The 144,179-nt window shown below is 40.4% G+C and overlaps 13 protein-coding genes and 2 long non-coding RNA genes across 16 annotated transcripts in view; 4 read left to right on the forward strand and 11 right to left on the reverse strand.

Moving 5' to 3' along the window:
* sst1.2 (somatostatin 1, tandem duplicate 2) overlaps window positions 1–745 on the forward strand; it is a 4,893-nt gene extending 4,148 nt beyond the window's left edge. For both annotated transcript variants that reach the window (XM_036001070.1, XM_031307562.2), the window contains exon 4: window positions 614–745. The gene's annotated coding sequence lies outside the window, so the exon portion shown is untranslated. The remainder of the gene's footprint in view (window positions 1–613) is intronic.
* An 11,957-nt stretch (window positions 746–12,702) lies between these two features.
* Window positions 12,703–19,664, forward strand: sst1.1 (somatostatin 1, tandem duplicate 1). The gene is made up of 2 exons (XM_031307560.2): window positions 12,703–12,965; window positions 19,258–19,664. The coding sequence occupies exons 1-2, from the start codon at window positions 12,825–12,827 to the stop codon at window positions 19,474–19,476; spliced, it is 360 nt and encodes a 119-aa protein (XP_031163420.1). The 5' UTR covers window positions 12,703–12,824; the 3' UTR covers window positions 19,477–19,664.
* Window positions 19,665–34,666: 15,002 nt separating this feature from the next.
* On the reverse strand, window positions 34,667–44,595 carry LOC116055558 (NACHT, LRR and PYD domains-containing protein 12-like). The gene is made up of 9 exons (XM_031307568.2): window positions 44,520–44,595; window positions 42,601–42,880; window positions 40,275–42,069; window positions 40,010–40,183; window positions 39,751–39,924; window positions 39,491–39,664; window positions 37,790–37,963; window positions 37,623–37,669; window positions 34,667–35,729 (listed from the first exon to the last, which is right to left on the reverse strand). Exons 1-9 carry the CDS (start codon window positions 44,550–44,552, stop codon window positions 35,191–35,193), a joined length of 3,390 nt encoding a protein of 1,129 aa, XP_031163428.1. The 5' UTR covers window positions 44,553–44,595; the 3' UTR covers window positions 34,667–35,190.
* Window positions 44,596–47,133: 2,538 nt separating this feature from the next.
* Window positions 47,134–48,155, reverse strand: LOC118495114 (olfactory receptor 4E2-like; the record flags this gene model as incomplete). Its single annotated transcript, XM_036001542.1, has 1 exon — window positions 47,134–48,155. A coding segment is annotated over one exon (948 nt), but the record flags the coding sequence as incomplete, so codon positions are not given.
* A 6,797-nt stretch (window positions 48,156–54,952) lies between these two features.
* LOC116055585 (olfactory receptor 11A1-like) lies at window positions 54,953–55,918 on the reverse strand. The gene has a single exon (XM_031307595.2). It carries the CDS (start codon window positions 55,877–55,879, stop codon window positions 54,953–54,955), a length of 927 nt encoding a protein of 308 aa, XP_031163455.1. The 5' UTR covers window positions 55,880–55,918.
* Window positions 55,919–58,952: 3,034 nt separating this feature from the next.
* Window positions 58,953–59,946, reverse strand: LOC116055565 (olfactory receptor 4E2-like). Its single transcript, XM_031307575.1, has one exon. The coding sequence runs from the start codon at window positions 59,871–59,873 to the stop codon at window positions 58,953–58,955; it is 921 nt and encodes a 306-aa protein (XP_031163435.1). The 5' UTR covers window positions 59,874–59,946.
* Window positions 59,947–69,892: 9,946 nt separating this feature from the next.
* On the reverse strand, window positions 69,893–70,822 carry LOC116055566 (olfactory receptor 4E2-like). The gene has a single exon (XM_036001543.1). The coding sequence runs from the start codon at window positions 70,820–70,822 to the stop codon at window positions 69,893–69,895; it is 930 nt and encodes a 309-aa protein (XP_035857436.1).
* A 2,152-nt stretch (window positions 70,823–72,974) lies between these two features.
* LOC116055554 lies at window positions 72,975–87,162 on the forward strand. Its single transcript, XR_004897308.1, has 3 exons — window positions 72,975–73,011; window positions 77,032–77,034; window positions 87,040–87,162. It is a non-coding gene; the product is annotated as an uncharacterized LOC116055554 (long non-coding RNA).
* Window positions 87,163–88,386: 1,224 nt separating this feature from the next.
* On the reverse strand, window positions 88,387–89,374 carry LOC116055546 (olfactory receptor 11A1-like). Its single transcript, XM_031307557.2, has one exon. The coding sequence runs from the start codon at window positions 89,311–89,313 to the stop codon at window positions 88,387–88,389; it is 927 nt and encodes a 308-aa protein (XP_031163417.1). The 5' UTR covers window positions 89,314–89,374.
* Window positions 89,375–95,354: 5,980 nt separating this feature from the next.
* LOC116055535 (olfactory receptor 11A1-like) lies at window positions 95,355–96,281 on the reverse strand. The gene has a single exon (XM_031307540.1). It carries the CDS (start codon window positions 96,279–96,281, stop codon window positions 95,355–95,357), a length of 927 nt encoding a protein of 308 aa, XP_031163400.1.
* Window positions 96,282–99,035: 2,754 nt separating this feature from the next.
* Window positions 99,036–106,453, forward strand: LOC116055551. The gene is made up of 3 exons (XR_004106345.1): window positions 99,036–99,046; window positions 105,375–105,642; window positions 106,442–106,453. It is a non-coding gene; the product is annotated as an uncharacterized LOC116055551 (long non-coding RNA).
* On the reverse strand, window positions 102,751–103,683 carry LOC116055550 (olfactory receptor 2A14-like). The gene has a single exon (XM_031307561.1). The coding sequence runs from the start codon at window positions 103,681–103,683 to the stop codon at window positions 102,751–102,753; it is 933 nt and encodes a 310-aa protein (XP_031163421.1).
* A 1,620-nt stretch (window positions 106,454–108,073) lies between the features above and the next one.
* Window positions 108,074–109,143, reverse strand: LOC116055537 (olfactory receptor 11A1-like). The gene has a single exon (XM_031307541.2). The coding sequence runs from the start codon at window positions 109,116–109,118 to the stop codon at window positions 108,186–108,188; it is 933 nt and encodes a 310-aa protein (XP_031163401.1). The 5' UTR covers window positions 109,119–109,143; the 3' UTR covers window positions 108,074–108,185.
* A 6,991-nt stretch (window positions 109,144–116,134) lies between these two features.
* On the reverse strand, window positions 116,135–117,109 carry LOC116055547 (olfactory receptor 11A1-like). Its single transcript, XM_031307558.2, has one exon. It carries the CDS (start codon window positions 117,100–117,102, stop codon window positions 116,170–116,172), a length of 933 nt encoding a protein of 310 aa, XP_031163418.2. The 5' UTR covers window positions 117,103–117,109; the 3' UTR covers window positions 116,135–116,169.
* Window positions 117,110–123,187: 6,078 nt separating this feature from the next.
* On the reverse strand, window positions 123,188–124,188 carry LOC116055533 (olfactory receptor 11A1-like). Its single transcript, XM_031307538.1, has one exon. It carries the CDS (start codon window positions 124,186–124,188, stop codon window positions 123,241–123,243), a length of 948 nt encoding a protein of 315 aa, XP_031163398.1. The 3' UTR covers window positions 123,188–123,240.
* Between the last annotated feature and the right edge of the window lie 19,991 nt (window positions 124,189–144,179).

The raw sequence follows: 144,179 nt of genomic DNA on the forward strand, positions 1-144,179 counted from the left end.
TAACTACAGCCTTGTAACTGAAAAACATTTTGCAAAAAATGTCACGTACCTCCTGCAGTCCTCCAGAGTACCCCTAGGGGGACACGTACCCCCTGCAGTCCTCCAGAGTACCCCTAGGGGTACACGTACCTCCTGCAGTCCTCCAGAGTACCCCTAGGGGTACACGTACCTCCTGCAGTCCTCCAGAGTACCCCTAGGGGTACACGTACCCCCTGCAGTCCTCCAGAGTACCCCTAGGGGGACACGTACCCCCATTTGAGAAACACTGGTCTAGGTCACTCTTTATGGACAACAACTAAAGGTATTACCAGATTCAAAATTACATTTGAGCAAAAACTTGGTACGAAATACGTGAACTAATAAAATGTTTTGCCGCCATGTTGATGACACATATGAAGTCAGCAAGTCGGGCACCAAAATGTTTCAGAGTTGTTGTTTTGACTTCGGCATGCATTCACGTGCATTTTCCAACTCGAAAACTGGTTTTTCGATTTGTCTTGACACAACATAATCACAGCATTAGCCCCGCACAAGTGCCTGAATACCCTGAATTCCCATTTAAGCCCCTGTAACTTGCATCGTGTCTCACCTGTCCTTGTTGTTTTGTTCCCAGCTGACCAACCGACTAATCCCAGATCACCTGGCCTTCTCCTGAGCGACTGCACGGACCAATCAGCAGCTGTCCAGCTGCAGTGTACCTGAATAATTAATGTAATTATCAATAAAAAAAAGATAAATCAGTCAAGTTTGTGGCTCTGTCTCCTGTCTGTCCAGAGTTTGAAAACAATCCTATTGAATGAAGAGTGTTTTAAAATTATAAAAATACTGTTAATTTACATGGAGTCAAACCCACCAGACTCCATGTAAATAATCAGTACTTTTATCATCGTAAAAAACACTTCATTCAAAGTTGACAGAAACAAAATAAAACTACCAAAAGCCATCTTGGTTCATCTTTCGACTGTTCCAACAATCACCACTCTGGTTTGGTTGAAATAAACTCTTAATTCACCCATTTACATGTGGAAATATGCTGGCTCTATACACGCTAAAAGTCCTGATTATTTACATGGATGCTGGTGGAGTTTGGTGATGGTGATTTCAGGGCTATTTCATGTTAAACTAAAAGGATCTTCTCTGTAGGGATCCTTTCCATAATTATATTTGCATAACACTTATTATAATACATTGCAGAACGGTTCACAGCTGCCGCTTACAGCGTTCTCGCTAAATACTGGACCAACTTCAAAGACTTTTGTTCACAATATAAGAAATCTTATTTATCGATACTTTACTTTATCGAGAATTTCAGTCTAAGAAAACAGAATTATATGGGCTCAAGGCCGCACTGATATTAGCTGTTTTAGGTATCATCTAAGACTGTGGAGACATTGGCACTCCTGTTTGTATATTACAGAATGAAGTCATTATATATTATAAATTATACATCACTTAACTGTAGATACAAAAAAACATGAGAAAATAAAAATAAAATACACACAGATTTCACTTAATCAATTATCTAAAAACAGCCTCAACATCTGTGAAGGAGAGTGCACGATGTTCGGCGGTGAGAGTGCACGTGTTCACGTGTCGAACAGCCTCCTCTCGCTCACTTAAAATAGACTCCAGCGTGCAGGACAGGGAGCGCTGGGAGTGCTGGGAGTGCTGGGAGCGATCATTAGAGTGAAAACAGCAGCAGCAGCTTCCAGTGTTTGAACAGAGAGACGTCTGAGTCTAATTAAGCTTTAATGGAACTCAGAGAGAGAGCAAATATTGACTCCCATTAAACACTGCTGAGAGAGTGTGTGTGTGTGTGTGTGTGTGTGAGAGTGTGAGTGTGAATGTGTGTGTGTGTGTGTGTGTGTGTGTGTGTGTGTGTGGGCTTGTTTAACTATATTCGTTGGGTCCAAAAACCGGGAGTCCAGTATACTTGTGGGGTCCCGACAGCTTTTTGGGGCCAAAATACTGGACCCCCCTACTTTAAAGGTCTGTTTGAGGGTTAAGACTTGGTTTTAGGATTAGGGTTAGAATTAGGTTATGGTTAGGGTAAGGGTAAGGGTTAAGGTCTGGGAACCTGATTTATGTATCTGTCATTTCTCGCCTCTAACAGGGCTGTGTACACTCGCTGCCCATCCATTGTATTTTGTTTATGAACAATCTGCTGTCTGTTGTGTGTATGCGTTTATGTGTAAATGCTTTGTTCTCGGGGTCTGAAGACTGCTGGAAACGGAATTGTCCTTTTGGGATTAATAAAGTAGTTTGAATTGAATTGAATAAAGACCCTGGGATGCAGCCAGTGTACACAGCTTTGAGGGCGCTGGAGGAAAACACGCTCTCGCAGGTTAACTCAAAGCAGATTTGTCATATTGTATCAGACAGACAGGCAGACAGACAGACACAGACAGACGGGCAGACAGGCAGACAGGCAGACAGACAGACAGACAGACAGACAGACAGACAGACAGGCAGGCAGACAGGTGATGTTTCTGGTTCTTTGTCCTCGGTCAGCGAGTCCTCTTCCGGCTGAGATAATGAACATGTACTTATGCGTGAAACGCTCCTTTAATGGGTTCAAAGGTCAAGTCTACCCTGCAGAGGAGGAGACCAATAAAACGCCTCGCTGTGGGCCGTCCAATGAAACGCACGGGTGGAGGTAAATGTGACCGTCGGTCTGGACTAATGAATGAGCACAATCAATGAGACACAGGGGGCTCACACACACACACACACACACACACACACACACACACACACACACGTATGCCGGCACCCAGCGGGATTCTGGCAGAGCTGTTCAGACTAACAGGCAGAGAGAAAAGGTTTCCTTCTGACAGGAAGGTAAGACTATATCTGGGATGTGAAGAAGGAGAGGAGACAAGGAGAGGAGCCTTGTAAAAAGCGTCACAAAAGACACACACACACACACACACACACACACACACACAGACAGGCAGACACACACACACACACACACACACACACACACACACACACACACAGACAGATACACACAGCAGGTAGAAAAACAAACGCCAGACTTACAGTTGGTGTCAGCAGGTGAAGAATGAGCGGAGAACACAGCAGCGCAGACAGGAAGTGTTGAGGGAACGAGCTACATGTGAGTGAAGGGGAGGAACCCTCTGGGGACACCTGGTGGACAGGTAGACAGGTGGACAGGTAGACAGGTTGACAGGTGGACAGGTAGACAGGTAGACAGGTGGACAGGTAGACAGGTAGACAGGTGGACAGGTAGAGAGGTTGACAGGTACACAGGTGGACAGGAAGACAGGTAGACAGGTGGACAGGTGGAGGGTTGGCAGGTGGACAGGTGGACAGATGGACAGGTAGACAGGTGGACAGGTGGACAGGTAGACAGGTGAACAGGTAGACAGGTGGACAGGTAGACAGGTACAGAGGTGGACAGGTGGACAGGTAGACAGGTAGACAGGTGGACAGGTAGAGGGTTGGCAGGTGGACAGGTGGACAGGTGGACAGGTAGACCGGTGGACAGGTAGACAGACAGGTGGACAGGTAGAGAGGTGGACAGGTGGACAGGTAGACAGGTGGACAGGTGGACAGCGACATCTGAGACTTTCTGATCCTTCAGGGAAGTAAAGAAAGTACCAAAACTGCCCAACAAAGTCCCTGGTAAACTGCAGTTATCTCCGCTGTCATGGAAACCGTTACATCGTTGAAGCTGAAAATGGAGAAAAAAACCTCTCAGCTGGATGTGAACCTGTGGCATTGAGATTACACCGTTAGAGTCAAAGTCCACCTCACCAACAGATTACACCATTAGAGTCATAGTCCACCTCACCAACAGATTACACCGTTAGAGTCAAAATCCACCTCACCAACAGATTACACCGTTAGAGTCATAGTCCACCTCACCAACAGATTACACCATTAGAGTCATAGTCCACCTCACCAACAGATTACACCATTAGAGTCATAGTCCACCTCACCAACAGATTACACCATTAGAGTCATAGTCCACCTCACCAACAGATTACACCGTTAGAGTCAAAATCCACCTCACCAACAGATTACACCATTAGAGTCATAGTCCACCTCACCAACAGATTACACCGTTAGAGTCATAGTCCACCTCACCAACAGATTACACCGTTAGAGTCATAGTCCACCTCACCAACAGATTACACCGTTAGAGTTATAGTCCACCTCACCAACAGATTACACCGTTAGAGTCATAGTCCACCTCACCACCAGATTACACCGTTAGAGTCAAAATCCACCTCACCAACAGATTACACCATTAGAGTCATAGTCCACCTCACCAACAGATTACACCGTTAGAGTTATAGTCCACCTCACCGTTAGAGTTATAGTCCACCTCACCAACAGATTACACTGTTAGAGTCATAGTTCACCTCACCAACAGATTACACCGTTAGAGTCATAGTCCACCTCACCAACAGATTACACCGTTAGAGTCATAGTCCACCTCACCAACAGATTACACCGTTAGAGTCATAGTCCACCTCACCACCACATTACAGCGTTAGAGTCATAGTCCACCTCACCAACAGATTACACCGTTAGAGTCATAGTCCACCTCACCACCAGATTACACCGTTAGAGTCATAGTCCACCTCACCAACAGATTACACCGTTAGAGTCATAGTCCACCACACCACCAGATTACACCGTTAGAGTCATAGTCCACCACACCAACAGATTACACCGTTAGAGTCATAGTCCACCACACCAACAGATTACACCGTTAGAGTCATAGTCCACCTCACCAACAGATTACACCGTTAGAGTCATAGTCCACCACACCAACAGATTACACCGTTAGAGTCATAGTCCACCTCACCAACAGATTACACCGTTAGAGTCATAGTCCACCACACCAACAGATTACACCGTTAGAGTCATAGTCCACCACACCACCAGATTACACCGTTAGAGTCATAGTCCACCTCACCAACAGATTACACCGTTAGAGTCATAGTCCACCTCACCAACAGATTACACCGTTAGAGCCATAGTCCACCACACCACCAGATTACACCGTTAGAGTCATAGTCCACCACACCAACAGATTACACCGTTAGAGTCATAGTCCACCACACCAACAGATTACACCGTTAGAGTCATAGTCCACCTCACCAACAGATTACACCGTTAGAGTCATAGTCCACCACACCAACAGATTACACCGTTAGAGTCATAGTCCACCACACCACCAGATTACACCGTTAGAGTCATAGTCCACCACACCACCACATTACAGCGTTAGAGTCATAGTCCACCTCACCAACAGATTACACTATTATAGTCATAGTCCACCTCACCAACAGTGTTACTTTTGAAAAACACAAAAAACTAATCTGAAATGTGGAGATGCTTTTGTGGCCTTTAATTGGAAGCTGGCAGTGAAATATAAACAGAAGAAAGGTGGTGATGTTAAATAAAAGCTCTCTGACAGATTTGAATCCACAACTTCATGATAACATGGTGACCATCTGAGCCCAGCACACCACAGGATCAGTCTCTCAGAGAAAGTTTATTGACAATTTAAAAAACTGAAGAATTCCTTTTTGAGAGATTTCATGTTAGAAGCTTTAGTGCGTAACTTTTTGATATTAATGATCGTCCGTTACATTCAAGCCATTGTCAAATGAGTTGCTACAAAGCTAATTAAGACTATCAGCTCCACACAACTCTCTCTGGATTTCTCAGTAAGACTATGTTCAGAAGATTGTGGGGTCCGGCGACTTTCCCTCGCAGAAAATGGAGTGAAGATGATGACCTCTTCTGAAGAGTCCATTGTGTTTTTGTAATCCTCCGTGTCCTTCTTGGCTACTAGCAACTGTGTGGAGGATAAAGCTTAGATCGGGCCCAAAAAAGTCGAGCCCGACCCGACACATTAGCTGTAATTATGAGCCCGATTTAAACCCGACATTTTTTTAAATACGTGGGCCATTATAACTGACGTTCTCAACTACATTTCCTTTTACCTGTGGGTAACAGATCAAGGCAGCAACATAATCAAAGCCCTGGAACCATATAGGACACTTTCTTGTCTCAGTCACCTAATTAATACTGTCCTTCGCTCGATATTAAAATAATTTTGTTGCCTCAGGTTGTGAGTGATTATCTGTCTGACCTCCGTTCAATAAACTGACAAAGACAATCAGTTGTGTCTCTGGTTCTTGGAGTTGGTTGTCCCCAACCCCGAGACGGACGCCAACTTGTGTGTGTGTGTGTGATGTGAATGAATGGATCAAAACTCAAAAAACTCAGATCCTGACCGCGTCGCTGCGTTTGCATAACTTGCAATTTCTCTGCATTCTCTGACTGTGACAGAGCCGAGCTTCGGGGGAACGAGGAGACAAGGTAAGGTAACAAGGTAAGGAAGCTAGCCAACAAGCTAGCTTTTACTGGTTTTATTTTCTATTAGCATTAGCTTGTAGCTAACTCCACACGCAACACTCAAACTTCTTATTTCCTGAAGACGTGGGGAGGAATTTCAATTCAATTTTATTCATAGTATCAAATCATAACAAGAGTTATCTCAGGACACTTTACAGATAGAGTAGGTCTAGACCACACGCATATAATTGCTATATAAAATACAATTTACAAAGACCCTACGAGCATTTGGCAGAACAGTGGCGAGAAAAAAACTTGGACAGACCCAGGCTCTTTGTGGGTGGCATCTATCGCTGCGGTTTGGACACAGAGACACTGATACAGATATACATATATAGAGAAATAGAGAAATATGATTCATAATTATAACAGTTGGAATGATGAACAGTGGCAGTTATACTAACAATAAAGATAGTGGAACTATGACTAGAAATAATAGTTGTGTCAGGGGAGGAGAGGCGTGGCATTGCCGCACGTAGCAAGGCGTAATAGGGCGTAGCGGGACATTGCGGGAGTAGAAGGGCACAGCAGGGCATAGTTGGGCACAGTAGGACATAGCAGGGCGTAGTAGGACATAGCAGGGTGTAGTAAGACATAGCAGGGCATAGTAGGACATAGCAGGGTGTAGCAGGACATAGCAGGGCGTAGTAGGACATAGCAGGGCGTAGGACATAACAGGGCGTAGCTGGGCGCTGTGGAGCATAGTAGGGCACAGCAGGGCATCAAGCAGGACCACGGCGGCAGCTGCAACCATGATTTAGGTACCACCCCAATCCAAGGAAAATTAAGAGGCAAGAAAACATAATGAGCATTTCTGGGACATGAATCACACAGATCGAAAGAGAGGGGAGAGAGGAGCTCAGTGTGTCAAAGGAAGTCCCCCCGGCAGTCTAAAACTATAGCTGGTCCAAGGCAAACCTGAGCCAGTTCTATAAGGGTTGGTAGATGAATCTAAGGACTATGAAGAGAAGCAGAGAAGAGAAGGGGTGCTGTGTCTTTAGATATACACCCTCCCCCGCCGGTCTAGGCGAATGCTGCAACTCCTCACTCCCTAACTATAAGCTATATCAAAGAGGAGAGTTTTAAGTTTACTCTTAAATGTGGTGACGGTGTCTGCCTCCCGGACCCAGACTGGGAGCTGGTTCCACAGGAGAAGAGCCTGATAGCTGAAAGCTCTGGCTCCGATTCTACTTTTAGAGACTCTAGGAGCCACAAGTAACTCTGCATTTTGGGAGCGCAGTGCTCTAGTGGGACATTGAGGTACTATGAGCTCTTTAAAGCTCCATTGACATACCTCCGCCTTTCGCGCTTTCACACTGAGTGGCACCGTGACGAATGCCAGGGGTAGATTACACGCGACTGCCGGCAGATTTGAAAGCCCGTTGAAGATAGAGGATCACGCTGATACTTTACTAACATTAGCTTGCATCCGTTTGGGAACCTTCCTGGGAACCGGAAGCTGATGTTAGCAATAAAATGGTACCAAAATAATGAAAACGTAAAACTATCATTACACTGGAAGGAACACTCACGGACAAAGTCGTACTAATGTGGCCATCGTAGGAGTTAAAACACGCTAGGAATGGGAGGGCTAGAAAGTTATATTCAGTTGGTTATCATATACAATTGCACCGCTAGATGGGAGAAATTCTTACACAATGTAGCTTCAAGATATGATGGTGCCTAACAATTTAGAGCTTTGTAGGTCAGAAGAAGGATTTTAAATTCAAGCCTGGATTTTACAGGAAGCCAATGCAGAGAAGCGAGTACAGGAGAAATATGATCTCTTTTCTTAGTTCTTGTCAGAACACAGGAGGGGGGTGCCTTCACTGTGACACAAAACAAAACCGAAGAACACTTAAGTCGGTCAGTTTATTTTAAGTATAAAATCTCTCAAAAATGTGGTCCAGTGGAAACTGACGCCACCATTTCTTTTAAAGTTTTTGTTGCTTTTTTGACATTTTTGTCACTATTTATAAATTGTCACTTTTTCAACATTTTTGTTGAAGATGAGATATTTTTGTCGCATTTTCGTCCCTTTCTTTTAAACGTTTTTAGCTTTTGTCCAATGAAACCATACAAAGGTGTCTGAGGTGGAACTGTGTCCGTCTATAGCGCTTCGTAAAAACACCAAATCCAAATTTTATACCAATGCAGAATAAGTGACAGAAGAAAGTTCTCTGCAGCATTCAAACTAACTATTGACACTTTTCTCCCACAAGGCAAAGTACAGATACACTTTCCGGGGGGCCGATGATGAATCAAATTTCTAACGGGCCGGGAGGAAGCGGGACCTCAGCCGTCAGGTTTACTAACAGCAGACGACGGGACATTTCACACCTGTCTAACAAGGTTACCGTGACGACAGCTGCTGTCTGTTTTCTGACAGCCGATTGGTTCGGCCTGTTGCTCCGAGTTACAACAGCAGACGCTGCTGCACACAGACTTCAGGATCACACTGAAACTAAACTTTATTTAAGCTTTAACTTGCTGTTTTTTAGCTGCGTTTTCTTCACCTGACGTGAAACGCATTGAGTTGCTTTTGTGTGTTTATTTTAGAGCCGCCGCCAGACGTTATCGTCCTGTCGCTCTGACAGACAGAAAGTCGGCCAATCAGAGAGAGCCTTCTGCATCGTCAGCAGAGGAGCTGTGTGATTGGTTCAGCTGCTGCCGGTTCTGATGGATCGAACAACACGACGTCCTTCTGTAAATGCTGCAAGCAGCGACGCATCCGTGTGTGACGGAGATTGTTTCTGCATAAACATTAAATATTAAAAAGCAAACATTGAGGATGTATGTGTGTGGCCGCTTGCTGCGCCGAGCTGTGATTAGTGTTTGCTCTGAAACAACAGGAAACTGTTTGAGAGATTCATTACGGAGACTCCGACAGACTCAACATATCACTGACCATTAAAACCTCAACGGGAGAGAAATCTAAAGGACTATCAAATGTTCTCAGAGGACACAAACATCCAGTTTTAACAACTAAAATCATCGTAATCACGTTTGTTTTGCGCTTTTTTTGACATTTTTGTTGCTTTTTTCAATGTTTTTGTATCATTTTCATTCATTGTCGTTTTTCTTGCCGTTTATGTCTACTTTCAGAATAAAGGTCCTTGCACACTGAGTCCCACAGTTTGGTATCTGTGATCCTAAAAATCAGTGTGAGGGTGATTTAGTTCTCCTCTCTCTCTTCCTCTCTCGCACCAAATGGGAACGGAGGAGGAATTCATTAAAGGAGGAACAATAAGTAGACTGCTGAGACATCTGTGAGCAGAGATAAGTGTGTGCGAGCATGTGTGTATGTGTGTGTGTGTGTATGTGTGTGTGAGCGTGTGTGTGTGTTGTGAGCGTGTGTGTGTGAGCGTGCAACGTGTGTGTGTATGCGCGTGTGTGTGTGTGTGTGTGTGTGTGCGAGCTTGTGTGCATGTGTATGTGTTAGTGTGTGTGTGTTTGTGTGTATGTGTGTGTGTGTGAGTGTGTGTGTGTGTGTGCGAGCGTGTGTGTATGTGTGTGTGTGTGTGTGTGTTTCGAGCATGTGTGTATGAGCGTGCAATGTGTGTGTGTGTGCGTGTTGCGAGCGTGTGTATGTGTGTGTGTGTGTGTGTGTGTGAGTGTGCAACGTGTGCGTGTGTGTGTGTGCGAGCGTGTGTGAGAGCGTGTGTGTGTGTGTGTGTGTGTGTGTGTATGTGAGCGTGTGTGTGTGTGTGTGTGTAGATCGCTAGCTACAAGGTTGTTGTTGTTTCCAAGGCGACAAATATCCGTAAAATCAATAAATGAACTGTCGACGATCGAGACTACTCGGAACATAATTTGAATAGTTGTGCAATCAATCAAATGTGTCATTTATGAATAAAGTTGACTTGACTGTTAAAGGACCAATGTGTGGGAATTTCACCCATCTAGCTTTGAGATCATATATCGCTATCAACTCTCTCAAGAAGACGCTCTCTTGCTCTTTTCAAGAAGACTCCTGTTCCTGAAATTTGGATTTTGAATACGTGTGGTCCTCCATGTTTCCTTCTTCAGGAAGCTACGATACCCGTTAGCAGCATTAGCAGCAGCTGTGAGTTTATCATGTGACAGAGAAAACGTGAAAGGAGGAGCAGTATGTCCTGTATGTCCCTTACAGGCTAACATATTTCCAGATGGAGCATGAATATGGAGCGTCTACCCCAGTTCATGCAAACGCAAATGTAAAATTTCAAGCCAATAGGAACACTGTGAATTGATGGTGGTGGTAAATATTCATGAAAAAGGACAAGTTTTTGGACGGGCAACACAGATTCTGATAATGAACAACTAAACACGTTACACACTGGGACTTTAAGTGACGGCTTCAGTTTTTATCCGGAGATCAGTAGCCTAACATTTGTAATATATACAGTTGTGTTCAGAATAATAGCAGTGTGTTTAAAAAAGTGAATAATGCTCAAAATCCTCTGAATATCTTTTAATTCCATAATATCAATGCATTGGGAACACTGCACATTCAATTCCAAATCAAAACATGACCAAAATTGATCAAGTTTGTGTTCTACCTTTACAGAAAGTGAAGAAAAAGGAATGTTAGGCTGTTCAAAAATAGCAGTATTTTTCTTTTTTATATTAATTTTTCTTTACAAACTCAAACATTTACTGTATAAACTGAAAAATGTCTCAAGGGTTGGCTATACTTTGAATCATACACTAATATTTAGTTGCATAACCATTATTTCTGAGAACTGCTTTACATCTGTGTTGCATGGAGTCAACCAACTTCTGGCACCTGTGAACAGGTATTCCAGCCCAGGACGATTGAACTACATTACCCACAATTCCTCTGCATTACTGGGTTTTGCCTCAGAAACAGCATTTTTGATGTTACCCCACAAGTTTTCTATGGGATTGATGTCTGGGGATTGGGCTGGCCACTCCATAACATCAATCTTTGCTGGCTTACTGGTGTGTTTTGGGTCATTGTCTTGTTGAAAGACCCATTTCAAAGACATTTCCTCTTCAGCATAAGGCAACATGACCTCTTCAAGTATTTTGATGTATTGAAACTGATCCATGATCCCTGGTATGCGATAAATAGGCCCAACACCACAGTATGAGAAACATCCCCATAACATGATTGTTGCACCACCATGCTTTACTGTCTTCACAGTGTACTGTACTTTTGTTCTCATCAGTCCACAAAATGTTGCCCCATTTCTCCTTTGGCCAGTCCTTTGTGTCCTTTGGCAAATTTCAACCTATTCAGTACATGTCTTTTTTTCAGCAATGGGACTTTACGGGGGCTTCTAGCTGATAGCTTAGCTTCACATAGCCTTCTTCTGATCCTAACAGTACTCACAGGTAACTTTAAGTCTTCTTTGATTTTCCTGGAGCTGATCATTGGTTGAGCCTTTGCCATTTTGGCTATTCTTCGATCCATTCGAATGGTAGTTGACCGTTTTTTCCCACGTCGTTCAGGCTTTGGATGCCATTTCAAGGCATTTGAAATCATTTTGGCTGAGCAGTCTATCATTTTCTGCACTTCTTTATATGTTTTCCCCTCTCCAATCAACTTTTTAATCAAAGTCCACTGTTCCTCAGAGCAATGTCTGGAACGACCCATTTTGCTGAGTATTTCAGTGTGAAATGCACTATAACCAGCATGCACAACATTTGCTTCCTTCCTTCCTTAAATATGGGCCATAACTGACACCTATTTCTTCACAGAATCAATCACCTCACTAACTGAACACAACACTGCTATTATTTTGAACATGACCCTTTCAATTACAGATTAAATTACACAGAATGAGCAGCATGATGTCATGACTGTTTGGTCTGTTGGTTTTCTATGACTCTACAACACTTACTAGTACATTATTTGCCATGTAGAAATATCACTTCTACCAAAAAATGATTTATGAGGTTAGTGATGTTGGATTGCTATTATTTTGAACACAACTGTACATATGGAACAGATGTAATAATAATCATAATAATCATTTTCAAGCATCCAGCAGAAAGTGCTTTCCAGATTAAAAGATTTGCAGGATATGAATTAGGAATCAGAAACCCATGTAAGCCCCCCCTAGCCCCCCATAACATTTAGAACAAGCACTCAGCGTCCCTCTGGGGGTCCGCAAGCCTCCAGCTGAGAAACTCTGACAACTGACTGACTGAGCAGCAGGAGGGGGAAAGAAAAAGTGATAAACGGATCATTTCACTAAAGCGGGAGGGGAGGGAGGGAGGGAAGGAGGGAGGCGGAAACATCATCACCATCATCATCACTCACAAAGCCTCTCCTGCAGAGGCACGCTCTGATCTAATCTGTGACGTCAGCGGGCTGTATAAGAGCCGCTCGGCTGACGGGACCCAGACGCAGAAGATCCTCCGACCCTCACACACACAGACAGACAGACAGGCAGACAGACACACAGGTGATGAAGATGCTGTGTTCCTCGCACCTCCTCCTGCTCCTCCTCTCCCTCACCGCCTCCATCAGCTGCTCCTCCGCCGCGCAGAGAGACGCCAAACTCCGCCTGCTGCTGCACCGGACCCCGCTGCTGCAGGGCTCCAAACAGGTCCGAGACACACACACACACACACACACACACACACACACACACACACACACACACACACACACAGATAGGGCCAAACATTGAAACTTTGTGTCTTGTGTGTTTCTGTAGAAATGTGTCCATCCCAATCTGTCTTTCTGTCAGTTTTTAAACAAATGAAGGAAAGAGAGACAGAAAGAGAGACGGCACATTCCTCTAGTCAAACTTTAACTAACTTTAACACTTAGATGTGTGTGTGTGTCTGTGTGTGTGTGTCTGTCTTTTTGTGTGTGTGTGTGTGTGTGTGTGTGTGTGTGTGTGGGTATGTGTCTGTGTGTCTGTCTTTGTGTGTGTGTGTGTGTGTGTATTTGTGTGTCTGTGTGTGTGTGTCTGTGTGTGTGTCCGTGTGTGTGTGTGTCCGTGTGTGTGTGTGTGTGTGTGTCTTTATGTGTGTTTGTGTGTCTTTGTGTGTGTCTGTCCATGTATGTATGTATGCTTTATGTGTGTGTGCGCGTGTTTGTATGTGTCTGTCCATGTATGTATGTATGTGTGTGTGTCCGTGTGTGTGTCTTTATGTGTGTGTGTGTGTGTGTGTGTGTGTGTGTGTGTGTGTGTCTTTATGTGTGTGTGCGCGTGTTTGTATGTGTCTGTCCAAGTATGTATGTGTGTGTGTGTGTGTGTGTGTAATGAACAGACAGGTTAAAACTACGGAAGTTGAGAACGGCCGTGATTGAAATTATTTTTTACATGCCGTTATCTCGAGATCAGTTAATTATTTCGTTATCTTGGAAAACAAGCTTTGTTATATAATAATATAAAACAAAAGATTGTTTCCTTTCATTTGAAAGGTTGTGTTAAAAGGTTTATCAGAGATCCAGAGTGGCATTACAGTACAGAATTATAAAATGAAGTCAGCCAGCGTGAAGTGAAAATATTTAAAATCTAATGCCGACTTTCAAGTGATTCCACTGGCGCAGAAAGAGGTCCAATCTGGGAATGAAATCCTGAGAGTCTTGCCACAGTCGGGTCTTATTCCCGTCTGGAGGTTCCAACAAAATCAAACGTGTTTGATAGGGAAGCGTGCCTATGTTCCCACATTTCTAAGATTTATTTCCAAAATTAAGACCTATGTTCCCACATTTCCTTTTTCATAAATTTGTATCAGATTTGATCCCCCTTTCTCCCAATTTGGTAGCCAATTACACCCAACCTATTATCCAGTAGCAATGGACTACAGATGGAATGTAACCCTAACCCAAACATAGGGCCTAATTTAAAGAAAAATCTTAGAAATGTGGGACCATAGGGCTGTGGGACCATAGGACTGTAGGAACATAGGACTGTAGGAACATAGGGCTGTAGGAACATAGGACTGTAGGAACATAGGACTGTAGGAACATAGGGCTGTAGGAACATAGGGCTGTAGGAACATTGGACTGTGGGAACATAGGGCTGTGGGACCATAGGGCTGTGGGACCATAGGACTGTAGGAACATAGGACTGTAGGAACATAGGACTGTAGGAACATAGGGCTGTAGGAACATAGGGCTGTGGGAACATAGGACTGTAGGAACATAGGACTGTAGGAACATAGGGCTGTAGGACCATAGGGCTGTGGGACCATAGGACTGTAGGAACATAGGACTGTAGGAACATAGGACTGTAGGAACATAGGGCTGTAGGAACATAGGGCTGTGGGAACATAGGACTGTAGGAACATAGGGCTGTAGGAACATAGGGCTGTAGGAACATAGGGCTGTAGGAACATAGGGCTGTAGGAACATAGGACTGTAGGAACATAGGGCTGTGGGAACATAAGGCTGTGGGACCATTGGACTGTGGGAACATAGGGCTGTAGGAACATAGGGCTGTAGGAACATAGGGCTGTGGGAACATTGGGCTGTGGGAACATAGGGCTGTGGGACCATTGGGCTGTGGGAACATAGGGCTGTGGGAACATAGGGCTGTGGGACCATTGGGCTGTAGGAACATTGGGCTGTGGGACCATAGGGCAACATTAGTATCCTAAGTTTGAAGTCTTGGTAGTAAAATATAATATATAAAATAATAGTAATAGTCTGAGACTAAAAACTCAGCTACATTATTATTTCGCCGCTTTTTTGACATTTTCAACACTTATTTTTAAGCTTTCAATGCTTTTTAAGGCACTTTTGATGTTGAATTGATGTTTTTGTGACATTTCTTTTAACACTTACGCAGCTTTATTCGCTGTCATAATAAAATCTTTTAGTCTGAGACGAAAAACTCAGTGACTTCATGACTGATTGTCTTTGAATGTGAGCTTTTTGCGCTTTCAACACCTTCAATGCTTTTTTTTCCCGGCACTTTGGACTTTAGTTTTGATTTAACCTTTGCGATGCTTTCTAAGTTTTTTCACACATTCTAGTGAGATGCTGTCAGACTTTAGTCTTTTCAAAGTCTTTTCACAGTCTGTAGTGTAGTGGATGGTAGGAATATAGGAATAGATAGGAATAAGAAGTTTTGCTGCTGAAAATGGTCTGCGTTTAAAATAATCAAACACACAGACACACAGGTTAAACCGTGGCATTTGAGTTTCTGCAGCTCCGTACGGAAGCCGAGAACGGCCGTGTTTGCAATTATTTCTTTTAATGCCGTTGTCTTGAGACCACAAGTTCATTATTTTGGTGTCTCGGTAAAAAAACAAACAAGCTTTTTTTCTTCTTAGGGCTGGGTATCGATGAGATTTCCCGAATCAATCCGATTCCGATTCACGAAATGTTTAATTAATGACACGAGGAATAACCAATAGATGAACTGATCAGGTGATAGTTTGATTGGTGCATCAGGGGAAAGACGGGCTGCTGTCCGAGACGCTGAAATTAACAAACTCGAGGTCACTTTTTATCTTTTCATCTGTTGGACTTCAGCAGTTTTCCGTCTCTTCAAAAACACAACAGAATAAATCATTAACGGGGGGCTCAGAGGATGACGGGGCACACTGGAAGCAATATTTGGGAAACGGGGGTGTTCAGGTGCCCTTGGGGGGTTTGTTTACAGGCAAGTTAACACCCAAGATTCCCAACAATACGAGTTTACACTTTTGAACTTCTTGCAAAAAACAGTGGTCTGCAACGTTAAAACCTGCCAGTTTACGAAATGGGACGAGACGGTGCATGGTTACGATCATGGGACGTCAGAGCATCTCATATGAACTCAGTAGAGCAGAGTTATAAAAGTCTTTATTAAACATTAACGTAATTTATGTTTAAGTGTATGAACACAGTCGTCCAACAACATTTTTCATTTAATGATATTCTTTGATGATTTTTGGTAACAGTAATAACAATAATGGGGCCTAATCATTAATATTTTGGGGAATTAGCCTACATCTTATTTGATGTTGGGGTGGTAAGGGATCTGGATTATGGATGGGGTGCTCGCCCAAAAAAGGTTGAGAACCACTGATTTACAACAAGCTTCTTTTCTTTAATTCAACTCTCATTAAATGTATTAATATGTCGTCAACACACAGATGTGCGAAGATGAAATTAAAATGAAAAAGGTCTTTTCAACATCTCTACTTCCTCCACTTGATCTTCTTCAGCTTTAGTTCAAAATAAAGGGATGTGAGTCGTTTACAAATGACTTATTTTAAGCGACATACACCCTGAAATATACTCAAAATGATTAAATATTATGTAAGTGTTGCAGCTAAAGGCACACAAACAGATGAAATATATATTTCTTGTACAGTATGAAGTCTAATTACATACACTATAAAGTCAACATGACTTACACGCATACGTAAACATACATTAATACATTGTGTTATCTGTACGCATTTTGAGCTATCTGCATGTATGTCTACGCTGTATACAGCGGACGGCAGTCTGCAACGTCACAGCGTAAACATACACGCCACTTTCTAAAGCCACATGGCGTGTTATCGCGAGTCTACAGTTGGGTTTAGGAAACGTCACACATGGGACACGATCCCCGCTCTCCTGGGTGAAAGTCCTGATTTTCGCCCTTTCATACTACTCGCTACAGCGTAAATTCACACGCAATCGCAAGGTAATGTAAGTCAATGGAGGCCAAACGGCATTGATAAGCACGCTAAAAAGCAAGTATGCATCTTGATAACACGCCAATAATGGCATACGAATTGACGTGTCAGACATACGCCACTTCATGAGATCAGTCTGAAAAAGTAGAAAACGGGATTTGAGTTTATTTCTAGATTATTATGTAAAATGCTGAAAATAGCATTCACACATTTGTAATTTTATTTATTTGTGTGTGGACTTTTTTTTTTCTTTTTTAACGTGGTATAAATCTAAAAAGTGGGAAATTTGATTTAGGTATTGGTAAATCAATAATACAGCCAATTGCACAGCGCAGAATTATGTAATTTTCTTGATTGGTGTAAATATGTAAAATGCTGAAAATAGCATTCACACGTATTTCATTTTACGTGAGGATTTTTTGGCTTTTTGCTAACACGATGCAAATCTTATTTTCTAAAAAAAACTACTGACAAAATGAAGGCAACCAATGATTATTTTCACTGATGATTAATCTCCTGAATATTAATTCTATTAATTAATGAATCGTTTGGTGAATAAAAACACCTGTAAAGTAGTTCAAATGTCTCTTTTTGTCCGAAACAAAGATTCAGCTTACTGTGACAAAGAGACTACCGGGGATGTATAGTTTGTGTGATACGTTAAAAACAAATGTAAACAAATGTGTTGGGGCGCCCGGATAGCTCAGCTGGTAGAGCGGGCGCCCATGTATAGAGGTTTACTCCTCGACGGGTTCGACTCTGACCTGCGGCCCTTTGCTGCATGTAATTCCCCCTCTCTCTCTCTCCTCTTTCATGTCTTCTGCTGTCCTGTCAAAATAAAGACTGAAAATGCCCAAAAAATTATCTTTAAAAAATAAAAAAAAAATGAATAAAAAATGTAATTTGGAAGAAAATACGTTTTCGTCAAAACGTAATTGAGAGTGCGGTTTACTCATTTTTAGGAGACTGGGAACGTAACTTTAGTTCAGCACGTTTTCGTTGGTTAAAAATCTCCAGAGAAAAGCTAGGAAGGGAACATTATTCCCAACTGGTATATACATTTGTACATTCACATGACAGTTAAGTTAAGCAGTCTTTACATTTAAATTTAGACCAGAAATGTGACTGCGAGCCGGGTACAGAGGGGATGGTCCTATCAGTAACTATACAGTTGAATTTGGCCGACAAAAAGGTGAGCGTCACGCAGCGTCGACATTTAAAGGCCCTGAACACCCACACGGGTGTTTGCAGTTAATCTGACTGATTGGACCTCTTCCCAGGACTGGGTGGGTGTGTAGACAGATTGGTTGACATCTTTCTGAGTCTCCTCTTAGCTTTGTTGCACCTGTGAGGGCGGGATAGACGACAGCTTTATCATTCTCATTGGTAGAACAGATTTGTGACTTGTGTCTAGTCAGTTAGCATATCTGAAAACACCTGTGTGGCTATTCAGAGGCTTTAAGTTTAGACACCAAAACTACTAGTTAAGGGGCCCCCTTAAGTAGTACTCCCGGGACATGAACACCTGTTTCCTGGGTGAAAGTCTTGTGTTTTCCCCTTAACTTCTTCAGGACGTGAACACCTGTTTCCTGGGTGAAAGTCTTGTGATTTCTCCTTAACTTCTTCAGGACATGAACACCTGTTTCCTGGTGAAAGTCTTGTGTTTTCCCCTTAACTTCTTCAGGACGTGAACACCTGTTTCCTGGGTGAAAGTCTTGTGATTTCTCCTTAACTTCTTCAGGACGCGAACACCTGTTTCCTGGGTGAAAGTCTTGTGTTTTCTCCTTAACTTCTTCAGGACACGAACACCTGTTTCCTGGGTGAAAGCCTTGTGTTTTCTCCTTAACTTCTCCAGGACATGAACACCTGTTTCCTGGGTGAAAGTCTTATGTTTTCTCCTTAACTTCTTCAGGACATGAACACCTGTTTCCTGGTGAAAGTCTTGTGTTTTCTCCTTAACTTCTTCAGGACATGAACTCTGCTCCCCCTCTTAAAAGCCCTGTGTTTTAGGAACCAAACATCCCCCCGACCTCCTCCCTACGAGGATTTTCATGCTCTTATACAGCAGCAGTCAATGTGCTGCTGACAGTAATAAATGCGTAGAATACATACCAATTACAGAGCTATACTTGTCACAGCTATATGTAGGAATGCTTCATGAGAACAGCCTGAATGCAGTCAGTCAGTTTCCCAGCATCCTGTAAAGATGAAGGATCTTAAATGCCTCGCTGGTGTTTCTTTAATATGTCTGTTTCTGTATTTCAGGACATGTCTCGAGCATCGCTGGCGGAGCTGCTCCTGTCGGACCTCCTGCAGGTGGAGAACGAGGCTCTGGAGGAGGAGAACTTCCCTCTGGCTGAAGGGGAACCCGAAGACGTCCGTATGGATCTGGAACGAGCCGCCGCCAGCGGGCCGCTGCTCGCCCCCCGAGAGAGAAAAGCCGGCTGCAAGAACTTCTTCTGGAAGACGTTCACTTCCTGCTGAGAGCCTCCTCGTCATCGTCATCCTCCCCACCATCTTCATCACTTCCCTCCCAACGCTGTACAGAAACTGTGTGGATCCGACTATCAATGATTAGTTTGGATGCATTGTTTAGATTTTTCTGAGCTGAATGTAAACTTGATGAAACTATTTTTAATTGTCGGTTTGAATAAAATCTGTTTGAGACAAAACGCTAGCTCGTGTCTGCTGACGGAAGAGGAAAAAGAGGAGGAGGAGGAGAAGAAATAAAACTCTTCATCCGGTTTTTATTGAAGCTGATAAAGCTGTTGATTAACAGCTGCCGGGTAAAATAGCAGTTATTGAGGCTAATAAACCCAGGGGACGCCATAGCAACTAGAAGAGAAATGATTTGGGTTTTTAATTGTTGTTTCTTCCTGAACATCACAGATCACATAATAAAATAATAAAATCAGACCGGAGGCAAAAACAGTACAGCTGCTCAGACTGAAGAGAAACACATAAATAACTTTTTACATCAGTCAGCATCAGAATCAGTTTGATTGGCCAAGTATACTTACATACACAAGGAATTTGACTTCGGTAGGTGTTAACTCTCTGTACATTCAACAAATAGACACGTAGTAGACAAATAGTAATATAGACACATACTATACAATAGAGACAACAATATACATATAGGCACATCTCAACATAATATACAAAAATACAAATATAAGACATAATATCAAGTAGACATGGAGCGGGATGTAAAGTGCAAAACGTAATAGTGCAAAGTAGTGTGCAAGATGCATATTGGAATAATAAGATATGTAATGTGTAAAGAAGTGGGTGATGACCCCACTTATCCGCAGGTCAGTAGAGTGATGGCAGTTGGAAAGAAGCTGTGCTTGAAAAACTTAAAGAAATTAAAGACATGACATGTTAAACGATGAATACATTTTCTATTTAATTTCATAATTGTTTTATCAAGAGAACGAGCAGAACACATGACACACACACAACACGCTTATTAAGAGCGATGAAAGAGAAAGAGGAACAAAAGTAACAGGAGTAAGTTAAATAATAGGCAGAAACAGACAAATTGTAAAATGTATAGAGAGATATTTAAAGGGTTGAGACCGAAGATTATTGGCTGGAACATTATCATAGTGTTTGCAGAAGAAGGACATATCTGTCCTTATGTTCCCACAGCCCTATGTTCCCACATTTCTAAGATTTTTTCTTAAAAGTAGGCCCTAGGTTAGGGTTACATTCCATCTGTAGTCCATTGCTACTGGATAATATGTTGGGTGTAATTGGCTACCAAATTGGGAGAAAGGGGCATCAAATCTGATACAAATTTATCAAAAAGTCGAATGTGGGAACATAGGGCATAATTTTGGAAATAAATCTCAGAAATGTGGGAATATAGGGCTGTGGGAACATAGGGCCTAATTTTCAGTGAAAAAAAAGAATTCTTAGAAATGTGGGAACATAGGCACGCTCCCATATGTGGAACATTATTATAGTGTTTGCAGAAGAACGACATATCTGTGGAAGTGTTTATAAAGCAGTATTTCTAATGTGAAATGGGATTTTATTACAAATATGAGATGACACAGAGAAAAGGAAAGCAGATATGGGGTTCCGTTTATATGCGATGTCTCTGGAGAGAAGAAGAGGTTATTATGTATGTAGTTGATTGTACAGGCAAGGGCCTGAAGTTAACTTCTTTTTCAGCCCAGTCTCATGGCAGTTTGTGTGTGTTAGAGAGTGTCTATGATAAAGCGCTATATAAATGTAATGAATTATTATTATTATCCCGTTGTTGTCCCGCGTGTCATGGAAACGTAAGCTAAAACAGCGGTTATAGGGCTAAAAATACCAAAAATAGCAAAGCTGTAAACAGCTTCTCTGCTGCAGCCCGACTGGCAGAAATAATCGTGCTGTAACCACGAAAGACGCTTCCCAATGAAATACATTATTTAAAAAAAAAATGTGCTGATTATCACGCAAAAAAAAAAAAACTGTGTCCGTGTACACGAATCAATAGATTAAATTACGTGACCATTTCATGAACTGCCACACAGGCTTTTTACCAGTCAATGTATTATACTTTTTGCATCAATACAGGAAATACATAAGCATCTTTGTGCTGTCAGGTTATTAACAATCCTAACCCTAACACTTATCAGCGCAGAGAAATTGGCAAACAACCTAAAAAGCAATATTGAAAGACATTTCCAGAGCAAGCACACTGCATTTTCTGAAAAGAACCCGACTGGGGATGAAAGAAATAGAGCGATTTCTGAACTGATGCAAAAAGTAGAGCAGAGCAAAATCTACACTAAAGAACTGGACAAAATCCCAAAAAACTTGGAAGGCTAAAAATGAGTTTTGCGACTCGAGACAGATTTGTTTTTGTTTCTTTTGATAGTAAAGGTTGCTGACAACCTTGTCTAGACCTACTCTATCTGTAAGGTGTCCTGATTTGAGAGTATATGTCAGTACGCCATCTGTGCTGCCTGCAAGATCCGATATGCGTATGCGCATAAATACGTAGTAGAAAATGTGACGGTTTCCCTACACTATTTGTATCACGCATGCGTTGAAACACTTGACGGTTTATGTTATTCATTATGCAGTTCACGGCGGGTCTGTTTTATAAATATATTTAAATTAAGTACTTATTGTCACTGATCCAAAACTACATATCGACGTCCGAGTACTACGCCTTGGCAACATTGTTATTTTTGTGACGTGTAGTGTAGGGATGTTGTGATGTTTTTAAATGTAGCTTACTCTATGCATTACGAGGTGTTTACGTGGTTGCCAATCCAAAATAATAAAGGAGTTGTTACATGTTACATGAACATACACCATTTTGGTTACATGTTGTGGCATCACAATGGGACGTGTGGTAGAGGGACGCTATGTTCCTCTACAGGAGTGGCTACCCTATGACAAAATGGCCACCAGTCCCAGTCCCAGAATGCACCACACGGGGAGGCGCAAATGCCTCAGTCCCTTGATTACAGCAGGTGCTTATGCACTGGGAGAAGACAAAGAGAGCAGAGAGCAAAGACAACAGTTTTGGGGGAAAGAACCTAAGTTACCAGGACTTTGTGAAGATGTGGTTTTGCTCCCAGTAAGTTTTTGAGTTGGATTTACTATTTTTTGTTGGACTGTTTTCTTAAAAAGACTGCTCTAAAATAAAAACCTCTGTTTGCTTGCAGCCACGTTTTGGCTGGTCTCTGCCCTACACCCCGCCTGTCACTGCAAACCTTCAGTTTCTTCCACACTCCCCTTTACAATTCATTGCTATATGGTATAGCACAGATCGTGCAGTGTCATAAATCGTCGTAAAACTGCGCATGCGCGAACATCTTGCGCATGTCGGATTGTGCAGGCAGCACAGATCGCGTATCCACAGTATACATGAAACTCAAAATGTAGGGGTTTTCTGTGGCTTTCACTCGGAGACGAGTTTACCTGTTCATCCACGTCTATGCTGCATCATCACAACCACAAATCTTACTTCATTATTATACATTTTTATTGAACAACTTTCCTAAAATTCAACCCCAGAATGTCCAGAAAATCAATCAGTTTTAGAGCATTTTCAGATCACGGTCAGGTGTGTGTGTGTGTGTGTGTGTGTGTGTGTGTGTGTGTGTGTGTGTGTGTGTGTGTGGCAGCTGCTGCACTCAGATTAGCAGCTCCTTTCATTCATTAACTCTTTGTTAAGACAAGCTTTCAGGAATTAAACCTTAATGAGAGCTGTGAATGACAGCTGAGATGCACACGCACGTACACACACACCCACACACACCCACACACACAGAAGAGGACGTTTATCACTAATGAGTCACAATTTCATGAATGTTTTTCCTGTTTCAGTTCAATCTTCAACCAACGAACTTTGACCTGCAGATCTGTAAAATGCAACATACACATGAATGCAGCGGGAACATTATTCATCAGATGGAAGAGGAAAACACTGACAGGAAACATTTTACTGCAACATACACACTTTTACTTAAGTCAGGTTTTGAATGCAGGACTTTCACTGGCAGTGGAGTATTTTCACAGTGCGTATTAGAACTTTTACTGCAGTAAAGGGTCTGAATACTTCCTCCACCTCTACATATAAAAGCACGAGTACATTAAGCACATTAAAAAAAGTGAAGCAATAAAGCCAGCAAATAATAGCAGGTGAAATGTGAAATATTACAACCCAGTCTCACGGCAGTTTGTCAAATGTTCACGTAATTTAATCTATTGATTCGTGTACACGGACACGTTTATCTTGTTTTTTTTTTTCCCGTGGTGGTCAGCACGTTTTTGTGACAGTCGTTTACATTGTCTGGTGCGTTTGACAGCGGTGGAAGAAGTATTCAGGTCCTTTACTTAAGTAAAAGTACAAACACCCCACTGTAAAAATACTCTGTTACAAGTAAAAGTCCTGCATTGAAAAAGCTACTTAACTAAAAGTATGTAAGTATCGTCAGGAAAATTAGAAAAAAGTTAAAGTATTAAAAGTAAAAGTACTCAATGCAGAAAAATCCTTACATTTTAGAAATTGGAAACGATCCAAACAGTTCTGTCAATAAACTAAGTGCTCATAATTTCAGCTGGACTTGTAGGGTGTTCTATTGTTGGGTAGTTTATAATAAAACATCATATTTTATAAACTACATGTGTTTTGTGTGCAAAAGTCTTAATGTGTAAAGTAACTAGTAACTAAAGCTGTAACAGATGAATGTAGTGGAGTAAAAAGTACAATATTTCTCTCTGAAATGTAGCGGAGTAGAAGTAGAAAGTGGCATGAAAAGAAAAGACTCAAGTAAAGTACAAGTACCTCAACATTTGGACTGAAGTACAGCACTGGAGTAAATGTACTTAGTTACATCCCACCACTGGCATTTGACAAAGTGCAGTGTGAACGCAAATCCAACCAAAATGAAAAATGCAACAATGTTACAACTTCACCACCGAATGGCACCGAGTCCACCGAAATATAGGTGTGAACGCGCCCTTAAGATCCAAGTTAAATATCGTCTCTGTCGGGTGAAAACCTTGCATGTCAAACCGTTGCTTTTTTGTTTTGAACTATTTACTGTACCTTTGTTGAAGTCAGATGAAATTGCCCTGCCACAGTTTAAACATTTGTAAAACCACCACAGACAGAGGTAAAGGGTGACAAAAGCATTGATTTATGAATACAAATTAAAATGTTTAAAAGTTTTTTTTGCCCGACAGTGATGAGGTAGTGTTTCCTTCCTATATTTGACAAAATCAAGACAATTGCGCGATGCTTTGGGGGATATTAACAGGAAGTATATATAATGTCATGGATTCAGTGGTTTAGCTGTGTCTTTCCACGTAGTCTCGGTGTCTCCATTACAGTGTGCTGAATGATCTCCATTGATGTACACACACAATTTTGGTAAGCATTTACTTAAAAAAAAGTTAGGTAACAATTTGTACGCAGAAATTCTTTGTAATTTTTACTCAATATAGACAGTTGGGTTTAGGAAACGTGACACGTGGGACATGAACTCCGGTCTCCGGGGTGAAAGGGTTAGAGAGGTGTGTTGTACATGTGTTCTGTGTGCAAAAATCTTAATGTGTTAAAGTAACTAGTAACTAAAGCTGTAACAGATGAATGTAGTGGAGTAAAAAGTTCAATATTTCTCTCTGAAATGTAGCGGAGTAGAAGTAGAAAGTGGCATCAAAAGAAAAGACTCAAGTAAAGTACAAGTATCTCAACATTTGGACTGAAAGTACAGGACTGGAGTAAATGTACTTAGTTACATTCCACCACTGTTCACATTTCACCGAGTTATGACTCATGTTTCTATTATTTGACCCGAGCGTCGGCTCTTTCAGTGTGTGTAATTGTGTGTAATGAAGGTAAGTCTGCAGGTGTCGCCGATCTGTGACAGAAAGCTGCGATGACGTCACACACCTCTCTGTCTCGTTAAGAAAGCGAGCGCCTTCTTTAATAAACAGGAAGCAGCTGCTGCAGGCGCCTAAGCCGCCAATTAATCCGTCAGCCAATCAGACGCCAGCATTTTTAAACGGCTTCAATAAACTTGAATGAGCTTTAATTACAGCTGAAAGCTTCGCTGGAACGCAACACACACTCTGCCTTTTGACTGTGTGTGGGTGTGTGTGGGAGTGTGTGTGTGTGTGTGTGTGTGTGTGTGTGTGTAAATGGCAGCTGATGTTGTGTGTCACCTTTAAAAGACGATTCATTAAGAACAAAAAGACTAATCAGCTGCAGTATACAGCATCTTACACACACACACACGCACGCACGCACGCACGCACGCACACACACACACACACAGGATGATGTCAGCAGCAGAACAGAGGTCAGAGGTCAAACTGCCATCAGGTGGTCTGGACCAATCACAGAAGAATGTCTGATAAACCAAACAAGAAACAAAGCCTGTTGCTGCTGCCAAAACGTTATCTACAGCCTCCAGGTTTTTGGTGGCATTTCTAACGTTGCATGATGGGTAGAAACACTTTGGCCTGGGGTCAGTCTGCAGGTAGGTGATACAGAGAGGAGGAGGAGGAGGAGGAGGAGGAGGAGGAGGAGGGGTTGGACAGTAAAACAAAGCAGAAGGTTGCGTCTGAAATCTCCTCCTCTGCACTACAGACTCAACATGTAAACTATCGCCCAACATACTTTTATGTAAATAAACAAGTTGTGTATATTTCCGGACGCACTGAGCTGTCATTTTCAACGTCACTTCCTGAGAACCTCCTTGCCCGTTTGGAAATGCGCAACCATGCCCCTGCCGACCTTCGCTCTAGCGGCAAGACCAGATAATGGTGTAAATAAATATAAAGCTATAGATAAAAAGATAAAGCAATAGTGCGTAGTTTCTGTCTCCCCGATGAGGAATTTAAAGTAATGACAACAACACCGTCGGCGCGTCCACGTGATACAAGCCTTCCGTAATCGCACAGTTGCTAGTAGCCAAGGAGGACACGGAGGATTGAAAAAACATGATGGACTCTTCAGAACTGAGAAATCCAGAGAGAGTTGTGTGGAGTCTTAAATAGCTTTGTAGCAACTCATTGGGCAATGCCTTGAATGTAACGGACGTTCATTAGTATCAAAAAGCTACACACTAAAGTTTTAAATTACTGAAAAAGGTAAGCAACTAGACCAACTGTCCCAGGTGACAAAATCACAGATTTTTAATATGCAGCAATGTAAATTGAAGCAGTTTGTTTTGTACATTTTTTAATGCAAACTTTGCAGTATAAATTGAAATCTCTTTTTGACGTTACAGAGCTCCTTGGTTGCTGTTCGTTTGTTTGTTTCCAACATTGTCATTACTATACATTGCATTGTGGGATACTTATTTTATTTGTATTTTTTTATTTTTTTTATATATATATATATATATATATATATATATATATATATATATATATATATATATATATATATATATCACATTCACACAGCTACACATTCATACCTGTAAGCTGCCCAGTACAACCACAGTCTGATCTGCTGGCCCAACACATTCTCACTCAACTCATCTCGTAAAATATGGACGCTTGGTCAGGTGCCTTTGTCGTTCTTATTGACGCTAAAAGTCTCCTTTAGTGCTTTAAGTAAACGTGCTTGGTCGGGACTATTGCCGTTCCTTTTGACGCAGTTATGTTAAGGAAAAGGTCGTGGGTGGGATTACGGTTCCGTGACTTGCGGGAAGAACGGAAGGTTGGGTTTAGGAAAGGGTCGTGGGTAGGTGTACGGTTCTGTGACACGCAGAGGAAAGAAAAAAACGACTATAGCAAGCGTGACAAGCGGGACGCGAACCCGGTCTCCTGGGTGAAAGTCCTGTGTTTGACCCATCCACCATCCCAACCAACCTCCTTACGAGCAAATTCGCCGTTATATACTACTCTTTAAATCCTATCTAACTGCTGCTCTCCCTGGTGCGTTACACAAACACGCTGAAAGACGCCTTTTTCGTCGCATCAGACGCTGACAACCACTGTCCAAACGTCCTTATTTTACAAGTTCGGAATGAGAACTCTTCTCTAACCTTATACCAGCGTAGTGTCCAGTGGTTGCATACCGTAATATTTCACCGAAAATAGTATGCAATTCACTTACTATTGGTTTCATACTAAGCTTTTCGGACGTACTAAAAAAAATCTCACAAACTGTTTTAGCTACTAAATAGCATGTTAATGTGGAATTTCGGACGCAACCAAACTCTTTTTCTTGGCTCACTACACTGACTTCCTGTCACAATTCTGGATTTCTGTAAGATACGTGTAACGTTTTAAAACTACTAATTATACTGTACATTCAGGGTTCAAATTAGCACAATTTACCAGCCAAATGGTGGTAAAATTTGCAAGTGGCTGGTAGTTTTGCTTCACTTACCGGCCAGCTAAACAATGACAATCTATTGAGTGGCTGGTAAAATTTTAACAATCACTAGCCATTTGGTTCATTTTCAACCCTGTGTACAAATTATCATTCTTAATACAACTGTACTGTAATTCTGCCATTCACTCTTATTCATTTCACAGTTTACATATTCACAGCGCCCCCTGCTGGAGGAACGAAGAGCTAAGTCCAGTTCAGACCAAAAATTTGCGACGTGACAACTTGTAACTTGCAGCTACTTGTATTATCCATAGTTTCAACGGTTAATTAATAAAATAAATAAATAAAACTGACCTAGAACAAAGTTTGGGGTTCTCACAGAACAACAACAAGGTTCACTCAAGTCCGGTTCGAGTCATTCGAGTCATCCAGTGTCTACTGACTACATCAAGCGTCAAAGACTTGTTTGGATAAGAAGTTTTTCCTTCTCATCAGTAGAATTTTCTTATCTGTTAACCCTTGTGTTGTCTTCCAGGTCAAAACGTAGAAAAGTGTAAAAATCAACACTTTTTTATACACTTTTGGTGCCTTTTTCAATGTTTTTGTTGCCTTTTTTGACGTTTAACACTTCTTTTCACTACCATGTACCTTCTTCCTACTCCTTTTTGAACATGGAAATTTCTTATTTGAATAAATTACACTAATTTAGATTTTATAACATGTCCTTATTTATCTGTTATTTTAATTTTATTATATATACAGTATATATATATATATATATATATATATATATATATATATATATATATATTATTTTTTTTACATGTTTAAAATAAACTATAACTAACTAAAAATGTATAAACACCACTAACACCACCACCATTATTACCACTATAGTTTTACACTTATTTTTGGAATCCATGGTCAATTAAAAACCTCATTTATAGGAAACTATACCTAATTCTTGAGTTAAAGAAGCAGAAATTGTGAATTATTTAGACTAATATTAAAGGAAGGATAATTACAGAATGGTCAACGTTCAGTGAGGATATTGTTCCGAAACATGTAAATTTTTTTTTTTTCAAATGCTAAAATTTTTTATAAAACACCCAAAATTCAATGAAAGTAGAGATCCGATCTTTTGTTGTACTTGCGAAGCGCATTGTATAGGATTATCCATCCATGTTATTTTTGGGTTATTAAAATTAGGTAGTTAAAAAGAAACCCATTATTCTGAGGATAGACATTTTCAGAACGATTCAAATTGGACCCGAATACAACACAAGGGTTAAGTGTAATTCTAGTCAGTCAAGTCTAGTTTAAATCTCAGTTCAGACCAAATATCTGTACGAGTTGAAACTTGCAGCTACTTGTAGCTTTCTGAAACCTGCCTGTTTACACCAAAGAGACAAAACGGTGTATCATCTGCATAGAAGCAACTCTTTGACCTTTGCACGTCTTAAAATAGGAATGAGGATAGAGATCATGAGATATTTGCTATTACCTGGGGCAACCTCTTCTCTTAGTTCCTTGGAGTCCATTTCAGGGCTTGTCGAGTGACCTTAGTGGGTAATTTCCTCAGGATGGGTCTAACTAAACTCTATTTTGTCTTTCAAATATAATAATAATAATAATAATAATAATAATAATAATAATAATATATACTTTATTAATCCCACAAGGGGAAATTACAATGTTTTCACTCTGTTGCTATTACACACATTACACACAGGCCTGAATTACACACACATGCTCAGTACCTCTACATGCACTAATGGAGAGATGTCAGAGTGAGGGGGCTGCCCATGGAAAGGCGCCCCGAGCAGTTGGGGGTTCGGTGTCTTCCTCAAGAGCACCTTGGCAGTGCCCAGGAGGTGAACTGGCACCTCTCCAGCTACCAGTCCACCACCATACTTTGGACCGTATGGGGAATATGTACATCAATGTACCTTTAACTTAACTCAAATAATAACTGATGTCTTTAAGAACAAAGCACTTGTACTGTTCTACTAAACGTGCTTTTACTTTATTTTTTTTTAAAAAGGAAACCCTCCCAGTTCTGGATGATATCAAGCTCTCACTCTTACATCGTTCGGACACACTCATTGTGAGTCATTTTGGACAAAAGCATAATGTAATGTTATGAATAACTGCAGGTTGAGTCACAAACAAGTTAATGTTACTACAGTTACTAAAGAAAAAACATCATTACGCAGCAGATTCGAACACATTGTGGTCTGAAACCAGGACGTCTGGGAAGTATAAAAAGGGATACACAGTACATTTTATAAGCCAAGTGAATGAAGTGTTAGATTTATTGCCCCAGAGGGAAATTTGTTTTCCCCACCAATACACAGAAACACAGATATACACACACCAAAATACAGATATAGACAGTACACACAATATCCATGAATGCATCCATCTTTAGCTACCATTTTATTCTTCTCACTGTTGTCTAGATTATTCTGTTTTTCCACCCTAATGCTGAGATCAATTCTAAAATAAAAAGTAGGAAGTCTAATATGATATGGATTCAGTACAGAGAGACAGTCTAGGCTGGTGGACTTTTGTCGCTCTGTCATAGAGAGCATATTGACGTACTGCATCACAGTGTGGTAGAAAAAAACCACTGCAAAGGGTCATCCGGTCTGCAGAAAAGATCATTGGCTGCTTGCTGCCCACACTTGACAGCATCGCCTCTTCCCGCTACCTCAGCAGAGCAAAAAAGCATAATCAAGGTCTCCTCTCACCCAGGCCACGAACACTTTGAGTTCCTCCCCTCAGGAAGGCGTTACAGGTCTGTCAGAACCCGCACATCCAGGTTCAGAGACAGCTTTTTCTCCACAGCCATCACAACTCTAAACATTCAATTACAGAAATAGGACTTCATCACGCTAAATGACTATCTTGCCTGTTTTGCACTGCATTTGCACTTTTCCAGTACTGTGATCTTTTGAAAAAAGATTTTTTTGGAGTGTATGTTAGGGTATGGTTTATGGAAGGGTATGGCGTGTGCGTATGAATCTATACTTCTAGGCACCAGAAGGAGTAGCACTTAGATTTCGTTGTGACAATATTTTACAATGTTTTACAATGATACATAAAATGATTCTGATTCTGAGATATGTTAAAGAGTGAATATTAAGGAGGGTAAAGAGATTAAAACAAAAGAAAAAGAGGAGACAGCAGTTTTTGATCTCATAGAAATCATGATGTGTGTCACACGAAGCCGCCATCTAGTGGTCATACTGTAGAACCTGAAGTCCAATAACATGAAACTCTGATATGTTACACAGGGAATGTGTCACGTCTTTAAGAGCAAACCAGATCTACCGCAGAAACGGACTGGATCACCTCTTACACTACAGTTTTCTTTCTACAGTTCTGTTTTTGAAAAGTGCTTTATATATAAAGGTCTTATTGCACATAGCAGCAGATCTGGAGCCAAAGTCCTGGATGAGAGCTTTACTTTGTCCTTCTCCAGAGTCCATAACAAACACCATGTTCATTCATTCAATCATTCATTCATTCATTACCTGATACAGAACACCTGCTAAAAGCTGATGGTATCAAATGTCTTGAAACTCAGTAAATTCATATCAATTTTATTTATAGTGTCAAATAACAACAGGACTTATGCGGCGTCCAGACACAATTTTTAGCCCGTAAGTTACGACTTCAAGTCACGACTCACGACTTGGTAGCGTTCCAGGCAAAGTCACAACAAACCCTACTAGCTAGCGTTAGCTAGTGGCTACCTAACGTTGACGTTAGCTAGTGCTAGCTGATACTAGCGATTTCTAGTCTGCGACATATTTTGCGCTTCATTTAATAAACATAACCTGTAGTAGTACACAATTGTATGTGTATTGTTTTATTTCAATGTGCAGAATTACTTTAAGTTGCCTATTTATGTCTATTTATTTGTATTTCTCACAGTTAATCACCGGCGTCTGTACAGCATCAACGGGGGGCGCCATTGTTGTTTATGTGTGTGTGACGTCAAAAAATTTAACTGGGAGTACAACGATATGGTACGAGTTCACAGGTAGTAAGTTACGGGTTGACTGCCGTTCCAGGGCACTTTCACGGGAGAAGGTTGTGAAAACACAAGCCATGGGTTGCCTGGAACGCAGCATTATCTCAGGACTCTTTACAGATAGAGTAGGTCTAGAGCACACTTTATAAGTATATAAAAGTAAAGAGTAAGTATAGTAAAAAAATCTACTGATGGCAGAAATCATGAAAATGATTGCCCTGAAGATGAAATGTGTAGATTTGTTTAAACATCAGAAAATTGTTTTAAAATTTTTATCAGAAAAGATTTATGTTTTTGTTTGAGTCTCAGATCTGCTTTAGGCCGGTTACACACTGGATGCGTCGCGCGAGCGTGTCAGCTGCGTGGCGTGTCCGTTTTTATTTCGGCTCCCATGTTAACAGGTTAAAACTTACACACTGCCTGCGTGACCCGCACGTCTCAGGTGCAGCTCGAGCCGCTCCGAAAACGCGTGCCTGCTAGAAATAGAACCAACGCCTATTTTTCACGCGACATGCAAGCGTGGTGGAAGCGTTTCCAGGCAAAATAGAATAGGAAAAGATGTTTATATGTCATTTAGACACAAATACATATTAGTAAATGACATGTTGATGTTTGAGGTTTTGATATAAATGTAAAAAAAAAAAAAAACGATTATCAAATATTGCACCTGTCAATACAAAACAAAATATTCTATAGCCTATTTTGCTGTCAATACTGCCGACGTTGTCTTTGCTGTAATCAAATCAGTATATATTTATGTTTAACACGGTATTTAATTTTATCAATGGGGAAACATACATGTGTCCAGACAAGGCTAGCAGCAGCAGCACCGCGTCAGACACATTTCTGGTGTGTAAAGACATAGAAAAATCTACGCAGCTGCCATGCAGCTGACACGCAACAGAAACACCACACTCACGCCACGCAGGCAGTGTGTAACCGGCCTTACAGTGCAGTGTTTGATGATGATGTTGATGTGACGACCCCTGCTGTGTCTGGGATATACCTATGTATGATATTTCTCTGACTCTGCAGGTGAATGGTTAGGGTAACCTGGAACACCTGAGTGTTCTCAGGTCACAGCTCAACAGAGAAGATACTGAGATTGGGGATTTGAATATTAAGGTTTCTGTCTGCTAAATGTGAACTGAACAAAATACATTTTCTCAGCACAATTTTGTACAATTATTGTACTATATTTATACTTTTAAATTGGACTGTTAAAATGTGGAAAAATACACAATCTCATACGTCGCACGGAATCCACTTGAAAAGCAGAGAGAATGTGAGTGGGGCATTGAAATGAAACTCTACCCTCGTTCACTTTCAGCACAAACTATACGGATCGAGCGACAGTTGTAGCACTACTGCTTCAAGTTTGATTTTTCATCTTATTTCCATTAATTATGACATTTTATCACCGTTTTTATGTTCATTCTGTCTGCTTATGTCATGTAATTTCCTTATTGTACAGTGTGAAGGTAAAAAATACCTGCAGACTCATTTCAATGAGGCTTGGTAATCAGCTGCATGAGTTTCTGATTTAGAACCTTTGTGATCTGTGTCATGATTAATCTTATATCTTTCAAAAACAGAATTTCCTTCACACATTTACAGATGTGGGAAATAAAGAAATCACACATACAACTATCTAATAAATAAAACATATATAGGTTATATTACATGTTTCAGTAAAATATCAAGCTAACATGAGATAACTAAAAAGTTGAAATGTATTTATTCATCTTCTGTTTCTCTGGTGGTCAGTGACATGAGTGTTAGTGCAGTACTACTTAAATATGTAAGTTTTATCTATGAAGAAACACAATAATTTTGGTATTTTTCAACATCAACATTTATTTTTGGTCCTTGGCCTTCCATCCAGATACATTTTGGCCCTTCATATGAAAGAATTTGGGCACCTCTGCTGTAGAACATTCTACCTTTAATTTCCCTGTTAAAATTCTCCTGCCACTTCTTTATTATTTCTGATTTGGTTATGCTTTTAACTTCAGCCTTACTCTAATTTACTGCCATATGTACTTCTGTTTGTTTGTTGCAGAGGGCACAACTGAACCAAAGAGGCGTTTAACAGTACACTAGCCCACAGAGCCCAAGAGCTGCCAGTGTTAACTAACGAGCCCAGGAGCTGCCAGCGTTAACTAACGAGCCCAGGAGCTGCTAACGTTAACTAATGAGCCCAGGAGCTGCCACCACTCTCTGCCACGCCCACCTGCAGTATCTGCAAGGAAAGCAGACACACAAACATGATACCAGGCAGACATGACAGAGAGGGTTAACAAAGAAGGCACTCATCAGATGATGGAGTTCTACTATCTGTCCACTAGATGGAGCTAACTGGTCATCTAATGAGCTAAAGATCAGCAACATCAACTCTCTCCTGTAACCAGCGTATACAGCAGCAGTTATCTCTCCGTATGCTGTTACATAATATCAAGGGCTGAGGGGAAGTGGAACAACTAATGAAACACAGCCAAGGTTCACCGATTTAGCTTTACTTGTCTACTTTTACTTTCTAAAGTACATTTTGCTGATAATACCTGTGTACTGTTAATTTGATACTTTAAGCTGTGTGGACTAGATAGACCTTCCTCCGCAGCGCTGTGGAGGAAGGTCTGGCAATGCGAGACTATGACCCACTAGAAGTGTGTTGTTGTGTGACCTCTGAGTGGCGATGAAACTTCCTGTCAAAATGTTGACATGCAGACAGCAGCAGCTTCACTCAAACGATCATATTCAAACACGAGTCAGACTGAAGTATGGAAGAACCAAACACAAGTAAACCCTCAACAACAAAGTGAATGTACAGTTAGATGTATTGCCCCAGAGGGATATTTGTTTTCACCACCAGTACACAGAAACATGGATATACACATAGCAAAATACAGATATAATACACAAAATCTCCATGAATGCATTCCTCATCAGCGAGAGTTAAGAGTATTTATGGAAAGTCATAATTAGGACTTTGTGTTGTAAAATTACTACCCAACTGTTAAACTATCCAATTGCACCTTTGTGCTTAAAAAATAATTGAGGATCACTTATAGTTTTCTTGACTAGAAAACTAATTCAAAATCCAAGTTCTAACAGTATTCTCCCGTCATGCAACACTGTGGAAAAATCCCTTAAATTAAGTTTGAATCTAGGTAGATAGATTTTACTAAACATTAGAAAATGTGGTTTTAAAATGTTGATCAGACAAATGTTTTGTATTTGAGACTCAGATCTGCTTCACAGTGCAGAGTGTGATGGTGAAACGACTGAACTTTGATTTCAGCAGCTGATCTTCAGTCAGTGTTTCTGTCCACAGGAGAGACTCTCAGTCCTGCAGAGGACTCAGAGACACTGAGGCACCAGACCAGACCCCAAACCCAGGATAGAGAGGCTGAGTGAATGTGGTGTTGAAGGTGTGGAGGTGGATCAGTCTGTCAGAGGAGACTCTGTGGAAGGACAGAATGCCAGCAGGACAGTCCACATACACTGCTACTCTGTCAGAGATAGAAGAGGAGGAGGAGGAGGAGGTTGTTCTGCTTTTGTGCTTGACTGAGTAATGACCATCAACAGAGCAGCTGAGACTCCAGGACTGATCATTCCCTCCAAACCCACAGTCATCACTAGTTCCTTTACTTCTGATTCCTCTGTAACTCACTGCTATAGAAACCTGTCCTCTCCTCTCAACCTCCCAGTAACAGCGACCAGTCAGACCATCTTTACACAGCAGCTGAGGCCAGCGGTCAAATCTGTCTGGATGATCAGGATATGACTGATACTCCTCCACACGTGTCACCTTCCTGTTGTCGTCAGACAGTTTGAGTTTTCGGTGTACTGTGTTTGTGTCCAGTTCCAGTTCACAGACATCTGATGGAGAGAACAAAACACAATGGGGGGCAGGTTAATATCCGTTGATTTTTTAGCAACTTTATGTTTATTTTATCAGCTGTATTGCTGGTATCTCTATGTCTCTTGTGAAGTTACATACGTTTTTTATTTAATTTGTGTCATTTTAGCCTTTTTTTAAATAACAACCATAGAGTTTGCATTTCTGCTCCCACCAAGCGCTTTGTTTCATCCATAAGCCACCTTTTGATGTGAATCCTACTCACAGTTTTATAAATAAGGCCCCCCGTTCATCATAATATGAGGCACACTCCCTCCTACACATAAAATATGATAAGAACAGCTGATCTGAGGTGCAGAAAAACACTGAGGCGCCAATGACTGAATAGTCAGCACAGCTTTTTGTCCTCGTGTGGACCCACTAATGACAGCCGATGATCGAAATCAATAAACATGAACTAATACAACACCAATACAACAATAAAGTCTCACTAATAAAACTGTCACATCATCTTCCACTGCAACACAAAGTAGCTCTGAACCATCTGCTTTCTTAAACTTTTATTAGCTCCACCAAAGTGCTCACAAATAGCACAAAGTTCACACCTTTGAACATCAAATCTCATCTCGTCATCAATCTCGTCGTCTGCTGCAGAAAAGCTTCACCACAGTGTACTGAACTCAGAGTAAATGAATATCAGAGGAATATTGGTCCAGTAACTGGCTTTAAGGCAGGGGTCTCATTTATAAACGTGGCGTACATACAAAAGGGGGCTGAGAATGTGTGCAATCGTTACACTCAATGTCCTCGTTATCGGTTCGAACTTTAATACTGTTTGTGATCTCGGGATGGGTGATACCACTAATTGATGCTGTGACTTTGACAAGGTGTTAACAATCACAAATTGTTGTAAACATATAAATACTGCGGTGACCCCCGTGCATAATGCTAAATGATGGCACTGCTGGCACTCCAGGAGGACTACGCCAATGGAAGAATCAGGAGAGAAAGAAGCTTCAGGGCTCATGACGGTGACTGGCTAATTTGACGATTTAAATTCCCTAAAGCTCTTGGATCTATGTACTGAATTGGGTCCAGTAGAGAGGGCAACGCGCCGGAACCACGCCATCCCGGTCCAAATACAGGTCCTCGCCACTCTGGGGGCAACCGGCTGTTTCCAGAGGGAAATGGCAGACAGCTAACTGTTTTATATAAATATTATATATAATATTGAACTTTATCACCAAGGCTTGTTTGGATATAATATATATTTCTGTTAAATCTTATCATATAGGTCTGGTATATTAAAGCTGTCCCTGAGTGCCGTAATGCCTGCCGTTTTGGATGGTATTTTTAACATAGGTAGTCTATAGATCAGGTTTTCCTACACTGTGCGAGAACAGGCCAAAATTATAATTCAATTAGCAGCAATTCCTGAGTGTCTGAGAAGTTTTTTTGCTTTTTCCCTGCCAGTCGTCATGATTTGGCGTAACGAAAGAACAACTGCCAGGGTCATTATCATACTGATCAGCATTCATGAAGTGCTTTGCATTGACTATTTATGGTTAAAAATGGGCGTGTACAGGGCAGGATGAGAGGCTGATTCACACACGCACACTTGTGGGTAATCTGTGATTTATAAAGAGAATATGCTTACAGATGCACTTCTGAATGGTTGTAGTTGGCTTACTGTTGGCTTCACTGTTGATGAAATGTATTTATTAGTTCTGCTTGATCACTGTGTTCAGTTAGTGTTGTTTGTGGATTTTATTTGATCAATTAAGTTCTAACATCTTTCCAGCCACAAAGACAAAAACAAACTCTGGAGAAATTCACAATTGTGTTTTTAGTCAAGAAAATGTAAAAATCTAGTGCAGCTAAGTTCTCAGGAATCAAACTTCAAACACACTCACACTTCCTTGAACCAGGTCTCAGTCTCTGTGGTCCACCATGGTCCACCCTGCAGGAAGAAACAAAGTCACAATCAACGTCATACACCTTCAACTCAGAACCTCCATTAAACATTAACCATATTCCCTCAGTCAGTGACAGAGCAACTGGGTTATCTGTCTGACCATACATGAGTGTGTCCAGTCTCCAGTGTGGATCCTCCAGTCCAGCCAACAGCAGCTTCACTCCTGTGTCTCCTGGATGATTGTAGCTCAGGTCCAGCACTCTCAGATGGGAGGGGTTGGAGCTCAGAGATGAGGCCAGAAAAGTACAGCCTTCCTCTGAGATCAGACAGCCTGAGAGACTAAACACAAACACACACACACACACACACACACACACACATACACATTCGTCCACGTCATCGACATCAGGACATCACAACCTGGTATGGCAGTCACACCATGCCCTCAACTTCAAGGCTCTACAAAGCATGGTGAAAACTCCTTAGAACATAACCAGGACGGACCCCCAGCGATGCAAGAAGTAGGCTGACAAGATAATTAGAAACCCAGATCACACACAAAGTTTTCTACAAATGCTATCCAACTACAAAAATGCCTGAATAGTCGGAAGTTAGAACAAAAGTACAGAGTCATTTCTATGAGTCGTATTCTACACAGTCAACTGGTGTTGTAAACCCATTGAATACCAAACATATCATATGGGACCATTGTTAAATAATACAGGATCTTTTGAACACAACTTCTTATATATTACTTTATTGTAAAAATACTTCGGAATAAGCCATAGTTTGAAATCATATAATTGGTTTACGAATTCTGAAGATCTAATGTTGTCAAATAGTATAACAGTCATATATTCTGTAAATTACGGTAATGAAAAGCTATTTTTCCACCAGGGACTCTTGGACAATAAAGGACTGTAATAAACCTGCGCTTTGTATATCCAAGTCATGTTTCTGTTTTGTAAACCAAAACCCTATCCTGGTGACAACTAGCCTGGCTCCGCCCTCCTATGTACTTCCACTCAATTTTTCATTTTCCTTCAGTACTACGTCTGGGTTTGCGGTATATTCTTGGGTTTTCTCCGGCCAAATTTTTGGCGGTGCAATCAGCAAACAGTTTGAGTGGCTGAGAACGATGACTCTGAGGTTCGATAACCTTCGGTGAGTTTTGTAATGGCGGCGGAGAAAGATGCGAGCGAAGCATTCGGTCCGTTGTGGCAATGCTGTCGAATATCCAGAAGTTAAAGCCAGAGCAAGAACAATCTTTGCTGAGTTTTGTTGGTGGCCATGATGTTGTGGCCCTCCTCCCCAGAGGGGGTTCAGGAAAAGTTTGATTTTCCAGCTTGCTCCGTTAGTGGTGAAGGAGTTAGCTAAGACTAATGCTAGTGATGCTAATGCTAACGCTAGGGATGCTAAGCCGACGTCACGACCAAATTTTAGCGATTGGTTATGGCAGAGTGTTAACTTCCTTGAAGGCGGGTACTGTGTTGAAGTTTAAAACTATTGGATCTGGCCAGAGCCACTTGTCAATGGAGAGTGGCCAGACTCTCTGTACAAATGAAATGTACAAGAGTCTGGTAGGACCAGGCTAGGTGACAACCTCCTGAGTCAAAAAAACCTTCAGTACGATATTGTTGCCACATTTAATGCAGGATCGTAAAAGGACTAAAGAGACTGAATATTAACTTGTGTTGCTAGTCAGGTCCAGAGCTTTCAGACTAGAGGACTAGCAACTTAGGACAGAGCTTTGCAGCTTCTTTCTGAAAGGTTACAGCTATTTAGCCTAAAAGGATTCGATAAAATGTCCATCCAATAATTAATATATGAAGAGAATAACAGCTCATGGAACAGCTGACCACCAACCTGAGAGTTTCCAGTCGGCAGTGTGGACACTTTAGTCCAGCAGACACCAGCTCCACTCCTGAATCCTGCAGGTCGTTGTTACTCAGGTCTAGCTCTCTCAGACTAGAGGACTGGGAGCTGAGAACTGAGGACAGAGCTTCACAGCTTCTCTCTGACAGGTTACAGCCACTCAATCTGAAATAAAAAGTCCATCCAATAATTAACATATGAAGAAAATATCAGCTCAGAGGGTCATAATTTTCAAATAACTGATAATATACCTGAGAGTTTCCAGTCTGCAGTGTGGACTCTCTAGTCCAGGAGACAGATGCTTCACTCCTGAATTCTTCATGTCGTTGTTACTCAGGTCCAGCTCTCTCAGACTAGAGGACTGGGATCTGAGAACAGAGGACAGAGCTTCACAGCTTCTCTTTGACAGTTTACAGCCACTCAATCTGAAATAAAAAGTCCATCCAATAATTAACATAAATAGAAAATAACAGCTCAGAGGGTCATCATTTCAAATAGCTTATAACCAACCTGAGAGTTTCCAGTCTGCAGTGTGAGCTCTCTAGTCCAGAGGACAGATGCTTCACTCCTGAATCCTGCAGGTCGTTGTTACTCAGATCCAGCTCTCTCAGACTAGAGGGCTGGGAGCTGAGAACTGAAGACAGAGCTTCACAGCTTCTCTCTGAAAGGTCACAGCCACTTAGTCTGAAGAGGAATCAGCAATATAAGAAAGTTAAAGTAGTTTTCTGAATAAAGAAAAACTGGATTTAATCTGGATAGTTCTGTGTGCATTTACAGAGCTTTATTGGAGGCTTTGACCACTGGCAGCAGCCTCAGAAGAGCCTCCTCTGAAACAGAATATTTCTTCAGGTCAAACACGTCCAGGTCGTTTTGTGATGACAGTAAGATGAAAACCAGAGCTGACCACTGAGCAGGAGATAGTTTATCTGTGGAGAGACTTCCTGATCTCAGGGACTGTTGGATCTCCTCCACTAGAGAACGATCATTCAGTTCATTCAGACAGTGGAACAGATTGATGCTTCTCTCTGCAGACAGATTCTCACAAATCTTCTTTTTGATGTACTCAACTGTTTTCTCGTTTGTCTGTGAGCTACTTTCTGTCTGTGTGAACAGGCCTCGTAAAAGATTTTGATTGGACTCTAGAGAAAGACCCAGGAGGAAGCGGAGGAACAAGTCCATGTGTCCATTTGGACTCTGTAAGGCCTTGTCCACGGCACTCTGGTAGAAATGTGCTGATTTGTCCCTGAAAAATTTAGACCACCAGGAGGTTGATTGTACTTCTGACATCAGGTTGACTCCAGAGTTGATGAATGTCAGGTGAACATGAAGAGCAGCCAGAAACTCTTGAACACTCAGATGGACGAAGCAGAACACCTTGTCCTGGTACAGTCCACTCTCCTCTTTAAAGATCTGTGTGAACACTCCTGAGTACACTGAGGCTGCTGTGATATCGATGCCACACTCTGTCAGGTCTGATTCATAGAAGATCAGGTTGCCTTTCTGCAGCTGCTCAAAAGCCAGTTTTCCTAGAGACTCAATCATCTTCCTGGTGTCTGGACTCCAGGGTGGATCTGTTTCACGTTTGTCATGAAACTTGACGTTCGTCCATTTGGACTGAACCACCAGGAAGTGGATGTACATCTCAGTCAGAGTTTTGGGCAGCTCTCCTCCCTCTCTGGTCTTCAACACCTTCTTTAGAACTGCAGCAGTGATCCAGCAGAAGACTGGGATGTGGCACATGATGTGGAGGCTTCGCGATGTCTTGATGTGGGAGATGATTCTGCTGGCCTGCTTCTTGTCTCTTGATCTCTTACTGAAGTACTCCTCCTTCTGTGGGTCAGTGAACCCTCTGACCTCTGTCACCATGTCAACACACTCAACGGGGATCTGATTGGCTGCTGCAGGTCGTGTGGTTATCCAGAGGCGAGCAGAGGGAAGCAATTTCCCCCTGATGAGGTTTGTCAGCAGCACATCCACTGAGGTGGACTCTGTAACATCAGTCAGGATCTCAGTGTTGTGGAAGTCCAGAGGAAGTCGACACTCATCCAGACCGTCAAAGATGAACACAACCGGGAACTCTTCAAACCTGCAAATTCCTGCTTCTTTGATTTCACTAAAGAAGTGATGAACAAGTTCCACCAAGCTGTACTTTTTCTCTTTCAGCACATTCAGCTCCCTGAAAGTGAATGGAAATGTGAACTGGATGTCCTGGTTGGCCTTGCCTTCAGCCCAGTCCAGAGTGAACTTCTGTGTTAAGACTGTTTTCCCAATGCCAGCCACTCCTGTAGTCACCACTGTTCTGATTGGTTCTTCTCTTTCAGGTGGGGTTTTAAATATGTCTTCATATGTGATTGTTGTTTCTGGTCTGTCTGATTTCCAAGATGCTGTTTCAATCTGTCTGACCTCATGTTCATCATTGCCCTCTGCAGTCCCTCCCCCTGCAATGTGGATCTCTGTGAACATCTGATTCAGAAGGGTCTTGTTTCCTGCTTTAGCAATTCCCTCAAACACACACTGGAACGTCTTATGTAATTTGGATTTGACTTTTCGCTGGCACACAGCAAGAATCTCTGAATGAATAAAACAATGAAATCAATGAGGGTTTGTTCTGGTGAATGTGTGCAAATTTCTGTATTCATGAAATCTATTCAGCCCATTTGATGACAAGGTCCTGAATATGTTACTATTGTAAAATGACTTAGTATTCCTCAAAAACAACTGATATGTTGGGTCTCTCAGTCATACATTTATGAAGTTTTCATTGTCCAAATAAACCAGAAGGTACATGACTTATTTACAGAGGGAATTAATATTGCCCAAGCAGTATCTTACAGTGACATCAGTGTGTGCAAATTCTAACCAGCAGAGTAAATAAAAACATTCTGACTTTGTTTCATAATTTTTTGTTCTCTGAGACACTTTAAATGTTGTTTCTCTTGTGGATGTTTGGTAGCTTGTTCTGTTGTTATCAACATAACATATGTAGCTTTGTAGATAAGAGGGATACATTGTAACAAAGCTAATATTTGTTGAAGACTGTGATATAAAAGTTTAATCTTTGTTACATAATTTTTTTTAAATTCATAATGATTATGACTTACCTGCAGGTTCTGAGATGATGTTTGATAAATTCTCCACTAGATCATTTTGATTGATCTTCACTAAAACTATTCTGGTCACTTTAATAGTGTTTATACTGTAGGTCTGGAACATCATATCCACTGTGTTCACCCTGTTTACATTCTCCAGTTTACTCTTTGGGATTGCTGTGAAGTCTTTTAGGACTCCCTGCAGGTACCACTTAAATTTTTCAAAGTCGTCGGCTCCCAAATTTTCTAAAATTCCCAAGACGACTTCTTTAGGCGTCTCCATTTTTTGTCCCTGCAAAAATCCAAAAGATACCAAAAAGAACACTGTCACTTAACAGAACTTTTAGGAGTTTAAAAATACTCTGATTATCAAAACAGACCAGTTTTTTTAGATCATGTTATGATGATATTTGTGTAAACAAATAATAATTCGAGATTCATTCATGGATCATTATATAATGGTAATTATTAAACCAAAAGTAAAGAGTCTGCATTAATTCTATTAGACTTCAGTGTTTTATCAGATTATTTCATGAGTTGTGTGTTTGGGATATGAATAATAAGTGTCAGTAATAAGACATTTATTGTCCTTACACTAACAGATCACCTGAACACAGTGGCTAACTCTTCAACACAAACCCATTTTCACAGTGTGATGAAACTCATCAGCAATCAGCTGAAAAGTGTCACTTACCAAAAGTGTAACCTGGAGGAAACATATCTGTATCACAAGAGGAAGGGAAAGTAAAAAGCTGCTGACACACACACACACACACGCACACACACACACACACACACACACACACACACACACACACACACACACACACACACACACACACAGGAAGTAGTGGGAAAGGGGAAGGGTGTTATCTGAAGGCTGTTTTATGGTTCTGCGGAGGCCCCACGCAGAGCTTTCGCCGTAGCCTACGTAAGTGGCCTGATGTTTATATTTGTGCGCTGGTGTGTGCGTCGAGCCGGCATATGTGTGTGTGGGGAATGTGTGGTAGAGCGAGGGAGAAGTGAGAGAGTGACGGCGATTAGCTTCGGAGCAAGTACTGACTCTAGAGTCATAGTGAGAGAAACAAAGCGTCTCCCCTGTTCTTTCTGACCATGGTGGGAAATCTGTAGCAGGAAAAGTTAACCCTGTCCTTGATTTCATGTTGTTTATGGAGAACCAGGAAATGAGTCGGGGGAGAAATGCAACGCTACCAAGCCACGGCCGAGCGACGTGCATTGCAGCGACGTGTAGTTAATATTTTCGAGAGGAGCACTTCAGGCTATGGCTACGGTGTAGGGTCCGGCGTAGGTTTGTGTTTTCACGTACCTATGTGCGTAGCAACGGCGTAGATTTTGCGCAGAAGTATAAATCAGCCTTAACTGTAAATTTGTGACATGTCTGTCTTCATATGGGAGCTCTTTTTTTAAAATGTGATAAAAACTAGTTACATGTGTCTGCTGTTGTGAATCTGTTAGTTCTGTAACAAACTGAACAAAGACTTGCATCTGTTTTGATTGGTATTATAAATTGAAGGGGGTAATAGCACTAACACACTAACTTGTACTAACACAGTACGTTGACAGTGTGTTTTGGTACTTTTACTGCAGTTCAGAATAATCAGTGGAGACCCCAGATTCATTCATGAGTTGTTTGTTTGGAATATAAATAATGAGCGAGTGTCAGTAACTAACAGATAACCTTCAGTCCTGTCTCACTTTGTCAGCAAAGCTACATTTGAGTTAAATATTGATTTTGAATAAGCTCCATAATGGTTAGCATGGTTAGCTCCCATTGGTAAAAGCAGCTGGTGATCCTAAACACAGTGGCTAACAGCTGACTGTTAGAACAGAGCTAATCTCTTCAACACAAACACATTGTCACAGTTTAATGAAACTAACAGATCAGAAATTAGCTGAAGAGTGTCACTTACCAAAAGTTTAACCTGGAGGAAACATGTCTGCATCACAACATGGGAGGAAGTTAAAGTAAACGGCTGCTGACACACACACACACCCACACCAGGAAGTGGGGGAAAAAGGGGAAGGGTGTAATCTAACTGTAAGTTTGTGACATGCCTGTCTGTATCTGGGAGCTCTTTTCAAAATGTGATTAAAAACTAGTTACATGTGTCTGCTGTTAAACGGTGCACCTGTTAGAATAATAATAAACTCTATTCTATAGCATTTTTCTTAACAAGGTTGCTGTTGTGAATCTGTTCCATTCTGTAACAAACTGAACAAAGACTTGCATCTGTTTTGACTGATAAATTGAAAGGGGGTAATAGCAGTAGATTCAGAACATTTAAAGGGTGCCTGGGTAGCTCACCTGGTGCCCATATATAGAGGTTTACTCCTCAAGGCCACCGGCCACAGGTTTGACTCTGACTTTGTTGCATTTCATTCCCCATCTATCTCCCCTTTTATGACTTCAGCTGTCCTGTCAAATAAAGGCCTAAAATGGCCTTGTTTCTAGACAGAAACTGTTATCTTCATACACACACATGCCAAGGTAGGGGCCTCTCTTCCTCTTCTGTTCTCATAACTTTAACTGTCTTTGCTTTTTTTCTGCTTATCTGTCTGGTACACAGTGCACTTTTATGCCATATATACGGTGGCCGACAGGGGCAAACGCCCTGCAACTTAAGAAAACACATGCAAATTAAGAAAAAAACAGGAAACGCGCTGCAAATACACACAACACAACCAAATACGTAAAAGCGCTGCAAATATAGAAACGATGCAAAAAGAAAAGCACACAAACCCCGAAAAAAGAAGCGATGCATAAAGAAAGAGAGAGCCGGTACACGTTCATTCTCAGAACGGTGTGCAACTGCTTTGAGATCATAGATTGTAAATACTAAGTATACAGTTGATACTCAATCAGCAGGGACGTGTCTGTAAACTCGTGGTAATAAAACATTTAAAACTGCAACAGCGTTCAACGTTGATGTTTGTTTAAGCCATATTACATGAGAGGGTTTAACTCGGTCGAATATCAAGCTGTGGAGAACTTCCGTTGTGTAATCTGGATGCAGCGTTTGTTTTTTTTGTTGCATTTGTTTTTGGGGTTCTGTGCTTTTCTTTTTTCATTGTTTCTATATTTGCAGCGCGTTTATGTTATTTGGTTGTGTTGTGTGTATTTGCAGCGTGTTTGCTGAATGCTGCGCATGTGTTGTCAAATTAATGAAGTTGTTTTCTTAATTTGCTTGTGTTTTGTCTATTTGCGTGTGGTTTCTTAAGTTGCAGGGTGTTTGCCCTTGTCGGCCACCGTACAAATAAGGCTTAACCTTCTGTGCATCAGAGTTCACGCTGGAGTACAGCCACTTCCTCAATGATTGCACACAGCCCTTTTGCAACGAGCACAATGCAACTTTAACTGTCATCAACTTTTTAACTGCCAATATTTCTACACATTTAACCTGTGCTAGGGTTACGATTTTTTCTTTTTTTCTTCTGATATGATCTGACTCACATTCAACTTGACACGAAAACTATTTCCATTTGCCTATTTGTCGTACATCAAGATGTACATTTTTTTATCCGATATACTGCACAAGAGCCTTTCGGAAGCCATTGTACTTGATGTAACACACACCTGTTGTTATTGTCCTGTATCTTTAGATGAAAACAAGTGCAGAGTTCATGGCCAATGGTCTTCTGTGTCACTGCAGTAAGAAAAAAACTCCATGGAAATATGTGAATCCTACCAGAACTTAATGATGCTCAAACGCTAACATATTACGTCAACCAGGTAAAGGTCAGTGACAACTTTATTTCCTCTACAGGCCAAAGATCTTAAACATGTATTACATTGTTTGTGCTACAGTGATATGTATGGTGAACAGAGAGCTGGCAGTGGGGACTCGTCATGTGTGATTTTGTCATGTTTACTGTATCGTTTGACAGTAATGAGTCCCGGCAGATCTTCTTTCTGTGTCAGTGCCATCAACAACAGCAGCAGTTATTTCCATCTGTACCACAACACAAGGCCAGACCCCAGAGGTGTCTGTGGACACTTGGACACTCTGGAGGCTCCAACCAGTTTCACTAACAGGCCAATTAGCACACTCTGCATCATGGGAGGACACTCTGCCGTCGCGATGGTTACTGCTGGAAATAGAGCAGTGTTCCTGTGGAGTCTGGTTTAGTTTCGGCCCTTTGACCTCCGACTGGACCTCAGATCCAAAGAAGGGTTGCACATTTGGGAAAAATGTGTTTGGACTCGTATTGAAATAATAAATCAATAATAAACTTTACATCATGAAAAGTTAAACTGCTGTTTCAGTATAACAAATGAGTGCCAATTAAAGAATGTATTATATTCTAATATCAATTAATATAGTACATCTAGTTTGGTACATCTGGTACTGAGCATATTAATGTTGAACATTTATTTGGAAATATTCAATAAATAACCAAAAACATGTTCATCTGTGTGTTTTAACATCACAAAGTTAAGATATGCACTCTTTCATTAGAAATAAAATAATTCCTCCAATAGATGAGCATGTTTACAGTGAAAAAAACTAAAATAAAAAATCTTTCATTAATCATCATCAGGGTCAAATGTTCAATTAAACGTGATTTTAGGTAACATTGTCCAGCCCTATAGCTCTGTTCTACATTCTTTTACCATAGATAAGACTTTTACATAAGCTACGTATTTTAGTCATTTGCAGTCCATACATTAAAGGGTTAAAGATCGGTTGGCAGGTCAGAAAGTATAATGACAAAAAAATGCGCAACATCATGGGTACACTGCTCATATCAAACCTGCTCTGTACTATTTCAAAGAAACACCCAAAAGAAAAGTTGATCAGAGAAGCGAGGTGAGGTGTGCAGGTACTGACAGCTTTCTGTCTGGTCTGTTTAGAACCAGAATAACACACTTTAAGGATCCTCATGTAGGAGTAAAGAATGAGAATTATAAGACCAAATAATACTGTAAACATATACCCAAGTCCATATATGTTATTGACGGTTGTGTCGAAGCATGCCAGTTTAACGATTGAGTAGTTGTCACAGTACACTTTTTGAATTGTGTTCCCACACAGCTGTAAGATGACACTCAGAGACATCATGACCACAATGTGAAGTACACAGAATAACCATACGGAGGCAATAAGCACAGCAACCTTATTAGATGTCATACGAGTGTTATATTGCAGAGGATAACAGATAGCAAGATATCTGTCATAAGACATGACTCCTAAGGTAAACAATTCTACATTTGCATAGACATTCACAGAAAAAATCTGCAGGAAACAAAGAGAAGGAGAAACAGTGTGAATGTCAGAGAGGATCTGAACCAGAAGGAATGGAAACAACCCTGTACTACCAAACAGTTCATTTACAAACAGGCTGCACAGAAAAAGGTACATAGGTTCATGTAAGCTCCTGTTCATACAGATAACCACAATCAGCAAAAGATTGGCACAAACTATTAACATATATAAAGACATAACAATCATGAAATATAAATACTTGAAAACCCCGGTGTCAAAGTAGGCAACAAGTTTGAAATATGAAACCTGTGTAGAGTTGATCATGATTATTCTTTTGGTTGTTAAAGCGATTGTTTACAGTGTTTAACGGATAAACATATAACAGAAATGATGCAACATTTTCTGGCAGCTTTTTGTGAAAGAAAAAACATAAATAATATAAAAACACACCTCAGTGTAACACAGGTTGAGACACTGGATAAATCTAACGTTGATCTGCTCACCTTCTTTATTCCGACTGTGACCCCCTCCCAACTGAGTGGAGACTCTGATTCTCCTTCTTTTATTCTTTTCAAGTCAGGGGGACACACCCAGCAGAGAGCAGTCTGATGTCATCATCAAATCACACCTTGATTGTCTTTGTTGATTGAAACTATTAAAAAACTATTCAAATTATTATCCTAGAGGCGCCTGGGTAGCTCGCCTGGTTGAGCGTGCACTCCATGTACAGAGGCTCAGTCCTTGCCGCAGCAGCTGCGGGTTCAATTCCGGCCTGTGGCCTTTTGCTGCAGGCCATTTCCCCCCTTTACTGTCTTCAGCTGTCCTATGCAATAAAGGCGTAAAATGGCTTAAATTCTTTCTTATGGTGGCGATCTCTAGCTCACCAAGTGGAGTGTGGGTCCTTTGCAGGGTCCCGGGGTCGAGTCCGACCAGTGTTGGGGAAGTTACTTTTAAAAAGTAGTGTTTGCTCATTACTCGTTACTTCTTAAAAAAGTAATCCGTTACTTTACTTAGTTACCCCCTATGGAAAGTAACTTTTTACTTTACTCATTACTTTCACGTTACTTTTAAAAGCAGGCGTCTCTGGCAGAGACTGAAGTTTATTATACAAAATCTATCTTTGACCATAAAGCCAATCTCTGGTTTATCAGTGAAGTGTCTGAACTCCACTGCAGACTGGATTCTCTCCTCACAGAGTGACGGCTGATTCATTATGAACGAGTCCAGCGCGGGTTGAATGCACATCAGCAGGTCATCGGTGTTACACGGTGTTAGTGTATGTAATGTCTGTATCGACTTGCACCGGTTGCGCAGCCACGATGGTCCGTGCATTGTTGTAGACACATGCAGCCTCTTTTCTGGAAATCCTTGCGTGTCCGTGTGACTGACAAGTCCACAGCGGTCCGCTACATGTAGCCTATGTATGAGCCCATCTCCACCGCATCCATCTGTGAGGATTTCAGCTTTGTGTCTGCCTGGCATGCTCTGTTTGTAGGACGGCCAATTTAACACCAGTGCTCAACGATGTAGTGGCATGTGTCACGTAGCTCTCTGCTCAGAGCGCCATCCAGCAAAAAGCCACTAAGATTAAAATGCTCTCTAAAGTTAGCGTCGGCTGCTTCTTGCTTGCCATGATTGCTGTGCTACCTGCCTCTGTCACGTACCGTGTGGAGCTTGTGAGCGTGCAGCTGAGAAGGCAGTGTCGCTGTCACATCTGTCCCTGGGAAAAGTAACATTGCGCTGAATTGAAAAAGGAACTACTACTTTTTACCTAAGAAAGTAGTTACGTTACTTTGTAACGCGTTACACACAACACTGAGTCCGACCTTCTGCCCTTTGCTGCATGTCATCCCTTCTCTCTCTCTCCCCCCCTTTCTGGTCCATCTACTATTATGACTATGTAATGAATAAAAAATAAAAATTTCTTTTTCCATTTAAATGAATTCTTCCGTAACAATCATAAATACATGTTTTGTGTGTTTACTGTTACAGTTTACTCCTTTTGGTGTGACTTGGATGTTACATGATAATACAGGAACTTTTGAGGTCAGAGTTTTGCTTTATGCTCTTGTCCGTGAAGTGTCCCCAAGCTCTGGCACAAATCAGTCCGTTGTCGGGAAAGAAAACAAATGTCTTGTGCGGTGCTAACTAGCTAAAGTTAGCTGAGTCGATGAGCTAACGTTAGCTTGTTAATGTCTCTCAGGTCTGCTGACTTATTTATTATGCAGATTTTTTGTCTCCATTACGACTTGCATGACATTACGGAAGAAATCAAGGTTTCCCCCAGGGTGGAGGGGGGCCATTACAACTGGGCCGACTGCACTGGGCTGAGCCCGGCAGCCACCCCTGCCACTGGGCTGGTGATTTTTTTTCTTAGTTTTTTATCATTATCCCCAATTATCAGCATTTCCGTCCTTAGCCACCCATCCCATCTCTCCGTGGGACAAAAGGAATATTGTAGAACCACTCAAGGTTTCTGCCTAATAGGAAGTTTTTCCTCGCCACTGTCGCACTAAATGCTTGCTCTTGGGGGAATTACTGGAATTGTTGGGTTTTTGTAAATTATAGAGTGTGGTCTTCCTACTCTATCTGTAAAGTGTCCTGAGATAACTCTTGTTATGATTTGATACTATAAATAAAATTGAATTGAATTGAATTGAAGCAGACCCTGTTTTAGACTGCTTTGAATGAGGGGCGGGGGAAAAATATGTTGGTTGGGTACAAGTCTATTACAGTGTAAACATTTTAATTAGTTTTAATGTTAGTTTAGATTTGACTTTTGGATTTTAGTTTTTAGAGTGTGTTTGTCAGTTTTAACCAACCTTAATATGATTTTATGATTGTATGAAATAACTAACAATATCCATTTTATTTCAGTTGCTGGACAGGTACTGCACTACTTTTATCTGATCCTGGCCCACGTCCCTGATGTGAAAGCCCCCTTTCTGCATTAAATTCCAAAATATTTGAAATTTGTTTTGCTTCACAAAGATAAAAATGTTTTCAACATTTTTTGGTGCATAGAAATGAATCGGAATGAAGGAAATTATGTGATCTTAATTTGAATGAGACGATATTGATTCATAAAATTCCAAGATCGATCTTTTAAGAGGCTCTGTTTTAAAGCTAGAGTGAAGATGTTGGTATAATATCAAGCTAGACAATCTAAGGAATCCATTTCATGCTAAATAACGCTCCAAAAACTGCCATGGTCATTTTTACAGCTATGTTACTCTTTATTGTTTTGACTGCTGTAGTGTGTTCATGGTAAATAAAAAGTACATTAATGTAACTGCTTTGGGGTCAATTCTTAACGTCAACATGATTGTTTTTAATAATGCACCAGGTTAGAGGGTTCCTTGTAGAACTTACAGCATTATTTTTCTGAGAATCTTTTTTTTTTACAGTTCACATTTTATTTTTGAAGGCAGTTTGAGGCAGTTCTGTAAATAACATCACTGAAATCGAGAATTGGTAAAATTGTCATTTTCACCATAGCGAATTTGGCAGCGTGAGCGAAGGAGGCCCTGTTGCAGAATAGAAGTCCGATCCTGGTCCAGATTGTCTAGCCCAGCTGATTTGTAAGGGTCCAGATTTTGCAACTCCCTCAGCACATCCGCAGTCAGGACTGGGGTGAAAGAGAAGTGTGGTCGGGGGTGTGGACGTGTAGTTGCGTGGATTGTGAGACAGTTTACTGGGGGTCCGGCCACCAGATGGAAAGCATGACCGGCTTCAGGGAAGTGCTTATTAAAGTTTTCTAATATTGTAAGCTTGTCGGTAGCGATAGTATTACCTGATTTCAAAGCCGTGGGCAGCTGGGAGGAGGTGTTCTTGTTCTCCATAGTTTTTACAGTGTCCCAGAACATTTTTGAGTTGGTACTGCAAGAGCCAAATTTCAATTTGAAGTAGCGAGTCTTAGCTACCTGAACTGCCTGAGTGTACCAGTTCCTGGATTCTTTAAAGAGTTGCATATTTTGGGGGTTGCTTGAGGATAATGCGGTTTGCCACATGATATTTTTATGTTTGTATGTTTGGCAGTCAACTCTGGGGTGAACCAGGGGCTATATCTACTTTTAGTTCTGAACTTTTTAAATGGGGCATGCTTATTTAGGACAGAGAGGAAATCAGGTTTTGAATGACATCCAGACATCTTCCATTGTCGGAATGAGGTTAATGCTCTCCCAGGCTACAAGGTTCAGGTCAGTCAGAAATGCTTGTTCACAGAAGTGTTTTAGACAGCGTCTGACAGAGATAAGTTGTGGACGTTTGACCTAATCATTTGTCAATATTAATAGGCCTAATATAGTTATGCTTTTTTATATATAGAAATGTTCATAAAAAAAGCTGCAATATAATGTGATTCACAAAAGATGACAAATACACATTAAAAGACAGATGAAAAATAGGACTGTTAAAACCGAGACTGTCCTCTGAAAAACGACCCCATTGGTCATTTTTACGACCCATATTTACATTTAGTGGTAGGTAGCGCCGCCCTCTAGTGCTGTAGTAGTTATGGCGGGAGCAAAGCAGGAAGTCATCGAGTCAGCCCCCCCTGGCTTCAGTTTTGTGAATGAGAATAGAGTTAATAAGAGAGGAGGTGGGGTCGCTATTTTGTTCAAAAACTCATTCCTATGTATGCAAATATCCGTTGGAAATTTTGCTTCCTTTGAGTATGTGGCTCTGCAGCTAAGGTCCACTGCTAGAGCTATACTTCTAAATATCTACAGACCACCTAAGTACTGTGCAGCCTTTTTTGATGACTTTGCTGAACTGCTGTCTATGATCTGTGTTGACTTTAACTGTGTAATTGTGGCTGGTGATTTCAACATTCATGTCGACAACCCTGAGGATAGCGATAACTGTACAGTATCTTTGATAATTATGGGTTAACTCAACATGTGACTACGGCCACACACAACAAGGGTCACATCTTGGACTTATCTCTAAAGGTCTGAACATTACCAAAGTTGCGGTGAAAGATGTTGCTCTCTCTGATCATTCCTGTGTGTTTTTTAACAGCTCTGTTGAATCTGTGAAAAAAATTGTTCAAACAGAGGTAATTAGAAAACGATACATCACTGAAAGCAAGAGTGAAAAATTCTTTCAGCTTTTCTCCTCCACACCGCCCCCTCTGGAGCCTCAGTAACTGAGCTTGTAGATAATTTCAATTGTAGAATATCAACTATTATTGACACCATTGCTCCCGTTAAAGTCAAAACTATCTCTAGCAAGAGAAAATCTCCATGGAGAAATGTCGCACCTGTAAGATCCGAAAAAAGAGTGTCGAAAAGCTGAATGCAGGTGGCGTAAAACCAATCTCCAGGTCCATTATGATAACTATAAAGAGAGACTTCACATTTATAATTTGGAACTGAGGAATGCAAGGCGATCATTTTTCTCTGAGATTATTGCTAAAAACACTAATAATTCACATGTTCTGTTTGCTACTGTTGATCGGTTAATTAACAAACTTTCTGGTACCAGTAGCATCTGAACTTTTATCTACCAAAGCCTGCAATGACTTTGCCATCTTCAGTAAAAAAAATCCTGAAAATTAGACTAGCAGTCAGTGCCTCCATATCAGGTGCAGGATATGTGTTGTCTCAGTGTCCAAGCAAAACAAGTTCCCATGACACAATTTCAAAGATTAACCAAGATAACCTGGAGGATATTATACAAAATTTGAAAACCTCTTCCTGTTGTCTTGATATTTTACCAACTGGCTTTTTCAAAAATGTTTCGAATTGTTTGGCCTCAGATCTATTACAGATTGTAAACATGTCTCTTCAAGCAGATATCTTCCCACAGGTCTTAAAAACTGCAGTAATCAAGCGACTCTTAAAAAAGAATAACCTTGATACGTCACTAATGGACAACTACAGACTGATATCAAACCTCCCATTTTTAAGTAAAATTATTGAAAAAGCATTTTTTTTTTTTTTTTTAAATAAACCTTTTATTGTCCCGAAACAATATTTTTGATGCCTTACAGTTGGGTTTCCGACCACATCACAGCACTGAGACAGCTCTTCTGAAAATCCTTAATGACATCCACTTAAACACAGATAGTGGCAGAACTACAGTCTTAGTATTACTAGATCTCAGTGCTGCATTTGATATGGTTGACCACGACATATTACTAAACAGACTGGAAAACTGGGTAGGCCTTTCTGGTAGATTTCAAAATACTCCTGCTAGTTTATAAATCATTAAACGGTTTAGGACCTATTTACCTATCGAATATGCTACTAAACTATGAGCCGCAGAGACCTTTAAGGTCATCAGGGACAGGTCTGCTTGCCATCCCCAGATTCGGAACAAAAAAGGGAGGGGCTGCATTCAGTTTCTATGGTCCACATATCTGGAACAAACCTCCAGTAAACTGTAGGTCGGCACCTAATCTCAGCTCTTTTAAATCAAGGCTGAAGACCTTTCTTTTTAACACTGTGTTAACTGTATTAATTTTTTAAGTTTTATGTAAAGCACTTTGAATTGCATTGCTGTTGAATTGTGCTATACAAATAAAATTGCCTTGCCTTTACCTTGCCTAATATAATCAAAAAGTGTGATATAGGTAGTGATGATGTAATTACGGGCAATTTGTAATCGATTAACACAAAATTTTTTAAATTATTTTGTCTACATAAAAACTTCTTAGATGCAACAATTTATTACCTTTTTCTAACTTCAAATTATGTCCCCAAAGAAAAAAAACCTTTGTCAACATCTGTTTTATCTAAAAAGATAACATTCTCTGTGTTTTCATCTCATTTCACTTTTATTGGTGCAAAATGGGATTGATAAGCAGACAAACTCACGAAAAATGAATGTCAAATATTGTAAAAAGATAACATGGGAAATTGACAGAATAATAGATCAATACTTGCCGTCCGTGTATTGCTACAGTATTGCCGCAGAAAATATCGTGATACTATGGTGTATAAATATTTTTCCCCACCCCTAGCATTAACAATAATACATTTCATTTATATAGCGCTTTTCAAGTTACTCAAAGACAATTTACAACAAAGAACATTAAATATTTCTCCACCGGTTCTTACAACATAACTCAGTTTCTCACTGATGGTCGTTATTTCTAGTTTCTACATCATTTTCCTATAAAAATGTATTCACATTTAACCAAAGATAAGACTTTTACATAAGCTACGTATTTTAGACATTTGCAGTCCATACATTAAAGGGTTGAAGATCGGTTGACAGGTCAGAAAGTATAATGACAAAAAAATGCGCAACATCATGGGTACACTGCTCATATCAAACCTGCTCTGTACTATTTCAAAGAAACACCCAAAGGAAAAGTTGAGGAGAGAAGCGAGGTGAGGTGTGCAGGTACTGACAGCTTTCTGTCTGGTCTGTTTAGAACCAGAATAACACACTTTAAGAATCATCATGTACGTGTAAAGGATTAAAATGAGAACACCAAAGATTACAAGACAAGTGTTAATGAGTCCATAAATGTTATTGACTCTGGTGTCAGAGCAGGCCAGTTTGACAATAGAGTAGTTATCACAGTAAACTTTGTTAATGATGTTCCCACACAGCTGTAAAGGAGCACTTAAAGATAACAAGACAGCATCTCCAACAAATGGGTATAACCATGTTAGAGCAATAAGCACGGTAACCTTGTAAGATGTCATACGTGTGTTATACTGCAGAGGATAACAGATAGCAAGATATCTGTCATAAGACATGATGGATAAATTAATAAATTGTATATTTGCATAATTATACACACAATAAATCTGCAGGAAACAGAAGGGAGCAGAAACAGTGTGAATGTCAGAGAGGATCTGAACCAGAAGGAATGGAAACAACCCTGTACTACCAAACAGTTCATTTACAAACAGGCTGCACAGAAAAAGGTACATAGGTTCATGTAAGCTTCTGTTCTTACAGATAACCACAATCAGCAAAACATTGGCACACACTATTACAGCATAAAAACACATAATGATCAGAAAAAATAAGTATTTAAAGAGCCCAATATCAAAGTATGCACCAAAAGTGAAATATGAAACCTGTGTAGAGTTTATCATGATCATTTGTTTGGTTCACAACACAATATTTCAAGTTTGCACATGATGAACAATTGACAATGTTACATTTTGTAGGAGATGCTCAGAAATCAAACTATTTTAAATGTCACATTTATGCTTATCCTGGACTCCCTGCAGTAACACACAAGCAGTATTCAGCCTGCAGACAGTAAAGACATCAATTCTTACAAAAATACAGACTCTTCAAACTTACCATTTACCTTATTCAAAGTCAATATAATGTTTAGGTTAGAAATGACAGATCCGACAGTTTATGACATTGCGTGAATCATCTTACCTTCAGCTGCAGTCACACTGTCACTGCTTTAAAACTGAGATGAAACTCTGTGTCTGCTTCTTTTAAACTCTTCAAGTCAGAGGGTGTGCACATCAGCAGTCTGGCCTCATTACCATGTGACACATCTAACTGATGTCTGAACATCTACTCTGACCATGTTAAAAAACATTGGTCAGTAAAATAAAAAATAAGCAAACACTGATTGTTAAAACCAAGACTGTTTCCTCTGAAAAACGACCCCATTGGTCGTTTTTACAATCAGTTTTTACAACCCGTATTTACATTTATTGGCAGGTAGCGCCGCCCTCTAGTGCTGTAGTAGCTATGGCGGGAGCAAAGCAGGAAGTCATGTAACCTGGTATTAAGACCAAGCAGCAATTTCCGTGCCAAGAAGTAATGCCAATGCATAACTACCTTAAAGCTGCATTCTATCTAATTTCCTTCAGGGTTGAATCCACTGGCTCCAAAAAGAAATCAGTTTCTATAGAAGTCTATGAGAAAAAGAGCCTCGTTCTCACTTGATATATCACCTCAGTACTGGTTTTCATAATGACTTCATAGTCTCCATTGCTAGCGTTGTTTGCATTTCTTTTAACCAATCTGAATCGTTATGGTCCGGACACAGTGACAATGCCTCTTCGAAATAGTCTCGGGAAGTAAAAAGTGGGCAGTCAGTGTAGAGGTTCAGATTCAGGCTTAGCGCAATAAACCAAGTGAGGTCATTTTCCAGTGGGAAAGAATGAGCATAAAGGTTTTGATTCATGGCTCCCCAAATGGCAGGCAAGGTCAGAGGCCTTATCATGTTGAGCTAGAGCTAAAGAAGAGTGTTGACAATACCAACGAAATATACAATAGTTGGGCTCATCTGTATGCACAGGGCCGTTTCTGGAACCAAGCCGCTAGATCAGGCCTTGAGTTACACAGAGTCAGAGATGCCTGGAAAGTGCAGGTATTCTCTCAAGGCCCTGGAAGACCACCGCTATGTTAGATTAGAGAACAAGTTGGTCACCTCTATGCCCCTGCACATCACTGAAAGGAAACTGAGGTGCTTTGCTAATAGACCTCTGCAGGGCCGTGCAGAGACCTTTTGAGTGGCAGGGGCTCAAATTCAAAAAAGGGCATATGGAAGAAGATTTGCTAACAATATACAGTATGTCATCTTTATTTTAAAAACTGTATATTTTAACAACTGTATATTTTAACATAATACTAAATCCACAATACTGTACACCTCAAAATGAAATATGGAGCCTTCGACTACATTCACACAAATATATCCAAAAAATGCAACCGTTGTCCAAGCAAAATGTCAAGCAGAAAAGTTTGAGCACAAGCAGAGCAAATTCAAGCGCGAGCAGTGACTATTTGGGTGTGAGAGCAAGGTTTTGAGGGAAATAATTACAAAATCTGAACGTAATATCAGTGAGAAATGCTCTCAAATTGAAAGAATGTGCTCATGAATAAAGATAGTAATATAACTCCATACCTCGCTAGCTTCCCCAGTCACTCACAGCTAAGCTAACTGGCTAATCTTGAGCGTGGCCTAGCCTAGCTCACCCCCCTCCTCTTTCACACACACACACACACACACACACACACACACACACACACACACACACACACACACACACACACACACACAGAGACACAGAGTGTCTCACCACAGGCTGGTTTGTTTCTGCTTTTGGTTGTAGTTTTGTAGAAGGGTATATAGGTTTGATGATTGAAGAATTATTGATTGGCCATTGATAATTTTGAAGTTAATGAATTCTACTATACTTTAAATAGCAGTTGTCTGTGATTATTTTGTGTATTTGTTGTAATAACATGCTGGTTGAACAGGCAGTGCTCGAATTCACTCTTTCTTTTGTTCCTTTAGAATGAACCAGATAAATGAACCAAGTTAATTAAGATCTGTATTTTAAATGAGACTGTTTCACAGTTCAGTTCTTGGCCCCTGAGTTCAGGGTGATGCCACGTTTTAATTGTTTGTCAATTTGGTGAAGTTATTAATACGCATATTCATAACTATTAATATTGATAAAAACATCTTTGATAATTTGCCAATAATTGAATCTGTACACCTACGAATTCCAAACAATATTAATATAATCAAAAAGTGTGATATAGTGATGATGTAATTACGGGCAATTTGTAATTGATTAACACAAAATTACTCAGATTCTGTTTTAATATTTGCAATTTATTTTATCTACATAAAAACTTCTAAGATGCAAAAATTTGGTAAAGTCAGTGTTGTGATGTGATGGGGCTTTAGGTAGGGGTGGGAATAACAAGAGGTCTATTGCAATTTATTACCTTTTTCCAACTTCAAATTATGTCCCCAAAGAAAAAAACTTTGTCAACATCTGTTTTATCTAAAAAGATAACATTCTCTGTTTGTTCATCTCGTTTCACTTTTATTGGTGCAAAATGGGATTATTAAGAAGACAAACTGACGAAAAATAAATGTCAAATGTAAATAAGATACATGTGCAATTGATAGAATAATAGATCTGTCCGTGTAGGGCTACAGTAATACCACAGAAAATATCGTGATACTATGGTGTATAAATATTTTTGCCCTACCCCTAGCATTAACAATAATAATACATTTTATTTATATAGCGCTTTTCAAGTTACTCAAAGACAATTTACAACAAAGCACATTAAACATTTCTCCACCGGTTCTTACAACATAACTCAGTTTCTCACAGTTATTTCTAGTTTCTACTTCATTTTCCTATAAAAATTGATTCACTCTTTAATATCAGTTTACATTTAACCATAGATAAGACTTTTACATAAACTACGTAATTTAGACATTTGCAGTCCATACATTAAAGGGTTGAAGATTGGTTGGCAGGTCAGAAAGTATAATGACAAAAAAATGCGCAACATCATGGGTACACTGCTCATATCAAACCTGCTCTGTACTATTTCAAAGAAACACCCAAAAGAAAAGTTAATCAGAGAAGCGAGGTGAGGTGTACAGGTACTGACAGCTTTCTGTCTGGTCTGTTTAGAACCAGAATAACACACTTTAAGAATCCTCACGTAGGAGTAAAGAATGAGAACTATAAGACCAAAAAATAGAGTAAACATATACACAAGTCCATATATGTTATTGACGGTTGTGTCGAAGCATGCCAGTTTAACGATTGGGTAGTTGTCACAGTACACTTTTTGAATTGTGTTCCCACACAGCTGTAAGGTGACACTCAGAGATATCACAACAACAATGTGAAGTACACAGAATAACCATACGGATGCAACAAGCACGGCAACCTTATTAGATGTCATACGAGTGTTATATTGCAGAGGATAACAGATAGCAAGATATCTGTCATAAGACATGATGGCTAAGGTAAACAATTCTACATTTGCATAGACATGCACAGAAAAAATCTGCAGGAAACAAAAGGAAGGAGAAACAGTGTGAATGTCAGAGAGGATCTGAACCAGAAGGAATGGAAACAACCCTGTACTACCAAACAGTTCATTTACAAACAGGCTGCACAGAAAAAGGTACATAGGTTCATGTAAGCTCCTGTTCATACAGATAACCACAATCAGCAAAAGATTGGCACAAACTATTAACATATATAAAGACATAACAATCATGAAATATAAATACTTGAAAACCCCGGTGTCAAAGTAGGCAACAAGTTTGAAATATGAAACCTGTGTAGAGTTGATCATGATTATTCTTTTGGTTGTTAAAGCGATTGTTTACAGTGTTTAACGGATAAACATATAACAGAAATGATGCAACATTTTCTGGCAGCTTTTTGTGAAAGAAAAAACAATAATATAAAAACACACCTCAGTGTAAGACAGGTTGAGACACTGGATAAATCTAACATTGATCAACTCACCTTCTATAGTCACACTGTGACCCCTCCCAACTGAGCGGAGACACTGATTCTCCTTCTTTTATTCTTTTCGAGTCAGGGGGACACACCCAGCAGAGAGCAGTCTGACGTCATCACCAAATCACACCTTGATTGTCTGTATTGTTTGAAACCATGGGCGATTTTAGACCCTTTTTAGGGGGCTTAAACGCCCCTAAATTTCATCTCAGCCCCCCCAAAAATAACAATAATAAAAAACTATTTCTTTTTAAATCAAATTTGATGTTTCAAGTTAGAGTTTTCGAAATTGTCTGTTAGTGACAGAGGGCAAACAATTACAGGTTCAAAGGGCTTAAAGCACTTGTAACCCCGTCAAGGAAATGGTTAACAGAAACGTAGTGTTGGCCAATCGGAGGTGGTTGTGCCAGACTCCTGCCTTTGGCTGAGTGTCTATCTAATCCGTCACAGGGAGAGCAGTAGTGCAGTTGTGAAGTTTATCGTTGGTAGTCCCCAGAGAAGAAGTTGGTAATTTCATGGCACAGATTAGAACCCAAATTGAAACGTAAGCTACTAAATTAGCTGAATGTTAGAACATTGGGTCAAATTGGTCGTTATTACTGTGACTTATAAAGTGTCAGGTTTAGGTAAAAATGTTAGCTGACGTTGTTGTTCCGTAGCTAGCTCAGAGATTATCGGCTAATGAAATTACTGATTTAGCATGGGGGGGGGGTTTAACACTTTCGCAAGGCACTGTATCCGTGTCACATTCTCATTAGGGGCTGAGCCCCCCTAAAGGTCTGATCCTAGAACCGACCCTGTTTGAAACTATTACAATTATTATCCTAGGGTCGTCTGGGTAGCTCGCCTGGTTGAGCGTGCGCCCCATGCACAGAGACTCAGTCCTTGCCGCAGCAGTTGCGGGTTCAATTCCAACCTGCGGCCTTTTGCTGCATGCCATTTTCCTCCCCCCTTTTTCTTCAGCTGTCCTATGCAATAAAGGCATAAATGGCTCCAAATTTTGTACACAAAGTTCTTAAATTTTTTCTTATGGGGGCGATCTCTAGCTCACCAAGTGGAGTGTGGGTCCTTTGCAGGGTCCCGGGGTCGAGTCTGACCTACTGCCCTTTGCTGCATGTCATCGCTTCTCTCTCTCTCTCTCTCTCTCTCTCTCTCTCTCTCTCTCTCTCTCTCTCTCTCTCCCCCCTTTCTGGTCCATCTACTATTATGACTATGTAACAGAGATGGGGACTTGAGTCTGAGACTCGGACTCAAGTCACACAAACAGCTGACTTCAGACTTGACTTGCGACTCGACTCAAAAGACTACACACTTGACTCGGACTCGAGCTTCCAGACTCGTCAACAACCTGTTTTCATACAATTATTGGTTTTTAATTCTAAATTTATTCATGTATTTCGTTTTTCTTTTATTGCCGCATATACGGGGAAACATATGACGATCTGTATGTCCCCTGCCCTTTGCCATAATGTGCAACGTAACGCATGTGCCTATGTGCGCACACTCACATATCAAAAAATGCATTGCCGATGGCGACACCATGTCCTCCGGGAGTTGTGCCTTTTGTCATTAGTTTTGCTTTCAATAACTTTGTAAACAGTGGCAATAAGCGGACAGCTACATGCAAAGTGTGTGGCACCAAGATAAATGATACCGGATCAACAACGTCGGACTTCATCAGGCGTCTAAAAACGCACCCAGATAGGTCAGTCACTCACACACTAATGTGAAAAGAGACATTACATTTAGCATATATCGTCACAGGTAACAAGCTAACCATCACAAAGTGTTGTGCTAATGCTTTGAACATGCAAATTGTATCTTTATAGTTGTATCCATATGATGTGACATCCATCCATCCATCTTCTTCCGCTTATCCGGTAACGGGTCGCGGGGGAAGCAGCTCCAGCAGGGGACCCCAAACTTCCCTTTCCCGAGCCACATTAACCAGCTCTGACTGGGGGATCCCGAGGCGTTCCCAGGCCAGGTTGGAGATATAATCCCTCCACCTAGTCCTGGGTCTTCCCCGAGGCCTCCTCCCAACTGGACGTGCCTGGAACACCTCCCTAGGTAGGCGCCCAGGGGGCATCCTTACCAGATGCCTGAACCACCTCAACTGGCTCCTTTCGACGCGAAGGAGCAGCGGCTCTACTCCGAGCTCCTCACGGATGACTGAGCTTCTCACCCTATCTCTAAGGGAGACGCCAGCCACCCTCCTGAGGAAACCCATTTTGGCCGCTTGTACCCTGGATCTTGTTCTTTCGGTCATGATGTGACAGACTTAGGTTAATATTTCACCAGGTCCGAGGGCTAGAGGGATGTGTTAAGTAGACCCCATAAAGTTATCCTTCAACTGATTTTGATACTGTACTGTATGGATGGTAGCTACAGGACATGCTATGATACTGGACTGTATGGATGGTAGCTACAGGACATGCTTTGAAATTGTAAGATTTAACAATACAGTGTTAGGGACAGATCAGATGGCCAGAGACGAGACTTGAATTGGACTTGTGGCAAAAGACTTGAGACTTGACTTGAACTTGCCCCTCAAAGACTTGAGACTTGACTTGGACTTGGAAAAAATGACTTGTGAACATCTCTGCTATGTAATGAATAAAAAATTGAACCTGGCAGCCGCCCCTGCCACGTGGCTGTTGATTGTTTTTCTTGTTTTTTACCATTATCCCCAATTATCAGCATTTCCTTTCCTTAGCCACCCATCCCATCTATCCGTGGGACAAAAGGAATATTGTAGAACACTTCGGAAGGACTTTTGGGAGGACAGCTACAGTTCAGATCAGGACACTTTTTTAAATTAAATACCCCATTAAAAACAGTGAATTTGCGTCTATTCACGTCTTTGCATTGACTTAGCACTACTCAAAAAATTCGCTCTGCGTTTGGTGTGAACACAGCATTCAACACAACCAGTTTACCCCGCAGCATTTGTGTGCATGTTGTGGGAATTATGTCCAAAATAAGGCCCTAAGGCCAGTCTAATCTGGCTCCAGTTAATTAATTTCCGCGCGTTCTTTATATCGTACTTAAGTTTACCAAAACACAAGGATCTATCTGAGACGAAGAGTTCAGTTAAGCTAAGTTTACTCAGTCCAGCATAAAAGTTACAACACAGCTGTGGGTTCATAAAAACAGAGTCTAAGTTTCCCTTGCAACAGACATGAAGTCACCAGGATCTCGGTTCGAATAATCTCCGATCTATTTTCTCCCTTAAGCTTTTATCCTCCCATCTCGTAACTTTAACTGCCTTTCCTGTTTTTCTGCTTATCTGTCTGGTACACAATGCATTTTTATGCCATAAGTCTTAACCTATAGTTAAAGGCTTAAGCTTAACCTTCTTGTGCATCAGAGTTCACCCGGAGTACTTTTAACCACTTCCTCAATGACTGCACACAGCTCTTTTGTAACAAACGCAAATACAACTTTAACTGCTAATATTCTACAGGTCCATTGTGGTACACCTAGTTTGGTACATCTGGTACTGAGAATATTAGTGTTGAACATTTCCGTTCACCCAGGGATAATGCTTTTATCTTTTAAAAAGGCCTGTGGAGGCTGAGAGATTGTGTGATATCACTCTGAGCAGTACCCTATGATCATCAACAGTTGGTACCCTCCAGCTTCCTGCTGGTCAGCGTTATTGGTGGGGTTTCTTGGCCATGCAGATTGCTTATTAAACTTGATTTATGATTCTACGTTGAACCAACACCGTAGGTACGTACGTAGTTATGCATGGATATGGACCCTACGCTGTTGCCTGACGTGAACCTCCTGAGAAATGTAACTTCACATCACGGCGATGCAGGCGATGTTTAGTGACTGAAAACCAGTCAGTGAAAGATTCAAATCAACTTTATTTATATGTTTTATTTTACAACATTAGGGAAGCATTTAAAGCACATTAACATCACTGTTAACACTACAGTGAATATCATTGACTTTTTGTAGTTATTTCAACTTTGTTAGAGGACACAGTAAATATTCTAAATTAGGGCCGGACAATTAATCGAAAAGCAATTGAAACCAAAATTCAACATAATATTAGGTAAATCTGTATTGTCATTGCACAGAGACCCATACAATAAAATTGTGAGTTCCACAACTGAAGGTGCATTAGACAGTCCCTCCAGGATTTCGCAATGTCGCGATCGCACCAATTCACGTGAATTCAACCAATCACAGCGAATTTGGTGCGACTCGCAATTTTGACCAATCACCACAACTTTTCCGCAAATTTGACCAATAACCTTAAGTTTCCCACGACTTCAACCAATCACAGCAGTCCCACGTGCACTCTGAGAGCAAATGACCAAGCGGGAGTGAGAACGGGTTGATAATTTCCTTGTTTGTGATATGAAGACGAGACATATGTGTGACTCGAACATCTCACATTTACGAACAAAACGTACAGCGAAAGACATTTTAGACCGTCCTGCCAACCTGTATACATTTTAACATCAATGTAGACTGTAATGATTTAAAAGTCGCTGAAGTTGCTGCCATTTCAATCCTGCCTGTTGGCTCTCTGCTGCTCTGCTCGACTGACGCTTGCAAACACACACAAACGCACACACAGACACACACACAAACAACACACGGTGGATGCAGGAAAAAAAGGACATGAGACAACAAGATGACCTAAATTGAGGATAGCTGCGCTCGTTATTGTAAGTTAGTGATAAGTTAAAGTCAGTACTTTATCAAACCATATGAATGTGTATCCCAGGCCAGGTTAGGAAATTAACTAACAATGTAAAGATCAACAAGCCACTGACACATATGTTCAAATTTGATTCCTTCAATGAATTATTATTTTTTGTCTTAAAGGAACACGCCGACTTATTGGGAATTTAGCTTATTCACCGTAACCCCCAGAGTTAGACAAGTGACAGACCCAGATGATGCAGTTGAAGTATTCATGAAACTGCTGCTTCCAGTTATTGATAAGCACGCACCGGTGAATAAAATGACCGTTAGAACTGTTAGTGCCCTTTGGATTGATGAGGAATTGAAAAAATGCATGGTTGATAGAGATGAGGCCAAACGAGTGGCATAAAGGTCTGGATGTACATCTGATTGGCAAACATATTGTAAAATACGGAACTATGTGACTAAAATGACCAAAAAGAAGAAGAAATTGTATTATGAAAGTAAAATAAATAATGTAAAGTATGATGGAAAAAAACTCTGGAGTACCTTAAATGATATCATGGGCAGAAAGAGTAACTCAACTCCATCTTTCATTGAGTCAGACGGGTCTTTCATTACTAAACCCTTTGAAATTGCTAATCATTTTAATGATCATTTTATTGGCAAAGTGTGTAAACTAAGGCAGGAAATGCCAACAAGTTGTAATCCATCATGTTCATGTATAACAGACCAAAAAATGAAAGACAAGAACTGTATTTTTGAATTGTGCAAAGTGAGTATAGAACAGGTGGAAAAAATATTGTTGTCTATCAATAAAGAAAAACCACCTGGTATTGACAACTTGGATGGAAAATTACTGCGGATGGTTGCTGACCAAATTGCCGCTCCTATATGTCACATTTTCAATTTAAGCCTTGTCAGTAATGTTTTTCCTCAAATTTGGAAAGAAGCTAAAGTTATTCCTTTGCCCAAGCTAGCTAGGGCTGCCTTCACCGGCACTAACAGCCGACCTATTAGTTTCTTGCCTGTTCTTAGCAAACTATTGGAAAAAAATGTATTTGACCAGATACAGAGCTATTTTTCTGTTAACAATTTGACAAGCAAGTATCAGCACGCTTATAGGGTAGGTCATTCAACATGCACTGCACTTACACAAATGACGGATGATTGGTTAAAGGAAATTGATCAGAGGAATATTGTGGGAACAGTACTGTTAGACTTCAGTGCTGCCTTTGACGTTATTGATCACAAATTATTATTGGAAAAACTTGTATGTTATGGTTTTGCACCATCGGCTTTATCATGGATAGAAAATTATGTATCCTACAGAACACAAAGAGTTTTCTTTAATGGAAGCTTTTCTGACACAAAACATTTAGAGTGTGGAATTCCACAAGGAAGTTCGCTAGGCCCTTTATTATTTTCAATTTTCTTTAACGATCTTCCACTTGCCTTTAAAAAAGCTAATGTGTCCATGTATGCAGATGATACAACAATATACATGTGTGCACCTACTATTAATGAAATAACTGCAACACTCAACAAAGAGTTGCAGATAGCACTAGAATGGGTTATTAACAATAGACTATTCCTAAATATGTCAAAGACTAAAAGCATTGTATTTGGTACAAATTATTCCTTGAGCTCTAGGCCTCAGTTGAATTTGATGTTGAATAATGTAGCTGTTGAACAATTAGAGGAAACAAAGCTTCTTGGTGTTTTCTTAGATTGTAAACTGTTGTGGACAAGACATATAGATTATCTTGTTGCAAAGATGGGGAGGAATATTTCTGTTATAAAAAGATGCTTTTTTAACACCACACCCAACCGTACAGTATTGTATCGAGGGATGGTCGCTTGGAACTCACTTCCAGCAGAGATTGCCAAAGCGCCTAATATATCAAGTTTTAAAAAACAAGTAAAGGATCATCTAAGTGCCCTAAGACTGTAACTATATTTTTGTACTTAGTTTATGTATAGGAATACTGATATGTAAACAAAGATGTTGTAAGATTTAATTTTTACTATGCTCTGTGTTTATGTATTTAATGTGATATCATATATTATTATCAGCATACATGGAAAGGAAAATGTATATCTGCAAGGAAAAGAATACTAACTATACTGCTCTTATTTTTTTTATATTCCATGACTGTTTTGTCTGAAAATGTTTTATTTTTTTGTAGTTTTGTTTGTTTTGTCTGGAAATGTAGTTTTATGTTCTGTGTGGACCCCTGGAAGAGTAGCTGATGTTCTGCATCAGCTAATGGGGATCCTAATAAAATCAATAAAGTCCATACATACCCTTCTCATCTCCGTGCGTGCTGTAACGCTGTCTGACGGTTCCAGCGGCATCAGGCCAGCACAGAGCATGCAGGTGAATGGTTCCAGTAATCCTACTGCTCCGAATTGTGACAAAAGTGACAAAATAATGCCAACATGTTCGTATTTACATGTTATTTGTATAGTTACAGCGTGTACAAAAAACAACGTAACATGAGACACAACCATCTTCTAACTGTAAACAAACCGGGAACTATATTCTCAGACAAAGCAAATAATTCTGCCTAAGTACTATATTCTTCCGCCTGAGAATATAGTTACCGGTTTGTTTACGGTTAGAAGATGGCTGTGTGTCATGTTACGTTGTTTTTTTGTACACGCTGTGACTCTACAAATCACAACATGTAAATAGGAACATGTTGGCGTTATATTTTGTCACTTATTCGGAGCAGTAGGATTACTGGAACCATTCACCTGCATGCTCTGTGCTGGCCTGATGCCGCTGGAACCGTCAGACAGCCTTACAACACGCACGGAGATGAGAAGGGTATGTATCGACTTGTCTAACTCTGGGGGTTACGGTGAATAAGCTAAATTCCCAATAAGTCGACGTGTTCCTTTAAATCCACCAGCCATTTTCATATTATACCAACATTTGCAGCATTCTTAGCTTTTTTGGTAACGTTACTAGGAAATCTCAGCCCAGAGTAGTTTTATTCTCCCCAAAACAAGTTTCCTTTTTATTTTTAAAGAACTATACAAAAAAAAAATTGCAACTTTTTTGCAACTTTCACTGTCTCCCGCAACTTCATTGCAACAAACATACAAAAGACATACAGACCAAATTTTATTGCAATTTTTTACAAAAGTGAAATCAGGCATTTTGGGCCGCAACAATCAAAAAAAGGCCGCAAAATCCTGGAGGGACTGATTAGATATAAAAACAAGATAAATTAAAGCTGCAAGGAGCTTTGGATGGGCCCTCACTCCTCCGTGCGTGTCGGGTTTACTGGCAGACGGCGCTCCACCTGACCCTGCAACGGTCGGAGTTGGAAATGGTGTATTGCAAATGATTTACAAATTAGAGAGGGCGGGGCAACCGGTCACCAATGAAAAGGGAACTCTCTACTGAGTTCAATGATACCTCACACAAGACTCTACCTTAAACGGGTCACCAGTTATGAAATGGGGCGTGGCTTAAGCATAGAGGGAAGGCAATACCATTACCAATTAAAAAGGAAGTCTTTGCTGTGTTCAATGATACCGCACACAACACTCTACCTTAAACTGTTCAAAGGTTATGAAAGGGGGCATGGTCTGAGTACATGGGCGTGGTTAAAGTATAGGGGGTGGATCAGTATCACATGTAGCCCACATATTATAAGTTTCATGTAAATCGGATGCAGTTTGTCATATAAGGCTGATTTCCTGTTGCCAGCAGGGGGCACTATGACCAAAAGTCAATTATGAATCCTGAAAAGTTTCGAGCTGATTGGACAGTGTACATTCAAGTTACACCCACTTCCTGTTTCGATGGCGAAACGCACAAAATGGCTGCCCCGACACAGTCAGGCCCCATGACCATCATTAAGATCTTAAGATGGTACAGACCAACTTTGAAGTTGATCGGATGAAATCTCTAGGAGGAGTTCATTAAAGTACGGCATGTAGAAATGGCCAAAAACGCACTAATTTCGAACATTTAATTCAAAATGGCAGACTTCCTGTTGTGTTAAGGGTATGGGTCCAATGAGCTTTTTTGTACGTCTTGACATGCTACATATGTGTACCCAGTTTTGTTAGTCTACGTTAAACGTACTGCAGGGGCTCAATTCTTAAAACTTTGAAGGGGGCGCTAGCGAGCCATTTTTGCGCGCCTATTCCTGAAATCCTTAAAATACGTAAATGTTCACTAGGCTTGATGCGATCGCCAATTTTGGCGAGTTTTTGAGTATATTAAGCACCTCAAAAAGGCGATTAATTTGCTGTAATAATAATAATTCCTTCAGTTTCAATAGGGCCTTCGCCGCTGTCGGCGCTTGGGCTCTAATGATTGATAGCTAAAAACAAGAACAATTTAAGACATAAAACACTTAAGTCGGGACGGGTAAAATGTTGCACATGATCTATGATTATTGTAATATTATTGCACTTGTGATAATAAAGGTAAGTTAATGGTTTGTATGTTTATTGAGTGTTCTGATGGCCCATGGAAAGAAACTGCTGTTTGTTCTGTTTTTGTTGCTCCTGTAGCTCCTCCCAGAGGGAAGCAGACTGAGCCGGTGATGTCCAGAGTGGAGGTGGTCCTGAATAATCTGGAGCAGCTTGTATCAAAAGCAGCCGTTATAGATGAGTTAAGCCGACGAAACATAACCGTCATACGGCGACAATGGTTAAGTTTAGACGCCAAAACAACGAGGAACTATCCGAACATCCGTTTCCTGGGTGAAAGACTTTTCATCGATACAAACTCCGCTGCCCCACTCGAAAGCCCTGTGTTTTACTTTTAACGTGCCAATACATCAAATCATTTGTTTTGTTTGCAAAGAAATTGCAAGTTATTTGTTTTCTACTTTTTAAGGAAAATTGCTTTTTACATTAAAACTAAAATGTGACTTTTTCTTAAGACTTTCTTTTCAAACAGCGTGTGCTGTGATTTCAATTGTTGGAAATATTCAATAAATAACCAAAAACAAGTTTATCTGTGTGTTTCCTCTAAGTATTGTAACATCACAAAGTTAAGACATGCACTCTTTCATTAGAAATAAAATCATTCCTCTAATAGCTGAGCATGTTTACAGTACAAACCTTGTCAGTGAAAAATATAAAATAAAAATTCTTTCATTAATCATCATCAGGATCAAATGTTCAATTAATCGTGATTTTATCTCTGTTCTACATTCTTTTACCAAAAGCAAGACTTCTACATATGTTACGGATTTTGGACATTTTTAGTCCGTACATTACAGGATTGAAGAGCGGCTGGCACGTAAGCCAGTACAATGACAGAAAAATGCGTAACATGATGGGTAAACTGTTCATATTAAATCTGCCTTGCACTACTTCAAAGGACCCCCCAAAAGAAAAGTTGAGCAGGGAAAAAAGGTGAGGTGTGCAGGTACTGACAGCTTTCTGTCTGGTCTGTTTAGAACCAGAATAACACACTTTAAGAATCCTCATGTAGGAGTAAAGAATGAGAATTATTAGACCAAATAATACTGTTACCATAAACACAAGTCCATATATGTTATTGACGGTTGTGTCGAAGCATGCCAGTTTAACGATGGAGTAGTTGTCACAGTACACTTTTTGAATCGTGTTCCCACACAGCTGTAAAGGGACACTCAGAGACATCATGACAACAATTCCAAGTACACTGTATAACCATATGGATGCAACAAGCACGGCAACCTTGTTAGATGTCATACGTGCGTGATATTGCAGAGGATAACAGATAGCAAGGTATCTGTCATAAGACATGACGGCCAAGTTAAAAAACTCTACGCACACATAAGTATACACACAGAAGATCTGCAGGTAACAGAGAGAAGCAGAAATAGTGTGAATGTCAGAGAGGATCTGAACCAGAAGGAATGGAAACAACCCTGTACTACCATACAGTTCATTTACAAACAGGCTGCACAGAAAAAGGTACATAGGTTCATGTAAGCTCCTGTTCATACAGATAACCACAATCAGCAAAAGATTAGCACAAACTATTAACATATATAAAGACATAACAATCATGAAATATAAATACTTGAAAACCCCGGTGTCAAAGTAGGCAACAAGTTTGAAATATGAAACCTGTGTGGAGTTGATCATGATTATTCTTTTTGTTGGTAAAGCGATTGTTAACAGTGTTAATGGGATAAACATATAACAGAAATGATGCAACATTTTCTGGCAGCTATTTAAAAGCTTTTTTGTGAAAGAAAAAACTTCAATAATATAAAAACACACCTCAGTGCAACACAGGTTGAGACATTGGATAAATCTAACATTGATCCACTCACCTTCTATAGTCACACTGTGACCCCTCCCAACTGAGTGGAGACACTGATTCTCCTTTTATTCTTTTCCTGCATCTCTGCACAGCAGAGAGCAGTCCGACGTCATCATCAAATCACACCCTGATTGTCTGTATTGTTTGAAACTATTAAAAAACTATTACAATTATTATCCTAGGGTCGTCTGGGTAGCTCGCCTGGTTGAGCGTGTGCCCCATGTACAGAGGCTCAGTCCTTGCCGCAGCAGTTGCGGGTTCAATTCCAACCTGCGGCCTTTTTCTGCATGCCATTTTCCTCCCCCCTTTTTCCCCCTTTACTGTCTTCAGCTGTCCTATGCAATAAAGGCATAAAATGGCTCCAAATTTTGTTCACAAAGTTCTTAAATTCTTTCTTATGGGGGCGATCTCTAGCTCACCAAGTGGAGTGTGGGTCCTTTGCAGGGTCCCGGGGTCGAGTCTGACCTACTGCCCTTTGCTGCATGTCATCGCTTCTCTCTCTCTCTCTCTCTCTCTCTCTCTCTCTCTCTCTCTCTCTCTCCCCCCTTTCTGGTCCATCTACTATTATGACTATGTAACAGAGATGGGGACTTGAGTCTGAGACTCGGACTCGAGTCGCACTTAAGTCACACAAACACCTGACTTCAGACTTGACTCGGACTCGACCCAAAAGACTTCTGACTTGACTCGGACTCAAGCTTCGAGACTCAACTCAACAACCTGTTTTCATACAATTATTGGTTTTTAAATCTATATTTATTCATGTATTTCTATTTTCTTTTATTGGCGCATATACGGTGAAACGTATGACGAGCTGTATGTCCCCTGCCCTTTGCCATAATGTGCAACGTAACGCATGCGCCTATGTGCGCGCACTCACATATCAAAAAATGCATTGCAGGTGGCGATACCAAGTCCTCCCGGAGTTGTGCAATTATAAGTGTAATTGGTGAATCTAGACTTGGGTCCCATAGGCCATGCCCACTTTGACCAATCAGTACCTTACTGTAGGGGTGGCCTCATGAGTGGCCCTAGATGGTACCCATCAAATCTTGTAAAAATCGGATGAGCCGTTCATGAGATATAAACGTTTTGTACTTGTAGCGCCCTCTAGTGACAAATTTTCATAAAAACGCATGGGCGACCTCCAGAGGGTCATGGCAAACAAGAATCTAAAGTTCGGCGTTGATAGCCTTTATTTTGGCCGAGATATGGCAAAGGTGGAGTTTTAATAATTAGCTACACACATTTGTTCGTGCGTAATATGCGCAATTTCTACCCTATAAAAATTATTTTTATTAACTTTTTGTCAGGTCTGTCTGGAGATGCTACGGTCCAAGTTTTGTGCAGATCGGTCACACAGTCTAGGAGGAGATCAAAAAAATAGGTTTTTGATAAATTGCGATTTTTTTTCACACATAAAAGTCTAGGCGGAAATGGGCGTGGCCTATATCATGTCATTCAGTTGGATCCAGGGAACGTGTGGATATATGGTTTTTCTTGCCTCACAGCAAGAAGCTACTGGGTGGGAACCCTGGTGGCCCGGGGCCTTTCTGCATGGAGTTTGCATGTTCTTCCCGTGTCTGCATGGGGTTTTCTCCAGGTGCTCCGGTTTCCCTCTCCACTAAAAAAAAAACATGTTCCCCCTCCCTTTCACTTAATCGTAAGTTGCTTTGGATTAAAGCGCCAGCTAAATGACATGTCATTTAATGTAAAATAATGGAATGAACAAGTGAACTAAATCACATAAGGCTTAGAACATAACACCAAAACAACATAAAAGTTGAAGAACTAAATAACAAAACTATGTGCTGCTGTGTGCTTGTGTGCATGTATGTGTTGTAAATTAAATAATTGGTACCAGTCCTGACTTTGCAATGCATTATTTTTCTGATCAAGATAACTGACATCTGGTAAGCAATATAAATATTTACGGCCATTGTATTGTTGTCTGTTGTCTGTGTGTATGTTTGTGTGTGTGTGTGTGTGTGTGTGTGTGTGTGTGTGTGTGTGTGCGTGCACATACTTGTAAATATGCACGTGTGTCCTGTGTGTTTATCTTCTGTAAAGCTCAATAGTGCCATATTGCACTACCAGGTCAAAATTTGCCCGGGAAGATCATAACTGCTATTAAATTGAATAAAACACCCAACATTTTATGAAAGTTGTGAATATTAATTTACTTGCGAAGAGCATGGAAGGGAACAATGAATGTTATTTTGGTTAATTTGGTTAAAGAAACCCATATTTTGGGCGCCTGGTTAGCTCACTTGGTAGAGCGGGCACCCATGTATAGAGGTTTACTCCTCGACACCGCGGGTTTGACTCCGACCTGCGGCCCTTTGCTGCATGTCATTCCCCCTCTCTCCCCCCTTTCAAATCTATACAAAGTCCTATACAAATAAAGGCCTAAAATGCCCCAAAGAAAATCTTAAAAAAAAAGAAAGAAACACATATTTCTTATAAGAAACTTTGAAAACACGACACATTTAACCCGAAGACAACACAAGTGTTAGATGCCTTTTTACTGGCTGGTGTAAGATTAGAGTAACTAGTCAATAACTGGTCCGTGTACTTTTTCGTTCATTCGATTTTCATTTCATAAACGCTATTAAAAAACAAAAAACGAATGCTTATTTGATATTCGTTTTAAAATACAAAATTTGAAATTGAAATACAAGGCATTTTTTCCTTTTCATGGTCAAAAGGGGATGGGAGAAATTTAAAATATACTTTGATTTTCATTTTCTATTTCATATAAGAAAAGTAAAATCACTCGAAAATAGAAACGAAAAAAGGCTTGTTTTTTCATATTCAGAGACCGGATGTTGTCATTTCCAAGGCAACAGCGCCAGTGTAGCCTACCATTGTTGCTTTCAGCCCAGGCTAAAATTACTCTGGAAACATACTCTTCATAATGCTTGGGGGGACTTTTATTTCATAATGTCACATTTATTTATTACCCTCTCTCCCTGCCTTCCTCTGACTCTCTGTCTCTACCCGCCGAAGACAACTTCGCCCCAAGAGAGTCGAACCAGCTGAGGAAATACAATTTCAGTTCACGGCTGTAACGTTACCGTTACGCCACCATTACCAATCCCAGCAAACTTTCTGTTGCTTGCTGATCTGGCAGAGAGTCAGATAGAGTAAATAAAAGTAAAACATATGTATTTAGGCTATTGAACTATAATGACTAATGCATATGTTCATATGTATTGCCTCATTTATGTATTTCATGATCTATTTCATAGCCATATTTATGTATATTTATGTAAAGGGGGGCAAAAAATGGATGATCGGTCGCTCAGGAAGTTGTAGGCTACAATTTCCCTCAACTGCAGCCGGGACATTCTAAAACGCTTAACGTGAAAAAGCTTAACATGGTTTAATCTACCTAAACAATGATCAATCAGATATCAGTCAGATAACGTCCATAATAATTGGACTTTGGGTTAGATTTTTTGACAGTTTTCAGTGGTTATGAGGAGCAATATGAGATAGAAATTTGGTCATTGTTTAGGTACATTAAACCACGTTAAGCTTCTTTCTCGCCATAGGCGCCAATGAAGAAGAAAACGTTAACGTGAGAGAACTTCTATAATCGTTGAATTTCGGTTTAGTTTTTTTGACAGGCTAAGTGTTCATGACAATATATGGCCATGAGAAATATGGTGATGGTTAAGTGTTTTTTTTTCATGTTAAGCGTTTTATAATGTCCCCTGCAGCCTGAGTTAAAGCAAATATGGTAGTGTATGTTTTGGTCATTCGATTTTCATTTCATGAAGTACATAAATGAGGCAATACATATAAACATATGCATTAGGGTTTCCAAAGTAATTTTAGCCTGGGCTGAAATCACCACTGGTAGGCTACACTGGCGCTGTTGCCTTGGAAATGACAACATCCGGTCTCTGAATATGAAAAAACAAGCCTTTTTTAGTTTCTATTTTCGAGTGATTTTATTTTTTGTTATTTGAAATAGAAAATGAAAATCAAAGTATATTTTAAATTTCTCCCATCCCCTTTTGACCATTAAAAGGAAAAATGCCTTGTATTTCAATTTTAAATTTTGTATTTTAAAACGAAAATCAAATAACCATTCGTTTTTTGTTTTTTAATACCGATTATGAAATGAAAATCGAATGAACGAAAAAGTACACGCACCGTACCCTGACCCAACTGCAGTGTTTAATTGTAAATGAATGTAGCCTACTTGCCTGTATTTTCATTGGCGCCTATGAATGGTGTTGATTTTGGATTGAAAAAGTGAGAGAAAAGAGTTGCATTTGTCCACTGTGAAGGTTGGGGAAACTTTGTCAGGTGGCTTAAGAAGTTTGCTTATTGTAAAAAACCAGAGGAGCACGCAAAAGCGAAAACCAAAACATAATGGAGGCAAACATAAGTAAATATTGAGAAGTGTGAGCTGCAAGGTCTGTGGTACATTTCCATTGCAAATAAGCCATTAACATAGCCTGGGTAAACCCTGATGGACTTCCTGCAAATTTGAGATTTGCTCTGCAAGTCAGTCTGGCGAAGAGCCCATTCAAGCCCATTTCCAATGTCCCCAAAATCGAGGCACCAATCACAACCGTTGAGGCTTTACACAATGACGATAGCACAGCGACGGCAAACAGCTTTTTGTTTACATTCAACATGACGGCCACCGAAGCGCAGCAACCCGTTGATGCCGCTGTTGCTGCTACGTCACCCGGATCGTTGGTCTGATTGAAGAACTATCCAATTACGCCCAGAGGCATATGAGCGGCGTCGGTTGGTGACGCCCCACTCTCAGTTACAACTGAGAAGGGTCTGGTGTCAACCAGGCTACCATTAACATTGAGTTAAAGGGCCAAAACTTGTCTATGTCGATTATAGCACACCCTAATGGCCGATCTTTGCCAAATTTGGTAGAGAGCCTCCGAGCAGCATGCCGAACTAGTTATTGCATTGAGTTATTGGCCAAAACAAATAAACGTTGCTTATAGCGCCCCCTAAAGGCTGATCTTTGCCAAATTTGGTACAGAGCATCGTAGTGGGACGCTGAACAACCACCTCAAGTTATTTGCTGATAACATTTTAGTTGGCCGAGATACGATATGATATGTGTGTGGTAGCTAGCTATGAAGATTTGTTTGGTCATCAAATGCGCATACTTTAACGTAGCAAAATTCTTAATTCTTAGAGTAACTTTTGGTCAGGTCCATCTGGAGATGCTAAGTACCACGTTTCGTGCTGATCCGTCGTACGGCCTAGGATGAGTTCGAAAAAGTTGGTTTTGCGCATTGTGCGATATTGTGAAAATGGTTTTAAGCAAAAATGGGCGTGGCCTATATCATGTGATTCAGCTTGATTCAAGGAACAGGTGGATATATGGTTTTCTAATGTGCGATGTGTAATGTTAAGGGCAAAAAACATTATAGCACCACCTAGTGGTCCACATGTGTAATTTTTGGTAGGTGTGGTCCATGACCCATTGTCTATCTACCCTGTTAATTTAAAGTTGTTCACGTTAGTGTAAGTAGTAAATTTAGACGTGGGTCCCATAGGCCACGCCCACTTTGACCCCTCAGTACCCCACTCAAGGGGTGGCCTCAGGAGTGGCCCTAGATGGTACCCAACAAATTCTGTAAAAATCGGATGAGCCATTCATGAGATATAAACTTTTTGTACTTGTAGCGCCCCCTAGTGACCAGTTTTTGTAAAACGTGCGTTATATGCGCAATTTTTATCCTATCAAAATAATTTCTATTAACTTTTTGTCAGGCCCATCTGGAAATGCTACCTTCAAATTTCCGTGCCAATTTGCACGGTTGCACGGTCTAGGAGGACTTTGAAAAAGTAGGCTTTTGATAAATCGCGATTTTTCACGCATAAAAGTATTGGCGGAAATGGGAGTGGCCTATATCACATGATTCAGTTGGATCCAGGGAACGCGTGGATGCATGGTTTTTTAATGTCTGGTATACGGTGTGGGAGTTATAGGGCCAAACACGTTTTTTTCTGCTATAGCACCACCTAGTAGTGGAAGTGGGTCAATTGTTGCGCCTGAGGTCCTTGCGGAGTTTTGGACCAGTCTTGAAAACAGCAACCCCCCCACCATGTACGGTTTAGGCTGCAGTCGGAGTTTTAGGCAGAGAAGAATAATGCAAAAGAAGAAGAAGACTAGAACTGCAAGCAGTTATGACGGGAGCAGGGGAGGTGGTCAGGTTGTTGTAAATGGTGTCATAGGCGCTGATTTATGTTTTCCTCCGTGGGTGCTCACAGGCGCACGCCCTTTAAAAAAAAGTAGTCAAAAATGGTTTGCATTTCAGAACCTTAGGAAATGGACAGCGGCTGACACGAACACACACGCCTATTAACTCGATAATTAAACCGTAAAGTAGGTTTAATTTCAGGACAGCGCCACTTCTCACAAATACAGATAGGATTGGAGATGAAAAGTTCAACTGACACATAACTGCGATCAGTTTCATGGGAAATTAAGAATCAATGTCACCGACATAACTAATCACACTATGACAGACGCTCCACTTAGCACCAACTGCAATGTTTAATTTTAAATGAATGTAGCCTACTGGCAGTCTGGCACACGTGGGTGCTCAGTATTTTCCGGAGCACCCACGGTATGTACAAGTGTACAAGTGGTGTTGATTTTGGATTGAAAAAGTGAGAGAAAAGAGTTGCATTTGTCCACTGTGAACCCCCTAAAGGCAGATCTTCGCCACATTTGGTACAGAGCATCATAGTGGGATGTTGAACAAAGATCTCAAATTCTTTGTTGATAACATTTAATTTGGCCAAGATATGATATGATACATGTGTGGTAGCTAGCTATGAAAATTTGTTTGGTCATCAAATGCGCAAATTTGAATGTATCAAAATTCCTTCAGTAAATTCGAGACTGCTGCGATTCGACGACCGCGAGATGAGAGCTGCCAGACGATCCTCGGACAAACTGGCGGCCATACGAGAGGTGTGGGATGCGTGGCCGCGGAGGCTGCCTCTCCTCTACAACCCTTGCCCCGACGTGACCGTGGACGAGCAGCTGGTTCCCTTTCGAGGTAGGACCAAAGACTAAAAGACAAGTGTTAATGAGTCCATAAATGTTGTTCACTGTGGCAACAGAGCAGGCCAGTTTCACAACAGAGTAGTTATCACAGTAAACTGTGTTAAGGATGTTCCCACACAGCTGTAAAGAGGAACTTAAAAATACTGGGACAGCAATTGCAACAAATGGAAATAACCATGTTAGAGCAATAAGCAAGGCAACCTTGTTAGATGTCATACGTGTGTTATATTGCAGAGGATAACAGATAGCAACATATCTATCATAAGACATGACGGCTAAGTTACTAAACTCTACACTGCCATAAGCAGAAAATCTGCAGGAAACAGAGCGGAGCAGAAACAGTGTGAATGTCAGAGAGGATCTGAACCAGAAGGAATGGAAACATCGTTGTACTACCATACAGTTCATTTACAAACAGGCTGCACAGAAAAAGGTACATAGGTTCATGTAAGCTCCTGTTCATACAGATAACCACAATCAGCAAAAGATTAGAACACACTATTAAAGCATAAAAACACATAATGATCAGAAAAAGTAAGTATTTAAAGAGCCCAATATCAAAGTATGCAACAAAAGTGAAATATGAAACCTGTGTAAAGTTTATCATGATCATTTGTTTGGTTCACAACACAACCTTTCAAGTTTGCACAGGATGAACAGTTGACAATGTTAAATTTTGTAGGAGGTTAGCAGAAATCAAATTAGTTTAAATGTCATATTTACGCTTATCCTGGACTCTCTGTATTAACACACAAGCAGTATTCAGGTTGCAAACAGTAAAGACATCAATTCTTACAAAAACACAGACTTACCATTTCCCCTATTTAAAGTCAATATAATGTTAAGGTTAGAAATGACAGAACACAGGTAATCACATTGCATGAATCCTTACTTTCATCTTTGCAGCTGAACTGCACTGAAACTCTGTGTCTGCTTCTTTTAAACTCTTCAAGTCAGAGGGTGTGCACATCAGCAGTCTGGCCTCATTACCACGTGACACATCTAACTGAATGATTGAATTATGAATGAATTATTTCTTGACCATTACATATGGCTGTAGTTATTAATTAATTAGTTGATCAACAAAAAAATTAATCGGAAACTATTTTTAATAACCAAGTAATTATTTGTCAGTAGTAATAGGCCTAATTTATATATAGAAACTTTTAGACAAAAGGCTGAAATATAGTATGATTCACAAACAATGACAAATACACGTAAAAGGACAAATGAAGAAATAGGACCCTTAAAACCGAGACTGTCCTCCACAAGCAGTATTTATGACCCATATTTACGTATTTATTTCAACAATACCATGTTATTTTAAATATCTACATATCTACACATTACAAAATAAACTAACGTTAATAAACTAATATCCTATACTGTGAAATTAAATATGAAGACCGTAATAGACCTCTCTTTCTCTGCACCGTCTGCACCGCTAATTTCCATTGTAGTATGAAGGCATGTTTGGTGGGTGGAATTAGCAAGCTAACGTTAGTTAACCAGCCAGCAGTCGACTGTTAGGGTTTGGTCCCTCCGCTCCGCTTCCACCGTAGGGAGAATTCTTTGCCGAGAGAATGGATGACAGCCTGGGAGATACAAAGTCTGTTTAGCCATCTCCTGGAGTCCGCTGTCTTTCCGGCGGGGAGTGAAGCAGTAGGCTCTGTTCGGTTCTGCCCCTGCTGATTAGAGCAAATGCTGTTTGTTGTGGATATTGTAGCAACTTTGTATCTGGTTTCCATTTTTTAAAGACAAATAGATTACTGGCGCCTGGTTGTATGGAGAGTTTTTCTTGCATTCATGCGCAGAACGTACGTGGTACTTGGCCGCCGGCTGAAGTCTCTGCGGTATGTTCCAGTGCTAATTTTTGGGCAAGGCAAAGGCCACATTGACAAACTGGAGGCGACACCACAGTCGGCCTTCATCGCCACGATTTCCTGGCCATCGGCGTTATGTGTCAGGGCCTTTAAACCAAACAACAACTTACGTGCCTAGAAGTAATGCCAATGCGTAACTGCCTTAAAACTGCATTCTATTTAATTTCCAGCAGGGGGTGACTCCACTGGCTCCAAAGAGAAGTCTGTTTCTATAGAAGTCTATGAGAAAATGAGCCTACTATGACCCTAGATGTAGATGTAGATGTAGATGACCCTACATCAGATAAGATAAGATAAGATAGACTTTATTAATACCACACTGGGGAAATCCCTGTTCTACAGCAGCTACAAAAAAAAATGTACACACAACAGAATAAAACAAATACACATTAAGTGGACATAGGCAAAAAATATACATTAAGTATAAGAAATAGAAAAAAAATAGAATTAGTCATAATAATAATAGTAATAAATCAAACATATTTACACAATAATAAACCTTCTAAAAAACAGACTGTATATAAATGTAACCGGCCTGGCCTCAGTACCGGTTACCTGCGTTGTGTCTAACGTGTGAAGCAGACGACTGCAGACTCGGGCTTTGACACAGGACGTTTATTGCTGCTGCAAGCTGTTCAGTGTTTTAGAGAGGAGAAACACAGCATTGGTTATATGCCCTCAACACACGCCACTCTCGGCCAGATCCAACATCGTCTCAGAAATAATTTCACTTCTCAATAAAATAAAATCCCCACATATGAAACAAGAAATGCAAAAATACAACAGAAGAATATAAAAAAAATACTTTTGTAATATATAGCCTATATAAAACTGCTCTCAGATGTCTCACACTTTAACTGCAACCTCACAGCATTACAAAATACACATTTTAAATCACAATAAGTCCTGTGCAAATAACATACCTGTTCAGTGTTTTAGAGAGGAGAAACACAGGGTTGGTCATATGCCCTCAACACACACATAAAGAGAACATACATATACTTATACGGGCGCAGTGCAGGACACAAAATGGAGAATGCCAACGCAGATACATGTGAAAACATAGCATGTAAGCTAGCTCACTAAAACACTCAGAACTGATTAATAAACAAAAAATACACGGAAGAGAATAAAGCAGTCTAACTGCTAAAAATCTATACTAACCACAGTCAGCCTGTCTAATCACTTAAATACACATTAAACATTGTATTTTATACATCCGTCTCACTTAACAACGCCTTCATTAACTGTAACACCTCCATGAATAAAATTACAATAACACAATGACAATATACGATTATTTATTACAAATACAAAAGGAATGCTACATACTGGTCTCCTTCTCAAGAGAGACCTGCATGGTGGCCACAGGGAGCCACCTACTGGGGATATTTGGTGGCCACAGACTAACTTTTTGTGGCTGTGTGCCATCGTTCCATGCTTAATGTCGAACCCTATCAAACGCTAAGGGCTGTAACTAACCGTTGGTATTTGACGCCCTGGGAAGGAGAACAGCCTGCAATCAACCTTTACAGGTATTGGGGCAAGTAAATCCATAAAGTCAACAGTGAATCCTGCTAAATAATATTTTTAATATGAATGTAATGTAGAATATTAGCAGTTAAAGTTATCTCATGTAGTCCGTGAAAACCCATTGTACCTACGTCATCCACAAGCGACAGCATTCGGCGGGGACGAGGCAGCCGGCAGCTGCCTTCAACCTCCTACCTAACACTCGGCTCTATCGCCTAGTTTTTATTATACTAATAAAGTGTTTTTAAAACCAAAGATACATTTTTACGTGTAAGTAAGTATTAGCCTCACGCTAATTTATCAAGACTAGGCCTACCGGCTAAACTAACGCTAGCTTCATGGCAACCTCTACACCTGGCGAGTCCCCACTCCCCCTCAGGATTTCCTCGTTGTTTAATAATACAAACAAAGAAATTGCTGACCTCAGGGAAGATGTTCGTCGGCTTTCCGAGGACTTAAAAACCAAAGATGCTTTGTTAACCGCCTGCTTGGACGTGGCTCATAATCAGTCGCTCCGGATCTCATCTCTCTCGGCGGCCTTCCAGGATACCGCGTCATGGGACCCAGCTGCCTGCCCACGCCCATCGTCCTGCTCGACACCGGTTATCAAGCCACCCTGGACTGAGGTGGTTTGCGGCCGAAAGAGAGCCTCGGGTAGGGCTCCATCGCCTCCTGCCCTCAGCCTCTCCAACCGCTTCAATGCCTTGTCGGAGTCGGAGCCGGTGGCGGCCAATGCGGCTCACCGGGCTCGCCCCGCTTCAAAGCAGACTGACCAGCCGTCGTCACGGAAGACGATTGCTACCGCGCGGCGAAAGCTTCTGAGGGATGCGGTAGTCAGACGGTCCGGTGGCCTACACTGCCTGGATCGGCCAGATGACAACGTTCCTCAAAAACAATCCCCACAACCGAACGGTAAGCAATCTTCTTCTTCTTTTTCCTGCCCATCTGAAACCGACACTGACTGTTTTGCTCCCGTCACCGGCTATCCACACCCCCCCACTCCTCGTCCGCTCTTCCCCCTAACCACAGTAATTATTGGGGACTCCATCACTAGAGACCTACAGTTTCATAATGCTGTCACACACTGTTTCCCCGGAGCCAAAGTTGCAGACATCCTGGCTAAAGTTATGGACCTGATACCCTCATTTCCGACCTCTATCAAACGCATCGTGGTCCATTGTGGACATAACGACATGTCCACTCGGATTCAGGAGTGTGAGCGCACAAGGCGAGACTTTACCACTCTCATTGAGGCTTTAAAAAGCACTGGGAAGTCGGTTTTTATTTCGGGCCCACTTCCATCTCTAGGTCGCGGATCATGCCTCTTTAGTAGACTACTCTCCCTTAACACCTGGCTCCAGCTCACATGCAGTATTCACAGGATAGGTTTTATTGACAACTTCAATCTGTTTTGGGAACGTGGCTCCCTGTTCAGCAGGGATGGGATTCATCCCAATACACGCGGAAGCCAGATGCTACGTGGAAATTTGCACCACGCCCTGCATACCCAGACCTCTGATTGACTGTTTACATCCCGTAAACACTCCCACAAGCACACTGACCAGAAACACACTCCCAAAGTCAATAATCAGAGATCCAGCGCTACACGCCCCTCTGTGCTCCCTTCAGAGCAATCACCCATTCATAATCCCATAACCACCGTGTCTGTCCCCCGACTGAGACCGTTAAAACAAAACACTAACAAAAGAGGTGCTATACTAAACAACCTAATTGGAATTAAAACAACCAGTGCAACGATAGAACAGAATAGGAAAATCAAATGTGGACTATTAAATATTAGATCTCTGTCATCGACAGCACTATTGGTAAACAAATTGATATCAGATAACCACATTGATTTATTCTGCCTCACCGAAACCTGGCTGGGCCATGACGAATATGTTAGTTTAAACGAAGCCACTCCTCCCAGTCATAATAATACCCAAATTCCACGAGGCTCAGGCCGAGGAGGGGGAGTTGCAGCCATATTTGACTCGAGCATGTTAATTAATCCTAAACCTAAACTAAATTATAATTCGTTTGAAAGCCTTGTTCTTAATCTTCAACACCCAACATGGAAAACAGTACAGCCAATTATATTCGTTGTTGTTTACCGAGCACCAGGTCCATATTCTGAGTTTTTATCTGAATTCTCAGAGTTTTTATCATGCGTAGTCCTTCAATCAGACAAAGTACTTATTGTAGGTGATTTTAATATCCATGTGGACGTTGACAGCAATAGCCTTAGTACTGCTTTCAATTCACTGCTAGATTCTATTGGTTTCAGTCAGAGTGTGCATAAGGCCACGCACTGTTTTAACCACACCCTCGACCTTGTGCTAGAATATGGCATCAAAATTGACGATTTAATAGTATTTCCGCAGAATCCTTTATTATCAGACCATTTTTTAATAACTTTCGAATTCCTACTACCAGACTATTCGAAATTAAATAAAAGTTTCTACACTAGATGCTTATCTGACAGTGCTATAGCTAAATTTAAGGAAGATATTCCAACAGCACTTAACTCAATGTCATGCCTTAATATAACAGAGGACCGTTATGTTAACTTTAGTCCCTCCCAACTTGATAACTTTGTAGACGCTGCTACGGCCTGCCTATGGACTACTTTAGACTCGGTTGCTCCTCTCAAAAAGAAGATGATGAAGGAAAGGAAACTAGCACCTTGGTATAACTCCCAAACTCGCAAATTAAAACAAATCTTGAAAGTAAATGGCGTTCCACCAAACTGGAAGAATCTCGTGTGGATTGGCAAGATAATCTAAAAAAATATAGGAGGGCCCTCAGAAATGCCAGATCAGACTACTACTCAATACTAATAGAAGAAAATAAGAACAACCCAAGGTTTCTTTTCAGCACTGTAGCCAGGCTGACAGATAGTCACAGCTCTATTGAGCCATCTATTCCTATAGCTCTGAGTAGTGATGACTTCATGACCTTTTTTAATGATAAAATTATAACAATTAGAGAAAAAATTCATCACCTTCTGCCCACAGCTTCTAACGGCTCACCATTGGGCGCAGGAGGGCTAGAGAGAACGATAAGACCTGATACTTATTTAGACGGCTTTTATCCTTTAGACCTCCAACAATTAATGTTAAGGGTCTCTTCAGCTAAGCCAACTACCTGTCTCTTAGACCCCATTCCAACGAGGCTACTTAAAGAAGCACTAGTAATGCGGTCAATACCACATTACTAGATACGATCAATATTTCCTTATTAACGGGTCACGTACCGCAGTCTTTTAAAGTAGCTGTGATAAAACCTATTCTGAAAAAACCCACCCTCGACCCTGAGGTCTTAGCCAACTATAGACCTATATCTAACCTCCCGTTTCTCTCCAAAATCCTTGAGAAGGTAGTCGCTAATCAATTGTGTGACTTTCTGCATAGAAATAGTCTATTTGAAGACTTTCAGTCAGGATTTAGAAAGCATCATAGCACAGAGACGGCACTGGTGAAAATCACTAACGACCTTCTAACTGCTGCTGACAAAGGACTTGTCTCCGTACTTGTCTTATTAGATCTTAGTGCTGCATTCGACACTATTGACCATACCATCCTCTTACAGAGACTGGAACATTTAGTTGGCATTAAAGGAATCGCACTAAGCTGGTTTAAGTCCTACTTCTCTGAGCGATCCCAATTTGTTAATATTAACGATAAACCATCCAAATACGCTAAAGTTAGCCATGGCGTTCCTCAAGGCTCAGTGCTTGGACCAATTCTATTCTCTTTATATATGCTTCGTCTAGGCAATATTATTAAGAAACACTCAATTAACTTTCACTGTTACGCAGACGACACCCAATTATATCTGTCAATTAAGCCCGACGAAAGCGGTCAGTTAGCTAAACTTCAAGCGTGCATTAAAGATATAAAATCCTGGATGACCCACAATTTTCTGATGTTAAACTCAAACAAAACGGAAGTTATTGTGCTGGGACCCAAGCACCACCGAACTTCATTATCTAAAGATATAGCTACCCTAGATGGTATTGCCCTGGCCTCCAGCACTACTGTCAGAAATCTAGGAGTCATTTTTGACCAGGATATATCCTTTAACGCCCACTTAAAACAAACCTCAAGAACAGCCTTTTTCCATCTTCGTAACATTGCCAAAATCAGGAACATCCTCTCGCAAAACGATGCTGAAAAACTAGTCCATGCATTCGTTACTTCCCGGCTGGACTACTGTAATTCTTTACTATCAGGCTGCTTAAATAAGTCCCTCAAAACCCTCCAGCTGATCCAGAATGCTGCAGCATGTGTTCTGACAAGAACTAAGAAAAGAGATCATATTTCTCCTGTATTAGCTTCTCTGCATTGGCTTCCTATAAAATCCAGGATTGAATTTAAAATCCTTCTCCTGACCTACAAAGCACTAAATGGTCAAGCACCACCATACATAGAAGAGCTCTTAGTACCTTATTGTCCCACTAGAGCACTGCGCTCCCAGAACTCAGAGCTACTTGTGGTTCCTAGAGTCTCTAAAAGTAGAATGGGAGCCAGAGCCTTCAGCTACCAGGCTCCTCTCCTGTGGAACCAGCTCCCAACTTGGGTTCGGGGGGCTGACACCGTCGCCACATTTAAGAATAAACTGAAAACCATTATCTTTGATAAAGCTTATAGTTAGGGAGTGAGGAGTTGCAGCACAGTAGAGTAGAGTAGAGGGAGGCAGGAAGTACAAGCCCGTTCCGGCAGGGGAGAGTACGAGCCCGGTCCAGGGCCCCTCTCTTTAGCCTGCCTCTCTTAGTTATGCTATTATAACTCTAGACTGCTGTGGCAAGCTCTTTCCAAGGACACAATGAGCTGCTCCCTCTTCTCTCTTTTCACTTGTCTCCTTTTGTGTGCATCTTAGTCCCAGAAATGCCTGTTACTAACCTAGCTCTGGGGAGTTTTCTCTGCGGAGTCCCTCTGCTTCTTCTTCACCCAGAACATCGCCCTGGAATTGGGTGCCACCTACACCGGGGTCCTGGGTGCAGCTAACGCTATGGACTTACTACACCCTGCTACGCTCTGCGTTTCCCCGCAGTGTCCGACTGCGTCCTGCTGCGTCCAAAAAGGGAGTTTTTCCTTGCCACTGTCGCAATAGCTACTGCTAATGCTTGCTCTTGAGGCAACCACTGTAATAGTTGGGGCTTCGTAAACTACAGAGTTTGGTCTAGACCTACTCTATCTGTAAAGTGTCTCGAGATAACTCTTTGATTTGATACTATAAATAAAATTGAATTGAATTGAATTGAAAGTTGTATTTGTGCTCATTGCAAAAGAGCTGCGTGCAGTCATTGAGGAAGTGGATACAAGTACTCCCGGCAAGGCACATCTGCACTCCCTGTACAAGGAAATGTCTCTGACGCACAGATGGTTTAGCTTAAGCCTTTAACTATAGTTTTAGGCTTAATATTGCATAAAAGTACATTGTGTACCAGACAGATAAGCAGAAAAACAGGAAAGACAGTTAAAGTTATGAGAACGGAAGAGGAAGTTACACCACACAGAGGCCCCGACCTTGGCATGTGTGTGTGAAGATAACTGTTTCTGTCTAGAAACTAGAAGACACCCCCCTATGAGGGGAGGATAAAAGCTTAGGGGAAAGAATAGATTGGGGCTCACTTCGGACAAGATCTTGGTGGACCGGGCCCCAACTTTATGTCTGTTGCTAGGGAAACTTAGTCTCTGTTTTGTGAACCCACAGCTGTGTTGTAACTCTGATGCTGGACTCAGTCTCTGATTGATCCTTGGGTATGGTGATCGTAAGTCCAATAAAAGAAGGACTAACGGACTAACAGGAGTCAGATTAGTCCAGCTTTAGGGCCTTTTCGGACAATTCCCACTACAGTAGCCTTGTACACCAGTGACAAAGTGATGATGTGGTTAAATGTTTTAGAGAATGTTTTATTTGCTTCATCATGTTTTTAGAGTTAATATAGTTTTTATTAGCTCACCCAGTAGGAGCGTTTGCCCCATGTTGGCTGAGTCCTGCAGCGGCCCGGGTTCGAATCTGACCTGTGGCCCTTTGCTACGTGTCATCCCCCATCTCTCTCCCCCTTTCATGTCTATCCACTGTCACTATAATAAAGGGAAAAAGCCCCAAAAAGTAATCTTAAAAAAAAATATATATATATATTTATATATATATATATATATATATATATATATATATATATATATATATATTTTTACAGTATATGTATATTAATATAATCAAAAAGTGTGATATAGTGATGATGTAATTACGGGCAATTTGTAATCGATTAACACAAAATTACTCAGATTTTGTTTTTAATATTTGCAATTTATTTTATCTACGTAAAAACTTCTTAGATGCAACAATTTGGTAAAGTCAGTGTTGTGATGTGATGGGGCTTTAGGTAGGGGTGGGAATAACAAGAGGTCTATTGCAATTTATTACCTTTTTCCATCTTCAAATTATGTCCCCAAAGAAAAAAAACTTTGTCAACATCGGTTTTATCTGAAAAGATAACATTCACTGTTTGTTCATCTCGTTTCACTTTTATTGGTGCAAAATGGGATTGTAGACATTGTAGAAGTAGACAAACTGACGAAAAATAAATGTCAAATGTTGGAAAAAAGATACATGTGCAATTGATAGAATAATAGATCCGTCCGTGTAAGGCCACAGTATTGCCACAGAAAATATCATGATACTATGGTGTATAAATGTTTTGCCCTACCCCTAGCATTAACAATAATAATACATTTTATTTATATAGCGCTTTTCAAGTTACTCAAAGACAATTTACAACAAAGCACATTAAACATTTCTCCACCGGTTCTTACAACATAACTCAGTTTCTCACAGTTATTTCTAGTTTCTACATCATTTTCCTATAACATTTTTTTAAAGTTTACATTTAACCAAAGATAAGACTTTTACATAAGCTACGTATTTTAGACATTTGCAGTCCATACATTAAAGGGTTGAAGATCGGTTGACAGGTCAGGAAGTATAATGACAAAAAAATGCGCAACATCATGGGTACACTGTTCATATCAAACCTGCTCTGTATTATTTCAAAGAAACCCCCAAAAGAAAAGTTGAGTAGAGAAGCGAGGTGAGGTGTGCAGGTACTGACAGCTTTCTGTCTGGTCTGTTTAGAACCAGAATAACAAACTTTAAGGATCTTCACGTAGGTGTAAATGATTACACTGAGAGGACCAAAGACTAAAATACAAGTGCAAATGAGTCCATAAATGTTATTGACTCTGGTGTCAAAGCAGGCCAGTTTCACAACAGAGTAGTTGTTACAGTAAACTTTGTCAATGATGTTCCCACACAGCTGTAAAGGAGCACTTAAAGATATCACGACAGCATCTCCAATAAATGGGAATGACCATGTTAGAGCAATAAGCACGGTAACCTTGGTAAATGTCATATGTGTGTTATATTGCAGAGGATAACAGATAGCAAGATATCTGTCATAAGACATAATGGATACATTAAAGAATTGTATACTGCCATAAGTATACACACAGAAAATCTGCAGGAAACAGAATGGAGCAGAAACAGTGTGAATATCAGAGAGGATCTGAACCAGAAGGAATGGAAACAACCCTGTACTAACATACAGTTCATTTACAAACAGGCTGCACAGAAAAAGGTACATAGGTTCATGTAAGCTTCTGTTCTTACAGATAACCACAATCAGCAAAACATTAGCACAAACTATTAAAGCATAAAAACACATAATGATCAGAAAAAGTAAGTATTTAAAGAGCCCAATATCAAAGTATGCACCAAAAGTGAAATATGAAACCTGTGTAGAGTTTATCATGATCATCCGTTTGGTTCACAACACAACCTTTCAAGTTTGCACAGGATGAACAGTTTGAGATTTGCAGAAATCAAACTACTTTAAATGTCAAATGTATGCTTATTCTGGACTCACTGCATTAACACACAAGCAGTATTCAGCCTGCAAACAGGAAGAAATAAATTCTTTCAAAAACACAGATTCTCCAAACTTACCATTTCACCTATTTAAAGTCAATATGATGTTAAGGTTAGAAAAGACAGAACACAGGTAATCACAGGTAATTGGATGTTGAGAGTTGAAGAAGAGGGGGGGCTCTCGTCGGTTGTTGTGCAACTGAATGTACGGCGTGGTCACGGCCAACAGTGACTGGAGTTAAGCTGTGTTCCCTAATTAAATGCACAGAAGTTGCAAGCCAGTCACCGCCTCCTTATTCAACGCTGCAGCACTGGGATGAGCGTTACACAATTTTTGATAACCAAGTAATTATTTATCAATATTAATTGGCCTAATTTATATGTAGAAACTTTTATAGAAAAGGCTGAAATATAGTGTGATTCACAAACAATGACAAATACACGTAAAAGGACAGATGAAGAAATAGGACCGTTAAAACCGAGACTGTCCTCCACAAGCAGTATTTATGACCCAAATATATTGTTTGTTCATTGGTAGGCAGCGCCGCCCTCTAGTGTCATGGTAGTTATGGTGAGAGCAAAGCAGGAACTCATGTAACTCGGTATTAAAGGCCCTGTCACAACAAGGCAGCCGTCGCGAACTGTCGCCACGCATCGCGAACAGCCAATTCTGATTGGCTGTTCAGCTTGAAAACGGTATTGAAGAAAGCAAACAAATGATTGAGAGCACACGCAGAAGGCTCTTCTCATTTTTTTCACCTTGTCTGATCAATCCAATACACATAATAGCTGTCAAAACTTGCCATACATGATGTTCAAACGTTCTTTCTAAAATAACACAAAGGTTTGAACGATTGAATTATCTATTTTTCCACATCATGTCCATAATATGGCAAACGTACGAGATATACATAACTACTTGGGTTGGTATATTTATTTCAACAATAACATGTCTTTTGAAATATCTACATATATACACATTACAAAATCTAAGAACCGTCTGCACCGCTAATTACCATTGTAGTATGAAGGCATGTTTGGTGGGTGGAATTAGCAAACTAACCTTAGCTAACTAGCCAGCAGCCGGCCGTTAGGGTTTGGTCCCTCCGCTCCACTCCCACCATAGGGAGAATTCTTTGCCGAGAGAATGGATGACAGCCTGGGAGATACAAAGTCTGTTTAGCCATCTCCTGATGTCCGCTGTCTTCCCGGCGGGGAGTGAAGCAGTAGGCTCTGTTCGGTTCTGCCCCTGCTGATTAGAGCAAACGCTGATTGTTGTGGATATCGTAGCAACGTTTGTATCTGGTTTCCATTTTTGAATGACAAATAGATTACCACCGCCTGCTGGTATGGAGAGTTATTTTCTTGCATGCATGTGCAGAATGTATGTGGTTCTTGGCCGCCGGCTGAAGCTAATTTTTGGACAAGGCAAAGGCCACGTTGACCATCACCACGATTTCCTGGCCGTCAGCGTTGTGTCAGGGCCTTTAGACCAAACAGCAACGTACGTGACTAGAAGTAATGCCAATGCATAACTGCCTTAAAACTTTCCAGCACAGGGCGATTTCAGTGGCTCCAAAGAGAAGTCTGTTTCTATAGAAGTCTATGAGAAAATGAGCCTACTCACTTCATTTATTAGCCTACCTCAGTAAACATTTTCATACTGAGTTCATGGTCTCAATCGCTGGCGTTGTTTGCATTTCTTTTAACCAATCAGAATCATCTTGGGCAGCGCTAAGCTCCAGACACAGTAGGGATGGCTCTTCGAAATAGTCTCGGGAAGTGAAAAATGGGCGATCAGTGTTGAGCTCTATTCAGCCTTAGAAAAAACAAATGAGGTAATTTCCCAGTGGGCTGATGACCCACAAAAATGGGCATAAACGTTTGCTTTATGGCTCCCCAAATGGCAGGCAAGGGCAGAGGCCTTTGCGTGTTGAGCTGGAGCTGAGGAAGAGTGTTGAAAATATCAACTAATTAATCAATAGTTGGGGTCACGTGTATGCACTGGGCCGTATCTGGAACAAAGCTACTAGATAGGGCCTTGAGTCACACAGAGTCAGAGATGCCTGGCAAGGGCAGGTATTCTCTCAAGGACCTAGATGACAACCGCTAAGTTGGATTTTTCCCCAGAGAACAAGTTGGTCATGTCTTTGCCCCTGCACGTCACTGAAAGGAAAGTGAAAGAAACTGAGGTGCTTTGCTGTAGACCTCTGTGTAAGTCACATTGTCCATAAGGAACATTGTATTCAAGCATAGAGCAATTCATAAGGGTAGTTGGAACATGAACATTTTATGGCCAAATATAAATGACTGACTCTAGAAATCCTATCTTCAAATCACTGACCCAGTTAATCTAAATGTGTAGCAAGGGGTGAACTGGAAAAGACATTAACAGAATGACAAAATATGATTATTTATTACAAAACAAAAGGAACGCTACATTCTCAAGAGAGTGAGACCGGCAAGAAAGCAGTGAAAAGAGGAGAAGGAGGGGGAAGACATGAAGGAAAACTTCCCAGATCAGACTCGAACCCTGGACCTTCTGCGTCAAGGCATGAACCTCTGTATATATGCACCTGCTCTACCAACTGAGCTATCCTGCCCACTATATGTATTTCTTTTAATGTTATTATTTCGGTTTTATTGCCAGGGTTGCTGGATTGCTTTAAAACTATAACGCTACAACTATCAACATTTATTTAGGTGTTATCATTGTAATAATTTCTTTATTTTAATAATATTATTTTGGTCTTATTACCGGCGAAAAATTACAGTATGCTCTAAGACAGAACACTACGATATGATCCGAGCAGGGTGCATTCGAAGCCCATATCCCACAATGCAATGCGGGCATTCATATCAGAGAATCGGACAGCGATCAGCGGGTCTTTAACGACAGTATCGCTTCACTGTACATATTTAATAAATGGTTTTGTCACCAGCAACAACACCTTCCTTGTAGAACTTACAGAATTATGTTTCTGAGAGTCTTTTTTTTTTTTTTTTACAGTATATGTATATTAATCAAAATCAAAAAGTGTGATATAGGTAGCGATGATGTAATTACGGGCAATTGGTAATTGATTAACACAAGATTACTCAGATTCTTGGGGTGGGAATAACAAGAGGTCTATTGCAATTTATTACCTTTTTCTAACTTCCAACTTCAAATTATGCCCCCAAAGAAAAAGACTGTTTTATCTAAAAAGATAAAATTCTCTGTTTGTTAATCTCATTTCACTTTTATTGGTGCAATATGGGATTGTTAAAGGTGCTGTAGGTAGGATTGTAAAGATCCAGGACTTAGCCAAAAAATTTGAACATCAACAACTTCTCAGTCCCTCCCCCCTTTCCGCTAAAGCCCAAAACTGTCTCCTAAGCCCCTCCCCCCACAAGGGAGAATGAATGCGTGTGCATGAGCAGTGATTGACACGCAGTTAGACACCCCCCTGGCCCTGATTGGTGCACCTGAACGGGAGCGGTGGATTTTTTCAAATGGCACTACAGGCTGTGATTTCTTTTTTTTTATTACCTGCTTCATGTAGTTCTACTCAAACATAGGGTCAGTTTCAGCAAATATGACAGAAAGTTAGTTTTATAAGTCTTACCTACTATACCTTTTAAGCAGACAAACTGACAAAAAATAAATGTCAAATGTTAGAAAGATACATGCAATTGATAGAATAATAGATCAATACTTGCCGTCCATGTATTGCTACAGTATTGCCACAGAAAATATTGTGATACTATGGTGTTATGGGTTTGGTGTTTTTTGTCTTGTTTTGGTAATGCTTTTTCTGTTTTGTATTTTTACCCTGTTTCCTGTTTTATTTTGACGGTCTTGTTTTCTGTCTTGTCTTGTCCTGTTTTACTTCCTGTGTTTTCCCGCCCTTGTGATTGCCCTAATGTGTTTCACCTGTTTCCCAGCCTTGTGTCACCTGTCTTGTGTTTCCTCGTTACCCTGTGTATTTAGTCTTTTGCCGTTTCCCAATACCAAGAATGCAAAGAACAGACTTGTGTTCTTGGGGAGAACGTTCTTGCTAGTTGTACCTGGAAGAAGGAACTTGCACGTTCACAAGCACAGAAAACACTGTTAAGAGTTTGAGACGATGCGTACTTCCTGTTATTGCTCAACCCCCCCAGCACAGAGGCTACCAGCAGGGCTCCAAAATAACAGCTAGAAATAAAAACCACAACAATATAACCACTTTATATTAAAACAATCTCCGGACAAGAAAACCTCACAATGTTACAACTATTGCAATAATATTGAAAAATAAATCTTATTGAGCTTTAATTTTATTGTTTATGGTTTAGCTCAAACACTCCTTACTTATTCAAAAGAGTGGAACGTGATCCCTACTATTATTAGTGTATAAGTTTAAGTCAGTTTAAATTAAAAAATAAGTAGGCATGCACTGGTGTGTCCTATGTGTTCATGATCGTGATCATTTCTATATTATTGTAGTGCACTGTATATGCCCAGGGAGATGGACATTAGCAATTCAAATTATAAAGGTTGGTGTCTCCCCTTTAGTCTACATAACATGTCAGCATGTTACCACTTTATGTACAACTGTTAATTTATCATACAGACTGAAACTCAACTTCTAATAAATCAGAAAACAAATACACCAAAAAAAATACTAAATCTATATATACGTAAATGTATAGCCTATGGCATAATTTAAACAAGTCTCCCGAAAAGAAACGTGTATATCTCTCTCCCCCGTGTGTGTGTGTGTGCGTGCGTGCGTGTGTGTGTGTGTGTGTGTGTGTGTGTGTGTGTGTGTGTGTGTGTGTGTGTGTGCTTGTGGAGTTTAACTCTGAAAAGACAGTTAACCACAGGTTCCCATTAATCTTATGATGGACATGTGTTGTGATATTTAAACAAACGATCCGTCAACGGCGAAATAAAAGCCTCTTATTTACGGGACCGGTCTAAAAGACCTCCGGCTTCCAGCGGGGTCTCGGAGCGTGACTATCCGAGCGACGAGCTAGCGGCCGGGGCAGGCGCAAGCTGGCGGCCGCCTCACTTCACGGAGCTCCGAAAACTCCGAAAACCTTGGAGCAAATTGTCAATTCGGCAAAGATTTTCGCAAGACTGCCTATATTCGAAATCTAAACCGTTCATTTCTCGCCTAAAATGTGGTCAGAAGTTAATTTGGTGATGAATAAGATGGCGAAAATTGTTAAAATTGTCCCGTTTTTGGGCTGTCTATGTACCGGAAACCCGACCATCATTGAATGCCGAAATGAATGTTGGGATACGGTTGCAGTGAAGTTCATACAAGTTACCAACCAATGCATCCTCGGTAAAATGGGCGTGTCAAGAACATTTCCGGGAATCTTAACTGTTCTTGGTGAAATGCGAACTTGTGTATTGGGACAGTACTTGGGCAACACGAGATGACGTTTCACAGGGACACAAGAACACAAGTCAATAAAAGAACACAGATTGAGAAACGGCCTTTGTCTTTCCTCTGTCCGGTGTCAGATCATTGAGTGTGTTTTTTGTGTTTGCCCGTGACTTTTGTGTCTCCCAGTGTCAGTTCGTGTCTGGTTTTTTGCTCCCTGGATTTTCTTTGTTCTTAAGTTTCTGGTTTGTTTTCTGCTCTTTTTTGGATTCCCTGTTTACTCTGGATTAGTTTTTGCCTGCCACTTTCAGGACTCCCTTTGTTTATTTGTACTTTGTTTCATGGACTAATAAATGTTCCACCTCAAACTTCCTCCTGCCTGCCTGCCTGCTCTCTGCCTTTGGGTCCTCAACTTCCCTGAACGTAACATATGGTGTATAAATATTTCCCCCCATTCCAACATAACTCAGTTTTTCACAGATGGTCGTTATTTCTAGTTTCTACATCATTTTCCTATAAAAATTGATTCACATGTTCACCAACCAGCAAGATGCTCTTTAACATCAGTTTACATTTAACCAAAAATAAGCCTTTTACATAAGCTATGTATTTTAGACATTTGCAGTCCATACATTAAAGGGTTGAAGATCGGTTGACAAGTCAGAAAGTATAATGACAAAAAAATGCGTAACATCATGGGTACACTGCTCATATCAAACCTGCTCTGTACTATTTCAAAGAAAGAACCAAAGAAGAAGTTGATCAGAGAAGCGAGGTGAGGTGTGCAGGTACTGACAGCTTTCTGTCTGGTCTGTTTAGAACCAGAAAAACACACTTTAAGGATCTTGATGTACGTGTAAAGGATTAAAATGAGAGGGCCAAAGACTATAAAACATAGGTAAATGAGTCCATAAATGTTATTGACTCTGGTGTCAGAGCAGGCCAGTTTGACAACAGAGTAGTTGTCACAGTAAACTTTGTTAATGATGTTCCCACACAGCTGTAAAGGAGCACTCAAAGATATCAAGACAGCATCTCCAACAAATGGGTATAACCATGATAGAGCAATAAGGACGGCAACCTTAGTGGACGTCATACTTGTGTTATATTGCAGAGGATAACAGATAGCAAGATATCTGTCATAAGACATGATGGATAAATTAATAAATTGTATATTTGCATAAGTATACACACAGAAAATCTGCAGGAAACAGAAGGGAGCATAAATAGTGTGAATGTCAGAGAGGATCTGAACCAGAAGGAATGGAAACAACCCTGTACTACCATACAGTTCATTTACAAACAGGCTGCACAGAAAAAGGTACATAGGTTCATGTAAGCTTCTGTTCATACAGATAACCACAATCAGCAAAACATTACCACAAACTATTACAACATAAAAACACATAATGATCAGAAAAAATAAGTATTTAAAGAGCCCAATATCAAAGTATGCTCCAAAAGTGAAATATGAAACCTGTGTAAAGTTTATCATGATCATTCGTTTGGTTCACAAGACAATATTTCAAGTTTGCACAAGATAAACAATTGACAATGTTACATTTTGTAGGAGGTTAGCAGAAATCAAACTAGTTTAAATGTCACATTTATGCTTATCCTGGACTCACTGCATTAACACACAAGCAGTATTCAGCCTGCAGACAGTAAATACATCAATTATTACAATAACACAGATTCTTCAAACTTACCATTTACCTTATTTAAAGTCAATATAATGTTTAGGTTAGAAATGACAGATCCGACAGTTTATGACATTGCGTGAATCATCTTACCTTCAGCTGCAGTCACACTGTCACTGCTTTAAAACTGAGAGGAAACTCTGTGTCTGCTTCTTTAAAACTCTTCAAGTCAGAGAGTGTGCATTCATTACCACGTGACACATCTAACAACATCTACTCTGACCATATTAAAAAACAACATTGGTCAGTAAAACAAAAAAATAAGCAAACATTGATGAGTGCAAGTAATCATTTGTCAATATTAATAGGCCTAATACAGTTATGTTTTTTTATATATAGAAATGTTTATACAAAAAGCTACAATATAATGTGATTCACAAAAGATGACAAATACACGTAAAAAGACGGATGAAAATATAGGACCGTAAAAAGGACCGTTAAAACCGAGAATGCCCTCCTCTGGAAAACAACCCTATTGGTCATTTTGCATGCATAACTACCTTAAAGCTACATTCTATCTAATTTCCTTCAGGGGTGAATCCACCGGCTCCAAAAAGAAATCAGTTTCTATAGAAGTCTATGAGAAAATTAGCCTAGTTCTCACGTGATATATCATCTCAGTAAACATTTTCATAATGAGTTTACGGTCTCAATCGCTACCGTTGTTTACATTTCTTTAACCATTCGGAATCATTAAGCTCCGGACACAGTGACGATGCCTCTTCGAAATAGTCTCTGAAGTAATAAGTGAGTGGTCACTGTTGAGCTCTATTCAGGCTTAGTGCAATAAACCAAGTGAGGTCCTTGCCCACTGGGCTGATGATCCACAAGAATGAGCATAAAGGTTTCAATTTATGGCTCCCCAAATGTCAGGGAAGGTCAGAAGCCTTAGCATAATGAGCTGGAGCTAAAGAAGAGTGTTGACAATACCAACTAAATATACAACAGTTTGGCTCATCTGTATGCACAGGGCCGTTTTTTTGGAACCAAACCGCTGGATCAGGCCTTGAGTTACACAGGGTCTGAAACGCCTTGAAAGTGCAGTTATTCTCTCAAGACCCTGGAAGACCACTGCTGTGTTAGATTTCATATCTCTGTGCCCCTGCATGTCACTGAAAGGAAACTGAGGTGCTTTGCTAATAGACCTCTTTGTAAGTCACATTGTCCATAAGGAGCATCATATTCAAGCATAGAGCAATTCATAAGGGTAGTTGGTACATGAACATTTTATGGCCAAAGATCAATGATCGACTCTAGAAATCCTATCTTCAAATCACTGACCCGGTTAATCTAAATGTGTAGCAAGGGGTGAACTGGAAATCTAATACTAAGTAGGCTAATACTGAGTGAGGAGAAAGCATAAAGAATGCCGACATCACCGGCATGATGACGTCATTCACGTGCGGGCAGGGGTCCGCCGCTTCTCCCTTCCCTTCCCCGGTCCAAAGACTTGGGGAAAACCCACCGAAGCACCCTCGGATTTACCCCAGGGAAGGTGCACCGTAAGCGGGCAGGGGTCTGCTCTCGTTTTAGCTTGATGGTAAAACATTGCTAATTGCAGAGTAGCATGCTGTAGGCTACTTGTGTAAAACAGCGCGGTGGACAAGAGCAGCAGACGGTAGTTAGCTACCTTGTGTCACATTCGCTCCGTGGAATGGATGAGGAGACTGGATGTTTTCTACAAAGATGATGTAGTAGCATGTTTGCAGCTTAAAATGATCCCAAACTTTCTGTCGCCTGTCTCTTCTCTTAGACACTCGCTATTTTTGTCTTCGTTCATTTGTAATCTGGGCCATCAGTCTCGTGCATAGACAGTATATAAACGGTCTTGTGTCCACAGAAGCGTCAAACTGTTGTGTGCACAAGTAATTATCCTCTGTGCGGAAACACAGTGAGACGTACAACCTAATTACATTGATTTAACGAAGCTTCAAGGCAAAGAATAGGGATGAGCGAGTACAGCATTATCTGTATCTGTATCTGTATCTGTTAACCATATGAATTATCTGTATCTGTATCTGTACTCGGACTGGGCGGGGCCTAACCCAGAAGTGGGCGGGATTTAACCCGGAAGTGGGTCGGGTTGTCTTGAAATGGGGGGGGGCTTTAACCGGTATGTTATTTTAAGCATGCAATTGATATGGGTTGATCAGAAATTGTTATATTTATTTCTGATTAGGAAACTATTTACATGACAGCATCAGCATTGAGCTTCAGATCAATGGTTTTGATCACGATAACAAACAAACTATATACTGAACAAGAACAATGAATACAACACATGCGGTTGCAATTATGAAGTAAAATGTAATGAACAAGAGTTTTCATACTCAACGTAACTTTCTTTTTTTAACTTTTAATTTTTTTATGATCAGTGTGATCATAAAATCACATTTTCTTTTTTTTTTTTGGTTCTTTTTAATTTTTTTTATTTCCACACCAGGTATGTGTGTGTGTGTGTGTGTGTGTGAGTGAGTGAGTGAGTAAGAGAGAGAGAGAGAGAGAGAGAGAGAGCTGTTCTGTGGAAGTGAGCAGAGCGGGACACACACAGCAACACAATAAATCTGTATGTGTGTAGGGGAGGGGCGCTGTGACGACTAGCCTATCACAGAACGCAGACACAGTCAGCTACCCAATGAGGATTTTTATTCAATCCGAGCACAGATATTGACTCGTATTACTCGTATAATACTCGTACTCTGCAAAAGTGCTTTATCCGTACCGGGTACTCGTTTCAGCCGAGTATTTGGCTCAACTCTAGCAAAGAATTTTGCTTCGAGGATTTTTTGTAAACGAATGATTCGAGTTATTCAAGGAATCGTCTAAGCCCTGCTGCATACTGGTCTCCTTCTCAAGAGAGACCTGCATGGTTGCCACAGGGAGCCACCTACTGGGGATATTTGGTGGCCACAGAGTAACTTTTTGTGGCCATGTGCCATTGTTCCATGCTTAATGTCAAAGCCTATCAAATACTAAGGGCTGTAACTAAGCGTTGGTAATTGACGCCCTGGGAAGGAGAACGGCCTGCAATCAACCTTTACAGGTGTTGGGCCAAGTAAATCCATAAAGTCAACAGTGAATCCTGCTAAATAATATTTTTAATATGAATGTAGCCTTGTTCAACAGTAACAAACTGATGTGATTAAACCTTTTTGAGAATATTTTATTTGTTTGTTTACATGTTTTTAAGAGTTAGTATAGTTTTTAAAGTTTGGACTATATTATAAATTAAACTACTCAGCTGTTAATTATATGAATACATCTTCCAAAATGTTGAGATATTTTATAGATTAAATTAATTAATAATGAAAATAATTATCAGTAGCCTGTGTAACTTCAGGTGGAGAATGATGTGATTTGAAAGTTGCTTTATAATGCCATATTGTGGTCTCATAGGATATTACATATAAATTACATTCTGGCAGAGGTGGGTAGAGGAGCCAAAAATTGTACTCAAGTAAAAGTACTGTTACTTCAGAATAATATGACTCAAGTAAAAGTAAAGAGTAGTCATCCCAATAATTACTTGAGTAAGAGTAAAAAAGTGCTTGGTCAACAACATCTGATTTATTTTTTAACACAAGCATTCAATCAGACAGACAAAAATACAAAATCATCTTCTTTAGGCAAATTATAGTTCATCCAATCAATTAAATGAATTGAAATGAATTAATTAATTAATTAATTACAAAATAGCTTCAATTAAAATAATCCAGGTGAATTGAAGTACTTAAAAAATAAAATCAATAAAATAATAATAAATAAAAAATAAATAAGCACAAGTAACACAAATTTCCAAACATTTATACTTTTTTACCAGGCTCTGCAGGCAGAACTAGAACAAGGTAATGTAGCTGCTGTTTCGCACTTTTACTACGGTAAACATGCTTTCAGTATGAGGCCAGGGGTGTTCCTCCTCGTCTGTGTCTGCCGACGGTTGATTCTGACATTTTTGTTTTGCTTCGACTGTAAAGCTAACCCGTCCCGCCGCTGAGATTGACTATGGTCACGTGACGAGACTGCACAACTACGTTTGATTGGTGAAACACAGTCACGTGGTAGAGCATTTAGCAAAGTCTCTCTCTCTGTCAAAATAAAACATTAAAATGAGGCGTACACAGGGGGGATAAAAACAATGACGCGTAGAATATCAAAGAGGTAAAAAGAAAATTAACGAGCTCATTGTAGCCTAATGTAGCGGAGTAAGAGTAGAGTTTCTTCTTCACAAATCTACTCAAGTAAAAGTAAAAAGTATAGTGATTTAAAATTACTTCTAAAAGTATATTTTTTTTCAAAAACTTAATCAAGTAAATGTAACTCGTTACTACCCACCTTTGCATTCTGGGGACTGTACCCTGAATCGGACCCTGTTTTAGACTGCTTTGAAGGGGGGGGGGGAAAGATGTTGGTTGGGCACAAGTCTATTACAGTTACAAATTTTAAATTAGTTCGAATTTTAGTTTAGATTTGACTTTTGGATTTTATTTTTTGGAGTTTTTGTCAGTTTTATTCCTGACCAACCAGCCTATCTATCTATCTATCTATCTATCTATCTATCTATCTATCTATCTATCTATCTATCTATTTATTTATCTATCTATCTATCTTAATATTCACTGTTTTATTGTATGAAATAAGTAACAATATCAATTTTTTTCAGTTGCTGGACAGGTACTGCACTACATTTATCTGATCCTGGCCCACGTCCCTGATGTGAAAGCCCCCTTTCTGCATTAAATTCAAATATATTCAAAATTCGCCTGCCTCCTGAATTTTGTTTTCCTTCACAAAGATAAAAACGTTTCCAACATTTATTTGGTGCATAGAAATGAATCGAAATGAAGGGAATTATGTGTTTGACACTCAATATTTCCTGGGGTAAGACCACTGGATCCCTGCTCTGTCTCCTCAAAGGCCCATTCTGAGCAAGGAAAAATCCTGAAGACGACAAATACACATAAAAAGACAGAAGAAATAGCAGTGTTAAAACCCAGAGATCGCTTGTACAAGCAGCAGTTACAACCTACATTTACGTTTTGTAGCAGCATCGCTATCACTTCCCTCAAAACTTAATAAAATGTCATGAAATCATAGTGACACAACTGCTGAGCTGAGCTAGAGGGAACACTGTAGATGGCATGCACATTATATGACAGCCATCAGGAGTGTAACCCCCCTTGTTATTAGGACTGGGACAAAAAATAGATTTTCTGATTTAAATCAATCTTAATTTCAATGACACGATATTGATTCTTAAAATTCCAAGATCAATCTTTTAAGAGGCTCTGTTTTAAAGCTAGAGTGAAGATGTTCGTATAATATCAAACTAGACAATCTAAGGAATCCATTTCATGCTAAACAACGCTCCAAAGATATGCCAAATTTTGACAAGGGAAAAACTGCCATGGTCATTTTTACAGATATGTTACTCTTTATTGTTTTGACTGCTGTAGTGTGTTCATGTTAAATAAAAAGTACATTAATGTAACTGCTTTGGGGTCAATTCTTAATGTAAACATTATTTTTAATAATGCACCAGGTTAGAGGGTTCCTTGTAGAACTTACAGCATTATTTTTCTGAGAATCTCCTTTTGTACAGTATATGTATATTAATATAATCAAAAACTGTGATATAGGTAGTGATGATGTAATTACGGGCAATTTGTAATCGATTAACATAAAATTACTCAGTCTATGTTTTAATATTTGCAATTTATTTACTTACTTAGATGCAACAATTTGGTAAAGTCAATGTTGTGATGTGATGGGGCTTTAGGTAGGGGTGGGAATAACAAGAGGTCTATTGCAATTTATTACCTTTTTCCAACTTCAAATTATGTCCCCAAAGAAAAAAAACTTTGTCAACATCTGTTTTATCTAAAAAGATAACATTCTCTGTTTGTTCATCTCGTTTCACTTTTATTGGTGCAAAATGGAATTATTAAGAAGACAAACTAACGAAAAATAAGTGTCAAATGTTGAAAAAAAGATACATATGCATTGATAGAATAATAGATCAATACTTGCCATCAGTGTATTGCTACAGTATTGCCACAGAAAATAGTGTGATACTATGGTGTATAAACATTTTCCCCTAGCCCTAACGTTAACATATAGCGCTTTTCAAGTTCCTCTAAGACAATTTACAACAAAGCATCTTAAACATTTCGTTTTTACAACATAACTCAGTTTCTCACAGATGGTCATTATTTCTAGTTTCTACATCAATTTTCTATAAAAAATGATTCACGGGTTCACCAACCAGCAAGTTTACATTTTACCAAAGATGAGACTTTTACATAAACTACGTATTTTAGTCATTTGCAGTCCATACATTAAAGGGTTGAAGATCGGTTGACAGGTCAGAAAGTATAATGACATAAAAATCTGCAACATCATGGGTACACTGCTCATATCAAACCTGCTCTGTACTATTTCAAAGAAACCCCCAAAAGAAAAGTTGATCAGAGAAGCGAGGTGAGGTGTGCAGGTACTGACAGCTTTCTGTCTGGTCTGTTTAGAACCAGAATAACACACTTTAAGAATCATCATGTAAGTGTAAAGGATTAAACTGAGAGGACCAAAGATTACAATACAAGTGTTAATGAGTCCATAAATGTTGTTCACTGTGGTGACAGAGCAGGCCAGTTTGACAACATAATAGTTGTTACAGTAAACTTTGTTAATGATGTTCCCACACAGCTGTAAAGAGGAACTTAAAAATATCGGGACAGCAGTTACAAAAAATGGGAATAACCATGTTAGAGCAATAAGCACGGCAACCTTGTTAAATGTCATACGTGTGTTATATTGCAGAGGATAACAGATAGCAAGATATCTGTCATAAGACATGACGGATAAATTAATAAATTGTATACTTGCATAAGTATACAAACAGAAAATCTGCAGGAAACAGAATGGAGCATGAATAGTGTGAATGTCAGAGAGGATCTGAACCAGAAGGAATGGAAACAACCCTGTACTACCATACAGTTCATTTACAAACAGGCTGCACAGAAAAAGGTACATAGGTTCATGTAAGCTTCTGTTCTTACAGATAACCACAATCAGCAAAACATTAGCACAAACTATTAGAGCATAAAAACACATAATGATCAGAAAAAATAAGTATTTAAAGAGCCCAATATTAAAGTATGCACCAAAAGTGAAATATGAAACCTGTGTAGAGTTTTTCATGATCATTTGTTTGGTTGACAACACAACCTTTCAAGTTTGTACATGATAAACAATAGACAATGTTACATTTTGTAGCAGGTTAGCAGAAATCAAACTATTTTAAATGTCACATTTATGCTTATCCTGGACTCCCTGCAGTAACACACAAGCAGTATTCAGCCTGCAAACAGTAAATACATCAATTATTACAATAACACAGATTCTTCAAACTTACCATTTACCTTATTCAAAGTCAATATAATGTTTAGGTTAGAAATGACAGATCCAACAGTTTATGACATTGCGTGAATCATCTTACCTTCAGCTGCAGTCACACTGTCACTGCTTTAAAACTGAGATGAAACTCTGTGTCTGCTTCTTTAAAACTCTTCAAGTCAGAGAGTGTGCACATCAGCAGTCTGGCCTCATTACCATGTGACACATCTAACTGATGTCTGAACATCTACTCTGACCATGTTAAAAAACATGGGTCAGTAAAACAAAAAATAAGCAAACACTGATTAGTGCAAGTAATCATTTGTCAATATTAATAGGCCTAATATAGTTATGTTTTTTTATATAGAAACGTTTATACAAAAGCTGCAATATAATGTGATTCACAGAAGATGGCAAATACACCTAAAAAGACGGATGAAAATATAGGACCGTAAAAAGGACCGTTAAAACCGAGAATGCCCTCCTCTGGAAAACATTTCACACTATGCACTACATTTATCTGATCTTGGCCCACGTCCCTGATGTGAAAGCCAACAAAATTTCCAACATTTATTTGGTGCATAGAAATGAATCGGAATTAAGGAAATTATGTGTTTGACAATCAATATTTCCTGGGGTAAGACCACTGGATCCCTGCTATGTCTCCTCAAAGGCCAATTCTGAGCAAGGAAACATCCTGAAGACGACAAATACACATAAAAAGACAGAAGAAATAGCAGTGTTAAAACCCATAGATCACTTGTACAAGCAGTAGTTACGACCTACATTTACATTTTGCAGCAGCAGTCCACAGTTACAGAATTATTGCTGCCGCTTCCCTCAAAACTTAATGAAAGGCCATGAAATTGTAGTGACACAACTGCTGAGCTAGAGGGAGTTCATCCACCCTTGTTATTAGGACTGGCATGAAAAATTAATTTTCAGATTTAAAATCAATCTTAATTTGAATGACACGATATTGATTCATACAATTCTAAGATCGATCTTTTAAGAGGCTCTGTTTTAAAGCTAGAGTGAAGATATTGGTATAATATCAAGCTAGACAATCTAAGGAATCCATTTCATGCTAAATAACGCTCCAAAGATTTTATTGTGTTAATTGTTGTGTGGTTTGTGTTGTATATTCTCCATGTGATGTCTTCCTGCTGCATACAAATTGCCCTTTTGGGACAAAGAATGAACTGAACTGCGAGGGAAAAACTGCCATGGTCATTTTTACAGACATGTTACTCTTTGTTTTGACTGCTGTAGTGTGTTCATTTTAGATAAAAAGTACATTAATGTAACTGCTTTGGGATCAATTCTTAACGTAATCATTATTTTTAATAATGCACCAGGTTAGAGGGTTCCTTGTGTTAGGTTTGAATGATGAACAGAACCCAAATGCAGACAGAACGTAGAGCCAGGAGTGAGAATTAACAGGTTTTATTCAAAGTACTCAAGTATCAAGTCCAGGTTTCCAGGGTGGAGAACAGGTCCAGTGTGTGGTATCCTAACTGTAATATCTTAAGAGTAATATTAAGTTACAAGAATGCTTATCTGTAAGCTATATCAGTTACTTAGCTGCGAAGAATAATAGTTAATTTCCTTATACTGTTTCTCAAGTTAGCTGCTAATAATGGATGTTCCAGAAGGAGGCGCTATTACATTGAGTTCTGAATCAGAGTATGTTCAGCTGACCGGATGTTGACTCTAGTTAAGAGAGACCGAAGAAGTTGTTGCTAGCGAGGGACATGTGAAAGTAACTAAGTAACTTGTAAGATGTTGTGCCTGTCTGTTTGTATTAAACTTGCAAAAGTATTTGGATGTCGTGGACATTCGGTTCTTCCTTAGAAGATATAACACTGTGGATTCCTGGGAAGGAGCGGGTCCGTCAGAGAGACAGTAGGCCGGCTACTGGTGGGGTCCAGTAGTGGTGGTTCTGGTTTGGTGGATGGCAGGAGTGGAGCGGTAGCAGGAGTCAGGTTCCAATGGCAGCTGGCGGCACAAAAGAAGGGATCAGGACAGGCAAACATACGATAGACTAAACAGATAAGCTAAGGTTTGTCTGGAGCGAGACTAACTATGGCCGTCTTGACTATGATCTGACGCAGAGTGGAGGAATGACCGGGTATATGAAGCAGAGGTTGATCGTGGTACATGAGAAGCAGCTGGAACCCTGACTCCTGCACACCAGACTCCACTCCTGCAATTAGGACAGACAGAGGGAGAGAGAGGAGAGAACAGAGAAGCTACCTAGGAGCAGCAGGCCTGACACCTTGTAGAACTTACAGCATTATTTTTCTGAGAATGTCTTTTTTTATATCAATTAAATTGGTATTGTGGCTGAAATATCACTAACTGAATCAATATTGAATCAAATCGGATCAACTCAGGACCTTGTGAATCAGAATCGATTCAGGAAATCAGTGGGAATACCCAGCCCTACTAGTTTTTTTTCTGTATTTGGGGCCGTTTGTGATGACCACACCGTCGGCTATTGTGGCAAGTGGACAACCTGCCTGCCTATTTATATACTGTATATCATCAGAAAGTGTGATATGGATAGTGATGATGTAATTACGGGCAATTTGTAATAAATTAACACAAAATCACTGAGATTCTTTAATATTTTAAAAACTTCTTAGATGCAACAATTTAGTAAAGTCAACTTTACAAGTATATGATTTAACCCTTTAAACTCTGCAATAGAAATGCCTACATTGGTATTTTTGTTTCTTGGAGTGTCTTCAAATGCTTCATATCACTAAAATCAGTACAACCTAAGCTGAACATTTCTGGTCAGTCAATAAAGTAAGTAAGTAAGTCAATAAACTATAATAATTAATTAAAGTATTGAAATTGTGTCATGAATAAAAAAGAAATACAGATGACACACAAAAATATTGATCCTAAAGATTTCTAAATGTAGAAACATGAACACAGTCTTTCTTTGTCTTTCTTATGAAGGCGTTTTGTTAGTTTCATCTGCAATAGAATGGGTTATTTTATTTGTATCGGAAATTGGATAATTGAAAAAAGTCAACAGAGTGGTAAAGTAGATTATTTCTGCCCTAAAACTACTTATGTCTTCTGGCCTGGAGAGGACCACGCTTCTGTCTAAAGTTCATGTTCTGTAGGCTATCTGTAGCACAAAGGGATCCTGACAGCATGCTTCAAGACCTGGGTGCAGTGTTGGGCTTGTTATGTCAGGCCTAGGGTTGAGATTCTGCACCAGGGCCCAGAGGGCTTCCCTCTGAGGCCATGGGCTGGCAGTTCCCACACAAACATATTCCTGCCAGTGTTAGAAGACCAATTTTAGTTTTCTTAGAGCCTGATATGATGAGATTGCAAACTTTACAATGTTGTGATGTGATGGGGCTTTAGGCAGGAGTGGGAATCACTAGAGGTATATTATTATATGCAATTTATTACCTTTTTCCAACTTCAAATTATGTGCCCAAAGAAAATCGATGCCAACATCTGTTTTATTTTCTTAGGATAATTATTTATCAAAGAATGGACAAAATCACTCTTCTCTTAAAAGTTTGTTTACTTGCAGCAAGTAGAGTCAGTTTACAGCACTTCAGCATAGGTACAGAAAGTGACTGAAGATGGTTCACAATAGTGTCTTTTTAAAGGAGTTGGGAGTCAAGTTAGTTATTTGGTTCATGCAATCAGTATCTTTTCTTCTTATCTCTGGCCCGGCATCTCCTCCACATTATGCGCTCTGCCCTCAGGGAGACATCCTGTGCTCTTTGCAAGGCCACTCAGCTTTCATGATTAAAACATTAGAGAAAGAAATACTAAAACAGCAGTTTGGATGCAAATAGTTTAACAAAGAAACTGAAGCAAAAACCGTTCTAAGCATAATTTTTCTAACATATTTAAAAAGGTAAATTTCTCTGTTTGTTCATCTCATTTCACTTTTATTTGTGCAAAATGGGATTTTAAGCCTGACCAAAGATGTCAAGAAAACCTAAATCAAATCTAAAAAAAAAGATACATTCTGATGTGTAATTTATATATTAAAAGATCTGTGTATTGCTACAGTATGGCCACAGAAAATATCATGATACTATGGTGTATAAATATTTTTTCCCCCACCCCTAGCATTAACAATAATAATACATTTTTATTTATATAGCACATCATTAGTCAATCACGTGCCAAGATACCTGCCCGTTTCTCCACCGGTTCTTACAACTCAACTAAATTTCTCACAGATTGCCGTTGTTTCTAGTTTCTACATCATTATCCTACAAATTCATTCACAGCGGTCGCCAACCAGCAAGATGTATTTAAACATTACTTTACAATTTACCAAAGATAAGACTTTTACATAAGCTACGTATTTTAGTCATTTGCAGTCCATACATTAAAGGGTTAAAGATCGGTTGGCAGGTCAGAAAGTATAATGACAAAAAAATGCGCAACATCATGGGTACACTGCTCATATCAAACCTGCTCTGTACTATTTCAAATAAAGAACCAAAGAAAAAGTTGAGCAGAGAAGCGAGGTGAGGTGTGCAGGTACTGACAGCTTTCTGTCTGGTCTGTTTAGGACCAGAAAAACACACTTTAAAGATCTTCATGTAGGTGTAAAGGATTAAACTGAGTAGACCAAAGACTAAAATACAAGTGCAAATGAGTCCATAAATGTTATTGACTCTGGTGTCAGAGCAGGCCAGTTTAACAATAGAGTAGTTATCACAGTAAACTTTGTTAATGATGTTCCCACATAGCTGTAAAGGAGCACTCAAAGCTATTGTGACAGCAACTCCAACAAATGGGTATAACCATGTTAGAGCAATAAGCACGGCAACCTTGTTTGATGTCATACGAGTGTGATATTGCAGAGGATAACAGATAGCAAGATATCTGTCATAAGACATGATGGCTAAGTTACAAAACTCTACACTGCCATAAGTATACACACAGAAAATCTGCAGGAAACAGAGCGGAGCAGAAACAGTGTGAATGTCAGAGAGGATCTGAACCAGAAGGAATGGAAACAACCCTGTACTACCATACAGTTCATTTACAAACAGGCTGCACAGAAAAAGGTACATAGGTTCATGTAAGGTTCTGTTCATACAGATAACCACAATCAGTAAAACATTAGCACAAACTATTAAAGCATAAAAACACATAATGATCAGAAAAAATAAGTATTTAAAGAGTCCAATATCAAAGTATGCACCAAAAGTGAAATATGAAACCTGTGTAGAGTTTATCATGATCATCCGTTTGGTTCACAACACAACCTTTCAAGTTTGCAGAGTATGAACAGTTTGAGATTTGCAGAAATCAAACATTAAGACACAAGCATTATTCAGCCTTTCAAAGACACAGATTCTCCAAACTTACCATTTCCCCTATTTAAAGTCAATATAATGTTAAGGTTAGAAATGACAGAACACAGGTAATCACATTGCATGAATCCTTACTTTCATCAGCTATCTTAGCTGCAGTCATGCTGTGACTGCTTTGCAGCTGAACTGCACCGAAACTCTGTGTCTGCTTCTTTAAAACTCTTCAAGTCAGAGGGTGTGAACATCAGCAGTCTGGCCTCATTACCAGGAGACACATCTAACTGATATCTGAACATCTACTCTGACCACATTAAAAAACAACATAGGTCAAACAAGCAATAAAATAAGCATGATAACATGAATTGATTATTTCTTTACAATTACATATGGCTGTAGTTATTAATTAATTAATTAGTTGATCAACAAAAAATGTATCGGAAACTATTTTTGATAACCGAGTAATTATTTGTCAATATGAATAGGCCTAATTTATATGTAGAAATGTTTATGCAAAAGGCTGAAATATAGTGTGATTCACAAACAATGACAAATACACGTAAAAGGACAGATGAAGAAATAGGACCGTTAAAACCAAGACTGTTCTCCACAAGCAGTATTTATGACCCATATTTACGTTTATTGGTAGGCAGCGCCACCTTCTAGTGTCATGGTAGTTATGGTGAGAGCAAAGCAGGAACTCATGTAACTCGGTATTAAAGGGCCTGTCACAACAAGGCAGCCGTCGCGAACAGCCAATTCATCTGATTGGCTGTTCAGCTTGAAAACGTTATTGAAGAAAGCAAACAAATGATTGAGAGCACACGCAAAAGGCTCTTCTCATTTTTTCACCTTGTCTGATCAATCCAATACACATAAGAGCTGTCAAAACTGGCCAAACATGACGTTCAAATGTTCTTTCTAAAATAACATATAGGTTTGAACGATTGAAATAATGGGGTCACCTATGTTCCCACATTTCTAAGAATTTTTTTTTCACTGAAAATTAGGCCCAATGTTCCCACAGCCCTATGTTCCCAAATTTCTAAGATTTTTCTTAAAATTAGGCCCTATGTTAGGGTTAGGGCATTGCTACTGAATAATAGGTTGGGTGTAATTGGCTATCAAATTGGGAGAAAGGGGGATCAAATCCGATACAAATTTATGAAAAAGGAAATGTGGGAACATAGGGCCTAATTTTGGGAAAAAATCTTAGAAATGTGGGAACTGTGGGAACATAGTGCCTAATTTTGAAAAGAAATCTTGGATATGTGGGAACATAGGGCTGTGGGAACACAGGCACGCTCCCGAAATAACTATTTTTCCACATTATGTCCATAATATGGCAAACATACAAGATATACAAAACTACTTGTGTTGGTATATTTATTTCAACAAATTACATGTCTTTTTAAATATCTACATATATACACATTACAAAATAAACTAAAGTTAATAAACTAATATCCTATACAGTGAAATTAAATATAAAGACTGTAATAGACCTCCCTTTCTCTGCACTGTCTGCACCGCTAATTACCATTGTAGTATGAAGGCATGTTTGGTGGGTGGAATTAGCAAGCTAACGTTAGTTTACGTTAGGGTTTGGTCCCTCCGCTCCGCTCCCACCGTAAGGAGAATTCTTTGCCGAGAGAACAGAATCAGAATCAGAATCAGAATCAGAAAAGGCTTTATTGCCAAAGACATTTTGTAGGTGTATGTCACACATTCTCTAAATATAAGAAGGGTAAGAAAATCAAATATTAGAATATAACCAATATAAGTATAAATATATATACACAATATGTATTAAAAACAAAATAAAAAGAGCAGTACAGCAGAGTAAGTACAATGGCATGTAGAGCCAGAGGTGGAGTGTGGAGAGAGTCAGGGTGGGTTCGGGGCCTTGTTGATAAGACTAGTGGCGGATGGGAAAAAACTGTTTATGTGGCGTGAGGTTTTGGTCCTGATGGACCTCAGCCTCCTGCCAGAGGGGAGTGACTCAAAGAGCTTGTGTCCGGGGTGGGAGGGGTCAGCCACAATCTTTCCAGCACGCTTCAGAGTCCTGCTGACATACAGGTCCTGGAGCGGCGGCAGATTGCAGCCAATCACCTTCTCTGCAGACCGAATGACACGCTGCAGTCTGCCCTTGTCCTTGGCAGTGCTAGCAGCGTACCAGATGGTGATGGAGGATGTGAGGATGGACTCAATGATGGCTGTGTAGAAGTGCACCATCATTGTCTTTGGCAGGTTGAATTTCTTCAGCTGTCAACATCAGTGGGGAGTGAAGTGGGAGCTGATGTTCAGCTCCCACTTGAGGTCCTGGGAGATGGTAGTTCCCAGGAAGCGGAAAGACTCCACAGTGTCAATTGTGGAGTCACAGAGGGTGATGGGGGCAGGTGAGGCTGGGTTCTTCCTGAAGTCCACAACTCAGCCTCACTTGCCCTCACCAACAGATGACAGCCTGGGAGATACAAAGTCTGTTTAGCCATCTCCTGATGTCCGCTGTCTTCCCGGCAGGGAGTGAAGCAGTAGGCTCTGTTCGGTTCTGCCCCTGCTATTTAGAGCCAACGCTGATTGTTGTGGATATCGTAGCAAATGTATCCGTGGGTGATCAAAAAGTGGGTAATCAGTGTTGAGCTCTATTCAGGCCTAGCGCAAAAAAACAAGTGAGGTCATTTCCCAGTGCGCTGATGACCCACAAAAATGGGCATCAAAGTTTGGTTCATGGCTCCCCCAATGGCAGGCAAGAGCAGAGGCCTTTGCATGTTGAGCTGGAGCTAGAGAAGAATGTTGAAAATATCAACTTAATATACAATAGTTGGGCTCACCTGTATGCACAGGGCCGTATCTGGAACCAAACAACTAGATAGGACCTTGAGTCACACAGAGTCAGAGATGCCTGGCAAGTGCAGGTATTCTCTCAAGGACCTAGATGACAGCCGCTGTGTTGGATTTTTCCCCAGAGAACAAGTTGGTCACCTCTATGCCCCTGCATGTCACTGAAAGGAAAGTGAAAGAAACTGAGGTGCTTTGCTGTAGACCTCTGTGTAAGTCACATTGTCCATAAGGAACATCGTATTCAAGTACAGGGCAATTCATAAGGGTAGTGGTACATGAACATTTTATGGCTAAAGAGCTATGACCGATTCTAGAAATCCTATGTTCAAATCACTGACCCGGTTAATCTAAATGTGTAGCAAGGGGTGAACTGGAAAAGACATTAACAAAATGACAAAATATGATTATTTATTACAAAACAAAAGGAATGCTACATTCTCTGGCCTCACTCTCAAGAGACCTGCATGGTGGCTACAGGAAGCCACCTACTGGGGATATTTGGTGGCCACAGAGAAACTTTTAGTGGCCACAGGCTATCGTTCCATGCTTAATGTCGAACCCTATCAAATGCTGAGGGCTGTAACTAAGCGTTGGTAATTGACGCCCTGGGAAGGAGAATGGCCTGAAATCAACCTTTACAGGTATTGGGCCAAGTAAATCCATAAAGTCAACAGTGAATCGTGCTAAATAATATTTTTAATATCAATGTAGCCTTGTACAACAGTGACATAGTGATGATGTGATTAAACCTTTTGAGAATGTTTTACTTGCTTCATCATGTTTTTAGAGTTAATAGTTTTTAAAGTTTGGACTATATTATAAATTAAACTACTCAGAAGTTCATTATATGAATACATTTTCCAAAATGTATAGATATTTTATAGATGAAATTAATTAATAATGAAAATAATTATCAGTGTGTAACTTCAGGTGGAGAATGATGTGATTTGAATGCTTTATTTTATGCTGCCATCTTGTGGTCTCATAGGATATTACATATGCATTACATTCTGGGAACTGTACCCTGAATTAGACCCTGTTTTAGACTGTTTTGAACAATTTCAATAATATTCACTGTTTGATTGTATGTGTTAGGTTTGAATGATGAACAGAACCCAAATGCAGACATACGCAGAGTCAGGAGTGAGAATTAACAGGTTTTGTTTCCAACATTTATTTGGTGCATAGAAATGAATGTGTTTGACAATCAATATTTCCTGGGGTAAGACCACTGGATCCCTGCTATGTCTCCTCAAAGGCCCATTCTGAGCAAGGAAACATCCTGAAGACGACAAATACACATAAAACCCATAGATCACTTGAACAAGCAGTAGTTACGACCTACATTTACGTTTTGCAGCAGGAGTCCACTGTTAAAACGTAATAAAATGTCATGAAATTGTAGTGACACAACTGCTGAGCTAGAGGGAGTTCATCCACCCTTGTTATTAGGACTGGCATAAAAAAAAAAAATAAATAAAAAACAATTGAGATTTATTTTGATCTTAATTTGAATGAGAAGATATTGATTCAGAAAATTCCAAGATCGATCTTTTAAGAGGCTCTGTTTTAAAGCTAGAGTGAAGATATTGGTATAATATCAAATTAGACAATGTAAGGAATCCATTTTATGCTAAATAACGCTCCAAAGATAGGCCAACTGCCATGGTCATTTTTACAGACATGTTACTCTTTATTGTTTTGACTGCTGTAGTGTGTTCATGTTAAATAAAAAGTACATTAATGTAACTGCTTTGGAGTCAATTCTTAACGTCAACATTATTATTTGTAATAATGCACCAGGTTAGAGGGTTCCTTGTAGAACTTACAGCATTATTTTTCTGAGAATCTCTTTTTTAATATCAATTAAATTGGTATTGTGGCTGAAATATCTCTAACTGAATCAATATTGAATCAAATCGGATCAACTCAGGACCTTGTGAATCAGAATCGATTCAGGAAATCAGTGGGAATACCCAGCCCTACTAGTTTTTTGTCTGTATTTGGGGCCGTTTGTGATGACCACACCGTCGGCTATTGTGGCAAGTGGACAACCTGCCTGCCTATTTATATACTGTATATCATCAGAAAGTGTGATATAGATAGTGATGATGTAATTACGGGCAATTTGTAATAAATTAACACAAAATCACTGAGATTCTTTAATATTTTAAAAACTTCTTAGATGCAACAATTTAGTAAAGTCAACTTTACAAGTATATGATTTAACCCTTTAAACTCTGCAATAGAAATGCCTACATTGGTATTTTTGTTTCTTGGAGTGTCTTCAAATGCTTCATATCACTAAAATCAGTACAACCTAAGCTGAACATTTCTGGTCAGTCAATAAAGTAAGTAAGTAAGTCAATAAACTATAATAATTAATTAAAGTATTGAAATTGTGTCATGAATAAAAAAGAAATACAGATGACACACAAAAATATTGATCCTAAAGATTTCCAAATGTAGAAACATAAACACAGTCTTTCTTTGTCTTTCTTATGAAGGCGTTTTGTTAGTTTCATCTGCAATAGAATGGGTTATTTTATTTGTATCGGAAATTGGATAATTGAAAAAAGTCAACAGAGTGGTAAAGTAGATTATGTCTGCCCTAAAACTACTTATGTCTTCTGGCCTGGAGAGGACCACGCTTCTGTCTAAAGTTCATGTTCTGTAGGCTATCTGTAGCACAAAGGGATCCTGACAGCATGCTTCAAGACCTGGGTGCAGTATTGGGCTTGTTATGTCAGGCCTAGGGTTGAGATTCTGCACCAGGGCCCAGAGGGCTTCCCTCTGAGGCCATGGGCTGGCAGTTCCCACACAAACATATTCCTGCCAGTGTTAGAAGACCAATTTTAGTTTTCTTAGAGCCTGATATGATGAGATTGCAAACTTTACAATGTTGTGATATGATGGATCTTTAGGTAGGAGTGGGAATCACAAGAGGTATATTGCAATTTACTACCTTTTGCCAACTTCAAATTATGTGCCTAAAGAAAATCTTTGTCAACATCTGTTTTATTTAAAAAGGTAATTTTCTGTTTGTTCATCTCATTTCACTTTTATTTGTGCAAAATGGGATTTTAAGCCTGACCAAAGATGTCAAGAAAACCTAAATCAAATCTAAAAAAAGATACATTCTCATGTGTAATTTATATATCAAAAGATCTGTGTATTGCTACAGTATTGCAACAGAAAATATTGTGATGCTATGGTGTATGAATATTTTCCCCCACCCCTAGCATTAACAATAATTATACATTTTATTTATATCACTCCCTCCGGGAAATAAACGACACCATGGTTGTGGTTACTGATGGATTTATTTCACTTGTCATCCTTTTCACCGCCATCACATCCACCGTCAAACTACAGTATGACAATGTAAAAGATAAAGACGTTCACATACACTATAAAGAGGTAAATACAAATACACTCGGGAAATACAAACGTAATACACATACCTCGCTGGCTGCATATAACCAAGAGGGAATGAGTTCACTTGAAAATACCCCGGTTCAAAAAACTAAAATGAAAAACATCTTCTGTACTTCTTCGCTCAAAACACAAGTAACTCTTGTCATCCACACACGGAGAATAACTTCTCACCCCATGTGTGTTTCTCCTGTTGCACCTTAAAGTGTCCGTGTGCAACACAAAATGTACTTTAGTTCCTAATTAACATCGACACTCAATATTCATGAATAGCTATATAACAAAAACATGTTAAATAATAACAGAAATAATATGTATGGCAGTTATAATTTATATAGCAGTTTTCAAGTTACTCAAAGACAATTTACAACAAATCACGTTAAAAGCAAGTGAAACAATAAAACCAGCACATAACAGCAGGTGGAGTGTAATATTAGTAGAGAGTGAAGGCTAATCTAAAGAGGTAGGTTTTGATGGTTTTGATGATATGATTAGAATGTGTCCAGGTCAGTACAATTACAGATGGATGTATGTTTCAGAGGGAGGGGGCTGCGGTGGTGAAAGGTGAGGTATCATTAGTCAATCACATGCCAAGATACCTGCCCGTTTCTCCACCGGTTCTATTGCCATTATTTGTAGTTTCTACATCATTATCCTACAAATTCATTCACAGGGGTCGCCAACCAGCAAGATGCTTTTAAACATTAGTTTACAATTTACCAAAGATAAGACTTTTACATAAACTACGTATTTTAGTCATTTGCAGTCCATACATTAAAGGGTTGAAGATCGGTTGGCAGGTCAGGAAGTATAATGACAAAAAAATGCGCAACATCATGGGTACACTGTTCATATCAAACCTGCTCTGTACTATTTCAAAGAAAGAACCAAAGAAGAAGTTGATCAGGGAAGCGAGGTGAGGTGTGCAGGTACTGACAGCTTTCTGTCTGGTCTGTTTAGAACCAGAATAACAAACTTTAAGGATTTTCATGTAAGTGTAAAGGATTAAACTGAGAGGACCAAAGACTACAAGACATATGTAAATGAGTCCATAAATGTTGTTCACTCTAGTTTCAGAGCAGGCCAGTTTGACAACAAAATAGTTGTTACAGTAAATGGTGTTAATGATGTTCCCACACAGCTGTAAAGAGGAACTTAAAAATATCGGGACAGCAATTGCAACAAATGGAAATAACCACGTTAGAGCAATAAGCACGGCAACCTTGTTAGATGTCATATGAGTGTGATATTGTAGAGGATAACAGATAGCAAGATATCTGTCATAAGACATGATGGATAAGTTAATAAATTGTATACTTCCATAAGTATACAAACAGAAAATCTGCAGGAAACAGAAGGGAGCATAAACAGTGTGAATATCAGAGAGGATCTGAACCAGAAGGAATGGAAACAACCCTGTACTACCATACAGTTCATTTACAAACAGGCTGCACAGAAAAAGGTACATAGGTTCATGTAAGCTTCTGTTCTTACAGATAACCACAATCAGCAAAAGATTAGCACAAACTATTAAAGCATAAAAACACATAATGATCAGAAAAAATAAGTATTTAAAGAGCCCAATATCAAAGTATGCACCAAAAGTGAAATATGAAACCTGTGTAGAGTTGATCATGATCATCCGTTTGGTTCACAACACAACCTTTCAATTTTGCAGAGTATGAACAGTTTGAGATTTGCAGAAATCAAACATTAACACACAAGCAGTATTCAGCCTGCAAGCAATAAAGACATAAATTCTTTCAATAACACAGATTCTCCAAACTTACCATTTCCCCTATTTAAAGTCAATAACATGTTAAGGTTAGAAATGACAGAACACAGGTAATCACATTGCATGAATCCTTACTTTCTTCTGCTGTCTAGCTGCAGTCATGCTGTGACTGCTTTGCAGCTGAACTGCACTGAAACTCTGTGTCTGCTTCTTTAAACTCTTCAAGTCAGAGGGTGTGAACATCAGCAGTCTGGCCTCATTACCACGGGACACATCTAACTGACGTCTGAACATCTACTCTGACCATATTAAAAAACAACATAGGTCAAACAAGAAACACAATAAGCATTATAACATGAATTGATTATTTCTGTACCATTACATATGGCTGTAGTTGTTAATTAATTAGTTGATCAACAAAAAAGTGATCGGAAATTTGATAACCGAGTAATTATCGTAAATAAATAAATGTTCTTCCTTATAATACAGGGGGCATAAGTCAGTACACCCCTATGTTAAATTCCCATAGAGGCAGGCAGACTTTTATTTTGAAAGGCCAGTTATTTCATGGATCCAGGATACTATGCATCCTGATAAAGTTCCCTTGGTCTTTGGAATTAAAATAGCCCCACATCATCACATACCCTTCACCATACGTAGAGATTGGCATGGTTGTATTTCAGTTAGCCTAATAGCTGGTTTGATTTACATTGAGAGATGATTTTATGGAAAGTACCCCATGCCAATCTCTAGGTATGGTGAAGGGTATGTGATGATGTGGGGGTATGGTGAAGGGTATGTGATGATGTGGGGGTATGGTGAAGGGTATGTGATGATGTGGGGGTATGGTGAAGGGTATGTGATGATGTGGGGGTATGGTGAAGGGTATGTGATAATGTGGGGTATGGTGAAGGGTATGTCATGATGTGGGGGTATGGTGAAGGGTATGTGATAATGTGGGGTATGGTGAAGGGTATGTGATGATGTGGGGTATGGTGAAGGGTATGTGATGATGTGGGGGTATGGTGAAGGGTATGTGATGATGTGGGGGTATGGTGAAGGGTATGTGATGATGTGGGGTATGGTGAAGGGTATGTGATGATGTGGGGGTATGGTGAAGGGTATGTGATGATGTGGGGGTATGGTGAAGGGTATGTGATGATGTGGGGTATGGTGAAGGGTATGTGATGATGTGGGGTATGGTGAAGGGTATGAGATGATGTGGGGTATGGTGAAGGGTATGTGATGATGTGGGGTATGGTGAAGGGTATGTGATGATGTGGGGGTATGGTGAAGGGTATGTGATGATGTGGGGGTATGGTGAAGGGTATGTGATGATGTGGGGGTATGGTGAAGGGTATGTGATGATGTGGGGGTATGGTGAAGGGTATGTGATGATGTGGGGACCAAGGGAACTTTATCAGGATGCATAGTATCCTGGATCCATGAAATAACTGGCCTTTAAAAATAAAAGTCTGCCTGCCTCTATGGGAATTTAACATAGGGGTGTACTGACTTATGCCCCCTGTATTTTAAGGAAGAACATTTATTTATTTACGATACATTATTCATTCACAAAAAAAATTGGTGTCCTTAAATTTGGATTTTTCCTCACTTTTTTTAATTAAGGCATTAAGATCAATTTCCAATAGATGATTTTTTTATTCCTCTTTTTAAGTCAACTTTAGCATAGGTTCATAAACTTATGAGTGCTACTGTATTTGTCAATATTAATAGACCTAATTTATATGTAGAAACTTTTATGCAAAAGGCTGAAATATAGTATGATTCACAAACAATGACAAATACACGTAAAAGGATAGATGAAGAAATAGGACCGTTAAATCCGAGACTGTCCTCCACAAGCAGTATTTATGACCCAAATATATTGGTTGTTCATTGGTAGGCAGCGCCACCCTCTAGTGTCATGGTAGTTATGGTGAGAGCAAAGCAGGAACTCATGTAACTCGGTATTAAAGGCCCTGTCACAACAAGGCAACCGTCGCGCACTGTCACCACGCATCGCGAACAGCCAATTCATCTGATTGACTGTTCAGCTTGAAAACGTTATTGAAGAAAGCAAACAAATGATTGAGAACTCACGCAAAAGGCTCTTCTCATTTTTTCACCTTGTCTGATCAATCCAATACACATAAGAGCTGTCAAAACTTAAAATGTTCTTTCTAAAATAACACATAGTTTTGAACGATTTAAATAACTATTTTTCCATATTATATCCATAATATGGCAAACGTACGAGATATACATACAAATATACCAACACTACTTGTGTTGGTATATTTATTTCAACAATAAAATGTCTTTTTAAATATCTACATATCTACACATTACAAAATAAACTAAAGTTGATAAACTAATGTCTGAAATGAAATGAAATATAAAGACCGTAATACCGTTCTCTGCACCGTCTGCACCACTAATTACCATTGTAGTATGAAGGCATGTGTGGTGGGTGGAATTAGCAAGCTAACGTTAGCTAACTAGCCAGCAGCCGACTGTTAGGGTTTGGTCCCTCCGCTCCACTCCCACCGTAGGGAGAATTCTTTGCCGAGAGAATGGATGACAGCCTGGGAGATACAAAGTCTGTTTAGCCATCTCCTGGAGTCCGCTGTCTTTCCGGCGGGGAGTGAAGCAGTAGGCTCTGTTCGGTTCTGCCCCTGCTGATTAGAGCAAACGCTGATTGTTGTGGATATCGTAGCAACGTTTGTATCTGGTTTCCATTTTTGAATGACGAATAGATTACCGCCGCCTGCTGGTATGGAGAGTTATTTTCTTGCATGCATGCGCAGAATGTATGTGGTACTTGGCCGCCGGCTGAAGCTAATTTTTGGACAAGGCAAAGGCCACGTTGACCTATGGGAGGCGACGCCACAGTCGGCCTTCATCGCCACGATTTCCTGGTCGTCAGCGTTGTGTGTCAGGGCCTTTAGACCAAACAGCAACTTACGTGCCTAGAACTAATGCCAATGCATAACTGCCTTAAAACTGCATTCTATTTAATTTCCAGCAGGGGGTGACTCCACTGGCTCCAAAGAGAAGTCTGTTTCTATAGAAGTCTATGAGAAAGTGAGCCTACTTACTTGATTTATTAGCCTACCTCAGTAAACTTTTTCATACTGAGTTTATTTTCTCAATTGCTAACGTTGTTCGCATTTCTTTAAACCAATCGGAATCGTCTTGGGCAGCACTAAGCTCCGGAGCAATCACACAGTGCACAACAGACTATGGTGCAGGTAGATTATTTTCTGAAATATAGTGACTGTATTCTTGTAATAGCCTATTACTTTATTGTTCTCAAAATATCACGACTCCCCCAAATCACAGAGAGCACAGATATATTTTGAATGTGCACAAAGTTTTGAACATGAGCAGAAATCTTGCTCAAACATCTGAAATATTACAGTCCAGGGGTTTATTAATTCATTAAAATTAATAAATGTATCATTGAGGTGAACAATTGTCATGTGCACATTTAAGAAGGTTACTTCCCCAATAAAAGATGCAAAAGAGGAGGGAGGAGTAAATGATGCCTAGGCTACGTGTGCTCAGATATAATTAGAAAAGTCCATCTACAGGACAATAAATAGTTGAAAGTAATACAGAATGCCTGAGAGCCTTACTGCTAAATATTCCATTATGTTTTTATTTTTTTAAATTGTCCCCTATGTTTCCCTTTACATAAAGATATTTTAAGCATAAATTGATTCAGAAAAAGGTAGAAATAGGTGCCTAAAAATTCACCACAATGCAGGAAATTAAGTTTTTAACGCTAAAAAAAATTTACTGGGGGAGGACAACCGGACCCCCCGCATCCTAAATTACCACACAGATCTGGAAACAAAAGCTTGGTCTTTGGGTTGCCAGGCCAGTTATAATTAGGCCAAATGTTGGTGCCATCTAACTTACATCTACAAACTGGAAGCTAAAATGAACATACACCGGCTATGAACAAACTGGGCAAGCCAATTGCCGTTTTGTGTTATGGTTTTGGGTTATTTCTGTTACCTGTTTGTTCATTTCTGTTGTCTTTATTGTTTATTTGTTCATGTTCCCTGTGTTTGTATTTTCTGTAGATTTCTGTTCAGTTATCTCCTGGTTTATTGTATATGTTTTGGTTAATTCCTGTATTCTGTGTGTCAAGTCTCTGTGTTTAGGTTGTTTCATGTTTCCTGTCTGTTGTTCTGGTTTCCTGTTTTTATTTTTATGTCCTGTCATGTCTAGTTTTACTTTTTGCCTTTGTTGATTGTCCTGCCCCGCCCTGATGTGTTTCACCTGTCGTGTCACCTGTTCCTCATTTGTTCATTACCTCTTGTATTTTACCCCTGTGTTCCCTTTGTCTCTTGTCAGATCGTTTTGTATCGTGGTGTCTGTTTGTATTCCGTTGTTTCCTGTCCCCGTAAGTTTGCTCCTTTGTTCCCTGCCCGAGTTGCCGTCAGCCTGAGTTTTTCCTGTTGCTTTTGTATTTTTTGTCTTAGTTTCTTTGAGTGTTTTTTCCAGCCTCTGCACTGTCGTTTTTTTGTTATTAATAAATCCTAACTCAAGCCATCTCCTGCGTGCCTGCCTCTCCCTGCATTTGGGTCCACTATTCCTCACTCTCACAACAGTTTTGCATTGCATTCAGTTTATTTAAATGGGTCCGGGCTAAGCCCTCCTCCTCAAGTCCTAGAAACGCCCCTGCAACGATCAATGTCTGACTCTAGAAATCCTATCATCAAATCAGTGACACGGTAAATCTGTGTAGCAAGGGGTGAACTGGAAAAGACATTAACAGAATGACAAAATCAAGAGAGACCTGCATGGTGGCCACAGGGAGCCTCCTACTGGGGATACTTGGTGGCCACAGAGTAACTTTTTGTGGCCACGTGCCATCGTGCCATGCTTAATGTCGAACCCTATCAAACACTGAGGGCCGTGACAGAGCGTCTGCAATCAACCTTTACAGGTATTAGGGCAAGTCAATCCATAAAGTCAACAGTGCTAAAAAAAAATATGTTTAATATGAATGTAGCCTTGTACAACAGTGACAAAATGATGATGTGATTAAACCTTTTTATGTGTTTCATCATGTTTTTAAAGTTATTTTAGCAGTTATGAAATCAAGTACAATTTAAGAATATTGAAAAAAAATACCACTGAATTGTTTCTTGTGGGCTTAACTTTTGCCATATTGATAATCACATTACTGGCTTTTTATTTTAGTACACTACATTGCATAATTATCTAGTGATAGTGCAACCCAGTCTCACGGCAGTTTGTGAAATGTTCACATAATTTAATCTATTGATTCGTGTACACGGACACGTTTATCTTGTTTTTTTCGTGATGGTCACAACGTTTTTTAAACTAATGGATTTCAACGGGAAGCAACTTCATGATCACAGCACGATTCTTCCTGTCAGTCGGGCTGCAGCAGAGAAGCTGTATACACCTTTGCTATTATTGGTATTTTTAACCCAATAACCGCTGTTTTAATCAACATTTATTCACCAGATCTTATCATAGTTTATATGTATTTCTTGTAATGTTATTATTTCAGTAATTATTGCCATGGAAGCTGGATTGCTTTGTTGTTTATTGATCTTTTTAAAACTAAACCGCTACATCTATCAACATTTATTTAGATGTTATCATTGTATACATTTCTTTATTTTAATATTATTATTTTGGTTTTATTATTGGTGAAATATTACAGTATGCTATAAGACAGAACACTACAATATAATCCAAGCGGGGCGCATTCAAAGCCCATATCCCACAATGCAATGCAGGCATTCATATCAGAGAATCGGACAGCGATCAGCGGGTCTTTAATGCCAGTATCGCTTCAATGTACATATTTAATCAGTGGTTGTCACCAGCAACAACACGTTGCTTAGTTTTGTTCCAGTAAGTTATGCACGTCAAACAAAAAAAGATTGAAAGCAGTGGCACAAATAAGGGAGAATATTAAATAATTCATGTATTTTATTTGTGTTAGTTAGAAAGCCTTGTCGATAGTAAATTACTGATACATTGTTATTATATCTACTTAGTATCTCTGCGACAGGCAAACATCTTATAACGGAGGACGTGTTTACATGTATTGCGTATTTTTGACATTTGCAATCCATACATGACAGGATTCAAAAGTGGCTGTATGATGACAAAATACAGTGAGAGAATGATACAAAGTACACTGGGTACACTGGTCATATCAAATCTACTCTGAAGTATTTCAAAGCAGCAGCCAAAAGAAAAGTTTAAGAGTGAAGTGAGGTGAGGTGTGCAGGTACTGACAGCTTTCTGTCTCGTCTGTTTAGATCCAGAAAAACACACTTTAAGAATCCTCATGTAAGAGAAAAGGATTAAAACCAAAGGGACCAAAATGGAGAGGGAAATAGAAAAAAGACCATAAATGTTATTCACTTTGATGTCGGAACAGGCCAACTTAACAACAATGTAGTTATCACAATATAGACTGTTTATAGTGTTTCCACAAAGGGTCAAACGGATGTTTAAGGATAAAGTAATTAAGAATCTCACACAACAGTACAACCATACCACAATAATTAAGATAAACGCCTTGTTAGTTGTCATACGTGTGTTATATTGTAGAGGATAACAGATAGCAAGATATCTGTCATAAGACATGACGGCTAAGTTACTAAATTCCACATTTGCATATGTATACAAACAGAAAATCTGCAGGAAACAGAGAGAAGCAGAAACAGTGTGAATGTCAGAGAGGATCTGAACCAGAAGGAATGGAAACAACCCTGTACTACCATACAGTTCATTTACAAACAGGCTGCACAGAAAAAGGTACATAGGTTCATGTAAGCTTCTGTTCTTACAGATAACCACAATCAGAGATGTGTTGGTAATAACAATAACAATGTATAACACGGCAGTTAACATGAAATAAAAGTATTTCAAAGTCCCTACATCCACAAAAGCTCCAAGAATTAAATATGATAAAGTTGAATTTAACATTTTTCAAGGCAAAAAATATGAATATAACTGAGCACAAATGATAAAAACCTCACAAACAGCCTTAAACATTTACTCCCTCGCCCTCAGACATTTTAAATTTCAATCTGTAAATGACACATGAACACATCACACAGTTCAGTGTTTGTTACCTGTTGTACTGCAGAGTGCTGCAGTCACTTCTGTCAGCTGCAGAAACATCTGCTGCTTTATAGCTTTTCAGAACAGTAGAAACCAACAGGCCAGTCCTACTTTATCATCAGGGCTCATACCATCCTATTGATGGACACATTTAGAGACCCCTCCAAGAGTCACAAACCCAAGGGGGCCGGTTCAGCAGGTAACAGGGCTCGATGGTGTTTTAAGCCTCCAACGTCACCTTCCAGGCAGCTAACCCTAACCTTAACCCTAAACATAACCATTGCCGCACTGCCTGGAAGGCGACGTTGGGGGCTAAAAACACTAAACACCGGTAACAGGCCAAGGTGGGGCCCTGGAGTTCTGACCCCAGACAACAAAATCTGGTTCAAGGGAGGTGCAATTTCACCTCTCTGGTAAGGAGCCACACCTAGTGGGGGAAGTGGAACTACATTGATATAGTTGGGATCACTTAGGGATAGGTCTTGCGCTGGAATAGGTTTAGGTTCAAATAATCAATTCTCCAATCTAAAACAAGTTTTGTTTGACTAATCTGATGTTGAGGAATAAAATCCAGAAATCGACCTTTAAATCCATACCTTTTCACCACACATGTATAAGGGCACATGTCGGGCTGGAAGAAGTTAAGGAGGAAACATAAGACTTTCACCCAGGAAATAGGTGTTTGTGTCTTGGGAGTCCTACTTAAGGGGACCGGTTTAACCAAAACCACATTCTTTTTCTAATCTTGTCGTTTTGGTGTCTAAACTTAAAGTGCTCATATGATGCTCATTTTCAGGTTCATAATTGTATTTAGAGGTTATATCAGAATAGGTTTATATGGTTTAATTTTCAAAAAACACCATATTTTGTTGTACTTCACATTGCTGCAGCTCCTCTTTTCACCCTGTGTGTTGAGCTCTCTGTTTTAGCTACAGAGTGAGACCTCTCACTGCTGTAACATCTTTGTTGGGAGTTGCACATGCGCAGTACTAGGTAAGGACTACTAGCCAGTCAGAAGCAGAGTATGAGGGCGTGCCCTGACAGTACCTAGGTAAGGACTACTAGCCAGTCAGAAGCAGAGTATGAGGGCATGTCCTGACAGTACCTAGGTAAGGACTACTAGCCAGTCAGAAGCAGAGTATGAGGGCGTGCCCTGACAGTACCTAGGTAAAGACTACTAGCCAGTCAGAAGCAGAGTATGAGGTGTGCCCTGACAGTAGCTAGGTAAGGACTACTAGCCAGTCAGAAGCAGAGTATGAGGGCGTGATCTAGGTAAGGACTACTAGCTAGTCAGAAGCAGAGTATGAGGGCGTGATCTAGGTAAGGACTACTAGCCAGTCAGAAGCAGAGTATGAGGGCGTGATCTAGGTAAGGACTACTTGCCAGTCAGAAGCAGAGTATGAGGGCGTGCCCTGACAGTAGCTAGGTAAGGAGTAAGAGTGAAGTGAGGTGAGGTGTGCAGGTACTGACAGCTTTGTCTCGTCTGTTTAGATCCAGAAAAACAAACTTTAAGAATCCTCATGTAAGAGAAAAGGATTTAAACCAAAGGGACCAAAATGGAGAAAGAAGTGGCAACAAGTCCATAAATGTTATTCACTTTGATGTCGGAACAGGCCAACTTAACAACAATGTAGTTATCACAATATAGACTGTTTATAGTGTTTCCACAAAGGGTCAAACGGATGTTTAAGAATAAAGTAATTAAGAATTTCACGTAAGAGTACAACCATATCACAATCATTAAGATAACCACCTTGTTTGTTGTCATACGAGTGTTATATTGTAGAGGATAACAGATAGCAAGATATCTGTCATAAGAAATGACGGCTAAGTTAATAAATTCTACATTTACATATGTATACAAACAGAAGATCTGCAGGTAACAGAGAGAAGCAGAAACAGTGTGAATGTCAGAGAGGATCTGAACCAGAAGGAATGGAAACAACCCTGTACTACCATACAGTTCATTTCCAAACAGGCTGCACAGAAAAAGGTACATAGGTTCATGTAAGCTTCTGTTCATACAGATAACCACAATCAGAGATGTGTTGGCAGTAATAATAACAATGTATAACACAGCAGTTAACATGAAATACAAGTATTTTAAAGTCCCCACATTTAAATAAGTGCTAAGAATAAAGTAGGATGAAGTTGAATTTACCATCATTCTTGTTTTAGGTGAGAAAGCTCAATCATAAAGAGGTTTGCTTCTCGTTGCTTCATATGTTTTAACCCAAAATGACTAATTGGTTGTAAATAAAGACAGTGCTCTGAATAACAAAGGCATTATTTTCAGTCTTCTGAGCTTAGCATTGACAACACTGCTTCACATAGTCCAAAAACAACCCACGAAACTAGCAGAAAAAGCTTACCATTGACTCCACAGTCTCATTAAATGTTAAAATACATTTAAATATATTTTCTTTAAAGGAAACAGAAATATTTACATTACACACAGCTTAACATTTGCCCAAAAACATGAATGTATCAAGTTGAATTCAAAATGTTTACAAAGGATTCTAAAACCACCAACTACTTTCTGAAAAGGAAGAGAGCTGCACCAATTAAACCGGCCGTTAACAACTTAACTCTCCTATGCAACAACACAAGCACGCGTAAACACTCTGCCTCCAAAAGAGAATAAGATTACTGACCTTATTACATTACAACTCGAGTAAAGACAACCAACACACAGCTTCAAAGTTGCCAATTGGCCCACTGGCCCATCTGTAGCTCTCTCCAGGTCCTTTATACAACAGCCTTGATGGGACAACCCACTTTAGACGCAGGACGGGTAGCAGGGCGGCACCTGGACGCCACATGAGGAAGGTGTCACGGCTGGTGCGAAGTCAGGCAAGGTAGGACCCAAATGCAGTTTAAAGAGTTTTAATAAAACGAAAGCAACACTTACTGGGAGCAATAATCCAGAAAACAAGGAAATCCAAGACAGGGAACACAAACAGAACAGAACGCACAGCAAAAATAACGAGACGATCCGACAAGAGACAAGGGAAAACAGAGAGGCTAAATACACAAGGTAATGAGGGAACGAGAGGCAGGTGACACAACAGGTGGAACAAATCAAAAAAGGCGGGAAACAAACAAAGACAGGAAGAAAGCTAGACAAGACAAGGGAGACAAGACCGACTACAAAATAAAACAGGAAACCAAGCAAAACAGAGAAACAAGACTACACAATAAAACAGAACAAAATACCAAAACCCTGACAGTACCCCAAGGGACAGATCCCAGATGTCCCAAAAACAAAAACAGGCAGAAACAACCCAGGGAGGGCGGAGGGGGCCCGGAGGAAGGACGATCCCAGAAACAAAATAATTCAACCCCGGAGGGGCGAAGGAGAGTCCAGGGAAGGCAGAAGGCCACTGGGGACCAGGGAACAGAAAGTCACTGGGGTACAGTGAACAGAGTCACTGGGGCACAGGGAACAGAGTCACTGGGGCACAGGGAACAGAGAGTGGGACCACTCTGGAACAGAGAGGCCACTCTGGACTGAGAGAGCTCGGCAACAGGGGGCAGAGAGGCCTCGGCAACAGGGGGCAGAGAGGCCTCGGCAACAGGCGAAACCCCTCTGGAGGCCGTCCGCGAAGGCGAAACCCATCAGAAGGCCGGCGGCGAAGGCGAATCCCTTCTGGTGGCCAGGCAGGCTCAGCAGATGAAGGGGCAGCTGGGCTGAAGACAGGCGACGGGTCAGCTGGGCTGGAGACAGGCGACAGGTCAGCTGGGCTGGAGACAGGCGACGGGTCAGCTGGGCCAGTGTCTGCCAACAAGGTAACAGGATCAGTAACAGACAACAAGGCAACAGGGTCAGGAGTCGGCAACTCCGCCGACAGGGTAACTGGAGCATTAGTCGGCCGGACCACCGACAAAACACGGGGGGCAGGAGTGGGCCTGACCGCCACAGGCAAAGTCTCATGGGGGCAGAACAAAGGCAAAGTCACTAGGGAGGTCTCTGGGACTCTGGAGACCAACAAAGCCTCAGGGACAGTCTCTGGGACGCCGGAGACCGGCAAGGCCTCTGGCTTGCCCGTAGACGTGGACTCTGGGAGGTCTGTCGACGTAGACTCCGGGAGATCAGTCGACGTAGACTCTGGGAGGTCTGTCGACGTAGACTCTGGGAGGTCTGTCGACGTAGACTCTGGGAGGTCTGTCGACGTAGACTCTGGGAGAGTGGTCATCGAAGACTCTGGACGACTGGAAGACTCCAGCAGAGCGGTCAACGGAAACTCTGGAAGGCTGCACGTCAGCAGCGGTTCTGGGCGGCTGCACGTCAGCGGCGGTTCTGGAAGGGCGGTCATCGACGACTCTTGAAGAGCGGTCATCGAAGACTCTGGACGACTGGAAGACTCTAGCAGAGCGGTCATCGAAGACTCTGGACGGCTGCACGTCAGCAGAGATTCTGGAAGGCTGCACGTCAGCAGAGATTCTGGAAGGCTGCACGTCAGCGGAGGTTCTGGACAGCTGCTAGCCAGCTGGGGATCTAGGGAGCTGCTAGCCAGCTGGGGATCTAAGAGGCTGCTAGCCAGCCGGGGTTCAGAGAAGCTGCTAGCCAGCCGAAGCCAGGGATTCTGGGATCAAGGACAACCTGGGGACACGAGGGAACTCAGGAACACTAGAAAGCTTGGGGAAGCTAGGAAGCTCGGGGAAGCTGGGCAGTGCTGGGAAACTGGGCAGCTTGGGGACACTAGGAAGGCTGCTAGCAAGCCTGGGATCTGGGAGAGTGCTAACTAGCCTGGGCTCAGGAAGGCTACTAGCTAGCCGGGACTCAAGAAAGTTGCTAGCTAGCCTGGATTCAGGGGGTTTGCTAGCTAGCCTGGATTTAGGGAGGTTGCTAGCTAGCCGGGGCTCAGGGAGGTTGCTAGCTAGCTTGAATTCAGGAGAGCTGCACGTCAGCCCGGAGTCAGGAGAGCTGCACGTCAGCTCAGGCTCAGAAACACAGGTTAGCTCAGGCTCGGGTACACAGGTTAGCTCAGGCTCAGGAACACAGGTTAGCTCAGGCTCAGGTACACAGGTTAGCTCAGGCTCAGGTACACAGGTTAGCTTAGGCTCAGGTACACAGGTTAGCTTAGGCTCAGGTACACAGGTTAGCTCAGGCTCAGAAACACGGGTCTGCTGAGGCTCAGGACAAAACACAGGCATGGAGATGGGGAGGCGAAACTCCTGTGCTGTGGCCTGCCAATGCACCTCCATAAGGTGCCTAGCGAAGGCGGGGTCCTCCTCATGCAGGGAGCGGTAAAACTCAATTAAAAGTTCTCCCTCAGAGTCCAGCGGGTGAAAAACTGGCAAAAACTCCATAACTACTGGGTCCCTAGTATGGTCGGATCGTACTGTCACGGCTGGTGCGAAGGCAGGCAAGGTAGGACCCAAATGCAGTTTAAAGAGTTTTAATAAAACGAAAGCAACACTTACTGGGAGCAATAATCCAGAAAACAAGGAAATCCAAGACAGGGAACACAAACAGAACAGAACGCACAGCAAAAATAACGAAACGATCCGACAAGAGACAAGGGAAAACAGAGAGGCTAAATACACAAGGTAATGAGGGAACGAGAGGCAGGTGACACAACAGGTGGAACAAATCAAAGAAGGCGGGAAACAAACAAAGACAGGAAGAAAGCTAGACAAGACAAGGGAGACAAGACCGACTACAAAATAAAACAGGAAACCAAGCAAAACAGAGAAACAAGACTACACAATAAAACAGAACAAAATACCAAAACCCTGACAAAAGGTGGAAGAAACGCCAAAACACAACAAGGGACACTGTCCTGCCCAGAAAATTTGTTCAAGCAGCAATTACGACTTGTATTTCAATCAATCATCAATTTTGGTTTTCACATGAAATCTTCAGTACAATTCCAGTGAAAAATATAAATTCAGAATGTGTTCATATACCTGACATCTTTTTTTGGGAAAAAAAACACAGACCCTGCCGTTTTGTTTGTCTAAAAAACGCTAGCAGCACTTATTAACTGAAGGCGTTTTCTATTTTTTTTTCTATTGAGCTAATCGCTAACGTTAGCTGAGATGCTAGTGTTTTGTAACGGCAGGAATAAACACATGGTAACAAAAACAATCGAAACATGTCTAGCTAGCTTTACTCAACACATTAACACTATGATACAGTGTAATTGTCAAGTTGTATGGCTCACTGTGTTCATTCATAGTCGATCTTAATAACCCTCTTCACCTCGACCATCTGATGGTTGTTATTGGAAACTAGCTAGCTAACGTTTTAGTAGTAATGGGTTCATATGCTAGCTACCTATTTACTTACAATCAGTGGCAACGACATCTAAAACATGTAGCTGCATTCAGTTAACAAGATTATAATCATAACACATTTATTTGTCCCTTAGATTTTTACCTTGAGGTCATTCCTAAAAAAAAACCTGAATCCACAGCAGTGTGAGGAAGTTGTTGAGGAAATGGCGGCCATGGTTGGTGGAGCAGGCTCAGGGACAGTGCAGAGAGTCCAAGAGGGTAACTCATAATAGCCCCAGATGTTTAGCCCTATGGAAAATACATGAAGCAAAAAAGATTTTTCCTTGATATCAAACTGATATGCTGGTACTGACATCATATGTTGCCAGATATGGATAGCCTAGGCTCTCTTGAGAACGAAAAACATGGTATAACATGTATAGGTGGCCTTTATAATCACCAATATATATTTTGGTAAATGAAAGTAATAAAATTATCTATAGATTTTATTATCTATATTGAGGGCACTTCGGTATTGTCATAAACCTGTTCTGAAACTGTGTCCTGTCCTGTGCCCTTTTTTTGTCTAAAGATCCTGCCACAATGGGCACCACAGAAGTCCACAACTTTTTTGCCAGCTGTGTTCAGGTGGAAGAGGAGGAGCCGTCGGGTGATTTGGAGGAGACAACTCGGCAAAAGGGTCATAAAGTACCTCAGCGAACCATTGAAGATGCCCACTGACCTCCTCACTTTCTGGAAAGATAGGGCAAGTGCCCTTGTTCCTGTGGCCAAAAGACTTCTAGCCATCCCAGCAACAAGCACCCCGTCTGAGAGGAGTTTTAGTGTGGCAGGGAGACTAATTGAGGAGAGACGCACTGCCCTCGATCCAGAGTGGGTTGATAATTTACTCTTTACTCCAACGTACCCTGAGACTCTCTCTCTCTCTCTCTCTCTCTCTCTCTCTCTATAAAACAGTAAATGCCCACAATTGAGAAGCTGAAACTAGGGATATATTGTCTGTTGTATATCATTTTAACTCTCAAATTGAGATAATAGTGGTACATGTTGGTGTCCAGCGTTCACATGGCTAAAAGTAAGAAAATGGAATTGGATTGACAGACTTCATATAAATATGTGATGTTGTATGTCAGATATTTAGGATTTAAAGCTTATTTCAATGCCAGAAATGCATGCACACATTGCATCAGTTGTTATTCATGTTGATGAGTGTCATCCTGAAAGGGCATCGGTTCCAGCTGTGCGTTATGAACAGTCGTATGCACTGCAGTGATGCTAATGTATCAGATAACTATTGTGCACTTGTCAGTGCCGTCATCTGGGCTGAGGTTGTTGGAGGCCAGTTTCACTCCTGTTGGATCCACTGCTGTTTGTGAAGGATCCTACCTCAGAGCTATAGCATTTTATCTGTACTCAAGGTTTATGTGTTTCCACTGTAATTGTATAGAGTATTGGTGCAAAAATGTTGTAGTATATGTGCAGATGAACTTAGAATTATTTGGGTGTATGTTGTCTGTATCCCTGAATACCAGATCTGTTAAACAAAAAAAGAAAAAAGCACTTGTTATCTTCTCTTAAGACCTATCACCTTTTTAAACACAGATTCTTCCAATCCGTCGCCCCCTACTTAATGCAACAAACCATCTTTAACTGTATTTCTCTCTCTCTAATGTAAAAAGTCTGTCATTTTTGCCATAGCATTTATATTTTCAAAGTACAGAATGTAATAACAAAAAACTTTTTCAATGAAATTACCAAAGAAAAGGACAAAAGGCCATACTCTGGCTGGTGAGAAATGTTGCTCTGCATCTAAGTGTGGCTATGTGGCTCTCCGTTATCTCTCTCTCTCTCTCTGTGTGTGTAAGGTAAAAATTCATAAGTTCTGTCATTTTGCCATAGCATTTATAGCTCCATAGCAGGTGGGACAGGTTCAATCCACTCACTGTAGTTCAGCTTCTTTATTTGTTGTTCTCACCTCATTAACTGTCTGTCTCCTCTACCATTAAATTTGTAAAGATAAATTAATTTTATAAATATGAAACTACACAGTGTCATTATTTAATCAAAGAGAAAATGGGATATTAAAGCTATAATATGCCAATGTGTGTGGTTAACTCTAACTCTAATAGATCGCTATCTTTGGTTCGTCTGAATTCCAGGGGGGGCAGTCACGTGATCGGGATAGGATGGGAGCGACAATTGATTCCCGTGTCACCCTCTGGTCAGCACCAACTACGATGGGCTGAACTAAAGCAGCTTAAGTTAATAATCGATCGTTCTGAGCCTCTACTACTACTATTGGAATTATTTTCAACTTTTGGAATTTGCTCCAACAGCACTAGACCAAACTGAAAAGTCCAAAGACCAACCAAGGTAGGTGAGAAAGAAACTAAAAGTCAGTGATTATCAGGCCCAAAGGGAATCTGCGAATTTTAGCAAACATTTTTTCTGCTTGTGGTGGAGATGTGTTAACATTCTAAGCCTAATTTTATTCATATTAAAATCTTCAGAAAATTCTGCAGAATTCTGCATCCGCAGATTCCGTGTGGCCCTGCTGATTATAGAAATGATTCATGTTTTCATGTGTGCAAGGATCCACCCAACAGTGACCTCAGATTCTACACATAAAGAATCTAGGGGTGTCCCCGACTAAGAATTTACAGATTCTGTCAAGTCCTGACTATCGGTAAGGTTGTGTGTAAAGCTCTTTCTTAAAAACAATTTTAAGATTATTTTTTTGGGGTTTTCCACCTTTAATCGATAGGACAGGTAGGTGAGAAAGGGGAGAGAGAGGGGGAAATCGTCACAGGTCGGACTCGAACCCTGGACTGACAAGCCTCTAAGTATATGTGCGCCTGCTCTACCCACTGAACCAACCTGGCCATTGTAAAGCTCTTTTAGTATAAAAACATTGTACAAGGGTTGCAGGGGTGTAGATAATTGAAAGAGGTTGGGAGCGCGCACTCGTGTGTCACTCAAGCAGTCAGCAGCTGGCACGCACCCCTGGTGATGAGAAGCGGAGCGCAGAGAGCAAAAGTCTGCTGTCCTGCGCAACTTGTTTAGCAGTCCTCTTGTCATAATGTTTTTCTGCCACAAACGCAAACCGTGTTGCATATAACGCCACTGCCTGCTGTTCTGGTGTGCAGGATTTGGTAATCATTGGGGCGGAAGGATCATGCATTGGATCACGGCTGTGCTTCTGTATCTGCCGGTGGCACACAACTTGCATCTTACTTTGGGTCATCTTTTACTATTTGAAAGTGCACCCTTTAGATTTTCTTTTCCCAAACATTTTCAATTAAAGGTTTAAATCCCTGCCGCCAAAATGCTCCCTTATCGGTCACAGATCGTCCAAAATGAAATTTCTATCAGTAATTGGGGCAGATGGATTTATTCACCCACTTTAAAAATATGTATTAAAAGCTTATTTCTTTACATTATAAGCTGTATATTAACTTATTGTGAGAAAACAAGTCCGACATTGAGCACCCCCATGAAGCCAAAATGGCAATGTCCCCCGCCTCTGCAAAGATGCGATTGTGAGATTGGCAGGCAAATCTGACTGGGGTCTATTCAGGGTCACCCCTAAAGGAATCTAAATAATACAATTCATATCCAACAATTACTGACTAATAAAAGTATTTTCTAATGTGTGTCTGTCGGTCTTGAAGTTGTGACAGAGCGGTCTGATGGGAGGTCATTACCAGCCAGTCTCTGAGGACCGTGCTCATTGGTCTCACTGGTCAACAGCTCTGATTGTAATTTGCTTCAGAGGGAATTAGTGGAAACTGTGGCTAATGTGAAGAGACCTCAGGGACAAACATGTTGACAGGCTGAAATGACCTTTGACCTGAGGGACTTCATCAGTGAGATGCAGTGATGTAACTTCTCCTAACACTTTTGAGAGGTTACATCACTTACAGATCAAAGTAAAGTTAGTTTATTAAGAAGCATCACTTTAGATTGTCAGAAGTTTAAAGCTCCATATTATAGACTGCAACAATCACGTAGACAAAACAATCCGTGTAGACGAATGGGCGTAGAGTTGAAATGCGGAGATATGAAATCTGCAAACTTTATTTCTGTTGTCATTTTCACCCGCAACTGTAACCTTTAAAGAAATGTGTTGAAACACGGAGGATCTGACTAGAGCTGCAAAGTTTATTCAAATAGTTGTTAACTGTTAAATTAATTGCCAACTATTTTGACAATCGATTACTAATTTTGAGTCATTTTATATGATATAAAATGTCAAGATTCCCTCTTCCCTGTATCTTAAATGTGAATATTCTCTAGTTTCTTCACTCCTCTGTGACAGTAAACTCAATATCTTTGACAAAACAAGACATTTGGGGACATCATCTTTGGGCTTTGGGAAACACTGATCGACATTTTTTTTACCTCTCCAAGCTAATGTTAGTCAAAGTGTTGACATATGAAAGCTTCAAATATGAATTTTAGATTGAGACGAGAGTATATGCAGCTATTCCTTGCCCCCCTATTGCTCAGCACCCAATTACCTCCATCCTTACTGTACACAGCTTCTGGCACCTTGGTGACGGAAAGTCCTTCTCCATGGCTTCTCCGAACTCCTCCCACACCTGCTGCTTTGCCTCTTTCGGTACCTCTGTCGGTACCTTGGACGGGATAACATATCCCGGAAGGACATCTTCAGTCGGACACCTTCCCTGACCACCGGTGTCCACCATGGTGTTTTAGTTTTTTATAACCTTTATTTATTCAGGGAAGGTTAACTGAGAGGCAGCCTCTCTTTTGCAGGAACACCCTGATCACATTCACACAGTAACACATTCATACCTGGAAGCTGCCCAGTACAACCACAGTCTGATCTGATCACATTCATACCTGGAAGCTGCCCAGTACTACCACAGTCTGATCTGATCACATTCCCACAGTAACACATTCATACCTGGAAGCTGCCCAGTACTAGTCTGATATGCTGGCCACTGAGCAGCTCCACTGGAGCAGTTGGAGGTTGAGGGCCTTGCTCAAGGGCACCTCAGTGGTGGTAAATGAGGGAGGGTTCACGCTGCTCTTTCACTTACCCCACCCATATTTTTATCCTGTATGGGTATTGAACCGACGACCTCCCGGTCACAAGCTAGCTTCTCTAACCTTTAGGCCACCAATGCCCCTTGAGGCCCCTAAGACCTTTAGACCACAGCTCCCCACCGCAGCTTCAGCAAGGGAAGCTTTGAACATTGCCCACTCCAGTTCAATGCCCCCAACCTCCACAGATATGCCAGAAAAGCTCCTCTGGAGGTGTGAGTTGAAGAACTCTTGGACAGGGGCCTCCTCCGGACGTTCCCAGTTCACCTGTTGGGCTTCCCAAGTCTGTCCAGAGTCTTCCCCCATCGCCTGACCAACTCACCACCAGATGGTGATCAGTTGACAGCTCCGCTGCTCTTTTCCCATTTATCTTGTGAAATTACAGTCATTACAGAAGAAAGTTATACGTGCCATATCATGGTCAAAGGTAAATGCTCCCACTGACCCTCTTTTCCACAGCTACAGTCCTTGCTGAATGTAAAATATTTTACAATGCCTGTATAATGTATAATGTAAATATGTTTAACGACATATACAATAGTTGTAATAGTTGTAATAATGTTTACTTTATTGGGCAATAAAGACAACTTTTTCTTAACAAAGAAAGTGACATTCAAAACAGTGATAACTGAAACAGATATACAACACACCATGCAGTGTGTATACAAATATTTATTGCAAACAGACCTGTATGTATGATGATGTAACCAAGTGGCGTCTCATTTCATAGGGGTATGTTTTCACCCCTAGCCCTTACCCCTCGTTTTCGAAGGCCAAGGGCTCGGGGTAAACTAAGGGGTAGGGGTAAGATAGAGAAATGGGATTCAGCCTTAGTCTTAGTTTTCAGAGTGTTTTTGTTAGATGTATTGCTGACCAAACCAACCTTCATATTGACAGTTATTGCATGAAATAAATAACAATGTACACTTTTTTTCAGCTGCTGGTCAGCTGCTGGACAGGTACTGCATCCATTCGTCTACACGGATTGTTTTGTCTGCATGATTGTTGCAGTCTATAATATGGAGCTTTAAACTTCTGACAAACAATCTAAAGGGATGCTAATTAATAAACTAACTTTACTTTGATCTGTAAGTGATGTAACCTCTCAAAGGTGTTAGGAGAAGTTACATCACTGCATCTCACTGATGAAGTCCCTCAGGTCAAAGGTCATTTCAGCCTGTCAACATGTTTGATCCCTGAGGTCTCTTCACATTAGCCACAGTTTCCACTAATTCCCTCTGAAGCAAATTACAATCAGAGCTGTTGACCAGTGAGACCAATCAGTACAATCCTCAGAGACTGGCAGGTAATGACCTCCCATCAGACAGCTCTGTCACAACTTCAAGACCGACAGACACACATTAGAAAATATTAGTTTTACAGATTAATTAATTAATTTTTACAGAATAAAAATCTAAATATAATCAACAAAATGATGTACCCCGCAGTCAATTATATATATAAATCACTGTGTGTATTGTCTTGTCAGTTCACACACACACACACACACACACACACACACACACACACACTCCTCACATGTGCAAACACATTATGTCATAACGGAACACTAACCAATTACTGCTTTAGTATAGGACTATATAGAGGTCAAAGGTCAGATTATCTGTTTTGAACAATGGATGCTAACAATAGACAGAGAGCAAGGGGAGGAGGAGGAGGGAGAGACAGGGGATGAGGAGGAGGAGGAGGAGGAGAGGGAGGAGGAGGGAAGAAGAGAAAGAAGGAGAGCCATCTCTGATGAGATCAGGGCCACACTTATTCATCATGTGATCAACCACGGATTGACCAATGAGAGAAGCCCATCTTGAGTAGCTTTACCGTGGCGTCCATACTGCATGCAACTATCTAATGACTATTTCAGCATTACAAATCAATCAGACTTTGTTTTGCACAAAGTGCATACAATCCCCCCCTCCCCGACACACAAGCTTGCCCAAACACACACACACACACACACACACACACACACACACACACACACACACACACACACACACACACATATTCTTTATTCTAAAAATGATACCTTTGGTTTACATATATTTGTAGTTTTGTTTTCTTGTTTCATGCTACTGTATACAACACTGTGCTACTCTTACAAACGTGATGTTTTGTCCAATAACTATTTTCTGTTTTACTGTAACATTACATTGTTGTTTCCAGTGCACTTTTCAACCCCTCTCAGCAGATGACTTTCTCTCTAGAACATTGTAAATGTAGATATAAGCCTATGAAAGACAAACGAGCTTTAGATTTAGAACAACAGTGTGTACATGGTATATCCAAAAAGTTACTATTATGAAAAAAGTGTTTGCCATTTGATGCAAATTCTTCATTTTGAGATGTGTTTATGGTATTTTGAATGCAATGTTTCATTTTGAAGGAGATGTGAGGCATTTTGTGTGTGTTATTATAAAAATCTAAATGTAATCAACAAAATGATGTACCCAGCAGTCAATTATATAAATAAATCACTGTGTGTATTGTCTTTTCAGTTCACACACACACACACACACACACACACACACACACACACACACACACACCATCATACAACATTATGTGTATAAAAATCCGCGTAGGGAAGTTGGTTGGGGTGGTGGATGGGTCAAACAATACAGGACTTTCACCCCGGAGACCGGGGATCACGTCCCGCGTGTGGCAGTTCCTTTCCGTGTTCTTCTTCTCCTAACCGCAACCGTCCCATTGTTGTAGCGTGTCCCGCGTGTGGCGGTCCATCCCATTGTTGTCGATGGCGTGTCTCGTTTCATTTCCCCATTGTTGCGTCCCCCAGAGACCGCGGATCGTGTCCCGGCGGCCGTTGTTGTCACCGTCTACCGCGACTGGCGTTTAATTTCCCCGTTCGTGAAATGGTCACGTTACCATTTCGTGGTGACCACCACGAAATAAACGAGAAAATTGTGTCCCTGTTGACGAATCAATAGATCAAAATTACGTGACCATTTCACGAACTGCCGTGAGACCGGGTTGCCCAGAAGTACGCAAATTGACCACAATTGAAGAGGTTGTGCAGCAAACGCTGGTTGCTGAAGTGATTTCCCTTCGGTATACATTAAGGTTCATTAGCCTATTACCTAAGTCTGGATGCTACACTGCCAAAAAAAAGGTGGAACAGCGGTAGAAGTTTTTTTGTAGGTGTTCGAGTGTTAAGTGTGCTACATTTATTTTTTCCCCTTTAGCAAGCACATCTTCAAATGTTGGTGCTACTGCACCAGCATCCTGTGAACCTTCTTCCTCGTCTCTACCCTCTACACCCGCACGTAGGATGAAAATGGTGGATGACCAGGATGAAATGCTCTTGCCTGAGCAAAGGGGGCAAACGAGGGCGCTGCAAAAGATTTCGTCGGATGTGCAGCAGATGGGCATTTCCATCAGGGCTATGAGGCGCGACAGTCAGCAGGTAAAAGACCTTGTGGTTGCAGTGAATGGGATGACGCAAGCTGTCACGAAATTATGTCGCCAGCAGCAGGAGACCAACAACTGCCTCAAGACAATCATTGCAGGCCGGAACCGCCAACACTGCGCCACCCAGCCCTGTGCCATCCCGACCTGCGCCACCCAGCTGTACGGTCCAAGCAGCGCATCCGGCTTTTCAAGACCCCAAATGTGTGCTCAATCACCCCCCTCGTCTGAATGTGTGCCCGGTTGTAATTTTGCTGAGCTGCTGTTGTTGGGTTGTGTAATGGGGTCATTAGCCATGGTTGTTGGGCATACCCACCATCGCCTGCAGCAAAATATAGAACAGAATTAAAATATATTGAAGAGAAATTAACGTGTGGTATTAATGCATGGGATGTTTGATAATGTAGCAATGCAAGCAGATAGATGGCTAGATAAATAGATTAGATATCCAAGGGAAATGTTAGGTGTACTGTGAAACGTCCCCATACAAACAAATAAAATAAGCAATGCTTACCAAGTAGCCACGTCTCTCCAAAAGCCTGGTTGCCCAATCTTTGGTAGATGGCACTATTGCGGAATATGAAGCTGTCATGGACAGGGAATTTGGCCACGACGTTTGTGATCACCATGTTTGCGTCACATACAACTTGCACATTCATGGAATATGTATGTTTTCTGTTTCTGTAAATGTGTTCCTGGAGTGACGGGGGGACAGTTGGTATGTGGATGCAATCAATGGTTCCTATGACGTTCGGAAAGTTGCCGATGTTAAAGAAATCCTGCTTGATGCGTGTTATTTCATCATTAGTGGTGGGGAAATGTATGTATTGACTAGTGCACTGTAGCAAAGTGTTAAGTGCTGGTGCTATGACACGGCTAAGTGCAGACTGCCATATTCCCACTGCTGAAGCTATGACTGTTTGAAATGATCCTGATGCCAATATTTGTAAAGTGGCGAGGAGTTTAACAACTGCTGGAATGGAATGTGAACACTGAGTCAGAGATTCAATGTCCTCTTTGATTTCTTCCAGTAACTGTAATATTGCATGGCTGCTTAATCTGTAACGCTTAATGATTTTGTGTTCACTCAACTGAAAAAGTGTGATCCTTGTGGCAAAAATATTTTCAGCTCGTCTCCTTGGCCTATGTCTTCGTCTTGCTCGGATTACTGCTGCCATTTCACCAGGAGGCATAGGCCTATGCGAGGAAACCCGCTTCCAGGTTTACACTTGCTTTTATGAGGCAGAGAATTTTCACCGCAAAATAGAGGCGTGCTTTCACGGGCGTTTTTTGTACATAGCGCGGAATACATAATTAGGCGCACTTTCCGCTTCCGCTCCCATCTCTTTATGGGAAACTCCCACTCTCACCTTCACCCTCCCGTGAATGCATATGCATGACATTATTCATCATGTGATCAACCACGGATTGACCAATGAGAGAAGCCCATCTTGAGTAGCTTTACAGTGGCGTCCATAATTCAAACCTTCAGAAATGAGAACAGGCATGCAACGATCTAATGACTATTTCAGAATTATAAATCAATCAGTTTGTTTTGCACAAAGTGCATACAATATAAAAATGTGAGTTGCATTGTTATGAGCCATTTTAGCATTTATTATTAAATAAAGTACAATTTAAAAGACTCTCGTGGGCTAAACTTTTGCTATATTCAAAAGTACATTGCTGGCATTTTATTTCAGTACACTACATTTAATAATTATCTAGTGACACAGTGTTATAAATGCTTACATTTTGCAGTTTTTTTCTAAAATGAGAAAACATTTCAGACATTTCATTTAAGTAGATATTATAATAACTATACTTTTTCTTATCTTTTCACTGTGACAAGTCAACATTTTACAACAGAAGATATTTTCACAGGCATTTTGTATTTTGGACATCTGCGATCCATATATGATAGGATTCAGTGGTTGCATTATCAGAAAATACTGTGACAAAATAATGCAAAGCATGCTTGGTACACAGGTCACATCAAATCTACTTAGTATCTCTGCGACAGGCAAACAACTTATACCGGAGGATATGTTTACATGTATTCCGTATTTTGGACATTTGCAATCCATACATGACAGGATTCAAAAGTGGCTGTATGATGAGAAAATACAGTGAGAGAATGATGCGAAACACACTGGGTACACTGGTCATATCAAATCTACTCTGAAGTATTTCAAAGCAGCAGCCAAAAGAAAAGTTTAGGAGTGAAGTGAGGTGAGGTGTGCAGGTACTGACAGCTTTCTGTCTCGTCTGTTTAGATCCAGCATTGCGCAATCATGTAAGGCTTGCATCATGTAGACTTGCCAACAGTTTTGTTGTAATTACTTAGAATTCCTCATGGGAGAGACAGAAAATACGCAATATAGCTTTAAAGCTACAAGTCTAAGAAAAAAAAAACATTACATTAAGACACCCACATAGACACATCAAATGTGAAAATTACAAAGCAACTGAGGTGGTGGTGGCAGTATTACAGTTTGTTCAGCACTGTGATGACGGTGGGGACAAAACTTTTTTTGAAATAGGGTTTAGTCCAGTTCAGTGCTCTGTATCTGCAGCCAGATGGAAGTAGTGTGAATAATTGATTCAGGGGATGGTCTGTGTCAGCTGCTACTCACATGCTAGGCATGTGATGGCTGTGTCATTCATGTCTGATAGGCTGGGTGTGGGGAGATTGATTATCTTCGAGTGTGATTTTAGATGAGTTTGTTATTGCAGGTGGCGGTTAGCATTGTGTAAAAACAGGGTGAGCAGTAGGGCAGAGCAGGGTGGGTTGGATGATGCTTTTGTAAAGTAGGAGCAGGAGGTGGGGGGCAACAGAAAGGGCTTTCAGTTGGTGCATGACGTAGTCGTTGTTGTGCGCGTTTCTGGATGGCAGTGACATGTTCTTTGAAGTTGAGTTTATTGTCTATAATGAGTCCCGATATTTAAAACTGATGACATGTTCAACTGGTTGGCCGTGGATGTGGGTATGGTTCAGTCCAGGTGGTGAATTGGATGTGTAAATGACCAGGGGTCTCATTTATAAAACTGTGAAAGCCCAAAATGGCGTACGCCAAAAAAAAGTCAGATTTATAAAACCGTGCGTACGCACACCTGTAAGCAACGTTCCCTTTATAAATCAGAGATTACCTACAAGGGAGCGTACGTAGATCAGCCTCTTATCCTGTCCTGTACACGCCCATTTTTAACCATATATAGTCAATGCAAAGCACCTCATGAATGCTGATCAGTATATGAATGACACTGGCAGTTGTTACACCAAATCATGATGAATGGCGGAAAAAAAGCAAAAAACTTCTCAGACGTTCAGAAATTGCTGCAAAATTGAATTGAATAATTTCTGATCTATAACTACATGTATTAATAATACGTCCATGGCAGGCATTACGGCACTCGGGGACAGCTTCGATATACCAGACGTATATAATAAGATTTAACAGAACTATATACTATATCCAAACAAGCCTTAGTGATGAAGATTATCTATAATATTTATTTAAAAAAAAACACTTAGCTGTCTGACATTTCCCTCTGGAAACAGCCGGTTTCCCCCAGAGTGGCGAGGACCAGTATTTGGACCGGGATGGAACAGTTCCAGCGCGTTGCCCTCTCTACTGGACCCAATTCAGTACATACATACTGTGTTCTGCAGTTATCTAATGGTTGGGTATTTGATGCTATCCTGTATTCCATGCAGTCGGTCCATCTCCTCCTCCTGCGCTCCGTAGCAGACAATGTGACGGCGAGACAACGGCGATTGAATATTAAGAACTAATTTTTATTTAAGATTTGAGTTGGAGGTGTTTATGGAACAGGTATCACTCAGTACAAGCGCAAATAACACTGCTGGATTTAATCTTCATGACAACGTGGATGATATGGAGTGAAAAAATGTGCGTGAGGCATCAATACTTGAAAATATTACGAGCAATCTTTATTCCCATTTACTTTCTGCAGTCTGACTTCAGTTCACTACCTCACCATCTGCGTTGCCAATTCCTATTTTGTCTCCAAAATGTGGGTATATGTGCACATTCTCCCGTCAAGTTTGTTTTTTATAAATCACAACCTTTGCGTGGGAAGTGGCGTACGCACATTTTCAGCCCCGTTTTGTGCGTGTGCCACGTTTATAAATGAGACCCCAGCTCTTTTGTTTTGTCTATGTTTAGTTGAAGGTAATTGTCCTGACACCATTGTGAAAACTGTGAAATTGAGTTCCTGGTACGCTGGGATGTAGTTATTGTTGTTGAGTAATCCAACTATGGCAGTGTCATCAGCGTATTTGTAGTAGGTAGTGACGGGTGAAGGGCTATTGCAGTCATTGGTGTACAGGATTAGGAGGAAGGGGCTGAGAACACAGCCGTGGGGGAGCTCCAATGTTGGTGATGATGGTTGATGATGTTATTGAGCCAATTCTCATGGTCTGCGGTCTGTTGCTGAGGAAGTTATGGATCCAGTGGATGAGAGGTGGGGGGATGTTGAGGTGATGTGATTTCTTGATGAGCTGGTGACGCTGGATTGTGTTGAAAGCGGAACTGAAGTCAATGAAACGGACTGAAGCAAAGTTGCCAGATGTCTGTAGGTGATGAAGGATGGGATGGAGAAGGTATGCCACTGCATCCTCCCTACCTCGTCTGGGTCTGTATGCAAATTGATGTGGGTCCAGGTGTTGTCTGACGGTTGGCAGGGTAAGGTTGAGGATTCATGGGTTTAGAATTTGGGTATCTGTTTTTTGTCGGAATAGTGGTGGTGATGCAAAACTTTATGTGGTCCGTTATCAGTGAGATCCGCTCATTCAGACTTTCCGTGAAAAATGCCCCAGTCGGTGCAGGCGAGAGAGCCCTGCAGCTGTGCGATGGCGTCCTCCGACCATTGGGTGATGCCGTGGGTTTGTGGCGTGATGCGTTGTGCCGGCCCTGTTATGGACTTTGATGTTCTCATACCACCTGTTGTTGTTGAAACAGACCCCGCCACCTTTCTCCTTGCCTGACTGACTGGTCGTATCGGCCCTTATGATGGTGAAATGAGCAAGACTGACCTTGGTGTCTGGGATCTCCTCGTCCAGCAAGGATTCAGTC

This window comes from Sander lucioperca, chromosome 5 (assembly GCF_008315115.2).
Source record: "Sander lucioperca isolate FBNREF2018 chromosome 5, SLUC_FBN_1.2, whole genome shotgun sequence".
In the NCBI taxonomy this organism is placed as follows: Eukaryota; Metazoa; Chordata; class Actinopteri; order Perciformes; family Percidae; genus Sander; species Sander lucioperca.

Excerpts from the sequence above, each read along its gene's own strand:
- LOC116055547 (XM_031307558.2), bottom strand. The coding sequence starts at position 117,102 with ATGATCATGATCAACTCTACACAGGTTTCATATTTCACTTTTGGTGCA.
- LOC116055585 (XM_031307595.2), bottom strand. The coding sequence starts at position 55,879 with ATGATCATGATAAACTCTACACAGGTTTCATATTTCACTTTTGGTGCA.
- LOC116055546 (XM_031307557.2), bottom strand. The coding sequence starts at position 89,313 with ATGATCATGATAAACTCTACACAGGTTTCATATTTCACTTTTGGTGCA.
- LOC116055533 (XM_031307538.1), bottom strand. The coding sequence starts at position 124,188 with ATGTTAAATTCAACTTTATCATATTTAATTCTTGGAGCTTTTGTGGAT.
- LOC116055537 (XM_031307541.2), bottom strand. The coding sequence starts at position 109,118 with ATGATCATGATAAACTCTACACAGGTTTCATATTTCACTTTTGGTGCA.
- LOC116055550 (XM_031307561.1), bottom strand. The coding sequence starts at position 103,683 with ATGATCATGAAAAACTCTACACAGGTTTCATATTTCACTTTTGGTGCA.
- sst1.1 (XM_031307560.2), top strand. The coding sequence starts at position 12,825 with ATGAAGATGCTGTGTTCCTCGCACCTCCTCCTGCTCCTCCTCTCCCTC. Across the intron at positions 12,966-19,257 it reads TGCTGCAGGGCTCCAAACAG|GACATGTCTCGAGCATCGCT; the intron begins GTCCGAGACACA and ends TCTGTATTTCAG.
- LOC116055565 (XM_031307575.1), bottom strand. The coding sequence starts at position 59,873 with ATGATCAACTCTACACAGGTTTCATATTTCAAACTTGTTGCCTACTTT.
- LOC116055558 (XM_031307568.2), bottom strand. The coding sequence starts at position 44,552 with ATGCAGACATGTTTCCTCCAGGTTAAACTTTTG. Across the intron at positions 40,184-40,274 it reads AAAGCCTCCAATAAAGCTCT|ACTAAGTGGCTGTGACCTTT; the intron begins GTAAATGCACAC and ends ATTCCTCTTCAG. Across the intron at positions 35,730-37,622 it reads GAGACCTGGTTCAAGGAAGT|ATGTCTGTGAACTGGAACTG; the intron begins GTGAGTGTGTTT and ends TCTCTCCATCAG.
- LOC116055535 (XM_031307540.1), bottom strand. The coding sequence starts at position 96,281 with ATGATCATGATAAACTTTACACAGGTTTCATATTTCACTTTTGGAGCA.
- LOC116055566 (XM_036001543.1), bottom strand. The coding sequence starts at position 70,822 with ATGATCAACTCCACACAGGTTTCATATTTCAAACTTGTTGCCTACTTT.